We start from the raw sequence: 133,752 nt of genomic DNA, 5'->3' as shown, positions 1-133,752 counted from the left end.
GATCTAATATGCCTAAATTTTGAATGAGAGAGCTAGGTATAATGCCAGTAGTCGAAATAACAATATTTATTTATTATTTATCGTAACATATATATTATTATTTAATATACATTCATATTATAATACATTTAAAAATACAGGGAGTCCAGGGCAAATTAATTTTTTTTTAAACTATCCTTCTCAATTGAGAAATGATTTCCAGTGATTGAATTTAAGATATCTAAATGTGAAAAAAGTGAAAAAAACTGATTTTTGCTTGTAAAAGATTAGTATTATCTTTAATTATCTATTCAATGTGATAAATTATTTAATTTTTGCTCTTAATTATAATTATGTATGCAAAATATTGATAAAAATTAAATAATTTGATATTAATCAAAGCAATCTTGTACTTCTTTATGATAAAAAATAATTATTATCTATGTCGGTGTCCTTATAATATTAATGTTTCGTTACTGATTTAATAAATAATTAAATGTTTCTAATGAAAGTATGAAAAAAATATTTCTATCTTTTCAGGGCTGAGCCAGGTCTACTGAATGCCTTTGTACAAATATAAGTATGCAAAAAGAGTAAAGTACACTGCAGTTTGTTTGGGATACTGGTAAGCTAATGAGACATGTTATTTTTTTTACACTTTAAACATTTAATAGGACCACACAAATTATTTATTAAATAGTACAAATACTTCTCAAAATGAAGAATTCGCCACTGCTTTGAAGGATAATTACATATTATTATTATTACTATCATAATATGATAGGATAATTACATACATATTATGCGCTATTGTTCACTTTAGAACAGGTTCCCCAGTAACCTTGTTGATTCAAGACGTAAAGGCAGAAAACAGAAGTTGTTTTAAATCTTGAAATAAAGTGTATGGGTTTATTCAGGAACTTGAAGTAACTTGAACTTGAACTTGAACTTTTACCCATCAATGTAATGTATCACTGAAGAAAAAGATAATACTAGTAAATCTAAACGAAACATGAAACAGAACAAGACACAGAAAAATATAAAGATAATTTATAGATTTAAAAAAATTATGTAAATTTATATGTAAACTTATTAATAATAAAATGAATAGTTGAATTCAATTTTTAAAAAAAAACTTTTTTGGTATGCAGAAAAAATGAGGACGTAGGTATACAGAAATAATACATTTCAATTATTCATTATTACAAATGCTTTAGAGCCTTGTTTTTGGAAATTTATTTTAGTAAATTTTCATTTTAGCACTGTATTATAATTATATCTGATTCTATTCATATTTGATATAATGTCAAGATTTAGAGTTTTCATGAACAATTTTTATACAAAAAAATGAATGTTTATTTGTTTGTCCCCTATAGACTCAAAACTACTGGACAATTTACAATCAGAAGTGTTTAGAGAGAGTGGTTTGAATAAATAGCAGAAGAAGTTGGGGATACCCGAGAATCATTATCTCTGATATTTACGAAACATAAATATGAATAAAACATAAACATGAAAATATGCATAATATGACTATTGCAAAAATGTTTTTAAATTCGAGTAAGTGCGAACCTGGCACTGGGATTGGAGATTATTAGCGCCAGTGCGAGACTTGCAGGTGTATTATTGAAATTGTTTGATTATGACAAAACAAAAGATAACCTTGTTTTCCTAACAGTTGGTATTTTAGAAAATAAATCATGTATTATATTTAGCAACAGTAATAACCAATTCAGGTTTAAAATAAAGTAAAAATTCAAAAAAAATGATTTTGTTATGAAATCTAAATAAAAATATATTTTTTATTTTTGGAATAACATAATGAGTAAAACCTGAAATTGTAACATTTGATCGTTAAAGACAATATCAGCGACTTTCAAGCGAAAATTTGAAACAGAAAAGCAAAGCCCTGGCAAGGCTGAGGTCCCGGGTTCCATTCCTAGATCTTTTTCTGTTTCAAATTTTCTTCAATGATTATAAAAGCATTCTCGAGAAAAGATAAATTCACCAAAACAAACACATAGTACGGTTTTATCAAATTATTTAAACTTTAAAGGGCATTCTGTACTTAGAAATAAAAAATATAAAACCTCAAGTTAATGCTTATTTTGTCACAATGTGTGAAACAAACAGTGGTTCTGGAAAAATATGCTTTGAAATTCGGACCTGCAACCTATCTAACCAAATTATGGAACATTCAAATAATATTATAATCAATTGTCCTTAATATTAACCGGTAAGTACACTTCCCACATGAACAAAATCACTTATCACCATTAACAACACCTTGAATTGTGATTGTGGGGTTTGAACTTGACGTTGAAACAAAAACCGTATTCATTTGGTAGGCCAAACCTAAGGAGTAAATAGAGGAGTTTCAATGTTTGATGTCAACAAATTTCCTCAACCAAGAATTCTGTAAAGCAGAAAAATAAAAAGGAGTAAAAATTAAATACAAATAGTTTTATTTTTATTTTAGAAAATAACATAATGAACAGAATATCTTTAAATTAAAAACAATGGGATCTGTAGTCTACAGATTTTCACCGGAGGCCATGTCTCTCATTAGATTAGCCATAAATTTATCTATTTTCCGTAAATCTTGCTGAATTTCTGTTTTGTATTGCAGACACTGAAACAAATAATTTGTGCTATAAAATCTGTTCATGTCATTGAAATATATAGATAGAGCAAACATTGGCATTCGAAGTAGAGTAGAGGCCAAACATCCATTAATTGTCCGCTGTGAGATACCACGGGCTTCAGTCGGGCTCGCCGGGCACAGGTCTCGGGAGATAACTTCAAAATGCCGACATGCACACTGACTGAGATATTGGACAAGTCGTACTGGAAAATCCAGGGAAAGCAATGGTATAACCTTTCATCGGTAAGTAGGATTTTATCATAGAGTAGTAGTGTAAAATGGCTTTTTAATGTTAAAAATCTCAAGGAGCACTTGAATTTGTTGCGCCGGTGAACCAAATGCTCCAGGCCGTGGCGCGGCAGAGGTCACCATCACTAGTTGGATTTTTATCAATATTGCATTTTGTTATGAATTATTGATATAAATGAAGGGGACAGGGGGAGTAACACTTAATTTCAACAAGAAATAACTAATATGTGGTGGGAGATTGTAAAAGATGCATTAAAGATCAATTTTTCTCAATTGAAGTTAAGCTTGAAGGTTGGGAAATACGCATAAATTATTACAATAACCTAAACTGAACAATAAAAACTTATTTCGTGGATGTTTACTTACACCCCCGATCTAAATAGTTGTCTCAATTAGATATTTATGTTAAAGGCAAGAGTTATTTATTAGAGCCTTTGCATGCAGCGGAATTTGATAAGTTTACCAAAATGTCTTCACAACATTGTTTTAAGAAATCGTGTAAATTCTTCCAAATGTTTAAAAAAAATAATTCCATCACAATCCATACGCATAAATCAGCCAAATATTTTGATTTGTATGTACACATTGATATTAAAATACACACCTTGCTGTCATCAGTAAATTTCAATACAAAAATTCCTTTGGAATGTGTATACTTCATTGTGTATCGTGTTTTAGAAGGATTCTGAAGATAAAGTCGCTCTGCAGACTTTTCGAATTCCTCCCAATTATTTATGAACGTCATTTTAGAATATTCAAAGATTTGAAGTATAAATAAATTGCACACAACGTTAATAATATGAACACATGGAACACGTCAAATTTATTTTTCAGGCGAGTTGTCAAAAAGCGACAAACAAAAAATAGAGTTAGTGGACCATAAACGAAATGGGCGAGCAGAGCCAAACAGAACTGAATATTTGTTATTAAAATATCGTTAACATAAAAACAAACTAAATTCATTTAGATATAATTTATTTCGTATCTCTGCCTTTCTTTTATTGATTGCATTCATAAATAGGGTTACGTCAATAATTTCAAGGGATGTTTGGGTAAAGATTTGATTTTTATAATTTCACCCCTTTGATTCTTCTTTCGTATGGTGGGGGGTCAGAGGGGGACATCTAGATCTGCGAGCCATTTTAGGGCCTCAGGCGTCGCCATGTGGACCTCATCAATCCCGCCGGGGAATGAATGGAGCGGGCATTCGTTGACCACATGTTCGGTAGTCTGCACCGCACCACATTCACACATCGCCGACTCTTTAAGGCCCCATCTGTGCATCATGTGGGCACAGCGGCTATTGGAGCACCTTAACCTATTGATGGCGGACCAGGTTTTGCGAGGCAGTGAGAACCCAGGCTGTCTCTCGGTGGGGTCCTGTATGAGATGGGCATTTCCCACGTTGGCCGTTTGCCACTCAAGTTTCCACCTATCTTCTGGGGTGAGAGGTAGTCGGAGGAGCCTCTCTCCTTCCGCCCAGAAGGGCTTTCGGGACTTCAAGCGGCATGCCGGGTGGGAGACGACATCTTCGTGTAGAGGTATTGCGCTTTTTTGCAGCGCCTTCTTGTATTCCCTCAGTGTTGCAATTTCTCGCCTGATGTTTGGCGGGGTTATGTTTGCAAGTACGGGGAGCCAAGGGAGAGGAGTAGATTTTAAAGTCCCGCTGATGGTTCGCATTGTGGCATTAAGCTGAACGTCTACCATGGAAGTGTGGGCGCTTCTAGCCCATACTGGAGCACAGTATTCAGCCGTTGAGAAAACCAGGGCAATGGATGCTGTTCTGAGCGTGTTGGCGTCGCATCCCCAGCTAGTTCCAGCTAGCTTATTAACTAAGTTAAGCCTTGTCCTGGTTTTTTTACCCACTGTTTCCATGTGTTGCCGGTAGTTCAAGCTCCTGTCCAAAGTAACTCCGAGATAGCGGGGGTGGGGGTCATGGTAAATATTTTTTCCATCAAACTGAACACAGAGTTTGGCATCCGCTTGTGAATTGCTAAGATGAAAAGCTGTCGCAACTGTTTTCGACCCATTTGGCTTTAGTCGCCAATTGAGGAAATATTCTTCCAAAGCCTTTAGGTCAGAATTGAGGATATCTTCTGCTGCTTTAAGGGTTTTGGCTTGAGCTGTGACGGCGATGTCATCTGCGTAAGCAAATTTTCTGCCTTCAGTGTGAGGGAGGTCTCGAGTGTAGATGTTAAATAGCGATGGGGCCAGCACTGAGCCCTGGGCAAGGCCATTATTGAGGGGTATTTTTTTGCTTTTTCGCCCTCCTAGAAAAACCCTGAAGGTACGGCCAGTTAGCAGTTGCTCAATGAGTCGTACTGTGTTGCCATCCTCTATGGTGTCGTACAGTTTAACAAGGAGGCCTTTGTGCCACACCGTGTCGTAGGCCGCAGAGAGATCAATGAACGCTGCCGCAGTCTTCAGCCGTTTGATAATTCACTAGCATAATTATTATAAAATCAAGAAAAAAAACGGAAAGAATAATGCAGCAACCAACAACTGCATTTAGTTTTATCCATAAATACATAAATAAACCACTCTCGTTTTATCTATGCACGTTTTTCTTCATGAATGATGAGATAATCAATAATCATGAAAATTACTGTTCCAAATTTGTCGCCCAATAAATATGTCTTCACTGACAAAAAAGAGTGATTACAAAATAATTTTTACGAGTAAAAATTTTTTATCTTTCGTATGTCATTGTAACGATGGGCACAATCGATAAATCATCGATTTTTTTGACAGTCGAAATATTTCGATTCATCGTCATGACAATTCATCGACAAATCGATTATGTCAAAAAATCATTCGAAACTACAGCCACTGTCATTGGTCAGAATTAATCGATATCAAAGCAATCATGTCATTGGTCAGAATTAATCAATATCAAAGCAGTCACGTCATTGGACAGAATTCATCGATTCTCAAATCCGAGATAGGTCAAAAATATCTCGGATTGCTTTAGATATTCGATATATTCCCATGGGTACATTGTGTTACGTACTACCTAATATGATTATTCTCTATTAATCGTCAAATATTGGAATGTAAAATATTATATATAAGCAATTTAATTATGAAATTATGTACCGACCAAAGAAGATTTGAGTACGGGAACAATTAATTCATTTTTTAGGTTACAATTTAGTACGCCAGTACATTTAGTGTTTGTAAAAAATAGCATTCGGACTTATAATAATTTGGGAAGGTTATTAATAAACATAAATTGATCATTTGTATAGTGCCAATTTTGCAAAAAAAATCACCTCTAGGGCGTTCCATAAAGAATTTTAAGTTTAAATGTATTTTAAGGTTATGTATGATTTTATGTAAAAGATACAATTGACCCGATATACAATATTATATTTGGTATTGTTTGAGTTTCCAGGTTTTTATGTCCGTGGGGATGGAATATTTTCGTTATTTCTTTTATTGAAGAATAACTTCACGGAATAATGAGAAATGTGATGAGATTTCAAACTTCCAGTATGAATATTCAAGTATATAGTATTATAGTAAATGATTATAAGTAGGTACGAAACTTATTTGTATTATTTATTCAGTTTAAATGCAGATATTATAAATTTAACGTGAAATAAAACGCTTTCAAATTCGTAAACATTCAAATCATTATAATAATAATAACATAAATAAATTACTCTCAATATTACGTTGATATCTGCAAGTAAATAATAAACATCATTGCCAGTATGAAAACACTAGTTTAGTCCATTTTTTGCAAAAGCAGTACTTACCTACCAAAATGTTGCCATACCAATGTACCTTATGTGCCTCTGTACCTTATGTACCTCTATGTGCCCCCCCACCCCCTCCCTACACCGACAAAAATCTGCCTCTGTGCGCAGCTACTGCTCCAAGCGATTAAATCGGTTAATCACTCGATTCTTTAGATGTTTCGATCAAAATATTTCGATCATGTAAATGTTTCGATTCTGCCCATCACTAATTGACAGTGACAGATCCAGACAGATCTATGGATAATAGCCGCTTGACATTTGTTTTAACCGTGATTTAACCTGTGTTGGAGTAGTGGTATATTTATGGTTGGAGTTTTACTTTGTTTTTCACACTCAAGATAATATTATGAAAGATATACAACCATAGGAACTTAACGTTAAAATGTTTCATCTTGCGTTCAGGGGGTTCTTAAGAGGACCCACAACTTTGAAACCCAACTTTCATAAGTTATTCGCTGTACAAAATTCAAACGATTTATTTCGTTCCAAAAGGTATAAAAGTGAAGTTCCCTTTTCGTCAGACTTAGGCAGTTGTACCATTCTTATCCAAGATGGTTGCAATGTACAAGAACTGCCGCTGATCATCCGCCGAGTAAAGAATGTTTTGGCACCCACCGAGCATAATCAGAATGAATTCTCCAATAATAGTAACGCTTGCAATTCGGATCTTCACAAGTTGATCCACAAGGAATTCCTCAAATGCTCGAATTACAACGAAGTTATTTCTCTCCTGTCCAAATGTAGCAGCATAACTCCTAATATTGCTGTTGGCGCCATGGAGCGGATATTTGATTTAAATGAGTCATCGACTTCTAAAGACATTTTGCAGTGTGAAATCAAGGAGTCCGACGCTTTGGATAGTGAATTGTTAGATAAATTGTTGCACATCATTTTATCTTCAGAAGACGAATATTGTTTAATGAATGGCATCGAAGCCCTGAACAGTCTGGAAGGGAAATACCGACACAGGCTGAGTGATGAGTTGCTCAGTAGAGTGATAGACAATAAGCTCTCTGTAAAGCAACTGTGCCACGCCGTGCGAGTGTTCAGCCTCAACAAGAGTTGCCCCAAGAGCATACAGAACATAGACAAGTTGTGGATAGGATTTACAGATCATGAAAAGAATTTTACCAAGGAAAACCTCATGGACACTGTGGAGATATTAGCACTTCTCAAGACAAGCCAGCGCATGGTTCTGGGCTTGGTGGAGAGGAGCATCTCCTCGCTGTGGTGGCAGCTCAGTGGGCCCGACCTCGTCACCATCCTAGAGCAGCTGCATTCTTCGAAGATCCATTCTTCTCGGATACTACACATTGTGGCCCGGTGGATCAACACCAATGTTCACACTTTGCCTGAAGATGTCTTCCTGGAAATTATTACTAAATGTACTGAACTCAAATTTACTGATGACCAAATACAAAAAGCCTTAGAAAGGTATATGAAAGCCAAAGGTGTGAAAATAAGCTTGCATACCCTGGTGGTTTCTATTTTAAATCACTGTTTTATGTTTAGGATAAGAAATGGACATATCTTGAATGGGTGCGCAGAGCACTTCATCGCTCACGGCAGGAACCTCCCGGCCATGTATATTCGGCCCATGCTGTTTCCTTTTGGCTGGCTAAATTTTAACCCCAGCAATAGGATCAAGTTTTGGGAGGAAGTGGAATTGAATTTCAATGAAAAATTTTCCAAAATAAATGCGGAGGATGTTCTCGATATTATGTTGGCTTGCATCTATCTTCAGAAATATCCCTTGAATTTTGTAGAAAAGGTTTTTAATCCCCATTTTCTCGAGCGGGTCAATCAGTTGCCTAATTATGTGTTACTGAGAAACAAATTAAAACTTATAGACACAGCCATGAGCCTTGAGTGCAAAAACTACCAGGGCCCCCTGTTGCCCCGGGACCACCGCTCTAAGTCCCTGCGGCACGACGGAAGGTTGCGACACTTGGTGAACCAGTTGCAAGACAGCCTGAGGAGTGTTGCGGGAGGGAACGACATGTTCTCCTCCTTCGTGGTGCTGCCCAATATCTTCACTACGGAGCTGTACATAGTTGACGTCATGCTGCACCCCAAAGGTCTCCGAAGTAGCATCCTTAATCTGAACCTACGAAGCGACCGCAACATCAGTACAGCCATGTTGATCCACGTCCCCGAGCACTATTCCGCTAACGGCCAGAGTTTGATAGGGCCCCAAGCCATGCGCATTAAACATCTCAAGCTCTTGGGCTTGAAAGTTGTCAGTCTTAATTATGAGATGCTCTGCAAACTTAAAATCCACCCGACAGCATTAAATCAATATTTAGTTGATATGATTAAGAATGCGCAGCCTGCTGTATCTTGATAAGTAATGTGTCTCTCGGGATTTTTTTACTGAATATTTTAAACGTACTGCATAATAATGCCCTATATTTAAGTGGATCTGGTCAAATAAATAAATTTAAAATCATTTTCTAAATATGTACATATTATGGTTTAGTACTTCTGTAGATATTTTCCTTTTAAAATATAAATGAAACTCAAGTGCCATTATTAATTTTACAATTGGAGTATGGAAGTATGACAGACTACTGTAATATGTTTTTATCACAACCAAAGTGAATTAAATTATTTAGAGTAGCATGTTTTCTCATTTAATGAGAATCAATGAATAAGAGATCTCCCTGAATGTAATATTTCTTCAGTAAATGTTTATTAGCAATTATTATTTCATTTGTAATTATGTTAACAATATAAAGAACCTTCAGCACTCCAAATAAATTTTATATTGGTGACCTACAACTATGTGACCTAACAGCTATGTTGCTTGACTCTGGCTCCGAAATTGCTTATTAGATATTTTTATGTCTTTGTAAAATAGTTTTCCATCCATGTTTTGTGAATGTTTTCATTATGTTTGAATGTTATAAAATTGTTGTCAAATTATGCGAAACTGTTGTTTAAATATTTAAGTAGATTGATTGTACAGTATTAAATATTTGTATGTAGAATATAAATTTTCCATCAGAATAATTCTAATTTCATTTTCAAAGACCTCTTTTTACTTACCGTTATCAAATATTGCAGAATAGTTATAATACGCCCTACTTCCCATACATTCTGATGGTGCTGCGAAATTGGATACATGACGAGTGTTACGAACAGGATTGCACAAAATATTATGTATTTTATTTCTAGATGTATTGTTCCATTTTTTTTTAAATTTTAAATATAAAAAAATTACAATTCTCAACTACCATATTAGGCTCATGCCCGTATTATGGTAGTCTTACATGATTTAAGCAAGAATAACAAAATAATATTTTGTGGAACAAATAATAAAACACAAGGGAAATGGACATTTTAAGGCAAAACAAAAATTAAAAAATCCATATTATTATAGAAACCATTAAGAAATAAAGATAAAACTGATAGACTAAGGCGATGCACTACGTAGTAATGCAAAATCATGTGTTTTTGGTTTGATAATTTGGTCGCCTAGAAATGTTTCAGATGCTTTAATTAAATACTGCGAGTAGAATACATCCTGGCCTCTGAAATAATCGAGTATTTTTTAGATAAGTCTTTTTACAAGCCCATAAAAAATAATGTATAAGGCATATGAAAACTTTCAAAAGTTCAAAATCTCCTACTTACGAACCCATTTTCGGTTATGGTTTTATGGTATAATGTGGCAAATTAAGTTATTTATAAAATTATCGAAAAACATTTAAATATTTGTGCCTGAACATCCACAAAATAAAATAAAAGGCACTTTTTGGCCATGTTTTTTTCTTGCATAAATCAAAACAGATTGATGGTGTTAAGCAGGAATTTAAGCCTTATCGCCATCTACGTAAGGTGTGTTATTGATAGCGGCTCGATTCAAAATATTACACGACGTAGTGCATCGCCTTAAAAGATATTTTAAAGAAAATAGAAATAATAATCAAAATATTAAAAGTAAGAAAAAAACTTGCAAAATTATACCAATTATTTTATATAATTAACACAGGTACTCATGGTACATTCTTATCTAGAAATGTACATATTTACGGTCACATTATCACATTTGAATTAATAAATAAAAATTAAATGATAACTCATGTATTCTTTAAAGATGCTCGTGCCCTTTCAAATGCCAATGTTGAACATGGAGAGTAAAAAGGGATAATTATTTATCTTTATATCGGTGTTCAATGCATTGTATATTTTAGAAGCAATGAACCAGAATTGTCACTGAGCGAATGTGGTTCTAGTAGGGGGTACGCATCCCAGGTTTGAAAGCGGGTGTGTGCTTGATGTTGTGGAGACACTAGCAGGTTATTTGTTCGTATGTCGTATAAGCTTGTCTTAGTAAATAACTGGCGAATATCTAAGACCCTAATTTTAGTAAATAATTCGTTTGAGGGGTGGGTAGGGTGGCATTTAAATATAATTCTCAAAATTAGTTTTTGTAGTGTAATATGTAACTGGATTGATAATATATTCAGCACAACCACCCCATCCCACAATACCATATTTTGCTATGGACTGGAAAAGGGCGAAATAGACGCTTCTTAGAATCTCCAAATCTAAGTTAGACCCAAGAGAGCAGAATATATGGCAGAGCTTATAGAGTCTTTTTACTGTTTCATTTATACTGGCCTCCCAGCATCGTTTATGATTATTCCCAAAATTTAACTTCCTTTGATGCTTTTAGGGTGGAACATGTGCTGTGGATATTAGGAAAGGTTTCAAGAGTATATTGAGTGAACACAAGTGGATGATTGGTTTAGGACAGTTATCTGAAGCATTATGTTTGCATATAGAAAATAATGTATATAAGAAATAAAAGTGGGCCTAGTACACTGCCTTCAGGTACGCCGTAGGATATAGATAATTTTTTGCCCATATGTATTTTATCAGAGTGGATAAGAGTTTGTTGTGATCGGTTCGTTAGAAAGTTTTCAAATGTATAGGCTACTCCTGTTATTCCGATCTGTTGAAGCTTTTTAAGCCATAAGGGATGAGAGACCATATCAAATGCTTTTGCTAGATCGAGAAAAACAGCAAGTGGTTTGCGACCAATGTCAAGATTATGAGAGATGAATTTGATGAGAGCGGCTATGGCATCTGAAGTACTCCTACCTTTTCAGAAGCCATATTGGTTATCCGATAATATTTTGTTATTGTCAATGAATTTACAGAGTCTATGCTTCACCGCTTTTTTGTATTTTAGATACTGTGCTTATTGTGTGAATAAGTAGTAATATCGGTCGGTAGATGTTTACAGAAAATTTGTCGCTTGATTTGAATATTGGGATTATTGTGGCTTGTTTTAAGGAACTAGGAAATGTACCAGTTTTGAAGTTAATTATTTATTTTTTTTATTTTTAAAGGGCGGAGACGGTTTACACGTAGTTCCCGTGAGCACTTAGGCCATAGGCCCATTGTGCTATCTCCCATTTACCTCAATCCTTTAACAACAACCCAGTCCCTTTAATAACGTTATTATTAATTATAGTTCTGCAACATTTTTAAGCCTAAATACGAGATTCGAGCGCTGAAAGCCGAGATATGTATGCGTGGAATGACTGGCTAATGTTCTACTGCCTTATTCAAACGCGTTTACACGCAGAAAAAGCGGCCGGGCGGGGTCGCGGGGTAAGACATTGTTTTGCGGAGATAGACAGGCAGAGATAGGAGAGATAGACATTGGTTGTCTATCTCTACAGCTAGAATTGGTTCATTGTCCTGTCCTCCAAACTTCTGTTCACACTAGGAAAATGGGTCTGCAGCTGGGACAATACAATATTGTCCTGTCCTCGTGTGAACTAGGCTTGATTATGCCATGCTACACTAGCGCTTCTAAGGGCCAGAGTTGTCAGCCATTACATGTAAATACTGCCAAAAATACTGGAGTTGGACGTATTATTAATATTCTAGGGTATTTGCATTACCTGCCTAATTAATGTTCTGGATTATGCTTGTGTCTTCCTTTTATTTTAGCAGATTAGCTATTATTTAAAAAGATTTCTTTACCCGTTTGGTAATGTCAGTATACTACAATTTTTTTTAATTCTTTGTATTGGGTTTCATAAACATTCTGTGAAATCAATAATGCACAAGTTTTTAGTGTTATTTTTATTCTATTACTTTAAGCAGAGATATAAAGTTTCTTTATTGAAATTCATGCGTTGTTTACAAAAGAAATAGAGCGCTCTAATATTACAAGTATACAAACATCTGGAAAAACAATAATTATTGGTAATCAGACAAATAAAGTTTTATAAGTTTCAACAATTATTATAAACTTGAAATCTCCTAACAATATTATAAATGTGCAATTTAATACATCTATCAGATTTCAAGAGAAATTGATTGGCACTCCAACATAAAGTCTGTTCCTATGTGTAACGTAATATGTAGTTACGAAACACTCAGTATTCAATAGTACATAAGAACATCAATCTGAACGTCCAACACAGGTACAAATTTCAATATTTAAGGCAAATGAATATTTTGGATAAATAGAAATGGTTTGAACGTTTTACGCTCTTATATAAAAGTACTTTTAGTATTTTCTTTGTATTTATTGTAAAATAATGTTTTCATGTTTACCCTTTCCCTGCGGAGTCCTACTCTTCTAGTGAGTTAAGTCCAGGATGTGAAGTATGATATTGCACAAGGGCGTGCAAGCGTATTGGTAGAATTGAGCACGTTTTGAAAGATAAATCTATATAGATATAAGTTAAGTAAATTATTTAGTTTTCCAGATATAAAAAAATGAAGTTAGCGCTCAAATACAAACATTTGACCGACCGGAACTCTTATTCCCCGGTCAAGTATAGATTTCTACGGAATCGTACAGACTCTGGATTTAAGGAAGCAGAGTGTCGTTCCGATCGGCTACGATTGCAACCAACCACTGTATGGAGTAATGCTTCCAATGATGAACACTCTTGTAAAATTAAATCATTTGTCTTTGGACATAATTATGCATTTTTGACACATAGAGAATAAATAAACATGTATGTATGTTATAATTAATGAATATATGTATTCGAGATGAGAACCCCTGAACAGTTTTGTCATACATTTGGCTAATACTAATTTATCACACATTCTAGCTACTTACTTTCTTTTGACATCAATTTAAAATTACACATTTATATGGCGGAATATATATTTATATTATGTTAATAGGTAAATTGTGGTTTTTAAATTATCTATATAAATTTACAACAACTATTATTTATAATGTTTATAACTAATGAAGAATATTTAATGAGTGGTGCATAACATGATTTATAAAATGTATTTATAAAACAAATATTTATATTGTGTTTTGAACACATTTTTCTAAGTCAGAACACATTTCGTGTTTGATTTCGGTGCAATGATGATCCAAAACTTTTATTATAATAAATTTTCTTTATCGATTCGTTTGTTATTACATAACTGTTAACAAGTTGTATTGTACATAATTAAGTCTAAAATCTACGGGCACAATCTTTATTGGTTAAGTTGGGAAGTGACCTCTTCATATTCCATACCTTTTCTGGAACTACTGGGGAAGGGTGGGAAAAAGGTTCTCAGTTCTCAGTACAATGTACAGTTCCGTTTATCACAACACACACAGACATGTTATGTTCATGTGGGATACACTCAATCAATCAATCAATCAACACATGTCATCTACAATCTACACCCATTATTGCATTTGCATTTGGTAGTTATTGTTAGTAAAGTTATCTACTTATTCCAGAGAGTCATTTCATTCCACCAAATCTCAAAGCTACCTTCATATCTTTGCTTGAATCCGGTTACTCGCTATTTTTATTAAAATTTATTTATTTAATAAAAGATTAAATATTTATGTTGAAGAATGATTAAAATCATTGAAATCTTTCTAGCAAGAATAACATGCGAACAAAACTAATTTTGTTTTAATTGCAAATTGTCAAACTGAGGCCTGAGTAGGTTCACAATAGTGTTAGGGAGCCGCACTCTTTGGTCGGAGTGGGTTCACAGTCAATGGGTGTATTGACCTCTACCTGCTCATGTTATGGTTCATGTGAAATGCCAAGGACCTACAACTCTCCGTGGAAGTAGGTTGATATTGCGGATCTACAGGTATTCGTACAAGGAGGGCTGAGTAACCTACAAAGGTTTTAAGAATAAGTGTTCATTAGTAAGTCTTTTCGAATCTAATGGTATTTTTTCTATCCATTATTGGTAGATAACAATTTAAAAAATTAATATAATGATTTGAACAATGATTTTATACACATTGTTATAATAAATATAATATATGAGACAAATTGCTAATAATAGTTAACTATATAATGATTCTACCATTATACATAATATTATTATATTATCAGATTAAGTACCTCGTAAGAATTTTACTAGTTACTTAAGAATATTGTACTGAAACGTATGCACGAGTATGTAATGAATAAATATAGTATAATTGTGGCTATATTAGAAGTACATTTAATTTGAGATTTGAACCCACAGATTAATCATTATTTACTTCAGGTAGAAATCTTTGGTAATTACATATTCGACTCGAAACTCGTAACATACAATATCACTTGGAAAGTGTAAATAATAGTGTATGTACATCTAGCTGAAGAACGATGTGAATGGTTTGATCAGATAATGAATCCATAGTCTGCCGCACCTTAAACAGTTTACTTTTTAGAAAAGACAGAAGCTTCTCAAAAGTTACAAAAGCACTCGCTCTTACAACAATACATATCAGTTTCTAAACAATCATAAATATTTGTATAGTTCCTTATTTCCTCTATTATTGCGATCACATTTGCATGTTTGTTTACGAATATTTTGTAAACAATAACAATAATATTATAAAACTCAAGAAATAAAGTAAAATGAAGCATTTAAAATTATTCACGAATCATACAAAAATATAAGTAATTGGGCAAATGAAATTCTGGTTTTCACTCCGGTCTTTGAATCACAATGCATTACATAATTACTAAAGACCGTATAGTAGTTGTACATAGTTCGTATTCAAGTAAAGTCAACTCACCACAGGTAAATGTCTAAGAATAATAATTATACAAACACTATAATACGAAACACGCAAATTTCAAAATTGTCCAATTTTCGTCTTAAATTAATAATAAGTACTAAATTTATCCAATATTCGAATTAAAATGTACTATATATTGCAAAATCACTATTAACATCACTTTTTTCTAATTGAAGTACATATTTGAAAGAAGGCTCCGTACCAGAATAATTCATAAGATTACAGTTTTGGATGTGTTCTTCAAGATGAATGTTTACTCTCATTGGTGAAGATATTGGAGAATTAGGCTTACGCAGAGAAGGTGTATTTAGCTGTAGCTGAGCTGAAACATTACATTCATCGCACCTCACTAGGGTACAAACACAGTCTGAAAGGAGATATCATCATCTGTCTCAGTCTTTTAAAACTCTTGTCCCGAATGTTAAGTTGAACCTCCACTCAGTTAGATTTCCGTAGCGAAAATATTCAAAACCACAATTAGGAATAAAATTGTGAAGTTTAAGGAGATGTCGACTGATTCAAGAGTAGATGGTGATCACCTCCCGTCCACCGCCTCTCACCATCAGCACTCTTTCCAGACCCTCTGTGAGAACTTCCAGGAACTCCATATCTGCAAAGACAAGATAACAGAACCCATCAGTACAACTGTATGCACTTACCACTCGCGGTACACTCACTTATACTTATCACTCTACTCACAGTTAGATTCCCTCTCCATCTTTGTGTCCCTCGGGGGGCCAGGCAAGTTCAAGATAACCAGTTGGGCGTCGTGGGATTTATTTACTATCACTTCATTCAGCTTCACAGCTGTGTGCATTCGTCTGACGTTGCCTTCATCCCTGCAATTAACATAGAACCTTGAATTATAAGGGACTCTAAGGGCAGTAACAGTAAGAGTTAGAGTTGTATATGTATATGTTTATCAGATGTATGAGTGTCACTCACGGGGTGATGTTGGTGGCCTTGCCCGGAGTGGAATCTGACTGAGCAGTGGAACTGGTGTTATTGGCATCCTTCTCTCCCGCACTCTTGTCGGCACACTTCTTGTCTCCCTCGCACTGGGACGATTCATCATCGGGAGAAGAGTCCCACATTGAATCGATTATGTGCAAAAGGCTACGGCGGAACTCGCCACCCTTTTTAATGAATTTAAAATCATTTAAGGAGCCAGAGTGGTGTTTATGATTTGCACGGGATTTGCACACAATCGATTCAATGATTACGGGCGATGTCAAATATTAAGTAAATGTTGTACATTGTGCTAATTACTGGAATCAAATAAAAATGTAAGACAATAATTCATTGACACAAGTGAGTGTTGACTTCAATATCAGATAGTTCATATTATAAGGCAACATTCTAGGAGTCCGATTAACCAGATTCTTTCGGAGTCCATTGAGTCTTCATAACATTTATGATTTTATATTTTCATACACACAATATGTACATAATTATAATATTTTAGTTGTTTACATTTCTTTTGATTAACCGAGATGATTGACATGATTATATTATGTGCAAGTCAAGGTTTTTAAATGATGGAAAAGGTAGTTATGGGTAGGTAAGTGCAGATGAAAGAATCGTATACATAGCTAGTAATAAATTATTAATTGTACATCTACCTAATATAACTCAACTAATTTGAAGTTAGGCACCAACTTAAATAATATTACAAATCTGTATTTTAAAAATAGGAGCTCGTAACTTTGAAGGTACAAAGGACTAAAATCAGGGTTGAAGTAGATCAATTAACCAAGTCTTATTCTGGTTTTTAACTGTTTTTTTTAAAGATACTTGAAGAAGGTAGCAGTCTTTTAAAGAATCCGTTTTTTCTGCAATAATAGTGGTACTAATTTCAAAATTCAAATCACTGAACATGAAAAGGTGCCTAAAGTCTTGTACACATCTGTGAGCTGTAACCATAACCTTTGCAGATATAGTAACCAGGCTCTATTGTGCATGCGATATCTACACCACTGTAACTGTAACGGGCGCCCTTTGATTCGCAGCCAAATCTACAGCCATCAGCTCACCGCGAAACGGGTTTGCGGCAGGCGCGCAAGCCACACACAGACCATGATTTTGGTAATGGTAACGGTTACAGCTCCCAGATGAGTACGCGGCTTTACTGGATTACATCTTCAAGGGACATTACAGACACAATATAATATAATATTATAATACTCTCATAACTACAAGGGTATTTTGAAGACAAGTAGTGATAATTTAGTTACAGAATAACTTTGCCTTTAACGCCATATTAACTACTTAATTGTTTACTTTAGGGTGCAACACACCTCAGAATAAAATACTTAAGTCACTCAATGGAGATCTGTCTATATTTTATATGTCCAGGTAACTTAATTGTTAAAAAGCTGTTTAGTATAAAATAAATGTGTATTTACACCTCTTAGGTCAATACGTATGTATATTATGGTAAGTACAACAATAATTTTTCGATAAGTGTGTCATTTCGTAAGGTATTTTTGCCCTGTTTCTTATTTTTATGTAATTAGGTCTAACTAATCAATTTACATAATATCACTGAAAACTCAAGTTATCAATATTATTTTCAATGGTTAAATATTCCTATTGCAAACTTTGATGAGTAAATTGTGTTAGTTTTGTACATTATATATAGTGGTTGCTGCTATCGTGATAACTGTTGCAGCCTTCAAAACCATTTTAAAACTAACATATTTGCATTCATTTTATTTGGATCAAAGACAACAGATTTACATCAGACATTTCAAGCCACCTCGTATTTGTTATATACATTTTATGTTATGTGTGGAGATTGTTCTCCATTGCACGATTTTAGTGAAGTGGCTGTATATTACGTAATATTTATTTACGGTAAATATATTGTATATGGGAGGTTTTTTTAAAGAGTTATAAAACAATACCTCTTCGGACTTGTCGGCGAGCCCGTTAGGCATGGTGGGGGAGGAGGGGTTGGTGGCGGTCTGGTGGGGAGCGGAGTTGTTGGGGGGCGGGCTGGAGGGAGCGCTGCCGCCCTCCTTACCCCCAGGTTCGGCGAAGCGGACCTTGGTGGCGGTCTTCACCTCGCTGTGGTGGTGGTCCACAATGGCTTGAACCTGCACAAGCAATTATTGTGTTAATTAATGGCTGGAATTTTATTTTCTTTTTACTTTATTGGAAAGCAGTTGATTACAATGGCATATTGCACAAATGTGTAAGTGAAATGATTTGTTATATTAAAAAAAGTTAAATTTTTTAAATTGTTTATTATTATCTTAAGCATAAAAAACTCAAATTTGAATTTGAGGCCAAAATATTTGATCAAACTGAATAATAAAATTTTTTAATCAAAAAGTATAGCAAATATCTAATACGGATATGAGCTGCTTTATTTATTTGTGTTTTAAATTATGAAATAAAGCCATTAAAGAATTTAATTTTTCATGATTTTAGAGGCATGTTTCACAATTTTTTATGAGTTAAAGTAATTAAGTGGTTGAAAAAATAATCATTCCCAAAGAACTATTTAAATACAATGAAATATAACCACAATTATTAACAATATTTTAAATTATATAGAGATGTTGATTTAATACATGGGACCAACGTTTGAATTCATCATGTTGTTTGGTTATATTATGTATAAAATTTGAAGTAATCTTTTAAGAATAATTATAATGTTTCACTGAATACATTTGTGCGCTACGCCAGCAAAAAACGAAAAAGAAAGTACATTCTAATTTTATACACATTTAAAACGATTGATAAGTGAAAGTTAAGCAATAATAAAAAAAAGCATGCGTACAAATAACATTGGTTAGGTCTTTTAATGTTTCAATATTTTTTTCTTAACTTTTTTCTTAGGAATGTTAAGAGATACATTTTTTGCTTAAAATATCACACAATCTAAGCCCGTCGTCCCACGGGTTGGTAGGCAATCGACATACACCAAATGCTGTGAGACCATGCGCAGAAAAGTTCCATACTGAACTGCGCTGCAGACCGTTCTTCAATCTTATTGTAATGAATTTAATTTTCTGCGCAGGGTCTTACAGCAGTAGGATTATGTCAATTACTTACTGACAGCGGGCATAGATGTATCTTCCATGCGTGTAACGTTTAATCTTTATGACAGCCAATTAATTAAGTAGGTATACATTAGTTAAAAATAATTCATTTTAGGTTATTCACAGATTAGAAAAATAAGAAAATATTTCTTGGGAAACAGTCACAGGTTGTTTGAACAATATCACAAAAAAGTAAATAATAACTCCTAACGAAAAGTGTAGTAAGGTATTGCTATAGTATTAAGTGGTATCTAACACAAGAGTCCCAACTACTCCCAACCACCTGGAACCAGTGAGAGAATATGGCATCCCCAATTGAGGTATGTTGTGAGGCTGAAGGTAGTGAGGAGAGGAAGAAGATGGGGAAGAGAAAGATGGGGAAGTACCTGGCTGTTCACATCTGGTCACCGAACATGTCTAAAGCCATTTCAACAAATGTTTCAATTCTGAATGGTTGTCTTACACCAGGGCAATACTGAGAGTATCTTCCACTCTGGAACGTGCCGCAAATATACTATACATTATTTTTAAATGAGTAATTTGTGAAATAACACAAGTTACCTTACTTACTCCTTGACCACGGAGGTCATCAGTGATGAAAATTAAATATATTTTTTTAAGGCGTACAACATGATTAATTTTGCTAAAATTATTAAGCTAGTCTCACATGAGTACTATACTCTCATTATAATATATATGTGGGCTTGGCCCATTTCACTATATTGCTCATCATACATTCGGGATATATATTATAGTGAGACAGGCCAAATATACATATATAATGACAGAAGCCACCCACAAATATTACGAGAGTACAGCGCTCGTGTAGGACTAGCATTATGATGGGACAAGGGAGAACACAGTTCGAACACCATTTAAATTAGGATACCATTTAAACTAACAAACAATTTTTTATTTTAATATTGTGCTTTGATAAATATTACATCCTCCATATTTAATTGTCTCTTTAATGTCAACTCTTTCAAGTATCGTGCAAACCATAATACTTTCAATGGTATTTTATTTTATTATTATGACTATTTTCTTTCACTGGAAAGTTAAAATAATGCGTAGAAGAAGGTTACTCTTAGTTCATTTCAACACAATATTATAATAATCAAAAACAAATTTCATAATGAGTGCTAAACCTACCAGCCAGCAATAAAACAAATTCTTTCGAACATCAGTAGAGAGGCCACGTGTGTAATCAGATTTAAAAAATATATATTTCAGTTATTCTAATAATGATCTTTAGCTTAAAAAAATTGTGTTACAGCTGGACTTCTACAGAAAAATGAAGAACAGAAAAAGCTGAACATTCGGCCAAATAACTGGAATGGAGTAAATGTATGTAGATGATCGCTAAAACCAATAAACACTTGGCAAGTACAGTGAACATAACCTAGGAGGTTACTGAAAAAACAATAGTATGGATTATGAAGATGATTGGGTTCACTGTTGGAATATTTTACCAGAGGCAACTTCTCTTCCCCATTGGGTTCGTTGAAGTCCACCAGCGAGTTGACCTGCCGGATCGCCGCCATAACACAGAAAGAAAACAACATGTCATGACAATAGTTGCGTGTTGCGTTTCACACCAGTCATTATCATTAGTCATCGTGCTATATCCATTTAGAGTACATTCATCCACTCAAAGTTTAGTGTACCAATTACCAATAACATAGACATTAAACAAATGTAATATGAAATCAGTGCTCGAAATTTAAGAATTACCAACCAGAAAGCTAATTAACAGTTATTTGTAAGCCTTTCAAAGGATAATATTAATTGACGTGGTTGACTAAATTCAGAGTGAAATATTTATTTTGATGTCTGGCAATGCATTCCAGTTAGCTCTTCTAGAATCTAAGCACTGTAGTTAGTTACAATAATATGTTAGTTGATTGCAATAAAATTTTGAAAAAGACCCTTCAAACAAAAACCAAACACCAAAGATATTTTTTATAATGTGAAAAAGATTACATTCCAAAGTTGAATTGTAAACATTAAATTATTACAGTAATCATCCTGCAACTTCAAAAGACATGTAGGTGCAAATAATGAAGGTTTTCCCCTGTTAAATTAATAGTGTTTCTTACAGAGGGTTTAAGAGTCCTGAAATTTTTGTTGATCATGCTTAGCTTTGTACCAAAATTAGACACTATTTCATCTGCTCCATTTGCCCAAACCTTCTAATATTCATATCTTTCCTTGCTATCTCCATTTTTATCCATTAATTAATGAATGATACTGACCACCCCCAGACTCTCCTTCTTGTTCAGTCGGAGCTCCCTCAGCATTTGGTTTCGTTGCTCCATCATGAGAGTTCTCTCGTACGTGTAGGCAGATATGTCACTATCAACCTGAAAAGTAAGGCATTTGAATATTGAGAACCGAACTGAAAATTACCTACAGATAGGTATATAACATTGTTTTAATCAAGAAACGAAAGTTAATATGCAGTATGCAGGGGTAAATTTAAGCCTTTTTTTAATATTTAATTTCTAAAGTAGATTTTTGAAAATAGGCGAATAAGGGTCTGTAGATACAGGGTGTTCAGAGACTTACCCGACTTACTTTAGTCAGTGATTTCTGACATAATTTGATGTAAAAATGGTAATGAAATTTTGGTCTCCGGTGATTCCTTTTCTACCAAAAACAGATAACAAAAAAAAAATCTTTCTCTTGTCAGTCCAATATCTTTTGATTTATTTATAATTTTAGTTTTAATCTCGTATACATTTTTATTACAAATGATAACCTCAGGAATCACTGGTTAAAGAAAGTCAGATAAGTCTCTTAACACCCTGTGTTAAAAAAACATGAGACATAAACAATATTTTTTTAGGGTTTTAATACAATTTTTTAAGTGCTCACACTCAGTCAGTATTTGCTAAAATGAACGTTCGTAGAAGAACACAGATCTGTTAATACATGATAATATGTTCGATTCAAATCAGGACAGAACATTTCATGTAGAGGAAATCCTATTCAGGTTAAGTTTTCTTTGATTTTTGTTAAAGTTATTATATACATTGTAGTATTATATTCAGATTAGACATGAAGTGAAAAAATAGGTTCCAATTTTGTACATCCAATTAGTCAAATTTAGTCTGCAATACTCCTAACGCTTCAATGCATACTGACTGGAAAACCACAAAATTCGGTATACGCGCAGTGCGCATCGATTATCACTAGTGGAACACGTTTAAACGAGATATTAGTACACAATGTCGCCTCTAATTTACTGTACAGCTCTGTCTTTAGTTAACAATTCGATTCTTACCATTTCTACAACTTCCACTTCGGCCTCGATACGAAGATGGTAGAGGAACATCTTGAGGTCCTTCTTCATCTGGATAGAGTTGTCCTCCAGCTGTGCTACGGTGAAAATTCTCATCTTGCAGTTCTTCCAGGTGCGGTGCTGCTTCAGCAAGAAGGGCAGCAGCATCAGCAGGCCACCATCGTGGACGATCCACCACACGTCGATATTTCCCACCACCTCAAAACAGACACCTCGATTATTATACATATTTGTACTTTGATAGGTTTCCTACAATTGGAGGTTTTGAATTGTACAAGTTTATTAACTTGTTAGCAAAATGAATTAAAAACCAACTCGCTATTCGCCATAATATTTGTTACAATTTTAACTCTACCGTTTTGCATTTCGTCTGTACGTACATTTGTTTGTAATTTATGTTTTCGTTTCAATATGGTGACCGTTTAGTAAAGATTCTGTTTTCAAATTTGAAATAGTCTGATTTTTTTTTGGACTCTCTTATTAGCATTTTTTTATTATTTAGGTACTACCTGAAGAATGTTTTAAAAAAAGAATTGTCATTGATTGGAAAAATTGCATAATTCTATATTTGAGAAAAAAAGTGTTGCAAAAAATGTATTGTGGTTTACAATTAAGAAACTTAATGCACCAATATAATTTATTAATACTCATTTTAGGTAAAAGTCCTAAGTTTGTAAATAAATAATTGAATACATAAATAATAAATTAAGCATCCTGTATATTTGCCTAGCAAATTCAAGAAGTACATGTAAAATATGGTGAAAAATCCTATAAATGACATAATTTTAAGACTTACCTTTCTATTTGAGCTACTGTTCTAAGGTTTATTGATTCTGGAGTCGGTGAAGTCATTTTTTAGTTCAATAACAGTATATATTCGCAATTAAACGTATTTTTAGTGGAACAATTTCGTTGTTAGAAAACAACTAAAAATCAACATGGCCGCACATTTTAACTAGCCGGCTCCTGATTGGTTGACAGTGAAGATTGAACATTCAAGACCTCAACCTTCTGCGACATGTTGAACAAATATCTATGAACTTTAAAAAATATATTATATTCATAACTTTGAGTCTTTGAATGTTCAATATCCAGGAGATTGAACAAATAAGAACTGAAACATTATTCCGTGAGTGGATATTGGTACTCGAAAAATGCTTAAAATGTCACCAAAAAATATGTTTTTTTTGAGCTTCATTAATGCGCAATAGGCTAATGAACATATTGGCATTCATAACTCAGTTTTGCAAAAAAAGGTCTATTGAACATACAAGAACTAGGACAGCGATCAGAAGTCCGATGGTCCAATAGTGATATAAAAGATAAGATTTTTTTTCTTCATTACAACTAAAAAGATTTTACAAAAAAATCATATGACTGTATCAGAAAAACGAACATAGAATAAGTGGATTATTAGCGCGTCTATTGAACTTTCAGCTATCCAGAAGTTTGCTGTATACAGTGGTCAAATGTTTCAATCTTCAAACCTGCCATGTTTCTCCATTACAGTATTGTTTGAAGGTTTTGATGAGCCATCAAGAGTAAATGACAATCAGCAATGGAATGAAACAATGCAATTCTGTTTTCATGACCATCAGCCATTTGATGGATGTTACATTTGAAGATGACTGAGATAATTTGACGCACAAAGGGAAAGACCTGCCCACTTTATTTTTGCAGAATAATCGACTTTGACATCCTCTCCTTATATATCCTTTGGAGTTGCTTTACTCAAAATTACATGTTTTTTCAAATATCATTGCCTTACTTTCTCCGAGGAGTCGGGGAAGAAGTTGATACCCTTGGGCACGAGCAGCGCCATGCGTGCAGACGTGACGTGGCGTACTGTCTGCAGGAACACGTGCCAGGTCTTGTCGTCCTCCGACTGCCGCCAGCCGTAGGGCCAGCCCAGGATCACGGTGTTCGGCTTCATACCTCCCAGACCAGTTGTTTGGACACTGTAAGCACATAGTTAAACTTTAAAAAAAAAGTAATATTAAATAGTTTTGGACCTAAAATTGATCCCTGCGGTACCCCGACTAATTGATAAATAGCCCAATATGAAATTTATTTTGTAAGCTGAAAACAATTTTGATCTTATAAATTCCAAAAATAAAAATACCGTTCCAGCATAGATATCCAAATTGATAGACCATCCCATCAGTCAAAGGAAAACAAACCAAGTGGCGAAGAACAGGGAGGGAGCGTGAACGTCTCCCTTTCTGTAATTTGTCAATAAATGAATCTTACAGTGTGCAGGAAATATAGTCTCTAGCACATTCGCATAGTAATATCACCATTTAGTCGGTAAAAATGAAATCCGCTTAAGAATTACTGTTTATTTCAATGTGCGTTCTTCGGTAGTCAACGTACGATTGATGTCGTAGTTTATTCAAAGCATTCCCGAACCCTCCTGGTGCCAAAAATCTCCCTCGCCCAAATATTACCCAGATTTTACGTTAGGGTATTTTATTCTCTACAATTTCTCTTACGAATAGATTTTCTGCTTATTAAAAAATTATTTAATTATTACAATTATTTGAGACATTAATGGATATTTAGACAATCCTGATCTGATGAATACGATTAATTATCGTCTACCCAATATATTCAACACAAGACTCCATGCTACATTTCATGTAGTTGCTTCTCGCACTAATTGCATTGTGCGGCGAGTGAAACTTGTTCTATTTATGGATTTAATTATAGTAAGAATACTAATGGGATTCAGGATTTCCAAAAACTGGAGAAACATATCTGGAAAATGCTTACTATATATTTGATATACTTCTTTAATTATTCTGATATACACGAAAGTGAAAATTAGAAGACGATGTCTTGGTAATAATAACACCTAGGACAAGCTTGAGAGTTATTTACGTCTGTCGAGTTGAAGATTGAAGATTTCCTGAAAACCCAATCCGATTGAAAATATTTCTGAGTGAACTAAAATACCGCCCCTGAGAGCATAGATATTTTAAAATAATTTTGAAAGGCATTATTTTGATTAATTTGATCCACTAATACAGTGTTGGGGGTTTCGTCTGGTAAAGGGGCCAAGGTTTCTTGCTTTATAATTGATTATTGCAAAGATAACTCACAGATGGCTGAGTCCATCGGTAACGTTTCGGGCCACTAGAACGTCGGAGAAGCCCTTCACCCTCTCCTGGTCCATGGTCTTGCGTAGATGTTGCTTGGCCGCTAGAGCCTCTCCAGCGGAGCGGGTGTAGTCGCCTCCAATCACAGATACGCAGATTGTCAGCCCCTTGCCTGCCATCAAAAGAACACATTATGATGTTGCACTCCACTCAAATTATACGTTTTTAAAAGCATGCTTTCACAGTAAGACATCCTTTAAAATTTTAAAAACTTGTAAATACTGCCCAATACGATGGCATCTCGGCGATTTTTGAAAACTGATTTAATAGTTGTAAAAATTTCCTATCCATCGACACCCTTATTTAAGGAAACAAAATTATTAGACTTAAGACAGATTTATATACTTGCACTCATAATGTATTATACGAACAATTCCAAGCTTCATAGTCTTGTAAATCAGAGTTACAAAACAAGACTAAGAACAAAGGATGATAGTACCAAAAATGAACACATCGTTTGGACAACGTTTCCATATATTCCTGGCTCCTAAGGTGTATAATGGGTTCAAGCAGCAATGCAGTAAGGTTAAAACAGGCCCTCTTCAAAAGCAAATTACCGTATGGCTCATAGAAAGTGGCAGAACGAAATCGGAAAGCTTCCTGAAAGAAATTATTGTCTGACTAAAGAAAGACCATTAAGTGAATTCATTTCGACTTTATCCATATTGTTGTATATATATTTATTATTTAGGTTTTTGTACTACCATTTGTATAACGATATATGTACAACATTGTATTTTTGTTTTTATATTTTTTTTAATACGTTTTTATATTTTCTCATTTATATTACCACCATAATACGGACATTTGCCTAGTTTGGGGTATGAATAAAAAATAAATAAATAAAATATATGCGTATAGCAATATTCTTTTTTTCTTTACATTGATATAGTGAATAGGCTAGGCTAGGGTTCTATTAAGATGAAAACAATACTCAAACAGTTATACCTCAGTATCTGTAAATAGAAGGTTTTTGAACAAAGCAGATAGGGGATTAATCAGCGAACCGTCGAGGGTATCAAGGAAAAGGCCAGTGCAAGGGGAGGGGTAGCCTATGACCAAAGACCCTTCAAGCATAACTGTTACTCCAAACCAACCTTAGTTTAGTTTGCCTCCAGGGGATTAGTGATAATATGGCGAATATGGGTAAAATATTCCGTTATATACCTAGTCTAAATCAGTGTTTGCCAAACTTTTTTACTTCACGGCACACTGGTTAATGGGATTTGTTCCGCGACACACCGAACAAAAATGCTTCAATTTACACATAGTTCATATTTTTGAAAGTATTTTATGAGTAAAAATAACATAACATTAACACATATCTCGAATTTCACTTAAATCCTGTTGGAAAACCTACAAACCTATGTTTACATTGGCAAATAATATAATCAAACCATACTACTGACCTGCCTTCAGCTGCGATGCAAAAGCGAAAAGCTTGCGATACTTGGGAGCGAGGTCAGGAGTCGGCTTGGCGAGGATCAGAATCTGTGGTCTCCAGTTCTTGGTGTGCGGAGGACCCTCTTCCAGTCTCAGCAAGGAGTAGCGAGCAGCTGACAGGGCCAGACCTCGGATGCCATCTCCCCACTCTTTCTCAGCGCTAAAATTAATAAAAAACATTAAAATAAAATAATATTTTTTACATCAACATACGCGAGAGCTATTGTAACGAAGTAGAAACTCACCCTCTGTATTCAATATATTTGTAAATAAGGCCAGCCATTCCCATGGCGATGAGGGCGTAGAACCAGGAGGTCATAAACATGATTGCGATGCACAGCGCCAAGCCAGCCAGGGAAAGAGACCTGCACATGGAAAATCATATAAATTTTTCATAAAAACCGTTTTCAATCTAAAAGTTATTTTGTGAGCAAGGATTTTTTGTATTACTCACCAATGGTAGTACTTGAATCGAGGTCTCCAGTTTGGAGTACGCAGTAAGGTCTGCAGGGCGCAAGCCAGATTTACGAATCCGTAGCACATGAGGAAGAACATAGATAAAAGCGGGGCCAGGATATCGACGTTTCCCAGCAGGATTCCGCATTGACAGATGGCCATAGTGAGTAGGAGAGCCCTTGTCGGCTCACCCCGGGATGAGGACTTCGCAAAGGGCGCCAGGAAGGGTATAATGCCGTCTCTAGCAATTGCTTGTAGTAGACGAGGGGCCCCCGTAAGAGACTGCAGTCCTGCACCTAGCGTACTCAGGAAGCTGCCGATCAGGATCACCCACTCGTTGGGCCATGCGATGTTGGCCACCACTAGTCTCCCGCCGATAGATTGCCCGAACCTGCGCAAAAAAACAAATACGTGAAAATTTACCTGTAAATTTAAATTCCTCAAATAAAACAACATATTATGATTTATTTATATTTCATATTTATTCACGCCTTTAAGACTTTTATATTTTTTAAAGTACGAATATACGTAATATGTCATAGGTAAGTTGTTCAGGATTACAATAATAAGTTAAAAACCTGAGTGCGTACAATATAAGCAGGTACAATACAAGTTATCACAGGGTCTGTTGTACAAAGGAGTTCAATAAATGTATATAATAATGGGACAAAATAAGTACTTGTTACTATGAAAGTACTTACTTTGTTGATATTTATAATAATAAACACGAACAGTTTGTTGTAAAGCATGTTTGCATTTAGCTAACCTTTATTACGCCCGATTGGGTGTTTTACAGAATATAGAAAAATAAATATAAACATAAAATGTGCACATAGGGAAAAATATAGATCTGTTACAAATATTCTAGTAGAATGAATATTAGTTTGGACATTGAATGGTAGTGGTGGCGGTAAACATCGATGGAACTATACTTACCAGGTCTGTGTAGTCTCTGAAATGGGGAATTTTCAAAATAATGATTAGCTGACTTTGAAACATTATACAGAGCATTTAGTCGTATCTCAAGCGTGGGTACACGCATTATGTAACAACGACAGGATAATTATTATAAACCGTTTTAACAACGATACCTTTTAAATGACTATATTTTATACTTTAATTTGACCGGTCAGTGGTTGAGTGGGCATAGCGCTTGGGTCTCACCCGAGCGTCGCGTGTTCGATTCCTCGGCTGGCTAAGTCCTCCATCACAACACAAGCAACATTTTCGGCTTTCTGTAATGGTAGTAGGAGATTTTCAAACATTGTTGGGTTATTCGTGACCCAGGAATGTTTGTCTTTCTTTTAAAAAAAAAAATATATCTAGTATAATGAATAAATTTCTGTCAAGAATGGCAATAGTATATTAAATTTCCCTTGAAAATGCGTCACGATCATGTGCTTTCATACTGGTGTTTCAATTACTTACTTGTCTCTCAGTAGCAAGTTATCAACGGTACCGGCAAACAACAACACGCAAGACAAGTATACGGTGGAGGTGGTCAGGATGGCGCAGATGGTTCCTACAGGGATGGACTTCTGGGCATCTGCTAAGTCTCCAGATCGGTTGGAGCCAGCCATGATACCTGAGAACGAAATAATACATATAAGAGTCGACAAGATTCTCATATAAGATCCTGAAACACTTCAAAGTAATTAAATACATACCAGTGACAGAAGGGAAGAAGATTCCAATGAGAATGGTGAAGGTGGTTGTTAGATCTACGGACACTTGATTGTACAAGGGTCGGTCCATCCTTTCCGTATCCTGAGGATCCTTTCCGTAGGAGATCAGCTGCCCAAGTTCGCTGAAGGAATCTGCCAGGTTCTCAAAGAAAACTCCGCTTGCCAATCCCTATAACAAAAAATGGTCGTTACGATAATTAAAAAGTTATCATGCGATTAGTTAGAATGAACCATATTGGTGTTATTTTAGCGTCACGCAATAAAAATCTCACAGTCGTAATAAAAAAGTGGGTGTGTCAAGCCTACGCAAGACAGAAGTGAAACTTCTAGTATTCCTCTCTCTCTATTTTCATTTCATCATCTCTATTTTCTCTCTTAGGTTAGTTTGAAAATTAGAGGTTAAATAATTCAACGACGAAGCATGGATTTGCTTTTTCTAATATTTTCTTATAGATGAATGACGTTCGATTAATGTGTAGTTCCAAAAATTTTCAATTTATTCACAAGTATACAATATTACATAAATAACAATATTACAATTAAAAATTACAAAGAAATTACAATGACAATTTACCAATCATGTGCCATTTTCATTGTCAATTTCATGAATATCATTTCCTAATGTCGTGATAATTGGGTTATGGTAACTAAAGTGCGAGATATATACATGAGCACTTAAATCCTTAATGAATCGTGCAAAAACTGCATCGATTGTTGTCCCGTGTCGGGAGAGAACGTTCGTGAGCGGCTCCCCCACCTCAACAAGCGCATATGGTGAGAGAGGGACAGTGAACGGTGAGCGGTGGTGGGGGTACCCGCATTTTCGTGTCGATTCTGACTCGGTTTTACTCCGTCCCCGAACATTACGCGCCTAAAGAAGTTTCACTTCAAAAACCGTGTTTTTATTCTAATAGAGCTTCGTTTATACACTAAGATGGATGAATATAGATTTAATGATTGCGATAAAATCGGGGTTCGCTAGTTCTAGGGAGGGACGATAATAAAAAAGAAATAAAATTTTCTTCGGCGTAACTTTACGTACGAGGATTATAGGGGACTTGCCTTGATTCCCTGAACGATGCTGATGTTGTTGGACAAATAATAGGGGTCACAGGTCTTGTTGGGACAGAAAAGGTTATGCAGCTCCCCTCCGATGGCCTTCGAGCAGTTGGCGATGTTGATGTCTTTCAGCAGCCGTTTGCCAAGGACGCACATACTGTGGACAAGGCAAACTCAATCAATTTTAGTTCAACACCATACAAAAATCATGATATAATTCAACATCATAAATATTTAAATCCTTACTGGAGATTGTCGTTTCCATTCATGTTGTAGAAGATGCCCGTGTAGACGGCCAGGATGGACATGATGACGCAGGCGAGTGCTACGGTGGCAAACTTGTTGACAAACTTGACGCCCAGGAAGACGATGGTGCCCATGACTAGCAGCAGACCGGTGCCATAAACGCGGAAGTTGTTGTACATGGCGTCCGCGTCCTTCGTGAAGTCACCGAATATGGACAACGATGGGGCCATGTAGGTCTGCAGAACACAAAGAAGATGAGAAATAATCACCCAAGGATAAAAAACAGCATATTATGTGATACAAGCGATAAGATACATTAAATTATACATTGTTAATTGATATTACGAAGGTCCTAAAATATCAGGAATTTCGCCTGGGATGAGAACGGTTCTTAATCTTAACTAATGAATAATAATATGAGTAATTATAATAAAAGAAAATAAAGTGGGTTGAGAGATATGGAGAAATTTTGAAGTCAATAATTATATTTAAATACTGAGGACAATATTAGTGATTTTTTCAAACGAAAATCTGAAACAGAAAAATCAGAAAAGGAAACGGTCACATCTGGGACTCGAACCCAGGACCCTTGTCTTTCCGGGACAATGCTCTACCAACTGCGCTAATGGGACCCTATCCTATTCGGTCACTTTTAACTGTATCATACTTCGAATAAGAACTACCAACGTTGTCTTCATTTTTTCACCGCACATTTTTATTGGCAACTATCTTTATGTATGATCGCAAGATTCAACCCGAACTAAATGCAATCCTAGACAGCGTCTTATAGATAAACCTATCTTATTGTTTTTTTTTATTTTTAATGTGCGACATCTATTGACTTTTTCTGCAAGTCTAGAAAATGAATTATTATTTTTCGGAATAACTTATTGAGTAAAACATCAAATTATAATATTTAAATACTGAAGACAATATTAGTGATTTTTTCAAACGAAAATCTGAAACAGAAAAATCAGAAAAGGAAACGGTCACATCTGGGACTCGAACCCAGGACCCTTGTCTTTCCGGGACAATGCTCAACCAACTGCGCTAATGGGACCCTATCCTATTCGGTCACTTTTAACTGTATCATACTTCGAATAAGAACTACCAACGTTGTCTTCATTTTTTCACCGCACATTTTTATTGGCAACTATCTTTATGTATGATCGCAAGATTCAACCCGAACTAAATGCAATCCTAGACAGCGTCTTATAGATAAACCTATCTTATTGTTTTTTTTATTTTTAATGTGCAGAAAAAGTCAATAGATGTCGCACATTAAAAATAAAAAAAACAATAAGATAGGTTTATCTATAAGACGCTGTCTAGGATTGCATTTAGTTCGGGTTGAATCTTGCGATCATACATAAAGATAGTTGCCAATAAAAATGTGCGGTGAAAAAATGAAGACAACGTTGGTAGTTCTTATTCGAAGTATGATACAGTTAAAAGTGACTGAATAGGATAGGGTCCCATTAGCGCAGTTGGTAGAGCATTGTCCCGGAAAGACAAGGGTCCTGGGTTCGAGTCCCAGATGTGACCGTTTCCTTTTCTGATTTTTCTGTTTCAGATTTTCGTTTGAAAAAATCACTAATATTGTCTTCAGTATTTAAATATTATAATTTGATGTTATACTCAATAAGTTATTCCGAAAAATAATAATTCATTTTCTAGACTTGCAGAAAAAGTCAATAGATGTCGCACATTAAAAATAAAAAAAACAATAAGATAGGTTTATCTATAAGACGCTGTCTAGGATTGCATTTAGTTCGGGTTGAATCTTGCGATCATACATAAAGATAGTTGCCAATAAAAATGTGCGGTGAAAAAATGAAGACAACGTTGGTAGTTCTTATTCGAAGTATGATACAGTTAAAAGTGACCGAATAGGATAGGGTCCCATTAGCGCAGTTGGTAGAGCATTGTCCCGGAAAGACAAGGGTCCTGGGTTCGAGTCCCAGATGTGACCGTTTCCTTTTCTGATTTTTCTGTTTCAGATTTTCGTTTGAAAAAATCACTAATATTGTCTTCAGTATTTAAATATTATAATTTGATGTTTTACTCAATAAGTTATTCCGAAAAATAATAATTCATTTTCTAGACTTGCAGAAAAAGTCAATAGATGTCGCACATTAAAAAAAAAAAACAATAAGATAGGTTTATCTATAAGACGCTGTCTAGGATTGCATTTAGTTCGGGTTGAATCTTGCGATCATACATAAAGATAGTTGCCAATAAAAATGTGCGGTGAAAAAATGAAGACAACGTTGGTAGTTCTTATTCGAAGTATGATACAGTTAAAAGTGACCGAATAGGATAGGGTCCCATTAGCGCAGTTGGTAGAGCATTGTCCCGGAAAGACAAGGGTCCTGGGTTCGAGTCCCAGATGTGACCGTTTCCTTTTCTGATTTTTCTGTTTCAGATTTTCGTTTGAAAAAATCACTAATATTGTCTTCAGTATTTAAATATTATAATTTGATGTTTTACTCAATAAGTTATTCCGAAAAATAATAACAATAATTATATGTTGGCGAATTATTGTAATTGACCGTTAGTAAAAGTTTAACTAAAAATTAAGTGTAAGTAGTTTAAAAATAATATAGCGCGCATGTTAGCAAGCAATCATGAAAAATCTGAAAGTGTAGTAATTTTTAGTAGTGGGTATATGTTGTGTTAGTGATGTTGGCTTAGGCATGAAGAAACGTAATGTAACATTTAAACCAGAGGTTCTCAAAGTGGTCTATATGGACCCCCAGGGGTCGATATCGGCTTACTGGGGGTCCAATCAGCGAGAAAAAAATTTGGGGTCCACGAGATTCAAATTGGGGTACATACGAGCGGCCCCCCATTTACATCAAGTCATAAACATTCTAGAGTTCCGTAAATGACACAATACACCTAACACAAATAAAACAGTTTACGTAATACTATTAATAGACTGAGAAATTACTTATTTGATATTTGTACTTTTATATTTTGTGTAATTATTTTATTGAGGTATATAAATAGAGTCTACGTTCCATTTCTTGTCAGAATTAATGTATTGAAGCAAAACATTGCTCATTGAAAGCCGCGAATTTTCATAGTGCCCCAACTTGTTTTTGAAAAACGTCCAGGGCGAAGTGTGGTGTGTGAAGTACATTTAAATGTACTTTAAACAGACTTTAAAACCAAGTTTGAAGAAATTTTGACTATGGAAATGGAACGTTGTATAATCGGATATCATATGACAAGAAGAACTGATCTGAATAAGCACTAACAAAGAACTAAGGGACAGTTCTAGCTACATAAAGAAATTCCCGTGTCCGCAAAATGTAAAGATAGAGGAACTATACCGCCACCCAGTAGTTGGGCAGGCAAGGAAAGGGAATCTTCTTACGAAAAAAAGAAATGATTATCACATGCCTTAATAGTTTTAGGAAAATTCAATATTTGGCAGGAAGGGGGGATATTTGGCAAGTGGTCTACGGGGCTAAAAAATTTGGGAACCTCTGATTTAAACCAATGACGGCTAGCAATTTGGGACTATATACCTTATAATTTAACAGATTATGTAGATAGCGTCTTTTTTGTAACTTTATCGTATTAGTTGTAGCTTTGTTGCATTTTTGCGTAAATGTTTCAAACTTTTAATAGGAAAGAACAGTATAGTTACCAATACGATCTCTACTGCTCCTACGATGTACATGGCGGCGGCCAGAGTGGTGCCCGTGTAGAACAACATGCCCACAGCTCCGCCAAACTCCGGCCCCAGCGAGCGCGAGATCATGAAGTAGCTCCCGCCCGCCGGCACCACTCCGTTAGTGGCGATGGCGGACATGGAGATGGCCGTCAGCATGGTCGAGCAGCAGCAAGTTAGCACGATGAGGAAACCAAACACGGCGCCCGCGGTGCCCACCACCCAGGTGAGACGGATAAAGAGGATGACGCCGAAGATGTTCTGGATGCAGGGCAGGAATACCCCGATGAGCGTGCCCATGCGCGAGGCGGGCGGGGCGGACGGTTTGTCCGGGTCCCCCGCGGCTGGGATGGTGTTGGAGTAGTTGGCCAGCGAGCTGAGCAGCGTGGAGATGCGCGGCCGGTCCTCCATCTCCTCCTATACACACACACCAGGGAATTAAAGATACAGATCAGTTCACGCTACGATCCCCAAAATGAGCTGGCCATGCGGATATACATGTATGTTTCAATATGAATCTTTGTATTATGTATCATCACTTGTTTTGTCTACCTTTTTAAAGATTTATTTGTTTGTTTATTTTTATATTTATTTGTAACACGGAGAAAGCTTACTGATGTAAAATATTGCCAATTTATTTAAAATTTCTTTAATTATTCGTAATCTTAACTTATGAATTGATAAGTTTCATGTTAAAATTTTAGTAAAAAAGTAATGTTTAAAGCAACTTCAGAACATGTGTTCATAAAAATCATTACATTTTCGCATTTCGTCATTATATACTAACAAGGCAAACGCAGGTGCACGAACACATAACATACTTTCCGAATATATATATATTCGGAAAGTACTAACATTTGTCCTGTTTTTAACAGGATTTTATAAATCAGCAATTTTCATTTATCTCCAAGAATAAAAAAATTGTTTAAATAATTCAATTATAAAGTTAATTCAAGTTAAGTCCAAAAGTTTAGTTGCTTAGAGATACGAGTTTTACTGTTTTAAAACTAATTTTAGGTAAGGGGGAGAGGAATAGGAATATAGGATAAGGATAGGAGATGCTCCCGATACATTCCGCACTTACGTGATCAATTATTATCGATCGTACGCGTAACTTTTTAAATGTCGACATTGTGAAATTATAAAAAAATATACGGGGAGTTGGGGATTTTTTTCAATGTTGGTTCTACATGTGGGCTAATGAAAGAAATTATTTTATTGTGCTGGTCTTGAAGGTATGTGAATTTTTATTAAACTGGTAAGCTTTGGCGAGTGTAGGCCATTATTTAGAATTTTAAATAACAAGATTTGATCAAAAATTAAATGTAGGGAATTAAAGGGGTTGAATTTGTGAAATTTAATGGTTTCGTTGTAATTTTAAAATTGGAAGTTTCGTTTATAATTTAACAGTTTAATTTGTTTTTAATTCTCTCGATTATTTCAATGTGGGCTAGGTAGAAAAGAGTCTAAATAGGGGCAGATCATGGGCGTAAAGGGGAAACAGAGCATTTATGTTGCTGAAAAGTTTTAATGTACGAATTATAAATCCAAGCATTTTGTTGGATTTGTTGATTAATTCATTAGTGGTTGGAGAAAGTTTAATTCAATTTAATTAAGAATATAATCTGCATTGATTTATTCCTGTACCCAAATAAAAATATACTAAATAAGTATACACACACAAAATATTATAATGTATCCTTATAATCGTTCTGTTTTCTATTACCTTTATTTAATGAACGAATCTATACGATACTGTTGTTAATGCCAGATTTATTTGTATTTAAGTACTTGAGGTATATTTTGGAGTTATATCACTGATATTACAATGCACTTAGGTCAATCAATACCTACAAAAGTTAAAGGAAAGCAATAAAAGTTAATTATCTAGGAAGTCTTTTTAGGTTAACGTTACTGTTTTTCACGAAAATGATATCAATAACCCAATAAAATAGTCATTACAAGACCATAAGACTTGTTGTAATGGGTTTTCCAATCTACTCAATATCCTTTGTTGTTTATAGCAACCTCTAAATCCCATGTCACATAATCATTAATGCGAGTATAAAGTTGGCTAATAATATCTGTAATACTTCCTAATCGTTATTGGATATTTGTAGGTTACTGCTTTTTCTTTATGGGTTTCATCGAGTAAAAGCAAGAGAGATTTTACATTTAGCTTCCACGTTTCTGACTAGAGTTACGAGTGTAATAATAACGTTTAGATTATTAGGCCAGAAAAAACTAATATATTTTTACAATAAAGGATCTAAATACGTTTCAATACTTGGAAGCAGTACCCGAATAAGTTATACAGCGATATACTAGAAAGCTTATTGTATGCCTGCAAACTTCGAACGTGAAATGTTACGAAAACAACCCCACAACTCTGACATGGTTGATTGATCTGTTATTATTTATTTTTGGAAATAAACACACATCTACTGTAAGTTCATACACGACTTAAACCCAGTAGTAGACATTCAGGAAAAGGAGTATGTATACAAACAAAATAAAGTGAAAATAATTTGGTCGAGATTTTTATTTAAATTTTACTTGTTATAAATGCTTTTACCTTGTTTTACAAGTGACTTCACACTTATATTCTATTTTTGATGTTAGTTTTTTTAATGGTATGAAGGTAAATTACTCCTTAATTCCCCAAAACAATACCAAATTAATTAAAAAACTGAGCAGTTTTATTAGCCCTCGTACATTTTGGTAGCAACATGGCAAAAGGGGCCATCTGCATCAATTTTAGAACGAAATTGGTGCAGTTAACTTTTTTCATATTACTACCGATTTAATCTTCTACCAAAAAAAATGAGTAGGTAATATTTCACCACTCTCTTTTAGCTTATCCACAGGATAACATATATTTCAAGTACTTGTTTAATATCCGATACAAGAATCTATGTATAGTGGCTGACGGCTGTGGTTCCATGATAACTCAAAACAATGACAATTCAACACACTTTTAAAAGTCATTAAAAGCAAAACTAACCTATAAACATTACCTATGTAATCTTTTACAACAAGATTTCAAAAAATCACTCTTCATGACTCTATATCACTTTTTAAAGTTGCGTTGAATTGTCATTTTGACCAGTTATCCGGTCACCAGTGGCTGAATATCGGAAAAGTTATCTATCTTTTGCGAGTATGCATTTATTAATAATCGTTATTCTATGGATAGGCTATCGAGAGGGTGGTGAAATACCCCTAAGTAATTACAATTATATCTGATTGATGATGATGCTAATGTAATGTATTTACTATATGTATAAATTTGTATAAATAAAAATAATTTTGCACAGCCCTCATGTGGAACCATTGATTAGGTCAAAAATATGTAAATCGGGGAGTAATTATTGACTGCCGAAATTAAATGAAATGGAATTGAATGAATGAAAAACGAAATTGAAATGGAATGTACACATTACAAAATGTTTGTAAACGTCTACGGGCTATTGTGGGTAGGATTTATAAAATTAAATATTTCGTGCCTATAAGTACTTTGAAATTAATCTACTTATCTCTGGCTGAATCCGCTATCCGATATGGAATAACTTCTTGGGACATTCTTGTAAAAATAATACAAGTTACATCCAAACATTACAAAACTCTATTGTTTCTCTATCTTCACAAACAGACTGAGCCACAGCAACGCGTGGCGGGAGACAGCTGGTTAAATTGATATACAAGACTCTGAATGTTTTTCCTGTTAGACAAATATTATTGTATTAGATTGTAAGTAAACATATGTACATTGTATGCTACTACTGCTACTTATATATTTATACTATTTCTATCAATTTAACCCATTGATTAATTGTTAATTTATCATCATCATTATTATGCACGGTGAAGAAAAAGTAATGCAATAGTGTGAATGTGCCATAATTTTTGCAAATGACGACAAATGTCATTGTACTTTGAGATTTATGCTGCCGACAGCTACAGAATTAGTTGACAACAAGCAATGGAGCGATACACACGTAAAGAACGCGGAATTATTGTTAATGTTTATTTGAACAATTTCCGGTTGTTGTTTTAACGCAGGTGGGGCAAAAGTAATGTAATAATGTGAATTGGATGCCATTTTATTAGACATTTAAGAAATTGGGCTCTTGGAAAAGAATGGAAATTTGTATTTACTACTGGTAGTAACTCCTCGAAACAGGCATACCAAAATCCATTGAAATATTATTTATCAAGATAAATAAAGAAAAAAAAACTTCATCCAATTAATTCATTATAATGATCAGGCATACTCGATGCGATGAGTTGGTTACATAACGAGTCGTATAAATTAATGATAAGTGTAAATAATTGAATGATTGATGGAAATATGAAGTTAAGTTATTAAAGATTATACTTACTGAATACAGGTAAAGGTTGGTTTCGTAGCCCGACATCTTGTCCTTGTCGCTTCCCAGGCCATCTTCTGCTCCGTCTGTGAAAAGGAAATGTATAAAATGAGCAACATATTACAAAAGTAGTAGAACGTTAACTGGTCATATTTTACTCAACCAATTCCCCACTTTGATCAGAACCACAATCATTACAATATGACAATGATTATTAACATTAATTATGTTTGCAGTGCCGATGCAGTGCTGGCGCAATCAGAGTAGTCCGTTCCGGGCGCCGACTTGCCAAGAAGCCAAGGCGCTGATAATAACATAACACCTTACACAGCACCAGGCACCTTTTGGTTCAGGTCCGGCCCCGAATGTTTGGATAACTAACGCTGTGGTTTGTGATATGTCACCATATATTATACTATTAGAGTCGTTATAATATAATATGTGTTATGAAATCTTATTGTTTTTTTAACGCAGAAGAAATAAAGGCACAGTAATGTGGCGTGGGCGTGAAGTTAGCGTGAAGTAAGGTCAATTTTATCTCACTTACCAATTATCAAAAAATTTTCAAAAATCAGAATTATTTCTTGAACAGATAATTGGCCTGTTTGTGGCCAGGAAGTCGAACGGTCTTATGTAAATTGGAGACATCTGTTTTCTTTAAAATCGGTACAGAGTAGATTACACTTCTAAGCATTTTTGTTCAGTGTTTTAAACAAAGTTTTACGATATACAAACTGAATTGCAGTTCACTCAAGTTAAAAATTTCCTCGTTCTTAAAATATAACCACTTTTCTATGTAAAATGCTAAATTTTTTTAAAGATTTTACTCAATTTATGCACATCATCCGGGAATACATTAGGCAAATTATCGACAATATCGAGAATATTGAGCATAGTATGATGTATTATGTAAATTCGTTACAATTTAGCATAATTCGTAAAAATTATTATTCAAACTACGGGTACTCAGGATACTATCGAGTTGTACAAATACTAAAGCTTTCTTTCTATTCAAGTTTAGTAATGTTTTTTAGAATTTAATATATTCTTGAAAGCAGCGAAACACTCTTTCATATTTGAGCATTACAAATCGACATACAATTTAAATATAAAAAAATGATTGCTTACAAAGATAAAGTTTTTAAAGTCGTTTGCAGATCGTTTTCATCGTGTAAAATTACTACTTTACACGAAATATATTTAATTAGAGGAAATTATTATAAAAGTGACTTCTATTTTGACAGATATTTTTCAATTGCTAAATGTTGTTCATTAGTGTTTATTGTAATTTTATCAATTAAAACTGAAAGCGCGGTATCCCTTCTTTCTAACACTGTTTAAATCATATATATCAACATAATAAAAAAAACGATATAGCATACATTTTACGAGACCGTATCAGGCTGGGAGATATATCCTCAAAAATTCTTTACGGGTTGTTTATTATTTGTGAAAGGTGCATCTTTATTCCGAATATTATCTTTGTAATGTTGCATGACAGAAGTATAATGTACGAGTATTTAGTTTTTTTGAGTTTAAAATATTTTGGTTGTATGTGTTTTTTTTATAAGTTCCACCCCATCCTACGATGATTGTATTGTTTTTCTTGAAAAATGTTCCTAATGAACAATTATTTGATTTATTATTTTTGAAGACTTATTTAATTTAAGGAAAATGGTTTTTTAACTGAACTAAGAGAAAAATGTTAAATAAGTATGAACTATACGTTGGTATGTGAATACCTATTTCACACTGGCCTAACAAAATACAAAAGTGATTTTTTTCTTCTTTCCAATCAGATTTTGTATAATGAAGTCAAATTTGCAAAAACTAATCTAATCTGTAAAATTATGTATTTTTCCTCATCATAGAATGTGTTTAATGAATTAAATCATTTACGTAGTTTAGGAAAGACGTTTTTTTTATTTATTTAGAGAAACGAGTTAAATAATTATTTTTAAACGTCTTAAAAAGGAAAATCTTCTGTAAAATATTTCACAAAAACACTAGCACAGATAATGTTCTCAGGCGCCGCTTGACAACCGGTGTTACAAATGGCCTCTGAAAACTGAAACACGCTGAAACTACCGATTTATCGTTTTAACGGTCTGAACTAAGCAAAAAATATTTCTGTTTGTGAAACTGTTCATTTGCGATAGAATTCTATTGAAACGTAAAAAAAAACTTTCTGACTTTGCTCTATATATTTTGGTTCTATTTTAATTTCACTTTTTCTATAGCTAAATGTAATCAAGTTTTGGAGAAACATTCATTAAACATAAACTACTTATAGTCGTTATAAAAACTATCCAGGATACTAGATTTTCCCTTTAAACTTAAAAAAACATAGTTTTCGTTTGTAGCTTCACTATAACCATATTTTGATAGTTTTTGTATGAAAGGGGAAAGGGTTGAAACTAATTACATTTTGAAAGATCAATATTAATTATTGTCAAATTCATCTCTTCTCAAATAGCCTTAAATTCGTTTCAGCTTTTAATCCCTCGAGCGTTTTAGGGTCATATATGTCCAGTCGTCCATATTTCATAAAAGTGTTTTTATCTTTTTTTCTAACATCCGGAAATGCATCATTTTTTGACATTAGAAAGAAAAATAATATTTTTTTTATAGTTTATCTCAAATATTTATATTGGACTCCATTAATAAAATCATAAAAATAGACAAAATGAATAATTCGTATTTCGCACCGCTATCTTAACAACCGGTTTAACTTTAAAGATTATTTCATATTATATGAACGAGATACAGTTTTCTTACAAATTCCTTAAACAAAACAAATGTGTAATTGATAATGGTAAAATGTGTGCTTAAGTACGTCTGTGCGATTCCGTGTTGCCAGCTCCACTACTCTAAGAGCTGGTTTTGCAGTAAAATTTAAAATGGCGTTTTCTGCGTTTAGCTTTGGTGTAGCCGTCGTCTCTATTAATATTAATATTTTAACACATTTTACCACTATCAATTACACATCTACCTTGATGATGGAAACTGTAACGTTATCGGAAACGTTGGCTAAAGAAGGAGTTAAATAACAAATAACAAAAATACTTTTGGCCGTGAAAATCTTAAATCATATGAATAGAAATGTGGTTATTTTTCGAGTTTGATATTAAAAATTTATTATTTTAAAATAGTAATGTTTATCTTAGAGGAATACATCGGAAAGATAATTTTATCTAGTTTCTAAAACAGTATATTTTTTTTACTAAAAAAAATATAAATAAGATGTATATAGGGCATTTGAAATACACAGAATACATTGCAAACTGAACAAATGTCATGAAAGTACTGATGAAAGCCCATTTGAATAACATTAACATATAAATTCGAACTCATTTATCCTTCCTTTGCATAAATGACATAAAATAACCAAGAACGGTGAATGAAAAAAGGAAAATATGTTTACTAAGTGCGAGAAAATATTTGTGCGCTTGCTGCCGTACGTGTTTTTCCAGGAGCAATGCCACCTTGTTTTCAGACTGCTAACATTATTTAAAGCATTCCCTACAATGTAGCCAGCCCCGTAATGTAATAACTTCCTGAGTATGGCAGTATGGAGCTATCGCAACAATCCCGCGGGGAATGCGCTTTTCAGGAAGCTGGAAATAACAAGTCACCTTCCAGGTTTATTTGGATGTTTTCACATCAGCTTTTGCAGCAAGAAAATCTAGGAAAAGGTCTGAAGTTTTTTAAAAATATTGTTTTTTTTATTACCAAAATAATGCTTTTTTAAAAACTAATGTTATAATGTTTATTTTAGATACATACATCGGAAAGATAATTTTATCTAGTTTCTAAAACAGTATTTGTTTTTACTAAAAAATTAAAAAATAAGATGTATATAGGGCATTTGAAATATACAGAATACATTGCAAACTGAACAAATGTCATGAAAGTACTGATGGAAGCTCATCAGTAATTCAACGGGAATCCTTCCTAGTTGGACAGTCAAAATCATAAAATGTAATCAATATTATAGTACAAAAAAAAAATGATTCTAACAATTTGTGGTGGAGTTTCATTGATATTTTAAAACAATTTAAAATTTTTCCACCTTCTTTTATTTCTGACTGTTACCGATTTAAGTCCATCACGGAAATCTTCAGACTGATGTAATTTTTCCTATAGGCTCCGTAGTTAGCGTATGCAAATACGAAGGCTAGAGGGAGCGGGTTAAAAAAATACGATTTCAATTAAAAGGCGTAGGCGAATCTCTCACGACAATGTCTAAAGTTGCATTTAAAAAAAATAATGTGAATGTTCGGTGACTGGATAAATTATCAAAATGATAATTCATCGCATCTTTCAAAAGTTATATAAAGTCATGGAAAGTGATGAAACAAAAACTTTATTAACTGGGTTAAGTAGGTTAGGTTAGGTTGGGTTAGGTTAATTTTTTTTTCATCGTTTCTAATGACTTTATATCACTTTTTAGAAGTGTGTTGAATAGTCCCTGTGTTGAGTTATCATGGAACCGAATGTTCATACCTGTAACCTGTTAAATAACAGAACCAAATGCGTTTTTATAATTTTCGAAGAATACTTTGCGATTTTTTTTTTAAATTTTGAATTTGATATAACTACTTTTCCGCTCGGAAAATGTACATAAATTATCTTTAAAAATGATATATGCAATAAATCGTTAGAAAATCGGAATGTGTGATCTTTCAATATGGTATATATACAGGGTTTTCCAATAAGAGGTGATATGGTGAATAGCCCGCTATTTCGGTAGATGTTAATTTTGAAGCGGTCATTTTTTGACATTTGACAAGTAGAAACTACGTCATTGATAAAAATGGAACGATACACGCTTCAATAATGCATTGAAATTATTAAAATTCACTTCAAATGCAAATCATCTTGAGTGATGAGGCCCATTTCCACCTCGGTGCCTTCGTCAACAAGCAAAATTGTCGCATCTGGGGCTCAGAAAACGCAAGAGTTATTGTTGAAAAGCCTCTCTATCCTCAACGTGTGACTGTTTGGTGCGGTTTAAGTTCGGCAAAGTTATTGGATCTTACTTTTTCGAAAATGAGGCTGGAGCAACAGTTACGGTGAATGGATTGCGCTATCGAGAGATGATTAATGATTTTTTATGGCCGGAATTGGATGGTATTCATCTGGAAAACGTTTAATTTAAACAAGACGGCGCTACGTGCCACGCAAGCAACGAAACCATTGATCTTTTACGATTGAATATCAAAATAACACCTCTTATTGGAAAACCCTGTATATATGCACTCATCGTTTGCGTAGAGGGGATCAGGGGTGGTAAACAATGATTTTATTCAAATTATATGGTTTTCCCATCTTAGCTGCAACTGAATTTCAAATTGGTTACTACCAGTATTAAGGCATATTTAAAATGGTTTAATTGATTAACTTACCATTTATTTGGGGATTATCGTACTTGTTTAGTTATCATCCATTTACATTTGTTAGGATGATCCATGATACCATAAATATAATAGGAATAGGAAGAGATACCTGCTATAGTTAGAAAACTATAGCTTAGTAAAAATTATACTATAGATAAAGACCACTCTTTTAATAAATCCTCGGGTATAGATGTGCTCCACAGAAATGGGATATGTTAAAGTAGAAACAATCTAAAACATCTGGAAATAAAAATCCATAAAAATAAATAATAAAACCAATTTACTAATTTGTATGGTTGTGTGTAAGTGCAAGCGAGATAACATGCTTACGAGATGTTATAAAAGGCGATGTATATTAGGATTTTCCCTCTTTTGTTAACAGCAGCTCCCCAATAAATATCACTACAAGATCACGTATCATTATTGTGTACGACCTTCACTCGCACTCCTTACAATAATACTCCAGCCTCTACACTACATTGGCATACATTACACTAAATAAACAATTAGACTTGTCAAATTTTCCCATTTTAAACATATTCCCCTCCCCTCCACCTACTTTCACTCCTACTTCTTTCTCCTTCTACTGTCTCATCTATAAATACCTACACTGTAACTCTGTTATTGATTAAATATGTTTTTATATAACCCTGATGAAGGTTCATTAAAAATATATATAATAAAGTGGTATTTAATTATTATTATTATTATTTTAGCTTTGATGTATGACGGAGAGGTTTTGAATAAGCCGAAAAGGTACTTCTTGGCAATTTTGTTAAATCGCTCTAGTGGTGAGTGATATGAATAGTTGATATTATTGTTGTCATAGTGGAAAAGATGGCGGACTCGACAGTGGCGGCTCGTGACTTTTGGACGGGACTTTTTGCGCAGGGTTTCCGGTTTTTGTCGATTTGGTACCTATACCGAGCCAGTGAGCTATATTGGTATATAATATATAATACTGAACACAACTAAAATACTTCCTTCGTACTTTCTTCAAGCGGTTTAAATTACTTAATTTTATTTAAGTATAAATTTAATTGGAGACCATACCGATGGCCTAGCACACACGTGTTAGGTGCAGTTTTAAGTAAAAACTATAAGGACGGATTGTTTCACAGAATTTGAAAAATTCCTCAAATTTCAGAGCGAGTTCTGTGAAGGTTCTATTTCAGTTATAGTCTTAAATGTTTTGTAAGGCATTTTCCGAGTTTCTAAATTTGTAAATAGATGTTTCGTGAGAAATTCACTTTGAACAAAATTACTTATTTTATCTGAATATATTATACATATTACTATAAACTGAATTTTTAAATTGAACTAAACGCATGTGTGCAATAGGCCATCGATACAGAAGATGTATATTCCATCTGCAAACTCCCAAGGGAGGAGAAAAATACTTTCACCGTTTCAAAGTTATGAAAAGTCCGACCTTATTGGAAATTGTTTCGCATTGACGATCAAAGATAAGTTTCTTGTCATATGCATGGTTTTACGAGATCCCTGGCAGAACGATAAGAATTTTGGACCCAGAGGAATCAAATCAAGGAAGAGTCAACCTAAGTAATAAAAAATACATTTGTTTATTTTTTACAAATATCACCTAAAAGATACGGTAAATTTGTAAGTTTATTTTTGAGCGGAACTTACACCTAGTTTGGCCATCTAGTGACAAATCAGGATACATAGTTTCCTTAGTATATGGAGAAAAATGAGTTATGCTAATTTATTAAGAATCTCTTCAAATTATTTGTAATCAAGTTAAAAACGGGATTACAGGTTCTTAACGAATGAATTGATAGGTTTTCTTATAAACTGTTAGTAAAATATTAATGTATCATCACGATGTCGGAACATGTTATCATAAAAATCCTACAATTTTCGCATTTCGTCATTATATATTTTGAAGGCAAATGCGGGTGCATGAACACATGTTCGGGTATATGAGGCCTTTACTACAAAATATATATCAGGAAACGGCCTGCAATCCCATTTTTAACCGGATTACCAATATTTTGAAGTGTTTTTTTAAATATATCATTGAAGAAGAAGATAATATAATAATAATATATAACAAATCCAAACAAAACTTGAAACAGAACAAGACACAGAAAATAAAAAGAAATAAGGGTCACAAATAAATACCAATAGTCTATTGGTTAAGACAATGTCCCGGTAAGACAAGAGATTAGAAAGGTTATCTTTTTTATTTTCTGTTTCTTGTTCTGTTTCATGTTTCGTTTAGATTAATTATAATTGTCATCTTCTTCAATGATGTATTACATTGATGGATATAACCTTTAAATAAAGTTGTTACAATAAAAATAACCAACGTCTCACATTCCAATAAAATTAAAAATAACCAACATTCCACGTTCCAATAACATTAAAAATAACCAACTTCCCACGTTCCAATAAAATTAAAAATAACCAACGTTCCACGTTCCAATAACATTCAAAATAACCAACTTCCCACGTTCCAATAACACTAAAAATAATCGACGTCCCACGTTCCAATAACATTCAAAATAACCAACTTCCCACGTTCCAATAACATTAAAAACAACCAACTTCCCACGTTCAAATAACATTAAAAACCACCAACTTCCCACGTTCCAATAACATTAAAAATAACCAAATTCCCACGTCCAATAATATTAATAACTAGCAGTTAAAAACCCGCTCCGCGGGTTTTTTTCTGCTAGGCCCTTCGGGCGGCACTTGGTTGGGCTTCGCCCAGTTTAAGTGATACTAACAACAATTATATTTAATAGGTAGATATTAGGTCATCCACAGAGAGAGGGTGAGTATATATTGTTAAATCACGGAACAGGAAGGAGTTTAGGCATATAAGAATGACAGTTGTTCGGCTAAAACTTTACCTTTCCAGAATAATTGCCTAAATGGCTAAATGTAAATTAATATAGGTAATTATTCGGAATCGCTGGACACGGAAAAATACGAAATATTTTTAAATAATACCTTCTGATTTACCTTAATTACTATAAAAGGAATCGAACAGCATTTGGGAAATTTTTAATTTTAGCTTTTTAATTTTTAATTACGTAAAATGAAAATTCGCTTTCGCTGTATGGGATAACAGCCTGAATAATTTATGTTGATAACATTTTCTTTTGTCGGTATTCCTGAAATGAACGGCTAGAGACAATTGAAAAACGTAAATTAAAAAGTTATAATGTAATACAATATTCCGGCAAAATAGTGCCTACTTAAAAAACACAAATGATTTATTTCGCTATTATTATCATTATTATTTTATTTAACCTCACCTATAATAACCTAACCTAACCTACAATAATCCAGCCTAACCTATAAAAATCCAACCTAACCTATAATAACCCAACCTAACCTAACCCGTAATAACCTAACTAACGTTACCTAACCTAACATAACCTGACTAATCCTAACCTATAATAATCCAACTTAATCTAACCTAACCTATAAACTAACTTGAACTATACTAATCCAACCTAACCTAACCTAACCTAGCATAACCCAACCTAACCTATCCTAACCTATAATAACCTTTTTTTAAATATTTCCTTACTTGTAAAAGAAACCAAAATACCTTTATTTTATTTTTCGAGCTTGGCTAAAATAGTACCACCTACCTAGTATTTGCATAGAGTAAATGGTAAAAATTCTAGCCACTCATATCAGGAATACCAAAAAAAGAAAATATCATCAATAGAAATTATTCCGGCTGTCATCCAATACAACGAAAGCGAATTTTAATTTTACGTAATTAAAAATTAAAATGCTAAAATTAAAAAATTCCCAAATGCATTCAGATTCCTTTTATATTAATTAAGGTAAATCCGAAGAATTATGTCCAGCGATTCCGAATAATACCTTAATATAATGTATATTATATACCTGGCAAAATGATTGTTTTATTAAACATATAAGTACATGTCAGATTAGAGATGTGTTGACTAATTTTACAATCAACGAAGCGTTTCTATCTTCCGATTGTCTTTCATGTTATTTTATTGAGTTGGCAGTGCCTATACTTCCGCGTATTGTTAACTTCATGTCGGTGTTCTGTCAAATAGTGCGAAATTATTATTTACGTAAATAATATTAAATATCAATATTTTTCAAAATCGTACATGCAAAGACTTGTTGTTTATTGTCATTAAGTTGAATCAAATGTTTGTTTTATTTGTAAATGCGTATTAAAACTGTAGTTTCACGTAAATAATTACCGTTGTTTGAATAAATGAAATTGTACGTATTTGTATATCGCTCTTATGCGCTCTGTCGGCCAATAGCAAAACTACTCCAGCGGCCGGTAAAGGAGGGATTGACATTTTTAAGGAACCCTGGAATGTCTGATTCTTGACAGACGTCAAATATATAAAACGTAATTGTGGATAATTTTTACTGTAATGTAATTAATCCAATGCATTGTGAACTTTCTAAAACATATTTTCTTCGATATTATCTAAAAATTATTTGAGCAGAAAAGATGCTTTTGAAGAAATCTGCGGATCCTATTTTAGTATTAAATCGGTCATAATTTTTAAGTTAGCGGAATTTAACCGAAACAAACAATTTAAATTTGACCAATCAGAGGGCCTACATCGTCCAGACGCTAGGACAATAATACTATCAGATAATCGACGTTCCAATAACATTCAAAATAACTAACTTCCCACGTTCCAATAATATTAAAAATAACCAACTTTCCACGTTCCAATAACATTAAAAATAACCAACTTCCCACGTTCCAATAACATTAAAAACAACCAACTTCCCACGTTCCAATAACATTAAAAATAACCAACTTCCCACGTTCCAATAACATTAAAAATAATCGACGTTCCAATAAAATTAAAAATAACCAACTTCCCACATTCCAATAACATTAAAAATAACCAACGTCCCACGTTCCAATAACATTAAAAAAAACCAACGACCCACGTTCCAACAACATTCAAAATTTTACGAATGTATCAGTTTGAGCCGTTTGAAAATAAAAATAAAATAAAAACGTAATATACATATGGCAGGTATATCTACCAACAGAGGTATCTGTGGCGCCAGGAAAGGGACGCCATAAAATCATGATTTGATATCGTGTGACGATCCGCTGAACGTTTCTAGTCCACGGAGCTGATATTATTTGCAACCCGTTTCGGAGCCGAGCTGACGAGCGAATAAAATAAGTTATGTCCTTCCGACTGGAAGCGGCAATGTACGGCGCGGCAGAGTTTCCCAAACTTATTTGGCTCACCGCCCCTTTAAAGGGTGTTTTTCAGTGTCTCCCCCTCTTTAAAAAATCAATCGCTTTTAAGGGAGGAAGGGATAATTAATCTTAACAACATTAAAAACATCTTCCAAGTGGAAATTGAAAAATTTGAGAAACGTCATGTACAGATTAAAATATTAAACCTAAAATATGTTGCAGTGTAGTAACATATTTTATGCAGCAGCATAATCGACTTTTTACAGCGTTGAGGTAATGACTATAAAAGTCCTTAAAAATGTGAGATAATCATTTTTGAAAATACCAAAATTCCACCAAATGTACAAAAGAAAGAATTAAATACGAAAACATCGATGTTGAGTTTCATTTTGCAAACGGATTGAACCCGAGGATCGAATACTAGCTAGTAGTTGAGATCGATGACTAAAGCCGGCAACATTCAGAACAGGCCATAACAAAAATATGGTAATAGTAGTTCTATGAAAAGCCTACCATGCATCCAAAAAAATATGTTTCAAATTTTATCTAATTTAATAAATCATAGCCAAAACTTCATCTTAAGGCGATGCCATACGTAGTAATGCAAAATCATGTGTTTTTGGTTTGAAAATTTGGTCGCCTAGAAATGTTTCAGATGCTTTAATTAAATACTACAAGCAGAATACATCCTGGCCTTTGAAATAGTCGAGTATTTTTAAGTCTTTTTATAAGCCCAGAAAAAAATAATGTATAAGGCCTATGAAAACTGCTTTAAAGTTCAAAATTTCCTACTTACAAACCCATTTTCGGTTATAGTTTTATTGTATAATGTGGAAAATTAAGTTATTTATAAAATGAACAGAAAAAAAAATATTTATGCCTAAAAATCCACAAAATAAAATAAAAGGCACTTTTTGGCCATGTTTTTTTGTTGAATAAATCAAAACAGGCGGATGGAGTTAAGCGGGAATTTAAACCTTATCGCCATCTACGTAAGGGTTGTTATTGATAGCGGCTCAATTTAAAATATTACTCGACATAGTCCATCGCCTTAAATAATAAGGTAAAAATTGCAAGTAAGTACCTACTTAAACATCTATCTATCTCAATGACAATTCTTTTTTTCAAACTTTTTTCAGGCCAGTAAGTACCATACTATTGATAATTCCAATATGACAGCTCTTTGAAGGAACCGCGAGCATGCGAACTCTGGCGGGATAAAATGGTAGTATCCATCTTTAACAAACAAATTTTCAGACAGATGTAATTCTAAATGGTCGACTTAAAACGGGACTTCGCCACGTTTTCTCAAAGCAGGTCTGTAATCTCAGAATTAATAATCTGTATAGACTAGTTTTACTCTTCTTTTGAAAACAACATGTAAATTATTGATTCTCGTGTATGATTCTCACGGTGATCTTTGACTGTACTTTTTATCTTTGCAGTGTCAAGAAGACGAATATTTCAGCGGACAATTCTTCAATGTTTGGTTTCGACTTGTCCTTACTACTCTTAAATTATTCACTATTATCTTTCGGGACAGCACCGCGCGCCCCCTGGGTATATTTATCTGGGATATCGTTCTCGTTGGGAATCACTGATGTACCAACAAAATACAAGTCACATTTTGCAATATATCGGTTTTTATGTTCGGTTGTTTGACTGACAGGAAAACACGTCATCCACAGTTTGGGAATGTGGTATTTTGGGTTGAAATGCACTGTAATGACACCATTCGCCTACCGTCAATCCAATCACGATAGATTTACCCCTGCGGAAAAGTCAAATATTGCTATATTTTGGCGTCAGAATTGTGATTTTTGTCGATGATTTTGGTAGCTTATTTTTGCCGCTGATTTTAGTCGTTTATTTCAGTGCCGGTTTTTGTCGCCAGCTTATGTGTTTTTCTGTCGCTTGTTTATTTTATGGCTCAAGATCTAGCGAAATATATGTTCAGGATGTAAACACATACACTGCATGTACCCGGAGGATTTTAACGATAGATTCCTGAGCAAATTTGGAGTTTTGCTGTACAACGAAAGGAATATTTTTTCAATAAATAAAAAATTCCACCTCTTCTCGCCACTGGATAGTTGGGTAGAGCCTAGCAGGTCACGTGATACGCACCCCGTCTCATTCCAGCAGCATAGTAACATACGAGATAAAGAGCGTATCACGTGATCCGTGCGATTTGTAGCATTAGGCAAAGCATCGCTGGTTAAAATACTTCGGGTACGTACTATTGAATCTTTATAAATATAAATAATTTGGGGTTATTTCTAAATATAATTCATACATTTTACATATAAGTGTCACCCAGCCAAAAACACCCGTAGAAAGAAATGCACGGAGATTTGTGCTGTCGCATGTATATAATATATCATTAAAGTTGATTCAGTGTTGCTACAATGTAAATTAAGAATGTCAATGACCAAAATGCTGCGGTGACGGTACTTGACTACAATATATTATTTATCATCATCACACTAAATTTATATCCCCTTTTCTGGTATTATGGTGCAAGGGGTAACCCTAGTTAACGTTACTCCAGGGACTAGTTCTTTCCCAGGTCTAGTCTGACCTCGCACCGTATCTGCATCGTTTATCCCGTATTTTATCCGGGACATCTTCCCTCTCGAATTGCGGACAGTATTTTATGAGTATTTTATCTATTCTATTCACATGCTTGCATCACCTCTTTCAGGTTTTATACTAAAAAGAGTAGTAGGTATTTGATTTTGAAACTACCGGTATTTTAATGGAAGATGTTCTGAGGAATAAGCGTCTTTTAGTAAAAAGTTTGGAAACACGCCAACGAGCGCTTAACATAATATTTTTTTTAAAACGCCGTAAATTGTTTTTTACAATACAGTGATAATCGAATTACAAGCGTGCAGTGGTAAACAGGATAATAATAGCAACAAATTAAAGAACAATTAATGTTTACACAAAAACACTATTGCAAGTGATGCAGTTATAATATAAGTTATATTATGATATAAGTGCAGTAAGATAATGCATAATTCAAAAAAAAATATACCAGTGTAACAATAGTTGAACTAATTTATACTAGGCTTGTATAAGACCTGACATAAATCGTAGTATGAGGTGTCTATGATAATAGTCAGTAGTGAGATTATTGTTACCCACAAAATTAATTGTACTTGGAATAGCTGAGTAGGCATCGCAACTTGGCATCAACAATTCAGGGTTATCAGCGATTCAATGATACTTATGTTAACATTTGTACATGGTTGACATTTGTCACATGAGAACAGGTCTGTCTTTTTACGACTCGTCCTTAAGTACAACCGGCCTCTGTGTTTCCTCCTTTCTACAACATAGGTGTTTTCAAAACACAGGTTTACTCCTTTCTTTACTCAAAAGAATTTCCACACAGTTCCCCAAAGAAGACACAGGCCGTGAGGGAAATTATTTTCTTCGGGACCTCCTGTAGATGTAATATATGCAACGTAAAGTACAAGAATATCCTATAATCCAGGGGATGATTGACAGAAGACTTCGTAAGGCACTTCATGGCTTAGAAATCTACGTTACTTTTAAGAGTACGTTTTTCAGAATTGTTGTGATGATTGCCATCTTGATAGTCAGACTCCAATACGTTAGACCGCCAGAGTAAGAAGGTGACGTAATGGTGGTTATAATAAATTATTCACTTAATTTTGATATTTGGTTCAGCTATCTTTATCGCTGAGTTGTACAGTCGCAGCCCTCGGCATGGCGCTCCATCTGATAAATAATCTGCCTTGCTAAAAAATTCAACCCATGGAACCATCGACCAAAGATATACATCGATGCCTGGAACTTGTCAACTTGTTTCAACGGAAACCTATTGGGAATATTAATGATTTGTCCTACATTGCTTAGCTTCAGCCCTGCCTCCATGGGAGATTTTATTTTTTTTATTTTTTTATTTTTTTATTATTGAATTTTTTTTTATACATTCATTGTTACATAAAATATTGAAAAATGTATAAAAAATATTGAAATAAATGTATATAATTAATAAAAAATCCCACGAGGGCGAAGCCTGAGTGTGGGTATTATAAGTATTTTTATCTTATATGGTTTAAGTGGAGATACAATATCAAATATAAATTTAAGTTATTTTAAAAGAGTTACTGTAGAGATGCAATACAAGAAACTAAATCATGAAATATGCAAAAGTTTTATAATAACACAAAAAATAAGGTAAATACTAGTTTTTATAGAAGACATCTTAAAAAGTGAATTAGCAGACAAAGCATTACAAACAATAAAATATATCCGCTGTTTTTTATGTATGTGAAATAATAAAAAATAATCTCTACATGGATATAAATGTTACAGATAGCTTTGCTAAAACTTATAAGAAAAAAATATCTAGTTCAGTGTTTTTTAGCCAAGATTTGATGTACTTTTTAAAAGATTGAAGGTTTACACACGTGTCCCTTTTAAAGGTTGTACATAAAGAATTATACATTTTTGGAGCAATAATAGCAATAGATTGAATTAAAACATTTGATTTTTAGTGGCTGCCTATAAAACCGCTCACGTTATGATGAAAATTTAAAAGATACCGGAAAAACAATGAGTTTTTCACATTAAAAAATAATAAAACACCCATTCTTGTATTTGTTTCTCAATATTTCTGGCTTTCACCCTTCAAATGTATTCTAGGCCACCATTTCATTCTAGGCCAATATGGAGAGAGGGAAGGCGAATTTATATAGTGGGCTAATTTTATAATTATATGGAAGATTGGAGTCAAGTTCAGACTCGGAAGATATGAATTTTGATATAATTCAGGAGGGGAAGCAATTTTAGATAAGGCTTGACAAGGATAAGAAAACGGTAGTATGCTTGCAGAGCTTCACTAAAGTATGCTGATATACTTATACAGTTATATAGGTATGTAAACCATGTTCTTCTGGAAAAAAATCTACACAAAAAATAATTTTTGCTGTTTTTAACCTTGTTTATCTGAAGAAAATAAAATTTAAATAATATGTATTCCAATGCAATTCGGGTTAGCGTTCATACAAAATTTGTAAAGTAGAGAAAAAAATACAGTGTGTGGCAAGCCTACGCACGACGGAAGTGAAACTTTTAGTATTCTTTTCTCTCTCTTTTCATTTCATATTATTATTATTCAGAATGCCTTACATTATAGTTTTAAAAAGCATAAATTTATTTATAGGCGTGTTTTTAACAAATGAACGTTTAACTAGATTCCTAATATTGACATATTTATAAGTAGCATGTGATAAAAAAAAAAAAAAAGTTATAAAAATATGGGATTCGAACCCAGGTCCTGCATAACGAGTGTCGAACGCTCTGCCTCTAGACCGCGAGGAGAGGTATCTCGCGCGACGAGAACCGCGTATACAACGTGTACTCCTCAATTGACTTGTCTCGCGAAAATTTTCGTTTTCAAACACGACAAATGAATAATATCACATAACGTCTCGTTAACGCTTTATATAGGGTCGAATCGAAGATATATCGGCAATGTGAAGTCATATCTGTCGTTTTTCAAAATATTTCCGTATATTTGTCCGTTTTGGAAAAGATCTATCGTGTTTTAACAGTCTCGTTTTAACCCGTATAGAGTCTGAATTTGAAAAACATTTCTAAATTTTGAAAAACTCACTTACGGCTGTGTTTTTTACTAAAAAAACTTGTCCCGCACGTTTGCGAGGGTAATTAGTCGCGTTATCGGCCTTGATTAGTAATTTTAATGATTCAAAATAAAAATAATTAATCAAAATACCGAGTGACTCTACCGGCTCGATTTGTAAGCTATATTTCGACCAAAATATCATATAGTCAAAATATCTAAAAGTCGCAGAACGAGAGAATTTTATCACTTTTCCTCGTATTAAAAAAATCACAAAAAGAAAAAAAAAATTACTTAAGGCGGGGATCGAACCTCGGTTCTTCACGACGACAATCGGGCGCTCTGCCTCTAGACCGCGAAGCTGAGTTTGGAGAGTGACCTAAACTAGGTATATAATATTAGCTAGGCTCCTATAGCAAAATGATCACGGTTTTTCGTGACGGTCATGAGTCGGTTTTACTCCGGTCCTCGAAAATGCATAATGCGCGTAAAGAAGTTTCACTTCAAAAAATTGAGAGACTTTTAAAACTTTAAAATAAGCAAGACATTTCCAGACTCTTTCCGAATCGAAATTCGAAAATGAATTGTATATTTTGAACTTCGGCAAAGACATTTGCCTTTGGCGGTCCTACAGGACTGTAGTGTAATAGGTAAAAAAACTACTTCAAATATATTAGTCGAGGAAATTACTTGCTCTCAGTAGACGTAAAAATTCGTTGAAACCTAAAAAACAAAACCTTAGGGATCGTTTATAGGAGGCAATGTAGCACAGTCCATAAAAAATGATGCTGTGAAAAAGTGCAAAAACGAGAACGAAATTAAAATGAATTTTAAATCGCCAACATTTCTCAAAGGAAATGTATTTTTCGCATTGTTTGACTAAAATTGTCGAATCAAAATGTTTCCGCTACTTCTGGACCAAACAAAATTGCCCGCGTTTTTATAATTACATTTGTCAATGTCCAATATGGCAGTGGCAAAGCCATTTTTGTTAATTTTCAGTATACCCTTTCTTATTCAAATTAATTGCCATGCTTTATGGAATATTTTAATTATTTCTAATTGTGCAAAAGAATTTGGTTATTAAAATAATTCGACGAGAGTTTTTCACAAACCGTAAGCAGATTTTTCTAATTTCTTTTCGTTCTCAATCATTAACAATATTTCAGTATCATCTTCAAAAATCATCGATCGATCGATCAATCGTCATACGTAACTCTTGTTCAATGAACGCAAATTAACTTTGAATTTAAGTCTCATTTTCAAAATTGGAGTGGATTGTGTGAAGAATTCAGACAAGTGATAAAATACTTACCTATAATATAATATTGTTAATAGATTTTTTTTTGTCATTTTCAAAATTGGAACTGATTTGTCAAGAATTCTATCCCATGATTTTTACGGGTCGGCGCTAGTGTTAAATCAAAAAAGATTATTATTATTAGACTAAAAAGAATACCTACTATATGACATTAAACTATATTGGTCTATATTCCCTTTAAATTAAAATACAAGAAACAAAGCCCATGAAACTAATTATTAGTTACGTCTCTAGACGTCCCATAGCTACCCACTTTCAAATTAAATTTATCTCCCAAGAGCCAGTGAATAAAGAACTTCTATTTATTTCTTTCACAAAACCTTCTCACCAACTCTTTGCTGAATAAAGACTAGGGAATATTTTTAAAGAACAAAGCAACGTGGAAATAAATTGCAAGATTTAAGATATCACGGAAAATGAAGATATTTATTAAAGTTGATGAAAGCATTCTTTCATTTGACGGTCTGCCGGTGACATTGATAAATGTCGCTTATTTCCAGACAATTGTATGGGAGGTTTTGCTAGAAGTCAGATACTAGAAACATCGGAACAAAATTCAAGAGATTTACCACCTTTATCTAATTCCTAGTAATAATTATTTATTCCTTGAATTCATTTATTCCTTGAAATCATCGTGCAAACACGAGTGAGCACTTCTTGTCCCCCTAACATTAGGTTATGATAACACTGTAATAGTATTTTTTCTGATTAAAACTAAATCATGTATCAAACCGTAAGCATATTATATTTCTGACTTCTATCTATAATATTTACTGTCTTCATATTCAGGCTTCAAAAAGGACTTAGCTATTATATAGGTGTATTCATTTGACAGCCAACATCCAAACTATACATTTTTGAGTCTTCTAACTAAATAATACGAATTTTTAACATCCTACGGATGTGTTGAATGGTTTAAACCGTTTTCCATCTATAAAATTAGCTTTAAGCACCGGATTTCATTTTTTAGACGGTGAATTAGTAATTTTCCGAGGGATCGCTTTAGAAAAAAATTAGATTTTAGTAATGCGTCTATCAGAAATAATTAAAATAAACCCAACGGAAAGATCGATTTTCTAGGCCTGCTAGGGCAAAGTCGACCGTAGCTTCGTCCATTACGCCGTACCGCGCGCCGAATATTGTTTTTACACCACTTCACACTTATATCGTTGAGAATCCCACTTTATTTTAGAGATTTGATAGGGCAAATTCAACCGTAGGTCTGTCCAATACATTGGGGCCGCGCGTCGTATATTTTCGTGTATGGCTGCTTCACTTACGTCGTTAAGATTCTGGCTTTATTTTAGGGTATTTTCTCGTCTTAAGACAACATCTATAAGTTTTTTAAATACAAATAAGTGAACACAAATAAGTCAGCCTTTTTTCCTGTGCTCTTCAGTCATAGGTCTTACTTATTATTTATCAATGTTTAAAGTTTTACACATTTACATGTATAGAATTTTAAACATGGTGACTCCACAAAGTACGAGTATAAATTTCTTACTAAACCCAACTCTATACTTTCAAAATACAAATAACTCTATGGATATTTGCAATATAAGTCATCTAACACCCATTCAGTCTACACTCTAACCAACTAACCTCCTTTCATACATTTCTTACATTCCTTATCAAACTTTCTTATTTAAATTATCATATTAAATATTTATAACTAAATTTGAATTGTATAATTTAATAATATTATGAAAATTTTCAATCTGTAAACTTCACCAGCCATAACACAGCGGCATCGCTAGAATGGAGGTTAAAATAACCATAAAAAATTAATCCACTATAAATTTTTTTAAATGAATAATAACAAAAAGTAAAAGAAATTTTTATTTGAATAATTATTATCATTATGATTATTTCACAATAGATTTATAAATTTTAACATAAAGTATAGTTTCGTATAGTAAATTTGTGGCACGTTCCATACTCTCAGTATCGCCCTGGTGAAAGACCGCCAAACATAATCGAAACGTTGCTTGGAATATTTTGATGAGTTATCCGCTCACATCTCGATCAGTGGAGAGGCTTTTATGCCACCAGCCTTCCAAAATATCAAATTGACAAATTTCAATCAGTGTTTAATGCAGCAGCACGGCTCACAACTGGGGGTTCTATATATCCGCTCATTTCAGAACACCTTCGTAACCTCCACTGGCCAAGTGCCTTGAAAGAATCCAGTACAAATTGTGCTGGATGGTGTTTAAATCCATCAATGAAATGGCCCCACCCTAAATCTCTGAACTATGCATCCCGGAAAACACTGGTCTGAGGCAGTCAACTCTTATATCAGCAACATCATCAGCTGTAGGCAGACTGATGGAACCTAAGCGCAAGCCAAATTATAAGTTTGGTGATCGCGCTTTCGGAGCATCTGGGCCGAAGGCTTAGAATAAACTTTCCCAGGAACTAAGATCCATAACAAGTTCAACATAATTCAGGTCTAAACTAAAAACTTACCCTTTTAAGCTATCATACCCTTAAATTAAATATACCATTCTTGTTAGTAGAATTCTTGTATTACCTATAATACGTCCTAATCACACTTTTCTTATTGGATTTACATTATTCCAAATCTGTCTTATACCGAGGGACGAATCACATTTAGCATAAAATTTGCTTTTACTTTCCTAAACACGCTCATTAAAGAACCTAAATATACATTATTAAAATAAATACCGCAAAGTCCAATAATGTCCAATTTTCCAATTATGTCATAAATCCGCAATCTAAATTTCGCTAATAAACAATTAGGTAATGTTAATTAAGTGTTAATCTCAAGTGATTAACAAGTAAGTATGGTACTGTGTATTATCTCCATATATACTAAGTGATGACGTAGATCGTTGTAGAAATGTATAATATATTTTTACAGCGCCTTTGAGGTGATTTTGCACAAAACCGGCGTTATACAAATCATCATAATATTATTTTTATTACTAAGCCTTATTTGGTAACCAGATCGGAATTGCCAAGTGCTTTCCCACCTTCCTCTTCCCGTTTAATGCCCCTCCCAATATCTCCAGCGTAACAACATACCCCAATTGGGGATGCCATAGTCTCAATGGCTTGTTGGAACTCTTGTGCGGATTTCACATAATTGAAAATAGATTTTGTTGGATTAGTTAAGGTCAGGTTGGGGTAGGTTAAATTGGGTTAGGTTAGGCTAAGCTGACAAGTTTGAAACTTTGCAAATTAAATAGAAAATTGAACTTTAAACGGACATCTACCGTTTATTGTATCAAAGGCTAAACATTACGCGGGAAGCGTACGGATCAAATAAGGCATCGAAGAAGGATCACCAGACATCTTTTGAGTTTTATTTTTTACTCTTAAAGTTACGACATGAAAGCAGGAGTGGTCGGCTACAAGTTTTACATATGGCTTTGAGGAACCTCGCCCACAACCCTATTATGATCCGGCCAATGCACAAAGAGTTCTTGATCTATTTAAGGTGAAGATATAGCCATGTACCTGGGGCCTCTTCCAAATGATGTCAACACGGTAGATCGAAAAGTGAAAATCAAACAGATTCGTGGAAGGCTTGAAAAAAATTGTATTTCTCCACATTTATTATGCGAAAAAGGATTTTTTTTTAACTCCGATAACTTTGTGAACAAATTGGTAGATATATTTTTTTCAAGTGTCCAATGAGAAATATTTTAAAACTTTGTAATGAAAGAGTTACGTAGAAAATTCTATAACTTTGTATACATCGCAATAGACCTACCAGGAAAATATTGTCCAGTATCTATATTATCTGCCTATACGGAATGTAAATAAATTGTAATATTTGTCCATTAGCAGAATCACGTTCGTTGATCCAATGTATTGTACATATAGTTTTGTATTAGTGATCGATGAATCGGTGATAAGTTGATAATAGTTAGTTTAGTCTATGGTTAGTGGTGAGATCGATATATTCATTTTTTACAAAGGTATTGTTTCTTAACCTGTCCGGTGGTGAGTTTCTGGAAAAAAAACGGTCCCGCTGGAGTGAGTTTTATCAACAATCAAAATATAGAAAAAAATAAATGCCACCTCGTAGAGTATAAAAAAATAGTAAAAAAATCCTTAGAAACTAGCACGAAAAAACAAATACTAAGCTATTTAGAAGGAAAAAATAAAAATAATTTTGCAGAAATCGCCAACCATAGAAATCGGAGCAGATTTTTGTTTTTACTTAATAAAAATCAGATTCACTTACCACAATTTTAATGATGCCAAGGGTATCAAGGGGGGAAGAACAACTTTTTTCACACACTTACATATACGTATTATTATTTACACTATTGTATTTTCATTATAAAAATTCAACATAGGTACACAATGTATATGCAGTCAATAATTACGATAACAAAAACACTAATCTAATTATTATGTACACTGTCTTAGGAATAAAATTTTATTCACTAACTAATACTGCTTTTTCGTATGGTAGTCTTCGAAACATGGATATACGCAAAATGCAAGATTGCAGTCGGTGCACATATATTTCGTGTCACTTCTTTTTTGAGCTTGAACTGCTGTATGTCTACACACATGGCAATGTCGTTGAGTTCGCTTTCCTTGGGCTGCAGTTTCTGGTACAAGACGGAGAAAATGTTTTCCTAAAAGGCGAGTTGGTTGATTCACTACTCTCCTTCCTCCAGATGATGCCGGCCTTGGCGTGTGATATTTTTCGATCATTTGAGACACTAAGTTTTCCCGGAATTCGTTAAATGATAAAACCTTTTGCGTTTTCATCAATCTGAAGAAAATTTTCTTATACCATTTTAGAGACTTCCTGAAACTACTTGCGAAGCCCAATATGCGGTCCACTTTGTCAACAGCTCCCATATTCTTGGTATAATCTAAAACTACCTCTGGTTTTTATTTTATTTTCTCCCGTGGGGAAGTCAATTTTATCAGTAACAATCATTGCATCTGTATGTATGTTACTAAGCATAAGTACATCCCTTTTATCCTGCCATTTCAGCGCCATGAGATTGTTCGAATTCAAAGACTTCATTTCAGTTAGTTGAATCGAATTCATGAATAATGGGCGTAAACTTACCCTGATCCCATTTACGATGATCAACGTTTCTCTTTTTGGATGTTGAACAATTAGGGAGAGTTTCATCCTCATCAGATGTATCAGATTCGTCGGATGAGCTATTCGAATGTATTGGCAAATCATGAAGATCCTCGTAAACATCTTCATCTTTACTTTCGATTAAAATATCAGCAATGTCTTGTCCATTCAAAGGGTTAACCATTTTTATAAAAGTAAAATATTAAATTGAACAAGTTATCAATACGAATCACAAAGTCAAATCACAGTAAAACACTGTCCAAATTATTAATAACCTAAAATAATAAAATGTCAATGATAATAACAGTATAACAAATAATATTTCAAATAGTTCACAGCACTCAGATTCACTATTGAATTTTGTTCAAACTGTCAAAAACTGTATTCAAACTGAAAACAAACACTGTAAGTACAATATATGTAATAAATATTCACATCCAAACACGTGAGGTTAATTTTTAATGCAAGATGATTAGGTTATTCAGTGTAAAAACAAACAAAAACCACAAATTTCACTTCACAAAAGACGTCGCTCGCAATAAAAATGTTGTTTACCACCGACTACCAGACGGTGACGTCACGAAATATTTTAATTGTGAATAACTCCGTTGGTAATGTACCTAAATCGCTAAAAACTTTTGCAAGTTATGACAAATTGTCCCTAGATGGCAGTAACTATCGGTTTTCTGGAAGAAATTCAATGATTAATTAATTTTAGGCGCAACCGTACGGGTACGGTCATACTCCTTACGAGGATTTTTTTTCTCACCGTACCTGTACGGTCATACCACCGGACAGGTTGATCGATGAATCGGTGTATGCAATCTGTTAGCCATAAGTTGATAATAGTTAGTTTAGTCTATGGTTAGTGGTGAGATCGATATATTCATTTTTTACAAAGGTATTGTTTCTTAATAAAGTAATATAGATTTATAAATATTTTTACACTATGTGCTCTGATTATGATAATGATACGGGTAATGCCGAAACTAAAAAAAAATTTAAACTTAATAAATATTGCATCTTTTCTTTTTTTTTGACAAAATTATAAAAATATATTTATTGCACAAAAATGCAGAGTACAAAAGGTATGGCTTATAGGTTACATCCTATTTCTTCCAGTTAACCCAACAAATACACATTATATTACATAACCCAACAATTACATGTTAATAAATGTATGTAAATAAAAATAAAAAAAAAACAGTGGTATTTAATTTATGTAAGGTATTCATTTAAGGTGTAGTGACATTTGTTTAAAATAAATGTGTTTAGTGATGATTTAAATTTAAGTATGTCGGTTATTTGTTTGATGCTACGTGGAAGGTTGTTTTATACTTTAATGGATATTTTAATTGACAGATATTTCAATGTTTAAAGTGCAATCATTATTTATTTATTACACGCCCTATGTTTTACACGTCTTATGTTTCGAAGAAAATTTCGATATTGATTTATTAAATGAGAAAATTACTTTTTAAATGCGAGTTCTATTGTTAAAACCAAATATTTTAGTGTTTTTAAAGCAGGTAGTGTACTATAAGATTGAGACAAATTTCGATTCTTTGTGATTCACATTCAGTTTAAATCAATGATTTATTCCTTCACGTAAATATCCAAATCGTGTCTTCGTTAAGGCTGGATATTACCACGCGTACCAACGGTCGACCAACGATGTTGCGCTGACGAGCTGGACCGAAAGTTCCTCGTACACAGCGCGTAGCGAATCGCGTGGCACTACAGCTCTTCATTAATTACATACAAACTAACCATAAGCGATCGACTTACGTGTGGTACTATTTATGGCCTTTTAGGCTGAGTATGCGTAATCAGTGTTTTCGATTAATCTTTACTACGAATCCGTTTACATTATGAATATCAATAAATACTTTTTATTAATTTGAGTTTTTTATGTCGTTGTGTTTGAGTTGAATTAAAATAAAATTGTTAATTACTATTTAAAAAATATGTGTAAACTACTAAAAATATATTTAATAAAATAAAATACTTTTTTGTTTTAAAACCACGATATTTATTAATTTAAGAACCTTCTTAAATTAATAAATATCGTGGTTTTAAAACAAAAAAGTATTTTATTTTATTAAATATGTCAAACCACAAAGTGATTGCTTTCTACAATAATAAAAATATATTATTTATTTATTTATTTAGTACACGCCCTAGTGGGCTTTTCTTAAAAAAAAAATTCAAGCATTTTGTATCAGAGTAAACACTTAAAAATTAATAAAATAAAGAAGAATGTAAACATAATGGCAAAAATGAATCCTCACGCATATAATTGAATTTAAAAGATTCAACAAAATAAAATAGTAGAAGCGGAGAAGTTATATGGGTACATAGGTCTATTTGTGTCTAGAAGAATAAAAGCGATAGAATATACAACATTTATACTGATTAGTTTTAAGATGAAATATATCACCCAGATCACAATATTTTGGAATATTGGAATCGGAAAATTCTGGTAAGCTCGTGTCCTAGTGTTATTGATGTAAAAAGGTAATCAATTTCGGCATGATTTTTTGGGAACATGGATATTGATAAATTGAAGTAATTCGGGACAGTCAATTTTAAAATGTAGTATTCTTTGTAACAGTATTAATTCTGTGCTTATTCTTCTTTCTGAGAGTTTCAATAGAGTCATTATATCCAATTTATTTTATTCATTACAGATAAAAGCTGTTGTATGACAAGCAAGTTTTATGACGCAAGAACTCACCGCTCGAGTGTTTTTCCTGCTTTGGGCATTGAATAGATTTATTTGCGATTTTTCAGAATATAAATCTATAAAGTAACTTGTTAGATAACTCTTCCTTTGAGAAGATACATATTGTTATATCACAAAAATATGACGAGTACCTAAATATGATACAGCATTTGTATGCGAAACGCGTACAAAACTAATTGAGTTAGGAAGGGTTTCCTATAGATTTAAGATAAATCTATAATATTATCTCTGCACATCCTCCATTAATCTTCCAGGATTCTGCGGGAATATATAAACAGTTGGTTATATCTCAACTGCGAGAGTTTCTTGTCCAATCTGTCCATTCCACCGTACCCAGGCTGCTTTGTATGCACAACCAATCTATGGCAGAACATCCCTTCTCATTGACCTACAGCCTTTAGCACAGGGCGGGTTAGATTCAATCTTGAAAAGTGTTTTTTATTCAAAAGCATGTCAGTAAAAGTAAAATAAATCTTTAATGAAATAATCAAGCTGCACAGTTTTTAGTTATTTTTTTAAAGAAAGATAAACATTGCCTGGCGATATAACCAGGCGATATTTGACATCGAAGCTAGAGTCAGGTTAGACTTCAGAAGCTGGGCGTAAGCGCGCCCAATATTTGTGCCCGGTTGATATGTGTCCCACAAGAACGGGTCGTTTTTACGTACATCACAAAACATCATCGAAGATGATACAGCCCCTGAAGATTTAGTTAGTAGAGGATTAAACCCGCGAGGACTGTGTAATCCAAAATTCTACCCATTCTTTGATTGCGTTAATTTCTCAAATTTTCAAATCGATCAAATGGGATGGCGATATAGTACGATGACAGACAGATCACGTACTCAAAAGATACTTAATTAGTGGTGACATTGGCTTTGATTGGAAGGCATTTCTAGTCTACAATATCTATTCAGTGGTACCGACGTATGTGTCCTCTCGGCTACTAACAAATTCATTTATTTCAAGTATTTCAGATGATAGAGATACTTGAAGTAGAATAGAATGATAAAGAAAAAAATTGTTACCTGTTTTAATTTTTCAATAATTATTGAATACCACACAAGAACCGTATCTGCCCTTATTAGAGGCTGAAGGGAGTGGAAGGGAAGTGTGATGGGAGAGAAAATATTGGAAAGTATCTGGTCTCTAAATAGGGTTAAAGCCATTTCACGCTACCACTAGAAGTGCCTTCCATCCAAATTTTAATGGAAACAAATATTCCATTTAGCCCAAAGGGCCAGCGCTCCGTCTCACTTACACTCGCCTGACGTCGAATATCATTAATACAGTTTTGTATTAAAAATTTAAGCCTTGATTAGGAAAATATTTGGATCACGAAAAACGCCCAAAAGGTACTTCTTGTCTTCTTCCTTTTTCTATACAGCAATGTGAGTTGTGATTTTTTGTTATCTAGCTAGGCGATAATGAGAGAATCAGTTTCATTTTGTCAGATTAACAAAAAAAACATAGAAATCGAGCATTATATATGATTTCTAGTCTAATCTGTAGGGTTCGCGGGCCACATCTTTATATGCCTGCTCTACCCTATCGCTTCATTGGTTGGTAGGGTAGGGTGGTAGGGAAGGTTTCTCCACCCGAGGCCCGAGCCGTCGCTACTTGACTACGCCTGGCCGTGAATGAGGAAGATGGATTGTCCTTCATCGCTCTCCTATTTAAGCTACGCGACGAATACAATGAAAATTAATTTTGTTTGAAAACAAATTATTTGTTCAACCGTTTCGCATAAGTTTCTTGAAAGCATCGAATGAAAGAAATGGAGGCTGGTGATTTTCAAAGCTATGAATGAAAACGTTAGAATTTATTTTATAGAACACAACAGTTTTTTTTTATTTGTATGTTGTTTTGGTGACATTCAACAAAATATTTGGTTTTTGCGTTATAAAAATTGTATATTTTTAATTAAAATAAAATTAAAAAGCACTGTACACGATATAGCAATAGTGTTGCTTTGGATAATGTATGACTACTTTTGTATATAGCCTCGTATTTATCGGGACAGGACTACACTGTAACTAAAAAAACTTATGATATTGCACGAATCATATACTTACATATTTCATCAAAACCATGTTCAGAAATCATTATACATGTATGTTTTTGCGCAATCTATCATTGCTTTATTCAGGTGTACTTTTACCTATCATTCTCTTCGTTCATTTCTAATGTTTTTTAGTTCGTATTATATTATGCTTTGTACTGTATTATTATTATGTGATAAATAAAACATTAAAATCAAATTTAAGCTTTACAGCAATAAAAAAGGCGCCTTTTACAAATATCTGGTATTTCACGTACCTACTACTAAAAATAGGTACCTCATATCGATGGAATATACTGGAATTGTGCTGATTGTAGGATTCGCTACTCGTCAATTGTTAGCGCTGATTACTGGCATTATGCGGCGTGTTCGACTCGATTCGTCGAGTTCCCAATTCTGTTTAATTTATTCAGTAAACAGCAAATAAGTATGCAATCCGAGAATCAAGTTTTGTCTCTAAGGCGTTCATTAAATCGATCAATATGGACAGGTGTCAAATTATTATGAGCATTAATTAATCGCCTGAAATATCCATACAAATTGAAAATATCTCCCGGGTAAAAATAAATGCCGCCGACGGGAATTGAACTCGCACCTTCTGATGTCCGATCAGGTAATCTGATCCACTGAGCTACGTCGACTTATTCCCAACACGCCAAATAATGCAATATGTACTAGTACTTCAATCAACAATTACTGCTTATTATATTTTTTCACCTGTAAACAACCAACTTTATTTTTGTCGGAAAGGCTTTGTTAGTGCTAAATTTACCACTATATTATATCCATCATATCCACATTTGTTGGTGAAATATTTTGACTTGTCAAATATTATTATTTTTTGAATAACTGATGTTTATAAGACCAGGTTTTTTATACATAAATATCCATACAAATTGAAAATATCTCCTGAGTGAAGATAGGAGATATTTTTGATTTGAATGGATATTTCAGGTGAATAATAATTGCTTATAATAATTTTATATCTTTTGTGCTATGCATAAAAAACCTTGTCTTATAAACATTAGTTTATCATTAAAAAACTAATAATGGACAAGTGTCTTCCGAAAGCTAAAGATTCCTAAAAACAATGATCATCTATGTCATATTGAGATAGAAGTATAAGAATAGCCGAGGGCCTTGTTAAATCAACCAATTTCTCAAGTCAAAAGTTAAAAAACATTTTAAAATCGAAATAATGTGGACTCCTTTATCCCATTTACACGGTAAGTTCCCGAATAAGGGGTAAATTATCAATGATATTTTCAAACCAAAAAGGTTAATACCAATATAGATACAGTATTTTCTAGTCCGGTGCTTCAGGGAGAAACTCGGCGGGCAAGAACCGGACATTTTTTACTTATCTTTATCTTTTTGGCAGCACGTGTTGGCAGACGTTTCTCCGACTCATTATTAATTGTATGAAGCGGGATGCATACGAAACGAGCTACCGGCATTTTTTTCTTTGTCTTTCCTCCCCCGTTTAAACCGGACCTTACACTTTAAGGCCAGAATTTGGTTTCCCTGCTTATACAATAAGGAACTCCAGTTCAATTTTAATCAATAATGACCACCTAATTCAATTCAAATAACAGTGCATGTTTTTTTGTTATAGTTAGTTTTAATAGTTGAAATAATTTTCAAAGTTTTAATTTTTCGGGACTCCCGAAAAACATCAAATCTACGGACGTGACCCGTGACGTCAGAAGTTACTAGTTTCAAAAAGCCGAGTTTTTTATCAATCGGTGCCGTACTCGTATTTTGTATGGGTGTCGAGACGTTTTTACTGTTAAGATTACCCGCCTTTAACATTGAAGAACACTAGGTAATATTTTAGCATCTCGTCACCAATGTCATCGTATTGAACCAAAGTGCAAAAATGCATCCATGACTGTACCTGATAAACAATTTACCTGCATTAAACATTTCTATCGGTCAAAAGGTGAATGTGAACCATAGTTGCCAATGCACATGTTCAAAAATACCCACAAGAGATGAATGCACATTTAAATTCCCCACAAACTCATTTACGTCCAAAATGAAACAAAATCGATTGAAATCAGGAATTATTTTTTTATAATCAAGTCATTTTTGGATTTTCTCTTCCGTTCAGTCTTAAAAAAAAGATTTTTTTGAAAATTTTGAAATGTCCAGAATCTCCGAATTTTCTCTCAAAGGTTCTCCCCGAAAAAAACCCAAATCTTGAAAAATTTGGGAATTTTCCACGAATTGGCCCGTAGATGTGGTTACTGTAGACGATAAATATATTACTCACGTAGACTGGTTGTGATGAATCAGCAGTTCAGTCGTACTAACCAACCGGTATGTGTTTTTAATGGGATTGTGTTTTATTCGTTTTCAAATGACGATTAATACTTTTGTATATATATAATAAAACTTAATTAATTATTAATATTCGGTACTTGGTGAATTTTTTTTTCCCATTTGATATCTGGTGATTTGACGTGTTGTTGTTCTTGTATTGTTTTGTATTTATTTTACTTATATAATGCACTTACATAGTGTTGATTGACTAGCTGATCATTTGTGGAAAAGTGAGTGGAAGGGTTAAGTTTTTCCTTTGGGGAAGACTTAACCCGGACAACTAAATCGGAAGTTTAAAAAAAAAAAAAAAAAAAAAAAAAGAATCAGCGTACGTTGCATGCATCTATATATAATTTAAGCCATAATAGTGCAGGCAAATCACGTTTGAATTATTTGTGCAAACCGATAGCGGTTTAAACTGGTTTGAAATAATTTTGCTCTTGCTCCGCAATAGTTCTACAATACAGAAAGTACTCTCCTAAGCAAGAATCTCGTTAAAATGATTCTAATGCACAAGGTACAGACTTAGGAGTTGTTTCGAATGAAATGTCACAAAAACAGCAGTTTGTGGCGTGTGTGTAAAATGTTTCTAATGCACCAGATACAGACTGAGGAGTTGCTTTGAATGAAATGTCACAAAAACAGCAGTTTGTGGCGTGTGTGTAAAATGTTTCTAATGCACGAGATACAGACTGAGGAGTTGCTTTGAATGAAATGTTCACAGTTTGTGGAGTATGTGTAAAATGTTTCTAATGCACAGGGTACAGACGGAGGCGTTGTTTCAAATGAAATGTCATAAAAAAACAGTTTCAAATGTTTTTAATGCACAAAGTACAGACTGAGAAGTTGTTTCGAATGACATGTCACAAAACAGCAGTTTATGCCGTGTGTGTAAATGACTTATTTCCGATGTTCATTGAAAAGTTATTTTTGTATGTGGCAACCTATTTGGCCAGCTTTTATCATGTAAAAAGGTTCAAGCTTGGAAACACCAATCTTTCTTATGGAAATAATATTTTTCCGTACGTTAGTGCTTTTTTTTTTTTTTTATATGTGTTTATTCAGTTTTTTTTTATTTGTACATTATTTTCTCTTACTTAGATCTTACAAAACTGATCAATCAGTTTAATTGTAAGAAATCTCTCACTTTTTCTATTTATTAGCTTATAGCAATATATTTAATTTCAACTTGATATCTTGGTACCACAATATTAATTGTTTTTATGTTTGACGGAGGTAGAACGATCTAATTTTCGTTTTTATTTTTGAATGACATGTCTCATTTTTAATATCTTCTGGTAATGAGTTAAACAGTTCCGGAATTTTATGTCTTTTTGTTCTATCTCCGTATACATTTTGCGATATTTTAATAATAAACATTTGTGCTTCTCTATGCCTAGTAGGGTAGTTATGGTTTACAGGTTTTTTGAATTCTGTATTCCAGAATTCATCTAGCGTTAGTTGGTAATCTATCCTACTATGTATAGAGAGCACATTACACAAAGAAAACATTTTTTTATAATCGCCTACACATAATTGTATTTTTTTTTGCCCGATATCAATTTTAGGAAACGGATTTGTAATTGTTCTATTTTATTTAAGTACGTTTTATACGTTAATCCGTAACTATTTACTCCGTATCCTATAATTGATTCCGCTAATGCATTATATATACAGTATAATATATTTTTATTGACAAAGTTTTTTAGGTGATAAAATTTCCCTAATATGGATCTTAATCTATTACATACATTTTCAATGTGATTTGACCAGTTAAAATTGACATCTATTGTAAGACCAAGGTATGTATATTGGTAAACTTTTTCTATGTTTGGGCATTTACATGGCAGAGATTGGTTTTTTGTGTGAAAACAATCGTATGAATGACTTTTTATATGCAGTTCTTTATCCTGACAACTTGCATATGGAGAGTGTATAAGCATATATTTTGTTTTTTTTGCGTTAATAATAATTCCATTGTCGTGGGACCATTTAATTATGTTATTTAGGTTATTTATGTTAGTGCTATGAGATGATGATGTTAATATATAATATTATATTTTTTCAGGTTCGCTAATCCTTATTTTTTTCCATACAAATTAATCACCAGTTGTGAACTTATTGTATGGAAAATTGTTGTCCATGCATTGGAAATACAAGAGGCAATTATAAAAATACCAGTAGCAAAACTTATTGTAGTTCACGTGCTGGTGATACGGGATAATGATGTCTAGATACAAATCAATACCTGGAAACATATCTTTTAGTTTTCCATACAAAAGTTTAATGTTTAAAAACACTAGACTAGTGATGAACTTATTGAATGGAAATAATTGAAGTCCATGTGTTGGTGGTATGGGATGATGAGGTCTACATACCTTTCCTCGGCGACGTGGTGTTCCCATCCGCCTTGGTGGCCGGCAGCGGGCTGCCCTTTTTCTGTCCCGTCATCCTCACTCTTCACAGATGTCCGTCCACTTCACTTTGTCTTACACCACTTCACAGACCACCGCTTCTAAACCACTCCGCCTACTGTCCGCTGTGTGGTGTTCTGGCCGGGCTACCTACGCCACACATGTATTGCACTGTTAGTGCCGACCGCCTCAAAGTCAAAGGCGTTAAACCACAAAATGACCATAAAAACAATAAATCTAACATCAACATTAATAAACTCTCGATGTATATACCAAAACGGTAAGCCGTGAGGATGACTTATTACAACACCTCAATCCGCGAACGACCAAATATTCGGTACTATATAATTCGGTACAAGAATATTCATTGACACGATTATCAATAGTTCGGATAAAACAAACAACATCAACATTTTCATGCTTTGTATTATTAATTGAAATAGTTATAAATTCTGCAAAATTTAAACGGTATCAATTGATACACAAAACTTTAATACAATATTTAAAAATACAATTTATATCTCTGAGTTCTCTTTTAGTTTCTGTGGTTTGACGCCTTTGACCAAAAAACAGTACAATATTGTCTTCGTGACGAGGGTTTAGAAAGACTATTCTATTCCAGAATGCTGGTTGAATTACAAATACTAACCGATATTTCAAAGTCTCCTTCGATAACAAATAAATAATGACTCGGTTTATCGACAAAGACAAACATCGAATGGATTTTCGGAAGGTTGGACATGAATTATCAAACGCCGCCATTTTTGAAATCATACAAATATTATTTCAAAGTACTCACAAGATCCGACAGCGCGAGTACGATTAACACCAATGCGCTGTAATCATCCTGGGCAATTAAATATTGTGTCGTGGAATGTGATGTGAATTACTCTGGTAATTATCAGTTTTTTTCTAATAATAGTCATGTTTATAGAATCTTACATTTTATAATATCAATCATAATTAATTAATTTATGTTGCGTGTGATTTTTCTAATTACTTTTGCAATACGGCCGTCAATTGTTTGCTAGATCATATTCACATATTTGTATGCTTTGTTGGTTCTGCTCTTTAAACAAAGATATATTATCTAAATAAAGCGTTGTTATTGAGCTGTCAGAACGTTCCAAAATTGAAGTTCTACAAGATTTACGAGGGTCAAATAATTAGTTAGATAATTTCTTGATAAATTTTGGATTGGATATTAATAAGTTAATTATTTAATTCCGTGAAAGTCTGCAGGCTGTGAATTAAAGAGGGTAGTGACTCGCTCTCTTCAGCCCAAGGCGGTAGACACCTCGCTGAGAGGTGCTGGTAAAGGTCATGGGAAAGTTAGGTAATTCTGCTTGAGTTATGGAAAAAAAATCTGTTTCAATTCAGAAATAGACATCAAAAATGTAAAACAACTTTAAAAAAATACTAAATATTAATGTTTGAGATGAGTGATTAATAAAGAGATTACACAGAATATTTTCGATATTAGAAAATATAGTGAATGATTCAAAAATGAGGCTTTCGTTAAAACTTATTATATTATTATTAGGTAAACATTATTTAATCATCACCCTCTATCAGCCACCTTTAATATTGTAATATTTGCAATCAGATCGTAAGTTACTTCTAACGATTATCAGTAGTAACTTATTGGCTAATCAGTCTTTTAATTTTACAATCACATACAGAAACACATCCTTCAACAGATCTCAAAAATAATAATAATTTCACGTCAGTTTATTCACGGTTGAAAATTATTATCACATGAGAACGGGACGTTTCTACGACTCGTTTTTGAGTTCAACAGCTCGGCTGTGAAAAGATATGCTGGGCCCTTCGAGACCCATGTTCTTGACACTCCTTCTTCTCCTAAAAAAGATCAACGACACAGCATACCCAAAGATGACATAGGACCTGAGGGAAATTATTTTTGGAATAAAAAAAAGTTGGGTAAGAAAGACTACCGTTATATTACATTTCATTCATGACATAAAGATATTGATTTCTTCGAACATGTTATGAGTCAAGTACCATGTCAGTTATCGAGAGAAGATATTTGAGTGTAACGTAGTATTTGTGTGAATCTACTTGAACACAAGCTACGAGTTTATGTTTGACTATAATATATGATACGCCTCTTCCATTCATCTCCCGCCCCCCGGCTTCTGCGAATCAGATTCTGTTTTCTCCTCCACCGCAGAGCTCCAAGAGATAAAAATACGAGGATATTAATAATTTAGCATCGTTTAATGTACATAATAATATTGACAAACTAATCTATCTCTCCTTTGTTGAACCACGTAGGTACAAAGGTTATCGATTATTCTTAACAATGTTACTAGTTTTTTAAATGTTTTTTAAAGAATTTTCTGTATCCTTTAGTATCATATTAGCAAATATAATACATTTCTTCTTCTTAAAATCTATCACCGATATAATTTAAAAGAGATATATTTATATTTATTTATTACATAATATTACTAATAGCAAAGTGAGCCCGAATAGTATTGTAGTAAAAGTAATATTCTATACTTAATATCTTCATGAAATATCAAAGGCGATAAAATAAATAGCTTACCCTTCCGCCGAGTAAATATGTCAAATATCAAGTGATTAATCTTAGTACAGAAATGAGTGCAGGACGGCTAAAATACTGTCACATTGACGTTTGGTCAGTTTCTCTACTGCCGCCTGTCTAAAATGAGTGTCGATAAAAATGTAGATAATTTCCATTGTAAATGCTATCGAACAATTAAGGCCACACGAGCGATTGTCCGCTGATTCAAGAACCAGATGTCAACGCGTCAGGCGAGTCGTACTCGCTTGTCGCATGTCGCACAGTGACCAGCGAAACACGGTGACACTCGTAGTCGAGAACATTAGCGGGTGTAGGTACATTCGGTACTGATACAGGCGGAACAAAGTATCCGACAAATAACAACAACAGTATCGCGCACAAGGGGGTGTTCCCTCTGCTGCTGGTCACGGTGACATGCACTACGAGAGTACTGTGCGTGTGCTGTTAGGCCTGCAGGCTGCAGGGTGTGACGTGTGTGGCGGCAGGCAGGCGGGTGCCTACCCAGTGCAGGTGGCAGGGAGTGGGACGTTACCAGGTCCTGCAGCAGGAGACTCCTTCAGGGAGGATCGCGTGCCGCGGTTAGAGGCTCCCGGAAGAGCGCGCGTCGCGGGGCGTCGATTTTCCGCGAGTGCCCATAACCTAAAAGCGGAACTGGTCCATAGCGCAGCCTCCGGAGCGCGGGGGGAGGGGAGCTGCGCAGCGCACCCTCCGTCCCTCTCGCGCGCCCAGAGCGAGGGAGACGGTCTACCGCTGGACTGGAACGGCCCCGCGGCTTAAGGGTAGCGGTAACTCCTTCATATTTTAAATAATAACCATTTAAATACTGACAACTTAATTCCGCTGACTTATTTCCAACTTAGGGGAATAAACTACGCTCAAAATAAACGTAAAGCTTTATAAATTAACAAGCGAAAAATAATCCTTTGTTTGAATTATTTCAATTATCTAACTAGGGTTTATAAATATGAATGTTTTCCGAAAAGCTCGAAAACGGTGTGAAAACCGTAAAGTGGGTCTATAAACACTATAATAACTCTGCCTAAAGAAAGAAATACGTCGAAATTACCAAAAGCTAAAAAACATAAAGTATCATCGCAGATCGCGATATTAGCGAGGCGAGAATAAGGAATAGCAAACAGTTTAGTATTATTGTGTTTTGAAGGGAAAAGATTTATAAAATCTGAAAATCAGTCACCCCTTGGATCCAGCTCCGGCGGGTGAGGGGTTGGGGAGTGTGGTATGGGGGAGTGGGGTGTGGGGAGTAAGGGTGTGTGAGTGGTGTACAGACACCTGCACACAGGCTTGGCTGGCCCGGGCACCGCAGCCTCCCGAGGCCTGCGCGGGACTATCGAGTGCCCCCTCCCCGCCGCCAACCGCCTCGCCCCCCGCGCCCTCTATATATGTATAGGACTGTTCGAGTTTTCTTTTTAATTTATTATTTATATTTCGCGCGCCCGCTCAAGAGTAACATTACAAAGGCGATGGCCAACAACGGGAGCTTTTTGATTTTCCCCACAGCCATTTTTGATGGAGGCACCCACGAGAACAATGATCTTTGTATCTTCATTTGGGAAAATTATATTGCAGAGGTGTGCCTTATTTTATTAAATATACGTACAAAATTATTTAAAATATGTTAAAAAATATAATATTCTCTTTGCGAAACTTTTTCTTTCTTTACGAAGGGTTGAGGATGATTCATTGATACAGGGGTTGAAAGATGTCGGAGATTTTCGCAACGTATACCAATTAATGCTACTTTTATATGGCTACAACAAAATAAATCAAAATGAAAACAGTACTTCTGTAATAGGAAAATAACTCTCTAACGATGTGTACTGGCAATTGGTAATTGAGCTTTGTAAAGTTAAGTAAGAAAAATGTTTTCGGAAAAACAATTCGTATTCTCCGATAAAGCTGGAGAAGATAAGCTAGTCATTTATATTTATGTAGAGAAAAGCACAGCTTTGTGCCTAGTGCTTCCTTTGTAGACGCATTTGAATAGAGAAGTTGATACGTTACATTGAAGTGAGGTGTCAATTTCCCTTGAAAGTAACCTTTTAGTTCTAATAATGTTTTAAGACGGAATAATTCGCAGTGTTTTATAACTGAAAACAGCTTAAATTATAAACAGATAAAACAAGAGTTACAACATAAAATGAAAAAAAATTAATGTTAAATATTAAGTAGTTGAAAATAATAATTTGAATGTAAAAAACATTCTCATTCTTTACGATTGAATAATTGTACGTAAATGTATACAAAAAAAACTATTAGTAAAAATGTCATTGAATTGTGAAGAAGATCAATCTATTAAAAAATGTTAAATTATTCTCAAAAGCTCTGTCCTAAAGATTTTATATTCGATTTGTATACTACGTAAAAGCCTTGGGAAAGTCGGAAAAGTAAAGCGGTGATAGTGACTCTCCGGGCCTAACGTCCTCACCCCCGCCCCCCCCGACACCAAACCATCCTCCCCACTGGTACCACCCAACCCCCCGGCCGGGAAAGGAGGTCAGCAGACTTCTGCCAGAACGGAGGCTGAGACAAGTGTTTACATTTAATATCTAATAAACTAAATAAAACATTGGAATCAGTACTATTTGCACACTCCATTACAACTTAATTAAAGTGAACAGTACCAGCCTTCAAAACTTTGTATAATATTTTGAAAATCAGTTCCTTTGTTGCTAAACTTTGTTTCGACCTGATAATTTCCATTGTCAAACTTTTGTGATATAGAAACCCCTGACAACTACCAACGAAAACACCTTTTCGAGACGGACGAGTTGACCTGACCCTGACAACAACCATTTTTAACCTTTTGCAGTACAGAAAAAATTTACCCGATATTTAGATACTATTGGCAATAATTGATCAAGATAGGCATTTTGACCCACCATTCGCATAATTGATCAAGATAGGCATGTTGAACCACCATTGGCACAATTATTTCAAGATAGATTAGTTGATCTAATAACTCTCATTTTATAACCTTTTTAAGATCAACAAGTTGATCTAAACCCTAACATTTGCAATATTTAGTTATAAGGTGATCTTACAACCAGTGACAACTAACAAACTGTAAACATATTTCATGTTAGACAAGTTGACCTGACCACTACCATTAGCAATATCATATCGAGATAGATGAGTTGTTCAACTACCATTGACAATATTTTATGGAGAAGGCGACTTGATAACTGCCACCGGCAACCTTTCTGAATAGTTGGTCAACATTTTGTAATGTATAAATATGTCGAACAGTGGTAATATTTTATCAATGAAGACAATACTTTACTTAAATCTGACAACCATCATTGCCGACCTGTTATAATATGGATTAGTTGATCTAAAAACTACCATTGGCAAAATTGTTTTAAGACAGACAAGTTGACCTGACAACTACCATTGCAGAACTCTTGGTTAAATAGATAAGGTGAACAACTCCGATTAACGATTTTTTAAAAAGATAGATAAGGTGACCTACCATTAGCATTTTTTCATAATGGAAATGGTGATCTGACATCAATACAAATTGAGCTTTTTCAAAATTTAGAAATTCACAATATTCACAAAGTATCCACAGTCCGTAATATATTATTTAAAAAATCCCAAATAAAAAACGAATAAAACAGATATCTGTATTTCAATTAATAGTCACGCTTCAGGAATCAGAACTGAAACAAAAAAACCTACACATGTACATATATAATATGTATGTCGTTTCATTCCCAAACAAGACCTTCTGGGAATAAAACTTCCAGACAAATATTAGGCAATACATGGCAGTAGAATGGAAGAGGTTTATATTCTTGATCCTGTGTAATACTATGAAAAATTATTATTTGTTGAATTGTTGTGAAAAATTACGTACTATATTGTGTTTTTCCTATTTTTGGATAATTGTGTATGTTATATACAAATAAGGGAAAAAAAATTTTTACACTATTATAGGCATGGTCAGAATGGAAAAAAATATGTTCAATAAGTGTGTACACACTTATAACCGGACTAAACAGAACAGTGTAAAAACAGAATATGTGATGTAAAGTAATGGTGGAGAAGTAGGTCAAGTTAGTTTATATATTTTCTACCAGTTTATATCACTTTTCAAAAGTGTTCTATTTAATCATTGTTTGTTTTGTCATGGAATCATTTATATTTTACATTGTGGATTTAAAAAACAAACGGAGTCAAAAAAATTAAATTTTAAAACGTATCAAAAGTTTTTTCTTGTTATATCTACTTATTTTGTCGTCGTTATCATAGGAGATAAAACGCTTGAATAACAGATATAAGCATGTTACCTCTCATAGACTAGTTTATTTACAATAAGTATTGTACTGTAATCTTGTATTTACATGAATATTTTGGTATTCGAAAATAATAATCTAGATTACAAAAAAAATATTTTTCGACAATTATTGGATTGGATTAGATATTTTATATAGGAAAAGAATTTAAGATTTCATGATGCCAGAGCTCACCATTCGAACGAGATTGTTGCTTCCTTCGACGTTGGAGTCTAAGATCATAAGGCAAATAAGGTATTTTATTATCCTTGGAAACATAATATTTAAACTCTTGACGTTAAAACTGATGTCCTCAATCTGGTCCTTAAAACGGTTTGTGATAGTCGGCTCCATATTATATATCCTCGGTTGTGGAAACTGAGTTAATAAATACAGATTTTTTATATTCGATAAATATTTAGAAAAAATATGTTCAATATTTAAAAATTTAAAAAAAATAAATTTTACTGCGTCGATTAAAACAGGATAAAAAGTCAACACATTTTAAACAGAATCCCACATTCGTGATATACCAGTTCTGTTGTGGGTATTACAATAAATGCAGATCAATGTAAATATTTCTTTCTACTCGAATGAATCTAGTATTATGGCGGCAGAATTATCTGCAGGAAATAAAATGTTATGCTCAATAAACAAATCTTTTTTAGGCCAAATTATTCGGTATTAAATTTTGACTGGAACGGTTCATGGTAATATTTTAATGATTCAGAGGAGATAAACGAGCGGAGATCCGTTCTGCCGGAAAATATCTCCCCAAGGAGCGGCCGGACTGCCTCACTGGCACTGCGAGCCTACCGCCTCATAGCCTAATGCCACGCAGATCACAACGGGGACTCCATGGCTCTACCCTTTGAGCGAGGAAAATCCCATTGTCATCGATAAACAATGGTCAAGAGTGGAGTCGCTGGTACTAAAAATGACCGCATCAACCGAGGAAATTTTTTCCTAGCTGTTTTTTTTATTTTTGATTTTTTTGATACATACGTGGATAGTTACATAAAATATTGAAAACTGTGTAAAAAATATTGTAATAAATTTACGTGATTAAAAAAAAATCCCACAATGGTGAAGCCTGAGTGTGGGTATTATATGTATTATTATCTTATTTTCATGATTTAAGTGGAGATAAAATATCAAATATAAATTATTTTAAAAGAGTTACTGTACAGATGCAATACAAGAAACTAAAGCATGAAATATGTAAGAAATTTAAAATAACAAGGAAATAAGGTAACTACTAGTTTTTAAAGAAGACATCTTAAAAAGTAAATTAGAAGACAAAGCATAACAAACAATAAAATATATCCGCTGTTTTGTATGCATGTGAAATAATAAAAAATAATCTGTCTATGGATATAAATGTTACAATATTTAGCTTTGCTAAAACTTGTAATAAAAAAATATGTAGTTCAGTGTTTTTTAGCCAAGATTTGATGTGGCTTTTAAAAGATTGAAGGTTTACACAAGTGGCCCTTTTAAAGTTTTTACATAAAGAATTATACATTTTTGGAGCAATAAAACTAATATGCCTTTGGTTAATAATAATAATATTCGGCTGATTTATATAGCGTTGTTTTTGTAAAAAATCACTTCAAGGGCGCTGACTTATATAATTATAACTAGTGGCTTAATTAAATACATATTTTCTGTGGATTAAAGTCGGAGACTTACAACAACTAAAAACATACATTTAAAAATATATGTTTAGGAATATTTGGATTTATATAAAAGTAAGGAATATAGTCGATCTCAGTACAGATATCTTAACGAAATGGAATGAAATTTAATAAATAAATAAAATTAATCATCATTGAATAAATCTTTCAACATTAAATAGATTGAGGTATTGGGTTCCCATTACCGACTGCACCCAATCGTCTGGAGCCAGTGAGAAAAATTCCAAAGTTTCGCTCTATATTTTGTGTATCTTAATTATAAAGCAGAAATCTGTTAAATGAAGCAGCAAAAACTCTTGGGTTTCTGGCGCAATAAAAAAACTACATTTTATTCTGTCCGAAAATTAAAAGAAAGTGAAACTACTTCGAGATTTGAAATTTCCACTTAAAGCAAAGCACTGCGAAGTAATGCAAAATCATGTGTTTTAGGTTGAAAATTTGAAGATTGTAAGAAAATGCTGCAAGTAGAACATATTTTATCATTTTTTCTTTTTAGAAGCCTATAAAAAAATAAAGTATCAGGCCTGTAAAAACTGTTTCGAAGTCAAAAATTTGGTATTACGAACCCCTTTTCGATTATTATTTGATTGTATAGTGTGGAAAATTAAGACCTTCAGAAAATGATTATAAAACATTTGAAGGTTTGTGCATGAACACAAAATAAAATAAAATAAAACACACAGTTTTAGGAGGTGTTTGTTTGTTGGATAAATGAAAACAGTCGGCAGGTGTTAAGCTGAAATTAAAACCTTATGGCCATCTATATGAGGAGTAAACATGGTGCAGCGCCTCAACTGAAAAAGTATGAAATGAACTGAATTAAATTTTCAACAAGAAAAAAGATTTCGATAAGATTGTGTTGACATATGCTGAGACCATGATGATAATATGGTTTGTTTCAGATTTCGAGAAGAGTGTGTTGACATATGCTGAGACCGTGATGATAATATGGTTTATTTCAGATTTCGATAAGAGTGTGTTGACATATGCTGACACCGTGATGATAAAATGGTTTGTTTCAGATTTCGATAAGAGTGTGTTGACATATGCTGAAACCATGATGATAATATGGTTTGTTTCAGATTTCGAGAAGAGTGTGTTGACATATGGTGAGACCGTGATGATAATATGGTTTGTTTTAGATTTCCACTCTCTTAAAGCGCCAATATTATTTTACGTGAAAATGGAAATGTATGGAAATGGAATCTGGCATGCAAATATATATTTAAGTCTGGTTTGATTTTCAGCTATGAATGAGTATATATCTTTTTCTTTTATAATTTGAATAATTGAATTTTTCATAAATAAGTGTTATGTAGGAACTTTGAATTCTTCGAATACGTGTTCAGTGGGGAAGTCTGGAGTTTTTTTTGGTATTATTTTTATTATGACTTTTTGAATGTCTATGGGGGTCAGGCTAGTTTTGTAAGTTGCTCCCCAACTGTGTAATGGCATATTGCAGAACAGACTGTCCTAATGCATAATATATTGAGTAAGGATTTTTCATTGAAAAGAAATTTCTGATTCGTAAGAATATATAAATTAATTTCTTAATTTTCTTTATTGTTTGGCAGATGTGATCTTTCTATTTTAGGTTTTTATCAATGATTATTCCTAGATATGTAATTTTATCAGCTGTTTTCAGAAATGAGCATATTTGTCGACAGAGGTTAGCGTCGTTTTGTGTGAGAGAATGATCATGTAGGATTATTTGTATTATTATGTTATTTATATAATATATAATATCGAATTTTTATGATCTCTTTCACATAACCCTTACAACATTTTTACTAACCACTAAAATTCAAAATGAAGATATAAACATTAATATTTTATTTAATAAAATATAATCAGATTTGTCTCGTGCGTGATAGCCAAGGACTGACCAAAAAGGCAAACAACATCCCTTGAAGAAAACCCTTATAAATTATGAATGTCACTAACAAAGGGTCGGCCCGCAACACAGTACACAGTACACAACACATAACAAACGAAGCGACTGGGACCAACTATTAATGAAGAGCAACCGCGCCGCGTCATCGGAGGGATACAAACAATGTGGAATTAAGTCCGTCAGATGAATAAATAAAGCAAGTGAGGAATCGTACTGGTCACTAAGAAAATTTTAGGTGCTTATTTATTTGGGGGTAATAATTGACTCCAAATTAACTTTTTCTCAAAATACAAAACAAATTATTAAAAAGATTGCCAAAAAAATCACACTGTTGGGAAGAATAAGAAGATTCCTTAACACAGTTTCCAGTAAAAATGTGTACAGCGCAATTATTATACCACACATAAATTACTGTAGCAGCATCCTATTCTTATCCAACGACGGTTTAATGAAACAAATGAAAATTCTACAAAATAGAGCAATGAGAACCATATTGAAGAAAAATAGATACACAAAAATTAGGAACATGTTGAAGGAGTTAAATATCTTGTCATTCAAACAAATTATTTACTTTAATACCATATTTTTAATCTACAAGATAATCAATGGCCATACGTCTAGTGAATTCCTAAGAAAAATTGATAAACTACAGAACAAACACACACATGAGACGAGGAAAAGAAATGAATTGAGACTCCCCTTCAGGAAAAAAACACAGAGTCAAAAAGAGATGTACGGAGCGTTGAAGATATTTGGAGAGCTACCAGAAGAAATAAAATCAGAAGAAAACTTAAAAACATTTAAAATTAAATTAAGAAAATATGTGATTGATTCATTTTAAATATGTTACTATAATTATATGTATATGTATTAGGGTGTCCCAAAAAAATTAAAGTTGTTATTTTTGAACGCATACCCTCTAATTTTGTTTTAATAATGACAAAACACTTATAAAAAAAATTTCGTTTACTTTGGACAACTGCAACCCGTGCCGACTTGCATCGAAAGATGTCAGTACTTGTACATTAAGACGCCAGCGAGCAAACGTGTTGATGAGCTTGTAGTAACTTGCTATTTTGTTAGTAAACGAAAATGCAAGCAAGATGTTGTTAGATTTACGCACTTCTAAAAAGAGTATATTTTTAATAGGAGTCGTAAAACACCAAATATCGGGTTCTAAACTGCCATCTAATGGATAAGTTCTTGAAGTTTTGTTCTACAATATCCGGAAAGTGAATTTAACTGTCAATATATACCAAATATAGCCATAGTTGGTATTAAAAGCTGTGTTTGAAGTAAAAATCAGTCAAGTGACTACAAGCCCTGACATACCACTCTTCAAAAAGTTTCGAGATAACTGTAAAAATGTTGATCCCGATAAAATTCAGTGCTACAGAGAAAATCTCACATTGCACCTAACCGCTTCCGAAATCAATGATTTGCTTGACTTTTACCGTACTGCACTGACAAGAAAAATACTTGGAGATGACTATTGAGAGTTTTTAGAGCCCTGTGTGATAGTTTTAGGAGGTGATCCAGCGAGAAAATTTAAGATTCGGCCTCCAGGTGCTCGATGGATGGCAAAGGCGCTTTATTCCTTGAAAATATCATTAATTTGTGCGCAATTTAAAATTACCGGTAAGGATAAGGCGGCACTTTTAGACATTTGCCTGTTAATGGTAACATCCTATGTCAAGCCATGGTTACAATGTATTATAGCAGTTAAAGCACCTTACCAGGACTTGTGCTTTTTGAAATCGATGAAGGCTTAAGAAAAAATTGATGAAAAAATCTCAATGGCAGCTTTATTTCTGTTCAGTAAGTAGTTATTGTATTTGACCGATGAAAGATCTATTTTATCGCTGTTTGACGACGCTGTGGATCAAACAACTAAAATAAAAATGCTCGAAATATCAAAAAAAAAAAAATTATCATTTCATGACAAACGTTACATCCCATCGAAGGAAGATCTTGATGGTAAATTGTATGGTAAGTTTATTAAGTAGTTTAATGTAGTATTATGTTTTGTATTGAGGTTTTTGTTCATATCATAATTTAGTGACTTTTGTTTCAGAGAAAAATATTTACGACTTCATTTCAGTCAAGAGCAAGTATTTGTTTGATCGTCTGAAAACAGATGTCAGTTTTCTTAACGAATTCCCTGCGATGTGGTCATATAATGCTTCGTATCAAGAAGTCACTAAGAAGGTGTCGCCGCTGAGGGTAGTGAATGATACAGCTGAAAGAACTGTTAAGTTAATGCAAGATTTTCATGGCTTAATCTCACGGTCGAAGAGGAACAAAAATAATTTTTGTTACGATGCGTTCAGGAACACCGTAAGATTTATCCTGACTGTAAAAAACAAACTATGAAGAAATTTTTTTATCAATAAACAATATAAACATATTTTAAATATAAAATATTACATAATTGAACATTTGTGCATTTTAAAATTTTATTTATCCGACGAAAATGAAAGTTGAAAATCCTTCAATATTAACTCTGTACCATGTTTGGCATCAAGTCGGCACGGGTTGCCGGTGTTTAATCAAAATAATATTTATTATATGAGTTATTGGAATCAAATGGAATAAAATAAGAGGGTATCACAGACATGTCTATGGAGGGTATGCATATTTAAATTCGTGAAAAAAAAAATTCTTCCTTATGTCCTGGGATACCCTAATATGTATATAAGGATTGTATTAGGACATAGATAACTATACACCTACTTGAAATACCACAATAAACAATATCATTGACATATTATTTCTACTGGTGTAGAGATCAGAATTTACAAAATTATTTTTGAGATTGAGATTTTTAAAATTAATGATATGATAATTAATTAATGAGACCTTCATTTTTTTTAATTTTTACGCAGATTTAAAGATTACCAATTAGAAAAAAAAATTAATTACACGTTTTTAAATTTTATTTTATATAGTTGTCGAAAGCTTGAATAGCCGGTACGAAGGTTAAAGAACGGTACACAGCTAAATTATTGCCAAAAACTTCGCGTACCTGTTGGTTATAATATCTAATATTTATTCGATAAACAAAATATTACGCCACTCTTTTGCGACAAAATACAAAAAAAAATGAACACAAAATCACTTCGTTGCAAAATATTATCGCTTTCATATAAAAATAACACCACTTTTCACAAATTTTGAGGTACCTTTAGACGGGCTGCACAAGATCTTAAAACTTCCTGCTAACTATATAATATATAGTTAGAAGTATTATTAGTAAAAAAATCAGTCTAGTATTTATCTTAGACAATAGCAAAACCATAAAAAATAATAATATTCGACGGCCTCATGGTCGAGGGGTAAGGCTCTCGACTAGCAAGACGAAGGTAGCGGGTTCAAATCCCAGAGTGCGCAAGTAAATTTTATCTGATTAATATTTCATATTTATTCATTTAAAATAATATGTAGTATATTTGCGGCACGTTCCAGAATGAAACATACTCTCAGTATCGCCCTGGTGTAAGACCACCATTAAGATTTGAAACGTTGCTTGAAATGGATTTAACCGTGTTTTGTGACCAGATCTGAATAGCCACATACTTTCCCATCTTCCTCTTCCCCATCTTCTTCCCCTCCAAGCTCCTACCCAATACAATACCCCAATTGGGGATACCACAGTCGCACTGGCTCTAGACGGTTGGGAGCAGTTGGGACTCTTGTACAGTTTTACATGAAAAAAAATAGTGAAAAACTTAAAAAAATATACATATTTTACAATTACGAACAAACTTTGAAATTTAAGACATCTTCTATATAATTGTTTCTTTATAGATAATATTTAAGTTATTCTGGAGGCTTACAAACGCGTCCGAGAAAAGCCAAACGTGATCCGACATATCACGAACTCAAGACCAAAAGAAATCCGATAATTGATTTCCCCGCATTAGTACGCCACTGGTGAAATGTTACAACTTTCTGAAATGCTTTTAGATTTTTTACACCGTTTGAAAAAGGGGCACTATTCTTGCTTGTTTTCTGATGAAATAATACTTTTAAAAAGCATCTGATCTGGTGATATTATTACCTATAAGCCCACTTCCGTTCATAGTATGAACTTTATACCTCCCATAGCCACCGTAAGGCGCTGCTAAGGGATACACACTCCACGTTCTAGCAGCTAACAGAAGTGCTGCCATCTGTCTGGTAAGTAGTATTACTCTAATGTTTGCCGCACCTACACACGCGCTCTAGAAGTGGTACCATCTATAATTTTCAAAGACAACTGTTGTAGTCCGAAATGAACAAATTTGAGATTTTTTGTGCACTAGAATTATCCTATTGGATAAATTCAAATATCCTGGATGGATGTTCAATTTATTAATGCATTTCCTGTGGTCGGCATTATTTATTCAGTGTGTTCTCATCACGCTCATTACGAAAGTAAAAATCTTTCTGAGAGAAACAAAACGAAGTCAAACATGTAATTAAAAAAGGTTCGTATGAAAATTAAGCTGGATTTAAAAAGGTTCACATATTTTTATGAACCAGCACAATAACATGAATAGGTGTACGTGTGCACGTTTAATTTGGCTAAATAAAAAAAAAGATTTCAGTAAACACTGACTTGATACCTACCCTTGTTAAAACCTTTTTTTAATTTTTTTAAACTGATACTATCGCGATCTAGTTGCCAGTGTGAAATTGTTCAAGAGGTAACATCCTGGGTTTAAATAGCACGGATACTCTCAGTATCACCCCGGTGAAAGATCACTATTTAGAATCAAAATTGCTTGAAATGGCTTTAGCCGTTTTTGATGACAAGATCTTCCGGTTCTTCCCAATACCCGTCATTCCCATCTCTTTCCCTTTTTCACTTCCTCCATCTTCACAAAATACTTCAATTCGGAATGCCAAAGTCATTCATACGAATAAGTTATTATCCTTTAGAAGTAATGCGGTTTTAAACAGAACATTGAATAATACAATACGAGCTTTTTTTTTTTTTTTTTTTTTTTTTTTCTTTATTCATGAAATATTAATGTGTACAGTTTTTACATGCTTTTCGACTACCACACTAGACACACGCCCGTATTATGGTAGTTATCGACACGATAAAAAAATCAATTACACAGTATGAAAAGAAAACATTACTAATCCATAGAAATGAATTAGTTTAAATCCCCTTAGCAATTTTGTCCCATCGTTCGGCTTTACAGTGAGAAAGAATGAATTTGTTTGCCAGTTCACCTTAAAAAACAGGCTTAACGGATTAATTCCACACAGAAAAGAAAATAAATACAAAACCGTTTTGTTTGAAATAGTATAAAAGGTGGAGTATATGAATTTACAACAAGGTATAAAAATATACGCAATCCGTGGCAGTTTGTTCTAAATTCGAACTCTCGGTTCTTATCGAAAATAAACACCTTTCGTGATTTAAGGTTTGAAACTTTAATACGTGACAATACTAAGAAACAAACAGAGGTCTTTTGAAAGTGAGAAAACACAAGGTGTTCAATTTTAGCTACGTTAAAGTACACTACCCGTATTTTTTGTGCTTAGCAAGTATAATATTTCTATATGTTGGTTGGATAAAGCTATACATTAAAATCTTTAATAGAAAGCAAACATAATTCGGTTGGAAATTCATGAATATGTATTTTAGACGCTGACCAAAAATTAATTGAACATAATGATTTTTTTTAAAACAACATTATCACATTTGATAACGATCAAATTGACAACTTGAAATTTTTGATATTTGAACGGTCCCCGTTGAATGCTAGTTCACGGCTCGTTTCTGCTTTTCATCATTTTGTGATCAGCTGGAAAACATAACGGCCGTGCCACTAAGCTTTTAAACTGATCAAAATAAACACGATGCTAAACTAACCTAATCTAACTAGCAAAATACACACAATACTAACCTAACCTAACCCAACCTAAGTTGCAAAATAGTAAAATAAAGCTTACCGTCCTTCCTATTAATGTTGTAAAGTGAATAGGTTTATGCATGTAACATTTTTATGCACGTAACAAAAGAAAATTATTAATAAAAAAAAATAAAAAAAATTAATTTACTCGAAAAATAATCGTAAGTTCATCGAAATGGTAAACTTTTCGCTATCACGCCTCCGTTAAATAGATTATTTGTTAGTAACTTTTGATATAGTTAGAAAGTAATTTATTTTCATTGATTATCAATTATCACCACTTAATGTTAACAACTTCATCCAACATCGGGAACATGGGTATCAATTAAAACGGGTCTCTGATAATGATCTGTCCTACCAGACTTGTAATATCTTCGGGATAAGTACTAGTTTAGGGGCAACATTTCGGCTGACTGATTTAATGGAGATACTACAATGGAAAGGTTGAATCTCACCACCAACTGTCTAACATTTAGTGATTTTTTTGTATTTTAAGTTGAGAATTAAGCTGAAATTCAGCTGAAGGTTTGATACACTTGTAATATCTATGAGTCAAAACCGGGGCAACACTTCCGTTGACTGATTTATGGACATATAATGGAAAGGTTGAATCTTTCCACTGTCTAAAATTTAGTTTTTTTTTGTTTTTTGTTGAAAGATGGAAATAAAAAAGGTTCAATAGACTTGTAAAATCTATAAATCAAAACGCGGGCAATATTTTGGATGAGTTATTTAATGGACATATAATGGAATTGTTGAATCTCACCACTACCATAACTGTCCAACACTTAGAATTTTTTTTTAAGTTAAAAAAAAACAACATCAAAAATATCTCCGAAGATTAAAATTTAATGTAAGTTTTTTAACCCAAATGTCTGCAGAAATCACTGGTTTAAACAAGTAATTTCCTGAACACCCCTTATGAGCTTTGAGTCTGCGACATTATTATGTATGTATAATAAATACAAGATTCCAAAAATTTATTCAACTTTAATTTGTTTTCGACTGGACCGGTTTCTGACATGTACGACTATGTTGAAATTGATATTTTCTTGCTTAAAATTACGGTATTTATACTTGATTTTTTAATTACAATCATCATTATCTATTTGCAGTGGCTTGTTAATTTGCAGGTACCGTATGCATGGATATATATGTCGCATTAATTCGTAGAATGCGTAACTCCCAAATGTAAAATTTTACAGGAGGCACAAAAAACCTCGTAGTGAAAAAAAATGAAAGACGGCTTATTCTTTTTATTTATGTTTCGAACATATAATATATTTGGAAATTTATTTTCAATCATTAAACTTTTGTAAGTTAAGGCTTTCTATTTCAAATCGGAGTTAGGAAGTTTACGTAAAAACCGAGAATGGAGATACGCATTTTACAAAAGATACATACTTTTCTGCGAACAGTTTTATGAACAACCTAGCGGAAAATTTGGGAGATAGGAATTTTACATTTACAAAATAAAACACAACAATGTATGTGTATGTCGAGGCAGTCTATTTAGATGCATTTTAATGATGCGGAAGGTTATCGTTAAAGGAGTGGTAATCCTTTTCTAATGTCTTGTAAATGCTGGTACTTTTCCTTCCTTAAGGGATTAAATCTGACTCTCAAGTGAAATCTTCAAACTCTGGAGATCATTACAGATTCGGCGTCGGTTTTGTGCTGGGTGAGATCTACACTGACCGGGAGTAATCGTGTCAGAGATGATCGTTAAGTGACGCTTGGAGTTGATGAAGGAGATTGTAGAAGAATTTGATCTGACATTGTCGATTACCCTTGTTGTCCTGTAGAAATAAAACTGATGTACTTACTAGGGTTTGCAAGACCCGGGCAAAGAGTAGCCATGACAGGAAACGTTGTGAAAGAGACTCCCCAGAGTGTGAAGATAGGTGGGAGAGACTTGAAAGTGGAACTGGTGAGCAAACATGTGCTTTAAGCGTAGAAACTCTTCATGCTCAGCATCACTTTGGAGTAAAGTGAACTCTTCATCTTGCCCGGCTGGTCGATCCCGAGGCGAGAAGAAAGGACGTCGATAGATGCGTGCGTTCCTGCGTACAATGCAGGACAATTGACCCTCCACCATCAACCCATGAAGCGGGTAATCTTAATGTTGTGACAACCTGGAGTCGCTTGGCAGTTGATGTTAATCATTTCGGTAGGAAATGTTTACTCACATTTATCGATTGCGGTCCAAGTAGATTTGCCGTGTGGCGGGAAATCGAGTCAGATAATGCAGCTTCGATTATCAGACATTTGGAAGAAGTGTTTCGGGAAAGAGGCCCGCCCAAAGTAGTTCTCATGGACAATGGTACTGAATTTTGTTCCTACAGTGTTACAGATAAGTTTAAGAGATGGAATGTTCGTCAAAGATTTTGCGCGGCATACCGACCAGCTGGAAACGGTATAGTTGAACGACACCATCAAACAATAAAGAGAACTGCAGCCAAAAGTGGAAGCGATCCCCTGCAGGCAGTGTTTCGGTACAATCTTTGGCTGCAAAAATTCAGGATGATCGAGGTATTGCGCTGTCTAGTATAGTTCACACTTCACACTCGTGGAGACACCCTTCTGCGCAAGTGAATATAGAAGAGGAAGTATTGACTGAGCTCTAAGTGGGCGATCTTCTTGCGGTTAAACCAGTAGATGGGAGATGCACATCGTGCATGGAAGGGTGACAGGACTTACTTCAGTCAACAACATCGAAGTAGATGGCATACCAAGACAAGTGTTTGACCCGCGGAAGATGCCTGACAGAGAACGGACTGTGTCTGAGGAGAGACGAGATGGAATTGCCGCACGTTCCACCGTAAATATTTTGGGTTTGTTTGAAGAGGACAGTGAAGAACCGTATCCGGATATGCATCAGGAGGAGATCCACTTGCAAAGAGATGGTGACCTTGAAGAAGAGATAATCACAGAAGAAGGACCTATTAGGTATTTACGAAACCGCAGAGGCACATAAAACAAGATAGCTACGGCAGAGCGTCACACGGTGCAGAAGACGTCAGTTTAGACTACAGATACAAAACACTATTCGTGACTTCACAATTAAAATTAAGGTTATAAAATGTTCAAAGTTGATTAATCAACTTATCTCAGTTAATTTCACGGTAAAACTATTACACCGTAAATAAATTTCCTCAGTCAAAAACACAACAAGCGTGCACGGCTCACCGGCCAATACTGAATTAAGGAGTTACGAAGTATTCGCGAGTAAAAATGGCACCATAATTTTACGCAGTTTCCTAATTTGTGTTTATCTAAAAGGTTAATTTTTTTTTTAATTTTCGAGTTTTACTAGTCGATGCGGGTCTAATTTTAACACCAGATGGCATTAAAAACGTATTTTCGAAAAATTTGGAGTTACGCAGTCTACGAATTAATGCGACTATGTAAGTTTATTGAAAAAGTAAAATAATGTTGCAGTTCCGAAAAAAATATATTTTCCAGTATTGTGTATTTTATTTATCATTGTATGCAACTCTGCAGCCATCTCAAGTTTGAAAGCTTTTGAAATACGAACCCTTAAAAGGATGTTCAAAGTATTCTCAACGGAACACGTAACTAACAATGGACTAGTACGTTATATACATTGTTACGACATTAGTGGAAAATTTATGTTACAATGGAAAATGGAAAAACTGCACATCTTGCATATTTCAATGCTTCTGAAGAAAGCGCGTTGCGAAATAAAAGACTAAAGATGAATTGTTTCACGGAATTTGAACAATTTGAACAAAGATTAAATTCAAATTCTGTGAAAGTTCTATTCAAGTTTGGTTATTTTTTAGCATGGGTCGATTATTTCACAGCACTTGGATAGTAACAGAGCTTAAAGTAGGACCTTCACAATCTTAAAAATTAATTTCGTAATTTGAACATATACTGTGAAACAACCGGTTCATGATGAAATAATAATAACTTGAATACAACTTTAACAGAACTTAAATTTTAACATTTAAATTTGATGAATTGTTCTAATTCTGTGTAACAACCCGTCCTTCGAAATCACAGATGGAAAAAGTTTTGCCAATTAATTTCTGAGCACCGTTCGAGAAATTTTGTATATTTATAGTCCAGTTGGACTATTGCATTCTCAAATGGGTATGTTTCGAGACTGGAAAAATTGGGATGTGAAGAAAGTAAGAAAGAGGAAGTCAAATCTGGTCACCAAAAACGACCAAATTTCATGTATCGATTCTTCATAGTTACGATAAACTTTCATAAGACTAGAATATCTATCAACGAAAACATTGATCGGAAGAAAGGCAGCCATGCCATGGTCTATTTTCGTCTTAAAAATTACAGGAAAAATTCTTTCATTTTTCGCCGTTACGATAAAATACAAAGTTCTTTAATCTTTATATAACATTCTGCCAAGAGTATCTTCTAGTTTCAAACTAGTTAGGTCCAAAAACGGGTCTGAAACAATTTAGTTAGAAGCAACCTTACCGAATACAGGTACTGGACTTTCAAGGAGTTAGGAGAGCATCTTACCTGCGAATTGAAAAAAAAGACTGTCAGTTTTTAAGTCGACAAAATAAAATGGAAAACTTTGGACAAAAGTAACTTTTGTTTTTGCAAATGGTTCAAGTTAAGGAAACACAGGACAATATAATAAGGGAGGGTTCAGGACTTAAAGATATTTTCTTCCCCTTTGAACACAACCGATGTGGCAAAGGTAACCGCATTGTTACATTTTGTAGCTTTTGAATAATGTGTCTATATTTAATAATGGCCAAATGGTCAGTATTCACCGTTTTAGTTTTATACAAAGCAAAAATTTTATTTTTAAAACAGATATTAATATATTAAATTTTATTGGGATATCCCAATAAAATTGAATATTCATTTAGACTTTTAGAAAGAATCAATAGGTGCCAACATTAATGAATATCATATTTTGCAAATTAATGTAATATATCATTGAAGAAGAAGATAAAACTAATAAATTTAAACGAAACATTAAACTAAACAAGACAATAGGTATCCCATTTAAATAAAAATCGGATATGATTATCCGAGACAATCTTCAGAATTTTGTAATCATTCAAAAAATATAGCAGCCAAATATGGGAAAAATTAATTCAAATAGTATTGTTAATTCTGAATATGATATGCGAGATCGACAAAAATAGCTTCCTATGGCTGAGTGGTATGAGGCGTTCTCCCGGTAAGACAGAGATCCTAGGTTCAATTCCCAATTGAGACTGTTACCTTTTTATTTTTCTGTGTCTTGTTCTGTTTCACGTTTCGCTTAGATTTATTATTAATACCCTCTTATTTAATAAAATACATTCATATTATTTTTGTTACCTTAAATGATATTTGTAGATTGCAAAAATATATATATATATTTTTTTTTTATAAAGTGTAAGAAAAAAAACGCAGGTAATAAACAGAGAAAAAGAAAAATAAATTCATACGTATGTAATTCATAAATATATATTACTGATCGATTACCTAAATTTACCGTTACATTTATAACTGGAAGTTATTACCCAACTTCTTTGTTTTTTCTCCGGTCAATCAAATAAAAACAAGAAAGAATTTATTATTAAATGTATATTTAAAAAAAAGAATAAATATCTAAAATCTCCATACTCCAAGATGCTATAATTGAAGATGTAAGCTGAAAATAATTGCATTGAACTTGAAAATCCAGGCAAAAAAGTGACGTTAATTTTTTGACTTGAACTTACCTGAATTCATCTAAGCAGATTCTCTATTTCAGAGTTAGTTTTTAACCAGAAATTCACAAAGAAATACTCACTTGTCTGATGTAATTTTTGTTGTCACATTATCTACCTACTACTAATTATAAAAATTATTCTTCTCTGATATGAACATGTTGTGAATTAATTAACAATTATTTATTAGATGTTCTGAAGTACCCTGTATATGTTACATATAATAAGTTTGCCCGGGTGACCGGATTTTCTTTCAACGCCTCTCATATCAAGCTTACTTTAATATACTAGACTGATGAAATACGAGATAATGGAGATGTATAATTCGTTATTCAACTGATAATGCTAACATTTCTATTCGATACTATAATCCTGTAGGGTTTCGCCAACAAAGCCAGCCTCCCGCATGACAGGACAAGGGATCGGCGGTGGGCGGGGGTATGTAGGGCGGTGGGAGGACGGGGGCGGGCTGGTGTGGTTAGCACCAAACAAGAACAAGAGAAGCAAGTAGTCGGTACGAGACCAACTTTGGCCACAATACTCCTCTCCCGTAAAGTTTACAGATGACGTAGATTAATTCTAGCGCTAGCCTTGGAAACACCGCCGTTCCTTGTGAGAATCTCCTCATTAAGTCGCACAGTTAAATTTTGAATTATGAAATGCGACAGGAGACAACGTAAAAAATACTCTTACATTAACACAAAATTGAGGTTTTTTTGTAAATATCTAAAACAATGTTGGTGTTATTCTAATAAATAAGATTCCACGACGTTGTTACAGAACGCAAAGATACTAGGCAGAGCATGGAATACCTCACATCTTTTTGGCATTCACTCCTTCTTATATGGTTGTTTCACTTTGGTGTTTCTACCATTAGAAGGTTTCCTAGATTCCTAGTATGTATTATTGTGAAAATTATACTTCGATGTCAGGCTACAATTCTGTTATAAATATATCACACACCATTGGTCACTCTTAAGCCATGTTTGCTGATGTTTTTAATATGCCTCTATTAAAGTTTAGGCTGTACAAATAAAACAATGCATATATTAAAGAGGTCACTGCATAATAGGTATTTTGTTTATGTTTCTTCTTAATTTTTTTCATTATCTTTGTACTAACACATATTGTTTGTTTTTTCTTGTATACTCATATAATCTTAATCTTTCTATATTGTTTAATGACTGTAAACAACTATCACGTACTATCATACCCTTATTAGTTTTAACATACCTTTGAGAAGTACACGACATACCGTGCTCTTCAACAGGCTTAATTATAAAACGAATGAAGCATCTAATTTGCCAATTAACCGAACTCTTCATACTCTAAATAATATTTGTCTAAACATTGACATTTTTTCGGATTCACTGCCCAAATTCAAACGTGGCATCATGTCAATAATATAAACTGTTCAATGCGCATACATACAGACACACACACACATATACAAACACTTACACATACATTACACACACCACCTATATACTACACACGTCACCTGGTAATTAAGTAATAAACATACCAATTAGCGGACATTACAAGGAAACATATCACAGATACCCAACATCAAGTATCTTATTCCTGTATATTGTTTTATCACTACAAATCATGAACTGTTCGTTTTTATAATATAAAACTAAAAAATGGCATACTGAATATTTTCTTCTAAAAAGCTAAATATTTGATTCACTTGATCGTGACGAAGCTTTCTGGAGCGTCTTCGTTTTAACATTTATTTCTCCATCCCACTGTTCAACTATTCAAAACCCCTAAACACTCTTTTCTTAAACTTTTTCATAAAATTTACTTCGGCCTTTCATTTGATGGTCTTATTCGTGATCTGATAATTTGTACGTCACTCACTCAGAGATCTAATTTCCACTACAATAAGTCTACTTCCATGCCAGATTTACATCTCACTGTCTCACAACAGGGCAAGTGTCAAATTTACATTGTGAACTGTGAATTTTGCTTCCTTTGACAGATGTTTACAAGCAACTTCTAAATTTGATTCTCCTAAAATTGAATTTCCTCCGTTCATCCTTTCTCGGTGACCTATTCAGCCCCTCGAATATTCGTTGTATTGCGTATTGATATACTCTCCACTTTTTTTAAGGATTCACTGATCAGAACCTTTATATATTTACCAGCTGATTTAAGACTTTTGATATGCCTATTTTTATTTATTGTTTTTTTTTATCAGAGTTACATACTTAGTTTTATCATAGTTTCCACCATAGTCCCACGCACTGACAAAATAATAGGCAATGTTGTAAATGTAAACGAATTAAAAAATATTCAACATACGTAAGTACAATACACGCAGCCCATATTGTATTCCCATAGTCGCTAAATTAACCAGCCGAATCGAAAACCCATTTAATTTAACAATTTAAAATAACACTATTGATTTCCAAAATAACAACATAAACGGTACTAATATTGATTAGAAAATTAGATTAAAAACACATTATAGAAATTCTAATTTTATAATGCGAAAGTTCAGCGAAAGGTGGAGGGATTTAACAGTTTAGTTGGTAAGGGGTAGGAACTAGACACATAAGTATGGAACAATAAAGTCAGAGTTAACCCACAGGGCTTCTGTTCGGGTCTAAAGCCTTCTTCTAAAATGCTCGAAACCTACCCCTACCTGCAATACACTATCTATATCCTAACCGTGTAAATTACAAATAGTATCCTTTGTGCTTAACTACTTATAAGGGGCTTATTTTACGTATCGAAGGGATTAACAAATAATCACTTTCCTAGTGCCTTTACCTGCTTGTCCACACTATAACCCCTTGTATCGTGTGTATTCCATTTAATGTAATGATTCGAGTTTGGTAGAATTTTAACAGGTTTGATAGAAAATAGGTCAAAAGCATCGTTTCATAAGCTATGTGCGTGATTTACAACATATTATTTTTTCATATTATTAATTACCTAAAGGTATAAATTCGGGGTATAATCCTTGAACAAAATACTTCGAAGTCGTGAAATGAGCAATGGGAAAAAAGATAACCTGTTCAACAACTTTAATGCGTTTTAGTTTGTTACTAATCGATCAGAAAAAACTCAAAAAATATGATAATTACAAAATAATATTACAAGTAACTAAAATTTAATTTAGATAAATTTCACTGGATAACCAATACCTCTGCTATTATAGGTAACCCTAAGTTTAGAAGGGACTTAGTTTAGATTTAGCAGGGGTGACCAGGTTCATGGGGTGAAGCAAGATTGATGGGTCTGCACAACCAACTAGTGTTAGAGTTGGGTAGAGTGCCAGATCGGTAGAAGCCAGTTGAAGGAGACCCTTTGACGTCTCCAGCTGGACTCTTATACCTTTTTAATTCCCGGAACTTCGTATTATTCCTTTATTTAAAAAAATATCCTTCCCACATCATCCCCAAAGATGACGTAGGAAATTATATACCCCAAGGCCTCCTGCGTAAAGTTTTGTTTTTTTGTACTGTGATAATTCCAAGTATTTGATTTTTTTAAATGGAAATGTATGAACATTATCCTTGAATGTCTATGTTTTAAAAGTTCCAATTAAAGAACATGTCATAAATGTCTTACTATAAAATATATCAGTGTAAACAAATAATTGTTAGTTAGGTTATGTACAATTTCATCGGTTAAACGATGTTATTTGTAAAAAGTCTCCCAGCAGTTTGGCAGCAGTCTAGGGTCCCGCGGGCACCATCACCGTTTGGGGACAGAGCAGGGTTGGGGACAGGGGGCCGAATCTAAATGGCCCAATTGATTGCGTGGGAGGTCACCGGAGTATTGAGTGTCGGAGGCGGGGGCCCTGGGGGCCGGGGTGAGGCCGACTGCTTCGAGGACTCTCCGATTAAAGGAAAAATGTGCTAACGACAGCATCCTTCCATCCTTACAACCTTCCCCCCATGGTTGACAAATACGATAGCCATTTTGATTCCTGTCGTGTCGTTTGGTTTTGTGACGTATTTATAATTTTATTACAAACAAGCTTTCAGTTTATTTTATTATTACTAGCGTAATCCGTAAAAAACGGGATATTATATTTTAAATTGCAAATTCCCATTTTCTACTTTATCGCTTATCTGAATTTTTCGCACAAACAATTCGCATTTTGAAAATGACTTAAATTCACAGCAAGTCCGAGATATAAAGTTCATTGAACAAGAGTCACAGACTGACATATAACCGAGATAAGTATTTTTTTTATTTGAATGCTTGAAAAAATTTTAATGTAAAAAAAATACAAATTTTATCTTTTCGTGCAGCACTTGACAAAAATTAAATGTTTGCATTGTTTTCATCTAACAACGTAGTTATCCCGTAGTCATCAAATTAGCCATGTCATCAATTTATCCACTGTTCATATTACCAAATTTTAAGTGTTTGTACGTTTACATTACATTACCATTATCTATCTATTTGTCCAATAAAAAAAAAAAACAAATTAAAAAATTGTGATAGCAGAATTGAAAAAAAGGTTGCCATAAAAAATAGATTTAAAAGCTCCACCCGTACTAAAAAAATCACGAAGAGAACTAAAAAGGTTTATATATATATATATTATATATATTATGTATATATATATATATATTATATATATTATGTATATATATATATTATGTATATATATATTATATATTATGTATATATATATATATATTATATATATTATGTATATATATATATATATATATTATATTTATTGAAAGTAGAGAAAAGTCGAGCAACGCCCGGTACAAGTCAGCCAGTTTTAAATATTTGGTTTTGGTGCTATGCAGATTTCGTATAAGTAGGAGCCAGGAGGATTGTATTAAACGCAAAATTATTTATTTTAAAAAACGCAAAATTAATTACTTATTATTATTTTGTCTTTCACATAACATTTTTCTATCTATTTTTTTCAGTAGGCCTAATGTTATCTTAAAACTTTCAGTAGGTCTATAGTTTAAAAGTGTTAAAGTAATATTCCATATCCAGAGATGTAAAAAAATAAAAATAATAGCATGCTTAGTTTGAACTGTCATATTATGTCACTTTTATGATATTAATTTTATTATTGTCTGTAAAAAGATACTGACATGACATGACAGTCAATCTCCGAATTCTAAGAATTTACAAAAATAACTAAACGTCAATTAAAACCCACGCCATTGTTAAGCCTGAAAACAATTAATTTAAAATAGAAGACTTGAACACAATACTGAAAGGTTTGTGAATATAATATTTTAATGACCATCAAAAGCTCGCCAAATTACTGAAAGGAGAATACGACAATCAAATGTCAGTTCAATAGTTCAATAATATTAAGCTGTTCAAATTTTGTTTCTGCCGAGTCGATTAACGGCACCATTATTCGTTTTTTTAATGATTTTATAACGACTATTCATTCCATAAATTTTATTACCAAATTGTGATCCTCGAATGAACGCTAAAAACTTCGGTTCTAGTATTTCAAGGTTCAAAACCAAATATTGACTTTATTGTTCTTTTGATGCGGGTATTCTCAACACTAAATTGTTTGTGTTTCTTTCCTGGTCGAACCCGATCTTTAATTTTACGTTTTAATTTTATTTCTGAGCAGTAAATTCTTTCTGTAGAGTCAGAATAGAAAATTTGCTTGAAATGACTTTGGCTATGTATGGTTTTCGGATCTGAAGTAAGTTCCTCCTACTATCATAATTATGATTGAAAAACGTTGTTTGTGAAAAGATGGAGTGCAAAAATTTCTCAATTATTTAACTTGCCGTAGTTTCAGTCAATTGAACTTTTGCATTGTCTAGCAAAAAAAAAATTACATCGGTTATCGAATTACGAAATATATAGATTTACATCAGTTATCGAATTACGAAACATATAGTTTTAGATCAGTTATTGAATTAAGAAAAATATAATCGTATCAGTTATCGAATTACGTAAAATACAGTAATGTCATTTACCGAATTAAGAAAAACATAGTTATCGAATTACGTAAAATGTAATAACATCAATTGTGTATAGTGAACATTAATGTAACAATATTGTTTTCTCAATATATAAACAATGACACAATGTAAAGAAACAATAAACAATGAAAAATAGTTATCGAATTACGAAAAATATAATAACATCAGTTATCGAATTACGAAAAAGATAGTTACACTGTAAAGTAACAATAACAATATGGTTATCTCAATACATAATCTTATAATCTTTAAAACAATGACACAATTTAAAGAAACAATAAAAAATTTAAAATAGTTATCGAATTACGAAAATAATAAATCCATGCGTTCAATTAAATTTATTAACGGAATAAAATAATTAAATTGTAGGTAATTTAAAAAAAAGATTTCTTCTTCGCAACATTTATCTTGCTCGTGGATCAGTTCCTTTTCCGAATTATCTGAATTCCGGAATCACTGAATGGTCTTCCGCTTCCGTTTCCCGTCAATGTTGAATTACATGAAAACCTGTTATTAAAATGGTATCAAAAGACGTCGTCTTATTTTCCTTTAATATAAAAATTAATTGAGAAGAATACAAATATTTTTTTTATTATTAGTTTTTTTCCATTAAGAATTATTAATGATGACGAAGTTGAAAAATTTATACAGTATTTTATTATTACTTGGAATATGTTTCCAGTAAATGAAATCATAAATTAGACAGGAGGTCGTTCGGAGAAATGGGTCTCCACAAGAAAGCTTCGTGTTGTGAATAATCACGCAATAAATTTGCTCGCACATATTTGTTTACTCGATACAATCCCCAATGAATCAGGGTTTTATAGAACCTTAGACCTGCTCCCATCGGCCGGGACCGGAAAAGGACCCATGCTCCCTCACACCCGGTTACCAACCCAATATTTCACCCAATATTCCTCCCCACCTCCTTACTGGAATCCCGCCCAATATTTCACCCAGCCTTTGCCGAGATATTGAAAACAATACTAGTATTTTGGAAGGGATTTGACATTTCAATTTATAAAACAGCTGTCCTGACGATAAGTCGGAAGACTTCACAGTTTTAGAAACGAATTAATAGCAATATTTGAATTACATGTTTAACAGTATTAATCGAAATACGATGTTTAGAAATCTTGACGAGGTAACGTAAAAGCTCAAATTGAACTGGCAATCGAAATGTTGGCGTTATGTTGGAAAAGTTCTTCTCTAACCCTCATCTCTCTCTCGTTCTGTTATATCATCCCTTCCTTAATTCCCTTCCGCCTCACAACATTTTATTCTAAATAGGGATGCCATAGTCCCACATTTTCTGGGCAGCGGGAGCACTTAAGGTGTGCAAAATTTCAACATAAAATAACATTTTTATTTATAAAGCTAATATAATACATCCACACCGCCAATATTACATTTACAGAAATAAACATTAGCGAAATTACACAAGTTACAATATTTTTTTTATAGGTTTTAATTTTTGATGTGTTTACGAGGTCCGAAAAATACGGGGTTTTCCAATAAGAGGTGTTATTTTGAATAACCCGCTATTTCGGTAGATGCTACTTTTGAAGCTGTCATTTTTTAACATTTAACAAACAGAATGTACGTTATTAATAAAAATGGAACGATACACGCTTCAACAACGCATTGAAATTATTAAAATTCTTTTGAGTGAATCAAATGCAAATCATCTAGAGTGATGATACCAATTTCCACCTCTGGCTTCGTCAACAAGCAAAATTGTCACATCTGGGGCTCGGAAAACCCATAAGTTATTGTTGAAAAGCCTCTCTATCTTCAACGTGTGATTGTTTGGTGCGGTTTATGATTCGGCGGAGTCATTGGACCTTACTTTTTCGAAAATGAGGCTGGAGCAACAGTTACGGTGAATGGATTGCGCTATCGAGAGATGATTAATGATTTATGGCCGGAATTGGATAATATTGATCTGGACAACGTTTAATTTCAACAAGACATCGCTACGTGCCACAAAAGCAACGAAACCATTGATCTTTTACGATTGAAAAACGAAATAACTCCTCTTATTGGAAAACCCTGTAGGTATAAAAATATAATCGATTTTGACGCAGCTAAATATATAAAATAATTTGAATTTTCCACATGCACATAGTAGTTTTATAAATAATTTTAAATAATAACAATAACGGATATATGAGCCATGAAATAGGACCTTTTTTGAAAGACCTTGCGTAGTGTGCTTATATTTTTTATCAAACAACGTCTGAAAAAAATCTTATTAAGAAAGGTGAAGATTTTGCGAGGGAATTTTTTAGTAGCAACGACAGCTGTTTGAACCTCAGAATTTTATCGAATTAGTTTCAATTTTGAAAAAATGTTAAAAATATTTTTAAAATAATAAATAATTGTTCTAGCCAAAATAAAATAATTAGATTTTTGAAAATCTCATCGCGGTGTATAACACCTAAGTGAGTGCTAAATAAGTTTCGTATGTAAAAAAAAAACAAAAAATAGGTTGAACGACACACCCGTCTAATTTAGTATTGTGGCACATATTTTTTCAATGACGATTGGGAATTTTTTTGAATGAAGAGTATGTACCTTTTCGAGTTAGTTTCAAACGTAACGCAATTTAAGAGAAAGCTACAAGCCAAAAATGTGCATATTATTGGTTTACCTTATATTGTAGGCAATAGGCATTAAAATCGCTTGACAAACGGAGTCTAGAAACGTTCGATTTCAAGCAAAAAACTGGTTTTTATTTATTTTGTAAATAATTTTATAAGAAATCAAAAAAGTTAGTTAAGTGAAACTTGTGATGATTTGAATACTCACATAAAATAAACGATAAATAATAAACGAACGTGCTCCAAAATTTTTTTGTCTAGACTAGCAACATGGGATAGATGACAGGCAGGTTTTTTTAAGTAAACACGTTCCCACAGGAAGGGGGAAAGAGGAGATCGCATGAGACAGTCGGATTTCGAACTTGGGTACGTTGACAGCTCCGAGAAATCGATATAAATCAGAAGTGTTGTGTGAAATTACAGTTAATTAGTGAATTCAGATGGTGTTAAAAGTATTGTGGAATATTGAATTAAAGTGAAATATTATTGAACCGGTGTTTGTGTGAAGTAAAAGTGGTTGTACTCAGTGAGGATAGGAATAATTGGATAATTTATAGAGCGCCGTTTTGTGAAAAATCACCCCAGGGGCGCTAAGAGTTGGGCGATCGCGATTATAATATAAAATGTGTTAAATTAAACGTGATTTCGTAAATATGTAGTTCAAACTAAATTACTTGTCTTAAAAACATGAAAATAATAATAATAATGATTGCGTTTTAAAACAGAGTGAACGTATTTAAAGGCAGGAAGTGTTTAATCGGGCTAGGGAGGAATTGATTTGGCGAGATGGCATTCTATCCACGGAGACCGAAAACCAGAGAACCAAACAAATCATGAACTGTGGGTTCGAATCCTGACAGAGATTAGGGAAGTACAATTGTATTTACAGAATTATTTAATTACCCTTTTAAAGGCGTAGGGAGGGGACCAAAATTGAACAAATTGCAAGGATTTCGCTAAAAGGAGGAAAGAAGCCGATCGAAAGGAGATTCGAGGGAGGAGATCGAAAATTAAACTGATTTAGCTATGTAGTGTGTAACCAGGTAAGTTTCACACTAGGATTTGGAGGTGACTAACAGGGTGAGTTTTTTATATTATTTATTAAATTCTAGAAGACCCTTTAAAGGACGGATACAGCATCCAAGTTTACAACCCCTGCCGCCCAAATAATGTTTCAAAAGGGAATTTGTCAATCAGACTCTATCAGCTGAAAAAGGGAGACGGGCCAATGAACTTTTCATATATAGGCCGAGGCGCGGTGTACAGTCAGTCGAAGGAGAAGTTTTGCTATCGTATGACCGCCCGAATAGAAAGCGATCGGATGCAACCAGACAGAACAAAATGAATACTCTTCTTCTGTTATTTGGCTTTCTAATTTGATACTTTTCATCCATTGTTTGACTTTCTAATTTACAAATTGGGGTGCACAAAAACAAATCTAGAGTCAAAAGAGGGAGATGGTAATCTCCGAAATAAAACTACCATCCGAACAACTTTTCTCAACAGGTTCCTTTCGAGAGGTAGGCAGCCTCTTTAAATTAAATGCAAAAATCAAACCAATTGTCCGTTTATACCTACCTGAGAGGATAGGTATTCAATAGAAGTTACCCATACCTAATACACGAGGATGCTAGTATCCTCATGAAATAATTACTGGAACCAAATATTAAAATACAGACAGTCCTCATCCTAAATTTGGCATTTCGAGTAAACCTTGCATATATTTCACATGATAATTGGCTGAATGGGTAGGCACACAACCTATCGATAGAAGCGGGTGAAATGTCGACAAGATCGTCGTGTGTTATCTATGTTATTGACGTAGAAAGGGATGTAGATTCCCGACGACGAGGAATTTACAGCGTTTTCTAGAGGTGGCACGTAACTTAGGACCTTACGTGTCACATTTTCGCGACTAGATTCGTGACAAGGGATGTCATGGATTTCCCCTTCTACACTCAGTAAAGTAGATTTTCCTGGAGGTGCATGAGGTTGGGGCAATTCTGAAATTGGTGAGGAGACCTTGTTTTCTTTATTCTGGCGTGATGGTTGCCGATTTGGAACAAGGGGAGACCCGGCCGGTTGTGATATCCAGACACGCAGATATCGATCGCCTTGTTCAAATTATCATCCATCGGTTTTGTTTGGTAAAGAGGATGAGCTAACTTTAACTTGAACAAATTCATTCCCTTCCCTCCCCTTCCCCTCCCAAAATATATACATGGATGGCGCCGACAACTAACACCATAAATTTATCGTATGTTTATCACACATATAAAATCTAACACCTTGTTATACTCACATTACCCTACGACAGGTAGAATCACGTAGCTAGTCGGTGAGCAGGCGAGTCAGAGAATGAGGTTTATGAAATGGCTTTAAAACACAGCGGTAATGGATTCAACTCACTCTATCTCAAAAGAACCGAGGGTACCACACACATACAAAGATAACTTGGTTTCTATACCGAGAAACAAAAAAGCCAACACAACGTTCGGTGAAACCTTTTTATACTGAACCGTCACGTGAAATGATTACGTTCAAGATCGTAAACCACGTAGACAAACTAGGGTGCACACACTTGAAGGGGTGTGAAATAAAGAGAGGGGCAAGGGCTTGTAAAAGACGGCAGGGAGGACATTCCTACCCCGGATATATACATAACCAAAGCCTTATGGAAAAGTTACCTATGGGACTTAAAGAAAATTTATCGTAGAAAGAAGAGAAGGAAAAGTTTGAAAAGGACAGACCATTACAAACTGTCACAGAAAATCTTAGCTATAATAATGTATTTTTTAACTTGATTCCTTTACGCGTTCATACATTTCTTTTGAAAAAAAAATTTGTGTTGTAGTTTACATTTATATTTTTAATTAAGTAATTTATTTTTTTATTTGTATTGTACTCAATCGAAACGATAGGAAAACCTTCAATTTATCTAAAGCATATTTTTGGTATTCGCAATGTAAACCAATTCGTTATTAAGATGAATCAAAATAGTGATTTAGCATTAAGCTTCTCCTTAATGTGTGACATGGGTTTTCTTGAATGTAAGACAGAATTTAAGGTTTCGCTGGTGTACAGATCATTATCATCATCATTGTTTTTTATTAAATATAATTTAGATATAAATAGAAATAATGCACCGAATTCAACACTGAATTTGAGTTTTCTGGTAAGGTAACAAATCGAAAGGTTCTTAATTAATATTTTGTTAAGTAATTATTATTTTGCTTCATACAGAATCACAGACTATGCACATTGCCCAAGACATGAATTAATGTATTTTGATTATTGATATTATAATGAAACTAATACAACAGTTGCATGCGCATACCCCAATATTGCTACAATTTCAGAATTATAGACAAAACGTTGAATAATATTGAAACAATTGTATATTACATGAAGCGCTCTGTGAGAACGATGCTGCTGCGGGCTTACTGCTAAAGGTACGATTGTACCACGGTTTAATAGCACCCAGAAGCAGAGCTATTGCTTACTGGGGCCAGACAGATGTACTGCAGGAAGAAATTACTTTTACTCTAATTTGCATGTGATAGTGAATTCTAGCGAGCAGGGATGTTTACAATTTACCTTTGAAATATTAGTTGTGTTTAACATACTGTTTTTATGTTCGTAATTAGAGTAATTATTTAACTTCATTTCATAATACGTACTTTAAAATGTTAAGAATAAAAACTACTACATCAGTAATCATTGCAATTATTTATTTTTTTATATATTAAAAATAAACCATAAATTGTAACCACGTTTTGATACTATTAATTTTTTTTTAAATCTCAAGTAGAAGACTTGCTTCCGACTTTATTTTAAAAATTGTTATTGGTATTAAAGACAGTCCTGATTTACTTAGCCTAGTAACCTTCCATCTACCAAAAAGCCGAAGATTGCGGTTTCGAATCCCGACGTACGCAAGTAAATCTTATATGATTTTTTTATGTTATTTCTTATAAATTTTTTGTTTTATAATTTTTCGTTTTATATATTCTTTTGTATTTTTTAAATTTTTGAAATCATATTACCTTCTTACAAATTTAATTTACTTATTCCTTTTTATGCTGTCTCAGTAGAGGTAAAGTCACAAGGAGGAAAACCATAATTGGTTTTATTTTGGCTATATAATACTTATGTACAAACTGAAATAAATGTAAACTATTGATTTCCCGAAAATTAATAAATAAATAAATTTCACAAAATTATTAATTTAAGATAATATATTGCATACTTGCATCACGTTCAAGAGTAGAAGATACTCCCAGTAAAGTCCTGGGGTAAGACCAGGTATTCAGAATTTAAACGTTGCTTGTAATGATTTTAGCCATGTTTGTGAACAGATCTGAATAACTAGGTATTTCTCCACATTCCTCTACGCCATCTCCTTCTCTTCCCCACTACAATTTAGCCTCACAACATACCCCAGATGGGGATGCCGTGGTCTCACTGTCTCCAGATGTTTGGGAGCGTTGGGACTCTTGTGAGGTATTCACATAAAAAAGAGAGAAAAACGTTGAAGGAGTTCATCATACTAGATCTTATGAGAACTAGATAGTCTAATTTTCTATTATTACAATAATACCCTTGGGGAAAATTCATTTCATGAATTGTTTTCGAAATGATACTTCTACTATTTTAATAAAGGTGGATTGGCCTTTAGTGTCCCTGGCAAAGACGTAAGATTCGACCGTAAGAATGCCTCTGAGATGGAGCCGATGCCAATAAAAACAAATCTCCATGAAGTCCCTTTTGCATTTATTATAGACATAAGACTATCCGTGACCGGTCGTAACGTTGGGTCTACTAAAGAGATCTAGGTTTAAGTTTATGTTTAGACATGTAGTATAATGGGGAAGAAATAGGATTCTCTTTCGTTTATAACTCCTAATTTAAAAAAAAACGACCGGAAGATAATTACCTATATATCGTGTGCCTTTAAATAATTTAGTTTATGAGTAGTATTTTTTCTTATGTTGTTAGAAAATCCCTCGATTTCTGATGCTGTCTAGGCTACAAAGGGTACACATAACCTTCTTACAAATTAGATTTTTAAACTCCCGTTCAACGTTAGTGTGGTAAAGCCGGACTTTAGCTTCTTTTAAGACCGTTTTAGTCAAACGAACGCCATGGTAATAAGTCAAGTTTTTTTCAGTTCTGACCTTACGCACCGCGTAATATTTAGACCGCGTTTATGTAAGGGGGTTAGAAATTTTTCATTTTTATGATGGATAAAATGGTTTACATTATATATCACTTACTATCTGTCACAGGTGACATCTATATAAAAAACACATGCGTATTAGAATGAAACGTGTGTCAAAATTTCAAAGCAATCGAAGATTTAAGATTTTTAACAAACGAACGTTTACATTTTTATTTATATAGACTAGCTCTAGTCCCGGGGTTGCCCCGGCTCTACGCAGATTTTTTTAGAAATCAGGTATGAACAGTGACCTTCTTCGGTTATGTTATTTAGATTTTTCACTCCCAGCTAGGCTTTTACATAGTATTTTTAAGGCAAATAACATCTAAATGAGCACAACATAAAAAAACTGTAGTTTGATAATTCCCTCAGAAGGCGAAACAGCTGTCACGTATAGTAATAATAATGATAATAAAAAAAATAAAAAAATAGTTAAAAAAATAAATTTAAAAAAAAAACACAACAGAACTTGTTTACAAATTAACTGTTTTTTTAAATCAAATTGTTATTGAATATCAGAAAATTTTAAATTAAAGTGGAGTTGTACAAATTAAACTTGAATACCGTAATGGTAATCCGTCTGTGAGTCTACGCTGCGAGACTTTACACAAATGTGTCCGCATTCCAATACACGCGGCCAACCGTCCCGGGAGGTAGCGGTGTAAGATCTGTCAGAACCTGCCGATCAATTACAGGGCGTTTTATTTCCTTACAGTTTAATCGTTTTTAAATGACAATTATTTAATTCCACGTACATATTTTATTTTATTTTATATTATTGAAACAAACAGTACATAATTTACAGAGATGAAACAATATACAGGAATAAGATACTTCATGTTGTGTACCTATGATATGTTTCCTTGTAATGTCTGCTAAGTGGTATGTTTATTCCTTAATTACCAGGTGACTTGTGTAGTTTATAGGTGTGTGTGTGACGTGTGTAATGTGTGTGTGAGTGTTTGTGTGTGTGTGTGTCTGTATGTATGCGCATTGAATTCTTTAAATTATTGACATGATGCCACGTTTGAATTTGGGCAGTGAATCCGAAAAAATGTCAATGTTAGAGTTAATACAAATATTATTTAGAGTATGAAGAGCTCGGTTAATTGTCGAATTAGATGCCGCATTTGTTTTATAATTTAGCGTGTGGAATAGCACTGTATGTCGTGTACGTCTCAAAGGTATGTTAAAGTTAATAAGGGACAAAAGTTCAGAACAGTCAATCTCATTGTTTAAAATTCTGTGTATAAATATTGAGTCAGCCACTGCTCGTCTTCGCTGCAAAGTTTCAAATGTACACTCAAAATTATTGTTGAATCTGTGGGTAATATATTTTATAAAAAACTTATACATTCAGAATCAGCGTTTTTGACATATATATGTTTTTCGAGCTACAACGTTTTTAACTCAAGTTCCTTATTGTCTTCGTCCAGGTATGTATTACCTGTTATAAACTCCATAAATATTATATTTATATTTATAACGAAAAAACTACGTCACTTCTGGACGCACAGACCTCCAGATAGCCAAATTCCTTTATATATTTTTCCTTTCCAGATCTTCCTTTCAATTATTTTCCTTAATGCCTTCACGCAGTGTTTTCCCAAAGATGACAAGGTTTCTTAGGGATTTTTTTTCCTCGGGGCCAGTGTGGAATCCATACATTTTTGTATCCACAAAATCTACACTTTCTACGCCATCAAATGCAAAGTTGAATTTATCAAAATGTAATATCGCTTATTGTGCAGCATTTGTAGCAATGTGTTTTTTGTCTATTTCGGACATAATTTTTTTTTTTTTTTAAATAAAAATATTTAAATAGGTTTTTTTGAAGTAGGAGCTTTTATAGTATTTACAGAATTTTGTAGTAATCCAAGAGCCCGACAAAATTCTATTTGTTCAAAACCACATTGAAATAGGATGTTTGCCGCAAAGCGTATAAATTTATCTGTAGTGCTGCTTAACCTTTGTTAAGGACTGGTGTTTAGCTCGAATGTCTCTATTCTTGCTTTTCGGGAAAGTTTGCTCGTGTGAGGAGGGCTGGCAGGGGGGACAGGGGGAGGGAAGTTAAGGACAATTCACCCATAAGCGCTTCCTATTTGACCTCCTATTCGATTCTGTACTGCCTTGTATTTTACGGCACTTAAACAATATTATTTTTGATTGAGCGTAGCGAAGTTCTGCTTTATCTCGGCAGTTTTGCATTTCGTCTGCTTCCAAATTTGTTTGTACGATGCGTTTCCGTTTCAAGATGGTGGCCGTTTTAATGGTTTAATAAAAATACTTTGTTTAATGTGAAATCGTCGTGTTTATTTTAACTTTCTTATTTTAATTACATCAAATACACGCTTTATAATTAAGTAGGTAGGTATTTAAGTACCTCTGTATAAATTTTATGATTTCGGATGGAATTTTGGTTTTGATAGGTATATTAAATAAGTGAAAATGATTGCTTTTTCGGACCAGAGGTCTACTATTCAGAGAACTAATAATTTTATTTTAAGTTGTAATTTACTTATGGTAGACACTCAGGAATTGAGAAGTTATGTTCGTAATTTTTATTATTAATAAGGGATGCGTGTTAGATTTATTGACACTAGGCAATTTATAAATCCTATTGCTGAAGTGCCAAGCTCTCTGAGAACACAATATTTTCTTATGTTCTATCGTCGTGACTCGGGTTACATAAGCTATGCTTCTGTGACAAAGTATCTTGACTGTACCACGAAGGAAAATTAATCACGACGGAGTTTTCGATACTATCCATGTAGTGATTTATATGAAAGCATTGAAGAAAATTATATATCTTGTATGAAGGTTTATAAGTATACTTTTCTGCGTCGACAAGAAGTATTCTTTGCAGTTGTATCCAGCTGTGTGGGGTGACCAATGGCAACGTAACGTTGTCTCTCTAACTGATTTATTCCGAACTACTGTCATCGTGCAGGCATTCGAGTTCATGTCCAAACAACGTCCTATAGCTGACCCTGTACAATTTTCAAGTCCGCTCTACTGTTGAATTTGGCAGCCACCTCTGGTCTGGAGCCCCAAAATATCTGAAAAAACCATTGATTCTGTGCAGAAACGGTCGATCCGTTTGTTAGGTTCCCCTATCTTAACAAGCGGATCTTTAGAGCAGAGGCGTAAGGTAGGAGTGCTGTCCTTGTTCTAACGGTATTACAATGGAAGATGCTCCGAGGAACAATCCCACAGTCGGGAAAAACGCCAAATGCCCAGCATATGTACACGGTTGACATTTGTCACACGAGAACGTGTCACTTCTGCCAATCGTTCTTAAGTTCAACGGCTCGACTGTGCAACGATATGCCGGTATCTGTGTTTCCTCCCTCCTAAAACATGGGTGTCTTAAAGATCTATGTTTATTCCTTGCTCTCATCAAAAAGACCCTCCACACAGCATCTCAAAGATGACATAGGCCCCGAGGGAAATTTCTTTCTTCAGGGCTTTTTGTTAATGGAGTTAATCATAGTTAGTCATATAATAATCAGTAGTAAATGTTAAAAAAATCTATTTTTGGGTTGCAGTGTGATTTAATAACTTCCAACAATTAAACCAAGTTCATCAATTCAGTACTTTGTACCATAAACCGCATTAATAAAATGGAAGTTTTCAGTATCACAAAAAAGGTATATCGTTTTTGTGCTAATTAAGTTTTTATATTCGAAAATTCATTCAAGGCACCACAGGCTTTTATACTTTACCCAACTATGCGGTTCCCCCATCTTCTAATAACGTAAGTCTGCTAATTAGAATTTATGCCTCTATTAATAAAACAGATGGAAATTTATATGGCTTACGCGAAGAAGGATGGTTTTAGGTGAATTGGGTACCGCACCGCCGCGCCACCTGTATCAGTACCTACCCGGACTCGCAGTCGCGATACTCGTACCTGAGCCAGGCAGCTACCCTACCTAACTACCCTCTGGCATCTGAGTTCGTACTGTGTACCTACTGTGTGTACTAACTGTCTGTACCAGCCTTTAAAACAGTCTACATGTCTATATACCTTACATTAAGTCAGGGATACGTAATCGCACGCGCTTTTAATACAATGTTTATTTACGGTAAGTACACAGAATAATACATTTTTTTATTAAAAAAATATTATAAAACAATTATATAACTTACTAATATGGTTCAAATGAACTAAAATGTTAACTAATAAAAATAAAGGAAAGGATTTTTTTTAGTTGTTCTGTGTGTCCCCGTAGTAAACGGTGACCGGATAAATCATCACAATGATAATTCATCACATCTTTAAAAAGTTATATAAAGTCATGGAAAGTGATGAAAAAAAACTTTATTAACTGGGTTAAGTAGGTTAGGTTAGGTTAGGTTAGGTTAGGTTAGATTAAAAAAAAAATCATCGTTTGAATTGTCGCTGTATTGAGTTATCATGGAACCATTTATTATAGTCACTAAGAATTTTTCGACCACCATGCTAGAAACATGCTCGTGTTGTGATTATTATAATACTTAGTACAGTTAGCTAATTGATTAAATTTGAAATAGATCATGCGATTCTCACGGGGTGAAATTTGTGTGTTTAAAAAAAATTATTACTTTCGCGAACTTTTCATATTTTCCATTTCGTTTGAGAAAAATTGAGAATATTCATTTAACAAAACATTATTCTCAACGGTCAAAAAGATTTCCAATCAAGGGTATAGGTTTTTTTGACATCTATCAGCGGTATCGTTTCTTAGCTTTGATATCCTACGTTGAATTAAATGATTCTTACTTCTTCAAAAAGGTTGACGGCTCCTACTCTGAATACATTCCAGGTTACAAAATCCCGCACACAAAAAGGGCGGAACCGCTTCGCTGTTGGGCTACAATGGCGATCATTATGTAAGTTACAGAAAACATTCCTACATATGTTCTCCAATTAGAACGAAGAGCTGTTCATTAATGTATACATTAAAATAAACACTATTATTTCCATTTTACTGCCGTTTTTGCAAGCCTCTTCCCATGCATTAATACTTAATTGTTTCGTAGAGTTTTTGTGTTCAGAATGACCACTTCATTTAGGAATATTAAGTGAACAAAGCATTTGTTTTTGCTTAACACCACTTTCCTTTGTTATAGAATTTAAATGGTTTAATATAAACCGCAAAAATGCAATTCTAACATTGCAAACTTAACCTAACCTTACACCCTTTTCTTTATTACAGAATTTAAATGGTTGAATATCGATCTACTCCGTGAAAATGCAATTTTAACAATGCAAACCTTACCTAACCTTACACCCTTTTCTTTATTACAGAATTGAAATGGTTGAATATCAATCTACCCCGTGAAAATGCAATTCTTACAACGCAAACCTAACCTAACCTGTACCATTTTCTTTATAACAGAATTTAAATGGTTGAATATCGATCCATTCCACGAAAATGCAATTCGAACATTGCAAACCTAACCTAACCTGACACCGCTTTTCTCTGTTATATAATTTACTTGGTTAAATATAGAGATTCACCCCGCATAAATTCAATTGTAACAATGCAAACCTAACTTAACCTAAGCTAATACCCTTTCCTTTATTAAAGAATTTAAATGGTTGAAAATCGATCGGTCCCGCTAAAATGTAATTCTTGATGCACTACGTCGTGTAATATTTTAAATTGAGCCGCTATCAATAACAACCCTTACGTAGATGGCAATAAGGTTTAAATTACCGATTAACACGATCCGCCTGTTTTGATTTATGCTACAAAAAAACATTGCCAAAAAGTGCCTTTTATTTTATTTTGTGGATGTCCAGGCATAAATATTTAATTTTTTTCGATCATTTTATAAATAACTTAATTTGCCACATTATACAATAAAATCATAATCGAAAATGGGTTCTTATGTAGGAGATTTTGAACTTTAAAGCAGTTTTCATAGGCCCCTACATTATTTTTTTCTCGGCTTATAAAAAGACTTATCTAAAAAATACTCGATTATTTCAAAGGCCAAGATGTATTCTACTCGCAGTATTTAATTAAAGCATCTGAAACATTTCTAGGCGACCAAATTTTCAAACCAAAAACACATGATTTTGTATTACTACGTATGGCATCGCCTTGATGTTGCTGTTTTAAATATTTAGATTTCTTAAAAATTTTTTGAGAACGACTCCACCCATGAGGCCCTTAGAAAAATAATTACCCACAGGGCCTATGTCATCTGTGTGGTGGGTTTTGGATTAAGGGGAGGAGGAAAGATCTGGGGAGGAAAAGGTAATGATGGGTGGGTAAGAAACTGGGGGTCTGTGTGTTCAGGTGTGACGGACGTGTGAATCCATTCCTCCTACCGCGGTGGAAGGCAATGGGTCGAGAGAGTCCAGCTCCGACAAACATGAACGCGGTCACCCTTGTTAAGCCACCAAATGAAGCTTAACACTAGGGTTGACCAAGACAAAGGTTTTGGTTATCCAATGAACGGTTCCTTCCAAGTTGGGTTTATTATTATAAAATTTATATTTAATTGATTTATGCACAAAAACTTCTTGTATTGTACGAATTTTAATTTCGTGGTTCCAGGCTATGAGATTAATTAGTTTTTTTAATTTTATTTATTTAAGGAGAAAACACAGATACAGACAGTAATTAAAAGATAATTTTGTAAAACAATAACTTGAGAATTCGCCTGCATCCTAACTATTTCTCACTGATTGACTGGTAGATAACAATTTTAAATATTTTTTTACATGTAAATAAGGTAAAAATTTTGTATATAGATAATGCTCAGTATCAAATAAAAGTGTACACATATTTTGTAAACAAGTTTAGAGATAGATCATAAAAAGTACTTAAAGAGTATATTGAATGAAGTAAGTACACATTTTCTTTTTTTTATAGTAAAACAGACTTCAATTTCCTGCCAAAAGTACTATATGTATCAAAAAATATGTCGGAATCCTTCAGGTTTTGGTTTTTATTATACAATTCGCACATTCTTCTGATTGGATCTCTGACACCAGCATTTGTGCGCGTCCGGCTAATATGGAATAAGTCGTTAAGCCTCGTCGTTCTGAGTGGTATTTTAAAGTTTATTAGATTGAGTAAGCCAGGACAGTCGATAAAGTTGTTACAGATTTTGAACAAGGTCATTAGGTCAAGGTAAGTTCGCCGGTTAGTAAGAGTGGAGACGTTATATTTCGAGAGCATATTTGTGTACCCCCGTTTAGGTGCGCTCATAAAGGTTTTCATAAAGGAAATTCCTTTAGTTGAATCTGCAGGGTTAGGACATCGATGGTTTGTGTATATTTATGATGTTACGAGTTACAAAGCCATCTTCTCAATATCTTTTCAATTCCATTATTTTCTTGCCGTGTTTATTTATCACCAGAATGAATGCGAAATGAAATAAACGTTATACGCTAGTAACACGAAACGCAAGCCGCACCGACGTAATATGCAATCAATTAAGCTGAGTGTGAATTTGTGAATAAGTCTGAGAACTGGCGCCTGTTCTGTAACCCGCCAGGCCAGTGGAAAATTATATAATTCTGTACTCCTTAAAACTGTATGTAAGTGCGGCGAAGAAACACTTACATTAACGGAGTTACGGAAATTCTGAATATATCTTATGCTGTGATGCTTTTAAACCACGTCAGCTGCACGGTATAAATTTGCAAGTGTTAGTTGAGTGACTTATTAAATTTATCTGATTTCTTTAAGATAAACATTGGCAGGTTACGAATAACATGATCATATTTTAATTATTTTTACTCGCATCTTTGTAAATGAAAAATGTAGCTTTTACAGTGGTGGAGGACTTTGATAGCAGATGATTGAACCCTCAACTTTTAGTTGGGAACCCAACACATTGAACCACTTAGCAATTTGGGAGGCGGGTATATAACCAAGTAGTTCGCCACGCTTGGTGACTTGGCAGGGGTGGCAAATCATCTCAGCCGAGCCGTTAAAAAAATTAACGGTTACTGGAGGGACTTATGAAATTCTCGAAGGGACTAAAGAAGTTTGTTTTTTGTATCGCATAGAAGTACTGGTACGAGAAACACGACTTTATCAACAGAAGTCTATGTTCTAAAGACCGCAACCGGTCCCTCTTGATCCAACGTCAAGCTAATGAATAAAATATTTATTTTTCGAACGTCGAAAAATGGAAAAATGAAGATTACACGGTACAGAGGGTAAAAAAAGAAACGGGACACAAAAAATCTATAAAATAGGATAGTTCGCAAATACGTGAGGGATAGCTAGTATACGATACATTATTGTACTCGGATCTCGTCTTCTCTTCTCGCGAGGTCTCGCTGAGAGGAGAAATAAAAAATTGAAACGTGTCTATAATAGGCACCAGTTTAATTCAGTAATGTTGTAAAGGTAAAGTTTAATTTATTTATTCTCCCGTTAACTAAATTTCTCAGACGTCTAAATGAAATGTTGCATATAATTTATACCGTTCGCAACTTCAACGCGGGAAACTTTTAAAGCACCGTTTAGGTTCATAATGGCGTTAGACGGATTCTATCTGGAAATACCAAACACACCAACTTGAATGAGAACTCGTTCTATTGGAATACTCTTTGGAGTGACGGCCTGAATTCATAAAGCAGACGTTGACTATCGTCTTGTTCTGGAAAACTCTGGAGATTTGATATTAAAGATAAATTCACTATAGGCCCGATATAGAAAAAAAATACTAAAAGCTCAAGAAATAAGAAACAACAAATTTGCTTTCTAGCACAAAATATGAACCTATAAGATTTTTTAATGGATTTGTGTATTGCATTTTAAATTTACATCAACAGGTTACTATGACTACTAATAAACAAACATTATACGTAGTTAAATAAAAATAATACGTTTTAAGATAATACTAATAAATCTAAACGTAAAATGAAACAGAACAAGATTTAAATAAAAGGGTAACGGTCTTCACTGGGAATCGAACCCTCGATCTCTGTCTTACCGGGATAACGGCTCCGACCACTAGACCATTGGGACCTAATTATTTTACGTTATTATTTTTAAAGATAATATTGTTAATTCTGAATTTGAAGTATGAGACCTTTAATTTTTTATTTTTCTGTCTTGTTCTGTTTTGTGTTTACTCGAGCACTTTCAAATCTTTCAATTCGCTGGAATATTTCCAGATTTGTGGAAGATTTACAAAGTTACAACTTTACATAAAACTGGTAATAAAGCTTTGGTCTTTAATTACAGACCAGTGGCGATCCTATCCTGTCCAGTCAAATTGTTTGAACTAATAATTCATAAACATATGTATGTCCAGGTGGAACCTTTTATAATTGATCAGCAGCAAGGTTTTAGGTATGGCAGATTTACTGTATATAATCTTATTGTTTTTACAAAATACGAATCTCCAGCTCTTGACATTAACAACCAAGTATAATTATCATACAATGACGCAAATGGCTTCGGTAGATCGGCTTATTCTTCTTAATAAAATCGAACAATTTGGATTTTCCGTGAAACTTTTATATCTTTGTAAAATATTTCTCAAATAGGCAACAATATGTAACGTCTGGTATTTTCGACTCTACCAACTTTATCACAAACTCTGGAGTATCACAGGGGTCAAATATTAGACCTTTACTATTCTCGATATTTATCAACGACATTTACCGTTGCATAAAATATGCTGAAATATAAAGTTTCTCTTGTTTGCGGATTATATTATTCTATTATTTTTAACAAAAACTTTGAAAAATTTATTGCAGCTACAAAGCAATATAAATTATATCGTCGAATTTAGTCACACCAATAAATTGGGATTTAATTTTTAGAAATGCTCCATTATATGCTACACCAAAGCAAACAAACACATGTACAAAAATTTTATTCATCTCTGAAGCACATTGTTATTTCAAAAGACTTGGGAATAACATTTGTTACGCATCTATCATTTCATGTCCACATAGAAACGATTTGCAGCAAAGCTTTGAGAGTGCTGGAATTTGTGCTAAGCAACCCTAGGCATTTTTGCAGCTCAGCTGTGATTTGTGTGTTAAACTATAGTTTTAATTTTGGAAAGCGGCTAAGTAATATGATGACCAATGGATTTAACTTGCTCTCTAATTCTTACGGTAGAGAAAGTAAAATAAAATCTGAGATATTTATATCTTAGAGACTTCGGGTATTATTCCCAATTATATTCATCAGCCTCTCTGTCCGGTATGCTAGGTATAAATAGCCTCGCCAATAGAAGGAAAACTGCTTTGCTGACACCAACATATAATCTTCTGAACGATCATATCTGTATTCCTGATTTTATGTTCCCGAAAAATTCGCAAGAGCTCGCAGGCATAGGACTTTTGTTGATCCGAATACATAGTAGAAAACCCGATGTCAGTTGTTGCCAGGAGCATGAAGATGAGTCTTTTTTGAAGCTCGTTCTCATGTATCTCAATGACGATAAATAAAGTATTTTTTAATTGATGTCTAATAATAAACACAAAAAAGTTAAATCAGTTTCATCCGATTAGAAATCCAAAAAGAGTTCGTATACTGATATCAATGGCTCCGCGTTATGTATATTGGTTGATATATTACAATAATATATTTCCGAAATCTATTTCTGATATAAAAACGAGGTTGGCAGGCAGCGGGTTAATGGTCTCACGTTATGTACCTATATTTGTTACGATATATTAAAATAATATATTCCTGAAATCTATTTCTGATATAAAAAAACGAGATTGACAGACAAAAGTTTAATGGCCCCGCGTTATGTAAATTAGTTACGATATATTAAAATAATATATTCCCGTAATCTATTTCTGATATAAAAACGAGGTTGGCAGGCAGCGGGTTAGACAGGAATGTGTCGTATTTGTTCATCGCATTTTGTTCAGCGAGCCGAATTATCCCCCACTACGTCACAACAAATTGGATAGAAAAATTTCCACTCTACTACCTCGAAAAATTGTTGTATAATTTCCTTTCCGGAGCAGTTCTTACTCCAATTTCACACGTTCCCCTCCCAGACCGTCCCCGACCCCTTTCTTCGCCAGAGATACCTCCTTCTACCTCCCCTGCCCTTGGAGCAGCAGCCACGCTGGCCATGCTAATTCTACGATTACTCCATCCACTATTCCTGGAGAGAACGACTTTATTCTATTTGCGTAGTTACGTTAAAAGCTTATCGGTGCGAATAAATCATTCATTGCCTACGGGTGCTTTCTTCTGGTTTATAACGGCGTAAGTTTATGGCTTTTCTTTCTTAAAAAATGGTTAATTTAAAATCAATTGGTGAGAATAATTCCATGTGACCTCCGTAGCGTAATGGACATAGTACGCATTCGATACGAAAGTTTCTTGTATCGACGCATCTTACACAAATACGACCGTTTAAAGTAAATTTAATAAATTTATAAAAGCTGTCGTCTTGTGTGTGTAAGTATCAGAGACATATCTAGAATAATTTTAAATTTTTATATTTAATATATAAACTCTCTAATAAAACTAAAAATATAATCAAAATGGCCGCATCATAAGTCGAGATATTTAATACAATGACTCTAAACCAAAGGTTCCCAAACTTTTTTGCCCCGTAGACTATTTGCCAAATTTTTTTTTCCGTAGACCCCTTGCCTGCCGAATATTGAATTTTCCTAAAACTATTAACGTCCTTTGTGATAATCATTTATTTTTTTCGTAAAAAGATTCCCTTCACTTGCCTGTCCAACAACCGGGTGGCGGTATAGTTCCTGTCTTTACACTGTGCAGACAGTGGCGCCCTTGTGAGGTATAACACCAAATGAAAATGAAGCAGGATTAGCAACGGGAATTTCTTTCTGTAGCTGACCCTACAGAACTGCCTCTTAAATTCTTTGTCAGTGCTTATTCCGGTCAGTTCTTCTTGTCACATGATATCCGATTTTTCAACGTTCCATTTCCATGGTCAAAATGTTCTCAAACTTAGTTTTGAAGTCTGTGTGAAGTGCATTTAAATGTTGAACGTCATTATTATCCTGGAAGTTTTTCAAAATCAAATTGGGGAACTAGGAAAATTCGCGACTTCCAATGTGCATTGTTTTGCTTGAATATATTAATTCTGACGAGAAAAGGAACGTAGACTCTATTTTTTCAACCTCAATTAACAACTTTACGAAATATAAAAATACAAATATCAAATAAGTAATAACATCTTGATTTCAACATTAATAACATATGAGTCGGACAACTATTTGATTTATTTTTACAAAGGTATAGACACTGTTCGTTTGTTTTGGAATGTAATCAATAGCAGTGCTATTCGGAGTTACTTAATAAAAATAAGTAATTGAGAATATGGAATTTTGTGCCTGTGGCCCTCGATAAACTAATCTAATCTAAGGTGTCTTTTCACGAAATTCATAAACGTGCCAAGTGCTTGAAGATAAAGGAAAGTCATATTATAATATTCTGGTCTGTCATGATTTGACCTAACATCACTCCGAGGGATATGAATAGATATATGATGTTGACTTTTGGGACACCCAGTGTGTAAAAATCGCAAAGACAATGATCAGACTTATGAAACCTATAATATAATGTATGTATTCAGGTGTAAGCTGCATTGCTTATCAATATACAAAACGAATGCTTTTGAATCTCAGTAATGCAATTCTATTGCACCGGCCTGATCTTTCTCTTAGTAATGTCAAGTATTTCCAAAGGTACTTCGTATAATATTGTGTTTAGTAGACAAACATCGTAATAAAAAGAAGTCAGTAGTTCGTTAACGATGCTCTTCTTCAACTAACTGTACATTGCTTTAAACAGATATGTCAAGCTGAATCACAACAACCGTCAAATGAAAATTTGATATCATAAGACGAGTCTTTAATTATCTCGTTTGCATTTATTTTCCACAAGCGTTGCAAATTTCTTAAGCAATTCCAGCTCCTTCTCTAGGAGTATAATGACAGACAACTTATGTTCAACGGAGTTAGCAAATTGTTCGGAAGACACTTCGCTTCCGGCGATCTGCAACCGTCACTGCAGAAGAGGAGCATAAATGAGCAAAGTATGCGACAAGAAAAACTTGTTTGCATTTATTTTCAAGACATTTATTTTTACAACGCAATATTTATAGTCTGTTTCCATCTAAAATCAGAGTTTCAGAAAGGTAAAATATTGCATTCGTCAGTTGCTTCACTAAACACGAAGATACAAAAGATACAAAATTTCACACGTATTAGGATTATCTTTAAAAATCACAAATTGTTTAAAAAGTGCAAAATTATCTTTGACGTTGTATAAATCTATTGTACAAAGTATTTTGGAATACCATGAATATTTGATCTTCCAATTACGAGGTTCATAATTATGGGATCGAATCCACACATAAAAAATTAACCCTTGTAATATTGCATAGAGTGAAGGATCATATAATCAGATAAAATTAATATGGAACATATGATGATTTTAGTAATTTGTTTTTGGGGTATTATGCCGTGTTGCGCTACATCTTTCTTTATCATCATGGCAGATGTGTAATGGTATTACACATCTGCCCCGATGATGGATATTGCAAATGTTGTCCAAAACGTTGGCAAAATAACATGTAGCGTAACACGGCACAATACCCCAAAAACAAATCACTATAATAATTTTGCCCGTGAAAATCTCAAATTATACCTCATATGATGATTGCTTAGTACTGACGATTGCATTTTAACGAGAAAAAATATCGATAAACTTGTCGAATTCCCCTTCACGCTTAATACGTAAAAAAATAATATAAATATCACTTGGTTTCACCTTAATTACTACAAAAATAACTATTTATATCGTGGGAGATGGTAAAAGATGCATTAAAGATAAATTTTTCCTTGAAGTTAAGTTTAATGGTTAGGAAATACGCATAAATTAATAAATATCCCAAACCAACACCCAAAAGATTTATTAATATTTTGTAGTACTGCAAAAGGCTTTGTATTAACACAAATATTTTTTAGTTCTACGAAAGGCTTTGTATTAACACAAATATTGTGTGGTACTACAAAAGGCTTTGTATTAACACGAATATTTTGTAATAATAATAATAATAATAATAATAATTGGATAATTTGTAGAGCGCCGTTTTTGTGAAAAATCACCTCAAGGGCGCTGTACAATTAGTTTCCTAGGATCTACATTTGTTATTTAGACCAACTGTGGCAACGCGAGGTTCGTCATCCCTTTAAGGTATGTGTCTGCCGCCAATATAGCGCTGACAAGTGTCTGCTGCCAATAAAGAGCGCTGACACAACATCCTCACATAGATAACAAACCTTGGCAGCACCGCTGTGACGTTCGACGAAGACAGAAGATGGAGACTCTGCTGCAAGAATCCTAGGTAGCGAAGGAACTGTACCAGCTGCTGCAGCGAGAGAGACTACCCCATCCACCAACTGTGCCAGCTCGAGGTTCGTCATCCGTTCAGGTATGTGTCCGCTGCCAATATAGCGCTGACATGTGTCTGCTGCCAATAAAGAGCGCTGACTCAATATCCTCACATAGATAACGTGACAATTCACCTCTCTATTGTCACGTTTTTAACCGGATTTCAATAAATCAGCCATACCGTGAATTGTCACGTCTAAAACCGTTTTGCCATATATTTAAAAAAAACTATTGAAACTTGAATCAGTTCTAAATAATTTTGCAACTGACTTGGTCGCTAAAAATAATAAAAATGTCGTGTGAATCATAATAATAATAATAATACTTGGATGACTTTTATAGCGCCGTTTTTGTGCAAAAACACCTCAAGGGCGCTGTACAAACTTATAATACATTTCTACAGTGTTATTACTTAACTATTTATGGAGAAAATATACAGTACAATACTTACCTTGTAGGTCACTTGAGATTAACACTTAATTAACATTATTGTTTATTGGTGAAATTTAGATACAGGATTTAGGACTTAATTGAAAAATTGAATATAACTGGACTTTCTCTTAGGATTGGTATATTTAATTTAAGGGTACGACAGCTTAATTTTTCATACGATTTTGAAACACGATTTTTTTTCCGTTCAATACTGCGAAACTAATAAACGGTTATTCCATTATACCCATTGCCTTTTTTCGTATGGAATTGAATTGCAGTTAGGGGGCGCCGTAAAAATCTCGCCCAGGGCGCTGATAGTACTGTACTATAAAAGGCTTTATATTAACACAAATATTTTGTAGTACTACAAAAGATTTTTTATCAATACAAAATATTTTTCTTTGGCTAATTTAATTTTTAGTTCCTATTTGATTTACCTCAACACTGTATTTGAGTACCCCATACATACTCATTTTGAAATCATATCCTGCCCAACAATAATTTGATCGTGTCACGTCTTCCTCCGGCGTCCCCGACTTAATTTCCGCGTCATATATTCCCCTTAAACTTCTTTCTTCGTTTACCGTTCTACATGCCCAAACAATCTAAGCGTCACTTTCTTAATCTTAGTCAGCATTTTAACACGGTTAAATTTTACCACATATATACGTCTCAGAGATCTCATTTCTCTAGAATCGAGTAAATCTAAATTTAACACAAAATAGGAACCGGTGGTCTAAACCGAAAAAAAACACGTGGGTTACTTTGTACCACTAGGATCTTCCACAACCGCTACAAGATATTGAACCCCTTAATCGGAAAACATTTCGCAGATTACGCTCGGGTTGCTTTTAGCGCATTTAGGATATGGGGGTGGAGGTTCAGAAAAGGGCAAAAAATCAACATGAAGATTCAATGACAAGAATCTTATATCGTGAATATAAAATAAAAATCTTTGTGAAATATAACTTAGTAATAATTTATGGTAATTTCCTAGGAATTGCTGACCACTTGTGCGCACATAATCTGTTTAAATCCCACGCCAGGGTTTACCATCTGTACGACGATGTATTTAGGGCAACATAAAATGGTAAGTAAAAGAGAAGACTTGTTATTTTACGTGAAATTCATCAAAAATGTTACCGGCTAAATCCCTGTTTTGAGAAAGTGTTTTGAATCAATCAATTGAGACGAAAACATGGGCACAACCAAGAAATATATTGATCAATTGTTTTAATGCTTTCAGGAAGAGTGGAAATTACTATTAACGTTGATTGGAATGAACCAGAAAATCCAATCTGCTGCCGATCTCGAGACTTCTGAAAACGCTTTGCAGTTCACAGTAAGTGACTTATATACATGACATTGCAAACAAATATATATGTAAATATATTGTCGTGGTGAAATAAAAATACTTAGCATGTTTTTTATGTTTCTGTTATGGAAACGACTTTTTTAAGATTCCTCTATCCTCGTCGATGGTGTGTGATGTAGAGGATACCCAGGTAATGTGTCAACTTGTTCCATACAAAAAGCAACTAAGTTATCAATTCAGTGAGTTGTTTATGTATGAGTTCAGAGATGTAAATCTTATAAGCACCGATAATGTTAGAGATTTCCTGAAAACGAACTCTTTTGCAATCACCACATGACACTATTAATGTATTTAACTTGGGGATGATAATTTGCACTATTTTACGGACTTTTCACGAGATTAATTGTTATAAGAAGCGAAATAAAATTAGAAAATAATATAAAACACGCTTTGGACCTTCAGAGAAGGAGCTAAAATAAGGGAAAGGCATTTTGAGTGGGTAACTTTAAACTTTTTCAATATTAAACAATGAGCAAATTTTACACTATAAACCACATTCTCTGACAGTCATAAACTTTTTTATGCATTGCTTCTACACAAAATTACGCTTGAACCATTTGATATCACACCGTTCTAATGATGACATTTTTAATGACCCGATTTATTAATTACCAATAATATTATGAACCCCTTTATTTAGAATACAGTAATTAAATCAATGTATCATTAGCACAGGTATCAATAAGAAATTTTTTATACTTATGTATTCTATCTTTTTACCTCCTTGTTTGTGATGTACTACTTTGCTGCAAGCCGCTTGGGAAATTTTGAGAGTTATTTTCTAGACACCCAATCGTAGTGTCTTTTTGGGAGAAATGTCTCTCAGCCTGACACCGTCTTATAAAAGTTGTGCTATCTCATTTTATACTGCAGTGAGATATACGATTAAAATAGTTTTAGAAAGAAGGGATACCGAGCTCTTAGTTAACATACAAAAATTGACCATAGAAACTCAACTCAACAAGTCATGGTGTTTGAAAGAGATACAAAAGTACAAAAACAGTGTGCAATATAGTTGTGAATGAGGAATACTTGGAGCAGGTAGATGAATTTGTGTATTTAGGAAGTATGTTTACGAGGCATGGGAAAGCTGACAGAGATATTGTAAACATTTTTAATGTATCAAATACGTCTGTCTCGACACAGGTTTATCCTAGTGAGACAGACATCGAAAAAAAAAACCTGTAAAAGAAACTTTATATTGATAATAAAAAAAAAAATAATAAAAAATTGAAAGAAGGGTAAGTGTAAGTAAATCAATGAATGGAGTACTGAACGCACTTTGCGCTAGCAAAAAATGTCCAAAGATGTGAAGCTAGCAGACCACAATGGTGTACTGGTACCTATCCTGTTTTTTGGCAGTGAGGCGTGGAGTGGCAGACGTGGGATGAAAGTAGACTGAATGATGTAGAAATGAAATCCCTGAGGCGTATGTGTGGTAAAATCATTCATGATCGTGTGAGAGATGTAGAGATCCGCAAAGAATGCAAAGGCTGATATGTAAGCGTAATGAGTAAGATTAAGAAAAGGGCGCTTAGTACAGCGAATGAGCGAAGAAAGGAGTGTAAGGAGAATATATTACGCAAATGTGAATGGTAGCAGAAGTCGGGAACGCCCGAAGAAGACATGGCACGATCAAGTGAATCAGATTAAATAAGTCGGGCCATGTCAAGAGTCTAACTAACAACTGTTAGTTAGTTAGTTGGTTAGTTAGACAAATGCTATGACAAATGTTAGATAATTTTTATACTAATTAAAAAAAGTGAATTGAAAATAACAATTGTAATAACCTTTCTCTAATGAAACGTGGTTTTTAATTTCGTGTAAAGTGGCAATTTCAGTTTACACAATAAAAACCATCGGCAAGCGACTACTTACTAAAACTCTAATTTCACTATGTCGATCTGTAATACAAAACACTATATTAAAAGAGTATTTTTTGTATCTATTTAAATACGTTAAAAAAAAGCGTATTTATCTATAATCAAATGTAATGCAAAAATATTTTCTTTGTAATCTGCATTCTGACAGTTTACTTAATTTTTCATAACTGTCATAGCCTTTAGGGGTTAAATATTTAATTTAATATAATTATTTATTAAATATTTATGTATGTAAATTTTTGACAAATTACCTGTTTTATACTGTCAGATATAATAAAATAAAATAATTTATTGTCATCAAGTTTAATTTGTAGAACTCTTTTTTATTACATCTTCAATAGCTGTAACGCGTAACAATAATGACAGCAGAAAAATAAACTCAATAATAATATTGTCGAATATATAAAAGAAAAATAAATTAAAATTTCTATCCATCACGTGAAGTGGGGAAGGTGGATCACGTGACACTTGATACAACCGGATGCCAGGGGACCAGGAGTTATGAAGGGTCGAGGCTAATAATTCGGGTTAGCCAGAAAAATCCAATAAAGAAGTTTGTTTCAAACGAGACTGCTTATTAACTATTAAACATCTAAAATTGAAAAAGTTTCCCTAATGAAAAGTTGGCGGGTAAGCCGAGGAGAGTGCTAGTAAAGCAGTTATATCGTATTTGCGAGTTTCAAGTGGACGTATTAAAAAACTTTGTACTTTTTGTCAGTAAAGAACAATACTGAAGTAAGCAATTCCGTTTTCTCGAAGCGCTAAGCGAATATTATATAATGACATTAATAACGTCCATTTCTCTTTTAATTTGTGGACGCCATCATTTTGACAGGCAAATTAAAACTTTTATCGATTTATAAGAATTAATGCCAGTTGGTCCTCCCCTTATTGATGACTTGAAAAAAACTGCCGAAAAGCTTTCCAAACGAAATTAAATTTAGAAATAATTGTTTATATTAGTAATCAGCTTGAGAAGAAAAGAAGCTTGGAAGTTATACAATAATTACATACCTAATAAGGCAAATTCCTTCCCTTTAATGTCCCATTTAACTATTCAAGAAAATTCTGCGTAATTAGACACAAGTCGTCCATGTAGTATCATTCTATTTATATACAGATATGTCTTTATTTTTTGTATTAATTTTTATTTTCACATGTAGTAATCAATTTATGGGTATATACCGCATAAATTTTCATTATCATATTCTAATAAAAATAAAAATAAAAAAAAGATTCGTATAGTACTTAAACCACCCGGTTTCGATTCAATCTGAACCTTCACTAAAATTTTATTATGTTTTCTTAGAGTATATTTTATAAAATCCTGATAAAGTTTCAGGTCGAATCGAAACTGGTTAGTTTATATATTACTCAAATAAAGTGGTATTCAACTGTGCTATTTTATTCTAATTATAGAAATATCTTTTTCGAGTTGATAAGTGGACGAACAGAATTGCAAATTCGGAATATATTTAATTTTTGTAATTTAAGAGCCTTGCCAATAAACGTGTTTTAAATTTTACGTAACTGACAATAGTGCGAAATAGAACTTTTTTAATAAAGCTGTTTTGTGTTTATATAATAATTATTACAAATTAATATCGATAACATGTATTAAAAAAGTAGGAACCATTTAGCCAAAATTTAAAAAATATATATTATAAAGAAAAGACAGATTTTTGTTATTGTTCAAAGCAGTAAAACTTATAATTTGAGAAAGTAGCTATTTTAAATTTCACTAGCGCCTTGCACAGAATAAAAAAAAAAAATGAAATTTAATGTTGCAACCTGCAAAATATCGGTTTCTAAAGGTTGAATGTGATTCAATTTTAGACATGGACACTAGATAATATTTTAATTTGATTCAGTCTTAGACATGGACACTAGATAATATTTGAATGTGATTCAGTCTTAGACATGGACACTAGATAATATTTTAATGTGATTCAGTCTTAGACATGGACACTAGATAATATTTTAATTTGATTCAGTCTTAGACATGGACACTAGATAATATTTTAATTTGATTCAGTCTTAGACATGGACACTAGATAATATTTTAATTTGATTCAGTCTTAGACATGGACACTAGATAATATTTTAATTTGATTCAGTCTTAGACATGGACACTAGATAATATTTTAATTTGATTCAGTCTTAGACATGGACACTAGATAATATTTTAGTTTGAATCAGTTTTAGACATCGACACTAGATAATATTTTAATTTGATTCAGTCTTAGACATGGACACTAGATAATATTTTAATTTGATTCAGTCTTAGACATGGACACTAGATAATATTTTAGTTTGAATCAGTTTTAGACATCGACACTAGATAATATTTTAATTTGATTCAGTCTTAGACATGGACACTAGATAATATTTGAATGTGATTCAGTTTTAGACATGGACACTAGATAATATTTGAATGTGATTCAGTTTTAGACATGGACATTAGATAATACTAGCCTAAGATGAGGATTTTGAATAACCTCTTACAATGACATGAATTTTTCTTTTGATAATGTGGAAAATACAAGTCAGATCATAAATAATATGCTATATTGATTAACATTCGTCCAAAATAAACATCTATTATCAATTAAACAAGTACTTAGTTTTAAACCACTTTAATTTCGAGTTATATTAGTCGACCGGTTTCGATTGGACTCAATCTTCATCAGGACAATAAAATATAATACTAAATTATAATACAGAGTAAGGTATAAGGTAAACATAAAAGAAAGAGAAAGTATGTAGTAGAGGGAGAGAACATCAGAGACTGGTTGGTGGAGGGGATGGGGAAGGGATAGGGGGAGGGGTTGGGGGAGGACCAAAGACTAATATAACTCGAAATTAAAGTGGTTTAAAACTAAGTATTTGTTTCATTTTGTATAATGTCAAGCCACAAAGTGTTTGCTTTCTTCGATAATTAAACAAGTGAAATCAAAACTTATCTCTGCTCTTAATTTGTCTTAAATAACTATTTAGTCTTAAATGGGTTTCAGTGAAGTGCTTTATTTCGCTTTAAGATGTTTTTGAAAACCACAAGTCGAAAATTAGATTAACGATGTTTCAAAATAAACATATTTAAAACTGCCGGAAAACAGGCTGTTGGAAAAAAATATCGAAACCTTCTGGTAACTGGTAGACTCATTGAGGCATTAAGGGTAGCAGGCGCCACATGATCATCATTAGTGAGGGGTGGTGGGGCCCCTACCCCTTACGGGGGTATTGGGAGATAACGGAATAGTTAAACCAACGTAAGATAAAAATTTGGTGAGAATGAGCGATTATTTTAACGGACTGTTTAATTATGCCAAGGATTTCGGTAATTACTGTTCATTACAACGAAAAAGTGAAAAAATACTGTTTTTTATTGATGTATATTTCGATTTTCCACAAAGTTAACGCTGTTATGCAAGATACCAATTTCTTGTAAAAAACTGAGATTCAATCGAAAATCTAAGCTGTAAAATATTATTTTACATATTTGCAGCTCTTAATATTTTATATATTTGCAGTTTTAATATTTAATGGATATTCGCTATTTACCAAATCATAAACATTTAAATATTTCCCTACTATTTCTACTACTAGATCCGACACGTATGTATATATAAACAAGATACTCATAGGTAAAATGACGTGGGGTATCCATACGCGATGGGTACGCGGCGATGTTTGCGACAAATTCGTGCATATTTCACATGTACTCATTCCTTAAGACTGTAGCCTTTTGGGTTGCCTTGATCGTGAGTACATTAGGAGAAAATGTAGAAACGTAGAAAATAAAAATTGGCAGAAAAAATTTTTTTTTTCAAGTTTTTTATTTGTTTCACCTCTGTTACCGATGAATTATTCTGCCAAGAAAAGCATGAAAATAAAATATTGGATAGAATCACCGACATAATATTGTATTTAAATGCTTTTCAGAAAGTATTGAGTTTTTATGTGGATAAAACTATTTATTCACATGCTTATTGCGCATGCGCAGGTGCAAACAAATTCTTCATCTAATTATTTTGAAGCATTACTTGCAAAAAAGTATTTTCTCCTAAAATAATTAAATTATCGCCATCGAATTATTTTAAGTTTACCCGTAACATTTAGATAATGGAAACTTTAAATGAGTGCTTCAGATGCGCGGAATTATTCACTGAAAATTGTTTCAGTTACGGATGAGTTGAATTTGAAATTTACAATTCCGATTAAACATTATTCCGAACAAAGCGCGGAGCTTCAACTATGCTGAAGTTAGTACAAGATACATAACGTTCGCCTTTACCGTGGTATTGCCAATGTTTACACGGAAACACGCATACGGCTGTTGTGTTTGTTTGTTAGTTGTTTATTACGTAGATTGTTAACGCACACGAGATAAAAGTGGCGTGCAATGAATGCGTGAATTTAGACCAAAATGTTTTATTCACATGATATTAAAAGTTACAATTGAGTTTTACCATTGCGTTGGTTCCGTACAGACGACGCCCACACAATGTGCTGAGCCGCGAGAACTAGCATACATTCTTTGAAGATTGATGTGTAGGACTGTACATCTACAGTTGTACATTGTGTTTACTATTACCTCTTGATATTTTTTTATTTGTTTTTACCTAGACAATCCACACAATAAAATCTGTTTAAATTGCTTGAAGCCAGAGCTCACCGTTGGATAGATTTTGTTACTACTGAAAATAGATTTCTGCTGCTCAGCTAAGGTTATTTCTGAAATTCATACGATTAAAACTGGTAATATTTTCCCATAAGAAGGAAACGCGATTGCGCCCAACATGGACCATCTCTACGTTCTCCCGAAACCACCTCAACGCAGGCCAGGACACTCAATTGGCCCCTTATTATTTTTATAAGATCCTCCTAAATAATTTTTTTAACGGTCATTTTACCTTACATAATGTTGTAATATGGCAATGAAATAACATTCAGTTGGTAACACTACATAAGCAGGAAGTAGGTGTCAAAAGTATAAGTCTCTGTAATGGCTGTAATGTGTGTGCTCTGCTACAATAAACGTTATTTTGGTTCAAAGATCAAAGGTTCAAAAGATCACCATCTATTATTTATCAAGACTACAGGTTATGGGCCCAGGCACATGTGAAAAGAGGAAAAACATCTTGTAATGATGGAAGGCAATCAGAACATGTTAAAATTGGAGGGGTCAAGAAACTGGAATGTGTGGAAGTTCCAGACTGCAGTATTGTTACGTGGACAAGGATGGCTGGATATAGTGGAAGGTCGGAGCACAAAACCTGAAGAAAGTGCACAGAAAATTATTTGGGAAAACAAGGATGCAAAGGCTCAGTCCTTAATAGTCACAAGGATGACAGAAAATGTTATGTTACACATTATATCATGTTCTACTTCAGCGGAAATGTGGAAGAAGTTGCAGAGTGTGTATGAACAAAAAACGGAGACCAGCATACATATTGTACAACAGCGATTTTTTCAGTACAAATATGAAAAAGGAACAGAAATGTCTGCATTTTTATCAAAAATACAAGAATTACAGAACCAGTTGAAACAATTGGGAGAAGAAATTTCTGAGAAATTTGTTATAACTAAAATACTCATGTCGCTGCCAGAAGAATATAAACACTTTGTTTCGGCTTGAGAATCTGCCCCTGATGACAAACAAACCTTGGAAAACTTAGTGGCCAGGTTGTTGATGGAGGAAGAAAGATTTATTGAAAAGAATGATGAACTTCAACAAACCCCATCATCGTCAGCATTCGTAATGAAAAATTAAAAAAATGGAAATTGTTTTAAGTGTGGAAAAATCGGACATTTCCAGAGCGAATGTAGGAAAAATAAAAATAACAATGAAGAAAACAAAAATGACAAGTGTTATTATTGTGGCAAGATTGGACATTATAAATCGCAGTGCTGGTTTATTAAAAATAAAGACTCAAGTAAATACAACACAAAGAAAAGTAATGCGTTTGTCGTATTAAATAAAATTTACGACAATTATCAAGATTCTAAGTGGCTCGTAGACACCGGTGCGGATGAACATATGTGTTGTGATAAAGCCTTATTTACAAATTTAACAGACATTTTGAATAAATCAGTGATAGTCGGTAATGGCGAGTCAATTAGTGTGTTGGGCTGCGGCCAGATGGCGGTACAGGTGGAAAACAACACGGAATGGGTTGACACTACCATAGACAATGTTTTATTCGTACCAGATTTGAAAGTTAATCTGTTCTCTGTCAATCGCGCTATTAAAAAAGGTTATGTTATGATGACAGATGACAAGTCTTGCAAATTTTACAAGGATGGAGATATTTTTGCCGTAGCAAAACGAGACGGAAGCGGTTATTATATGGATTTACGTTTTAAATGCAATACTGCAATTGTGGCAAAATCAGAACTGAATGATTTTAATTTGTGGCACGAAAAATTAGCTCATCAAAACTTTGAGTATGTCAAGGAAGTTTTACAAAAAACAATATCGATTCACAACAAACATTAGTTCCGAAATGTGAAAGTTGTTTACAAGGAAAAATTCACTGATTGCCGTTTCCAAAAAGTAATTACACCAGCAAGAAGACATGTGAAGTAACACGCGGATACGTGTGGCCCAATGGAAGAAATGTCATTAGGAGGGTCGAAGTACTTTGTTCTGTTTAAAGATGACTACTCAAATTTTAGATATGTTTATTTTGTTAAAAATAAATACGACATCAAGAATTGTATTGAAGACTTTCTAAATAAAACTGAAAATATAACTGGAAATAAGGTTAAAATCTTTCGAAGTGACAATGGACTGGAATTTATAAACAAAGAAGTGAAAGAAATTTTCTCAAAGCGTGGTATAACCCATCAAACAACTGTTCCAAATACTCCAGAGCAAAATGGAAAGGCTGAAAGAGAAAATAGGACTCTAGTGGAGGCTGCAAGGACAATGCTACATGCAAAAAGTTTACCAGAAAAACTATGGGCAGAAGCTGTAAACACTGCAGTTTTTGTACTTAATAGGACTGGAAAAAGCAAAGTAACCGGAAAATCTCCCTTCGAAGTATGGACAAACAGAAACTTTGACATCAGTCAATTGAAAGTGTTTGGTACACCTGTATATGCGCACATTCCTAAAGAAAGAAGAAGAAAATGGGACAAAAAGGGTGAGAAAGGACAAATGGTTGGTTACAGCGAAGATGTGAAAGGGTACAGGATATATTTTTCACATAAGAATACCATAGAAACAAAGAGGGATGTAATTTTCTTAGAAAATGAAAATAAACTCCAGGAATCAATTGAGATAATATCTTTAGAAGACAAACCATCACAGATGACTGAAACAATGGTAAATGAAAAAATTAGAACATTGGAAGATGAAAGTGGTATGAAAATCTCTACTGAAGAAGATATGCTATATGAAACCAAATCGGAAAGTGATAATGAACCATGTGTTGATGAGTTGAGTTCAAATGAGTCAGTGAGTGAAGATAATCCACTAGCACCCTACTGTGAGAGATCAAAAAGAACAAGGAAACAAACTTCTTTCTATAAATGCAACAATGTACAAATTAATGTTGATCCTGATCCGATGACATACAAAGACGCTGTGAGTAGGGTTGATGCTTCCAAGTGGCAGGAGGCCATTGAGAGAGAGCTGCAAACACTGAGAGAAAACAATACGTGGGAAGTGTACAATGAGCCAGTAGATCCAAGTAAGGTTGTTAATAGCAAATGGGTGTTCAAAATTAAAGTTCCAAATCAATATAAAGCCCGGTTGGTTGCTAGGGGGTTTGAACAAGATAATTTGTTTAGTTATCAAAACATTTATGCTCCAGTAGCAAAATTATCCACTTTTAGACTTTTTGTTGCTATTGCTAGTAAATTGAACTTGCAAATCTATCAAATGGATGTTACCGGTGCATTTTTGTATGGAGAAATCCAAGATGAGGTATATATTCAGTTACCTGAAGGAGCTTATTCTAATAATGAAAATATTGTAAAATTAAACAAATCACTGTATGGTTTAAAAATGTCTCCTAAGTGTTGGAATAATAAGTTCAATGATGTCATGACTAGAGAGGGTTTTCTAAGATCAAGCTGTGATTCGTGTTTATACAAAAGGTATAATGGAAATGATAAAATTTTTGTATCGTTATATGTTGATGACCTATTAATTTTTGGAACAAATAACTGTGAAGTTAAACAGCTTAAAAAGGCTTTGAATAGTGAATTTAAAATGAAGGATTTGGGATGTATATCTGATTTTCTAGGTATTAATGTGAGTCAGAACTTAAAATCTGGTATAACTGAACTAAGTCAGAAAAGTTACTTAGAAAATATTCTTGTAAAATTTCAAATGGAAAATTGTAAACCGGTGGCTACACCGATGGATAAAAATTTTAATTTTAAAATCTTTCAAAATCAAAAGGTAGATAAAAATATTGAAAAATTATGTAGGCAGATAATAGGAAGTTTAATGTATGCTGTACAAGGTACAAGACCAGACTTATGTTTTGCTGTTTCAATGCTAAGTAGGTATCAATATTGTGCAAATAATATA

The 133,752-nt window shown here is 33.7% G+C and overlaps 3 protein-coding genes across 7 annotated transcripts; 1 reads left to right on the top strand and 2 right to left on the bottom strand.

The window, feature by feature from the left end:
• Positions 1–2,421: 2,421 nt before the first annotated feature.
• Positions 2,422–3,742, bottom strand: Srp9 (signal recognition particle 9). The gene is made up of 2 exons (XM_089651078.1): positions 3,477–3,742; positions 2,422–2,611 (listed from the first exon to the last, which is right to left on the bottom strand). Exons 1-2 carry the CDS (start codon positions 3,615–3,617, stop codon positions 2,513–2,515), a joined length of 240 nt encoding a protein of 79 aa, XP_089507204.1. The 5' UTR covers positions 3,618–3,742; the 3' UTR covers positions 2,422–2,512.
• A 3,156-nt stretch (positions 3,743–6,898) lies between these two features.
• LOC149425326 (FAST kinase domain-containing protein 3, mitochondrial-like) lies at positions 6,899–9,850 on the top strand. Its single transcript, XM_089651077.1, has one exon. The coding sequence runs from the start codon at positions 7,019–7,021 to the stop codon at positions 8,978–8,980; it is 1,962 nt and encodes a 653-aa protein (XP_089507203.1). The 5' UTR covers positions 6,899–7,018; the 3' UTR covers positions 8,981–9,850.
• Positions 9,851–12,609: 2,759 nt separating this feature from the next.
• Positions 12,610–74,503, bottom strand: kcc (solute carrier family 12 member kcc). Of its 5 annotated transcripts, none has more exons than XM_089650527.1 (20): positions 74,400–74,503; positions 71,260–71,445; positions 39,126–39,199; positions 34,720–35,160; positions 31,062–31,297; positions 30,819–30,972; positions 29,739–29,925; positions 29,500–29,656; positions 28,070–28,462; positions 27,861–27,980; positions 27,582–27,775; positions 26,116–26,284; positions 24,783–24,972; positions 22,997–23,212; positions 21,966–22,073; positions 21,183–21,236; positions 18,568–18,759; positions 16,607–16,797; positions 16,361–16,500; positions 12,611–16,271 (listed from the first exon to the last, which is right to left on the bottom strand). In XM_089650527.1, exons 2-20 carry the CDS (start codon positions 71,330–71,332, stop codon positions 16,180–16,182), a joined length of 3,381 nt encoding a protein of 1,126 aa, XP_089506653.1. In that variant the 5' UTR covers positions 71,333–71,445; positions 74,400–74,503; the 3' UTR covers positions 12,611–16,179. The 5 variants fall into 5 exon arrangements, with proteins under 5 accessions (XP_089506664.1, XP_089506653.1, XP_089506660.1 ...); XM_089650534.1 differs by having other exon boundaries at positions 71,260–71,483; positions 74,400–74,457; XM_089650533.1 differs by lacking the exon at positions 74,400–74,503 and adding an exon at positions 73,868–74,316.
• Between the last annotated feature and the right edge of the window lie 59,249 nt (positions 74,504–133,752).

The sequence above is a fragment of the Hesperophylax consimilis genome, chromosome 3 (genome assembly GCF_061612785.1).
Source record: "Hesperophylax consimilis isolate HC1 chromosome 3, BYU_Hcon_1.0, whole genome shotgun sequence".
In the NCBI taxonomy this organism is placed as follows: Eukaryota; Metazoa; Arthropoda; class Insecta; order Trichoptera; family Limnephilidae; genus Hesperophylax; species Hesperophylax consimilis.
This window is presented reverse-complemented; position numbering and strand designations above follow the sequence as displayed.

Excerpts from the sequence above, each read along its gene's own strand:
- kcc (XM_089650527.1), bottom strand. The coding sequence starts at position 71,332 with ATGACGGGACAGAAAAAGGGCAGCCCGCTGCCGGCCACCAAGGCGGAT. Across the intron at positions 31,298-34,719 it reads GAGCAGTAGAGATCGTATTG|ACCTACATGGCCCCATCGTT; the intron begins GTAACTATACTG and ends TGTGTTCTGCAG. Across the intron at positions 23,213-24,782 it reads TCCCCGACTCCTCGGAGAAA|GTGGTGGGAAATATCGACGT; the intron begins GTAAGGCAATGA and ends GTCTGTTTTGAG.
- LOC149425326 (XM_089651077.1), top strand. The coding sequence starts at position 7,019 with ATGTTTCATCTTGCGTTCAGGGGGTTCTTAAGAGGACCCACAACTTTG.
- Srp9 (XM_089651078.1), bottom strand. The coding sequence starts at position 3,617 with ATGACGTTCATAAATAATTGGGAGGAATTCGAAAAGTCTGCAGAGCGA. Across the intron at positions 2,612-3,476 it reads AATTTACTGATGACAGCAAG|TGTCTGCAATACAAAACAGA; the intron begins GTGTGTATTTTA and ends TATTTGTTTCAG.